Source organism: Bos indicus, chromosome 5 (genome assembly GCF_029378745.1).
Source record: "Bos indicus isolate NIAB-ARS_2022 breed Sahiwal x Tharparkar chromosome 5, NIAB-ARS_B.indTharparkar_mat_pri_1.0, whole genome shotgun sequence".
In the NCBI taxonomy this organism is placed as follows: Eukaryota; Metazoa; Chordata; class Mammalia; order Artiodactyla; family Bovidae; genus Bos; species Bos indicus.
This window is the reverse complement of record NC_091764.1, coordinates 74425669-74546213: the sequence shown is the minus strand read 5'-3', so window position 1 is coordinate 74546213 and position 120545 is coordinate 74425669. Positions and strand designations below refer to the sequence as shown.

General features: G+C 47.3%; 2 protein-coding genes and 2 long non-coding RNA genes across 10 annotated transcripts; 3 read left to right on the top strand and 1 right to left on the bottom strand.

Annotated features, from left to right (window-relative positions):
* Positions 1 to 2067: 2067 nt before the first annotated feature.
* On the top strand, positions 2068 to 15979 carry LOC109559510 (apolipoprotein L3-like). Of its 2 annotated transcripts, XM_070789716.1 has the most exons (4): positions 2068 to 2099; positions 5379 to 5486; positions 7445 to 7565; positions 10230 to 15979. In XM_070789716.1, exons 2-4 carry the CDS (start codon positions 5456 to 5458, stop codon positions 11092 to 11094), a joined length of 1017 nt encoding a protein of 338 aa, XP_070645817.1. In that variant the 5' UTR covers positions 2068 to 2099; positions 5379 to 5455; the 3' UTR covers positions 11095 to 15979. The 2 variants fall into 2 exon arrangements, with proteins under 2 accessions (XP_070645817.1, XP_070645818.1); XM_070789717.1 differs by lacking the exon at positions 2068 to 2099 and having other exon boundaries at positions 5450 to 5486; positions 7445 to 7533.
* Positions 7563 to 10978, bottom strand: LOC139183171 (uncharacterized). The gene is made up of 3 exons (XR_011566699.1): positions 10890 to 10978; positions 9864 to 10060; positions 7563 to 7760 (listed from the first exon to the last, which is right to left on the bottom strand). It is a non-coding gene; the product is annotated as an uncharacterized lncRNA (long non-coding RNA).
* A 4870-nt stretch (positions 15980 to 20849) lies between the features above and the next one.
* On the top strand, positions 20850 to 33638 carry LOC109559511 (uncharacterized). Of its 4 annotated transcripts, none has more exons than XR_011566698.1 (5): positions 20850 to 21098; positions 24618 to 24716; positions 28322 to 28362; positions 28545 to 31075; positions 32969 to 33638. It is a non-coding gene; the product is annotated as an uncharacterized lncRNA (long non-coding RNA). The 4 variants fall into 4 exon arrangements; XR_011566697.1 differs by having other exon boundaries at positions 20856 to 21098; positions 28545 to 28653; positions 28855 to 33638; XR_002180792.2 differs by having other exon boundaries at positions 20857 to 21098; positions 28545 to 28653; positions 33193 to 33638.
* A 6273-nt stretch (positions 33639 to 39911) lies between these two features.
* Positions 39912 to 63143, top strand: LOC109559507 (apolipoprotein L3-like). 3 transcript variants are annotated; one of them, XR_011566696.1, is made up of 12 exons: positions 39912 to 39929; positions 40037 to 40155; positions 47129 to 47168; positions 47351 to 47457; positions 49269 to 49389; positions 51284 to 52184; positions 56518 to 56612; positions 57078 to 57167; positions 57841 to 57902; positions 58199 to 58301; positions 61714 to 61818; positions 62598 to 63143. XR_011566696.1 is itself a non-coding variant. In XM_019961305.2 (5 exons), the coding sequence occupies exons 3-5, from the start codon at positions 47427 to 47429 to the stop codon at positions 52173 to 52175; spliced, it is 1044 nt and encodes a 347-aa protein (XP_019816864.2). In that variant the 5' UTR covers positions 40020 to 40155; positions 47129 to 47168; positions 47351 to 47426; the 3' UTR covers positions 52176 to 54289. The 3 variants fall into 3 exon arrangements, 2 of the variants coding, with proteins under 2 accessions (XP_019816864.2, XP_070645816.1); XM_019961305.2 differs by lacking the exons at positions 39912 to 39929; positions 56518 to 56612; positions 57078 to 57167; ... (2 more) ...; positions 61714 to 61818; positions 62598 to 63143 and having other exon boundaries at positions 40020 to 40155; positions 51284 to 54289; XM_070789715.1 differs by lacking the exons at positions 39912 to 39929; positions 56518 to 56612; positions 57078 to 57167; ... (2 more) ...; positions 61714 to 61818; positions 62598 to 63143 and having other exon boundaries at positions 40039 to 40155; positions 47085 to 47168; positions 51284 to 54289.
* Positions 63144 to 120545: the final 57402 nt, after the last annotated feature.

Genomic DNA, 120545 nt, shown 5'->3' with positions numbered 1-120545 from the left:
AGGAGGAAGCCCTGGATAGGAATCCAGCAGAGGAAGCACTATCAGCATCCACATGCATCTGAGGCCCCAGACAAGGGTCAGGAAGAGGCCAAAAATGGGAGGGAAGGACGGAAGGATGAGTCCAGTGTTCAAGGCATTTACAGTGGTTTGTCGTTATCCAGGAGCCGGCCCTTCTGCCTGAGCCCTCCTCTTCTTTCTACTTGACTCTGTTCTCATGTTTCATGATTTCAATAGGCTGACCAGGCTCCTGGGGTCCTACAGCTTTGGGGCAGAGAAGGGGCAGGGAGCCCGCCAGCTCTCCTCTTCCATCTACTTGAAGGAGGGCCTGCCTTTGTGAATTCTCTCCCATCTACATGACGGTGCCTCCAGGCTTTGACACAAGGCACACTCCCTAAAAACAAGCTGATGGTTACTCTTCCTGAGGGAGAGCTGTGAACATTGTAGAGGAAGGTGCAGAAAGAAAGATTCTAGGTTTGGAGCGTAGGTGAGGGGATTTGGAGGAAGCTCTAAGGAAATGGGGCTGCTCTAGATTGGGAGCTGCAGAGAATGGGAGGCAGCACTACCAACGGGCTCTCAGTACCTCATCTATGGAGAGGGGAGAGCAGAGCAAGGCTGAAGGTGTGATTAGTAAGAAGGAGCAATCCTGCTTTTCAGCCAGGGGAGGGGGCGTGGTGTTGGGGGGCGCAGTGACAGGTGTTTGCTGTCTCCTTCGCTTCTGCTCTCAGGGTGACCCTGTGTGAGGCTGGAGTCCTGTGAGAGTCTTACATCCAATGGGAGAAGAGCAGCACCCTGTTGTGATCACAGGCCAACCTCTGGATGTCAGGGGTTCTTTCTTTCTCAATCCTTTATAAACACTCATGTAAACAAACAGAAAGGAATATACCCATAGACTTCAAGACTCCTCTTATTATTAAATTCAATTACAACAAAATACTTCCCATTTCATTTACTCTTCGTTGCACCATAGAAACAAAAGAAAGATACCAGCTCAGTTGTGTCCAACTCTTTGCAGCCTCATGGACTGTAGCCCTCCCAGCTCCTCTGTCCATAGGATTTCCCAGGCAAGAATACTGGAGTGGGCAAGCATTTCTTTCTCCAGGGGATCCTCCCTGCCCAGGCATCGATCCCATGTCTCTTCCGTCTTTCGTCTCTGCATAACCACTAGCATTCTTTTTAACCTTTATGTCTCTCTTTTTGGCTACATTTTTCTAAAGTCCTCTCCTTTGAAAATTATTATGAACTCATGGCCTTTCACAGACTGAGCCTGTCTCATTGAAACATTCATAGGAATCATTATCTTTTATTGTTATTAGTATATGTGGGTGCCCCTTAATGACCACTTCTATGATCATCTTCAAGAGCATTCTTGTCTTTAAAGGAGCAGAGATGCCATTCTCTGGAATTCACCTCCCCTACAAGGGGTCTTCCTTCCTTTGAGTGGACGGAAGTCCATGGGTGTACATGTGGCTGGGCAAGATGCTGCCAGACAATATCTCTTTAAGGTCACAGTTCACTCTCATTATTCTGGTTTAACCCTGTTTTCATGCCTACTTTTCTAGAGAACTACGTTTCATCAACATGATATGTCTCCTACACTGACAGTTCTCACAGCAGGAGTCACACATTTCTTGTTGGCATTTAATTCAGCTTCTTCCATCATCTTTAAGGTGGTGGCACTAGAAACCACTGCATTCTTTGGGTTACTGACTGCTATAAAGTGACTGCTGCTGTCTTAGAGTTAAAATAATCCAGTCCTAAGTCATATGGTTAGAACAGATCAATTTATACAAAGGGTTCTGCTCATTCCCTCCCAAGGAAAAGCTTCTTCTTTAGATAGTTAATCAGTGTCTTTCAATGCTATTACTACATTGGGAGCTGCAATAGTGTGAGAATGTGTGCCCAGGAGACAGGAACCTGGACTTGGAGTCTGGCTCTAGCACTAGCTGTGTGCTTTGAGTACGTTGCTTCACCTCTCTGAGCTTCAGTTTCCTTTCTTACAGGATCATTGTGAGAACTAAAAGGAAGTGAATTCATACCAAGCAGTTGGGAAGGTGCCTGGTGCAAAGTGGGAAGTCATCAACCACAATAGCTAACAAGTGGTAAGTATTGCATTTTGGTTTTTCTTGACTTAAATTCGATAGCATTTATTTACTTCTTATTACGAAAAATAAGGGTTTCACTTATTTTTATACTTTCTATTATACCTTTCCCCTTCTTCGCATTTTATCATTATTCCACTAATTGTATATCCTCTGTTACAAAGCTTTGTACTTGTAATCAGTTTATTTACATCTTTGTTTCTTATGCTCTCGACTAGACCTACTATTTCTTGATTCCCAGCTTTATAAACTGAGATATTAATCTTCCTCCTCCCTTCAGTACTTTGGCTCCCAAGTTCTAGAAGTGTATTTTGATTTTTATATTAACAAGTACATTTACTTCACATATTAAATACTCTGTTTCATTTTAAAAGATAAAGGTTATTTTAGTAAGATAAAGGTTATTTTATAATGACTATAAATGAAATAAAACTAAGATTTTTGAATCACTAATAAACCTGTGAGTTAATACATCTGTGAGTTATAATACACCTGTGAGTTATATCATATTATATATATTAATATTACTTCAGTTTTACAACTGTCTCCAAAGGACTTGGATATAGATATATTTACTTACGATTTTTTTTAAATCAAACAAAAGAGTTTACATTTTTGGTGATATTTTAATACATTTTTTAAGAGCTAACTTGTACCATATAGCTGTACATGCTTCTCAGCAGTTCAGTTCAATTCAGTCATTCAGTCGTGTCCGACTCTTTGCGACCCCATGAATTGCAGCACGCCAGGACTCCCTGTGCATCACCAGCTCCCAGAGCCTACCCAAACTCATGTCCTTTGAGTCAGTGATGCCATCCAACCTCTCATCCTCTGTCGTCCCCTTCTCCTCCTGAGCTTTAGTTTTTCCTGATGTTTCTAATTGGCTTCATTTTCACCCCTTTCACTGTTTATCTTCAGCATTTCCTCCATTTCTTTCCAACTGTGCCTCATGTGATACCGAGTCCCCTGTCCCCACAGACTCTGGACTTCTTATCCCATTCTGGACTGGTTTCTCTCTAGGTCTGCTGCGCACCCAGCTGGAATCCTTGGATTCCCTTCCCACGGGGTTGATGTTCCTGACTCCTGGATCCCACATCTATCTCTCTTGTGGGTATCCTTTACCTTCCTCCATAATTAAACAAACACGTCATCTATTTTTTTTCCTGCATCTCATTTTCAAGTTACTTTCTAAAAGTATGGTGAAGGGTGAAGGCTGCTGTGAATACGGGATGGGACATGGAGGAGGTGGGCTTGTCCCCTGCTCTCCCCTCGGCCTCCCTCTCATCTTGCTCCCTCTGGGGCTCTGCCCAGCAGACCGTTCTTCTCTCCTGTCAACACGCTCCCTGCTTCTCTCCCTCTACTGCATTCCTCTTTACTCAGCTATCACTTCCCCATCCAGTGAGTCTTCAGACATTTGTTCAAGACTCTGGTCTCCTGTTGCTCCCATGCTTGTTTTTATTAGCAGCAGAGGGAGGAGAGGCAGGCTATGGGTTCTTTAGCTCATGAGTGGGGTGGAACCAGTGTACCAAGGGCAAGCCTTCTGATCTTAGGTAAGTCAGCTAACATCTATGTGTCAGCTTCCTTATCCTTAAATGAGGATACAGTGGTACACATGTCAAAAGCTAATGGAACAACATATGAGGTACCATTGGTAAAGTTTCAGAGCCGATACCAATGCAGAGCAATGATAACAAACACCACTTGCTCTTATCAGTGAAAGTGAAAGTTGCTCAGCCATGTCCGACTCTTCGTGATCCCTTGGATTACACAGTCCATGGAATTCTCCAGGCCAGAATACTGGAGTGGGTAGCCGTTCCCTTCTCCAGGGGATCTTCCCAACCCAGGGATAGAACCCACGACTCCTGAATGGCAGGTGGATTCTTTACCAACTGAGCCACAAGGGAAGCCCAAGTGAAGCTGTTTCCACTCGATTCTGAACCGGGGACCTTTTGCGTGTTAGGTGAACGTGATAACCACTACACTACAGAAACCAGGCACTCTTATCAGTAGATGGTATTATACCTATATATACCTTTACCATCATTTCAGTCAAGTCTCAGGAGGAGGAGTTGACAGAAGCTCTTTTGCTTTCTTAAAAAGAGTAGCTAAACATCATCAACATTTGCTTTCCTTCCTCATCTCCCATGGCAAGATAATCACATGCAGAACCAAAATAAATGGTTTAATTATAAAGATCTGATTTTTTTTAAAGAAAGACCACTGAGAATGGGTATATCTGAAAGGATGGACACCCTCATATATTATAAGTGTGAACATAAATTGCTACAGTTTCTTTGCATAGCATGGTGGCTCTAGGTATGGAAATTTTTTAGGTATTGATGCCATCTGATCTTAATTCTACTTCTAGATATGGCTTAAGGATACAGTCTCAGATGTAGGTGAAGCCTTACACAAGGAGAATGTTCTTTGCACTATTATTTACATAAAGGATTAGAAACTACATCAAGTCCAATATTCAGGAGGGGAAAGCAAGGAGGACAGAACAGCTGCAGGGGTCTCAGCCACTCAGAGCAGGGATACAGGAATTGGGGCAGGGCTGGTGGGACTCCAGGCCCTTGTGGGGAAAAAGGCTCTTGCAGAAGCAAGGAAGACCTGGGCTATGGGAGCCGTATCACCAGGAACTTTATCAAGGAGAGACTTGATAGGGAGCAAGACATCATTTTGGAAGGAAGAGTCATTTACCAATTAACATATATCCACAAATAAATCTTTTTGTATATATAAGGAGTAGAGCATAGTCATCACACACATGTGATTTGGATCAGAAAGAGTCAGGGTCTAGTCCAGACTCTGGCACCAGCGTGACAATTTGGACTCAGCTAAGTTTGAGTGAGTTTCAGGAGCCTGCATGTTAAGGACACTGGATCAATGTTATTAATATTACTTATTATCAATTCAAAAACACAGGTGTCCCAACCTCACCTCATTTCCAGAGTATTCACCTCCTATCTGTTCTTCTAGTCTCTGGCTTTATTGTTCCTATAACTTCGCAGATAGCTGTCTCCTGTCTGATTACCTTCTCCTTGTGCCTCAATAGGAGAGCAGGACTCTGACTTGGCCTGGAAGGAGCTGTAGGAGGTGAATGACTTTTCTTAACTAACAACCAGCAGAGCCCAGGAGACAGAGAACCGCACTGGGCTAAGTTCCTGGAGGCACTGGTGGCCGTCCCGGGGGAACCCACCGGAGAACTTGTCCCTCGCTGCTCCCTGCAGCCTCTGCTCCTCACAGTGGAGCTCACAGTCTTTTTCTGTCCCCAAGGGTGAAGCCACACCTCCTTCCAGCCTGATGCAGACAAGGAGCTGAAGGGAGATCTCTTGAGAGCCCCTGCTGCCACCATGAGCTCAGAAAACTTCGGACACTGCTCAGGTAGTCAGCTCTCTCTTCTCTGGAAGGTTCCTACTTGTGACCCAGAATTGAAGGTGGTATTTCCAGGCTGGGTTAAACTACAGAGGAATCAAGAACCATGAAGAGGATGGATAAACATCCTTGAGCTTCCAAGAGACCAGGAGATTCCCCTCACCCTGGGGTCTTCCCACAGCCTCCTTCCCAGCCCTCTCCTCAGGGAGCCATGACCAAAGTGTTGACTTCCTGCCTCTCCCCCCACCAAGCAAGTGACTCAGGACGGAGGCCAGGAGACCACACGCGGAACATGGACCGCAGATGGCAGTCCCCAAGGCCAGGCAGGCCTGGGAGAGGAGGTCCTCCAGCATCATTGGACTTCTCCTGCTCTCTCCCTTGGCCCAAACCTCCTCCCGCTCCCAGACCTTAGGGCATCACCACAGAAGCTGTTTCCTCCAGCTCTTCCCAGCCACCAGCCCTGCCTCTCTGCAAGGGTCAGTGGACCCTGCTCTGAACCCCTGTCTGGCTTTTGCCGCCTCCCACCTGAAGGGAAGGGGTGATGAGGATCACATCTGGCTCCACCCCTCCTCCACCTGGTGGATCCCCTCCACTGCCCATCCTAGAGTCTGTGGTCAGAAGCAGGAATCCTCTCACATGGTAGTTTTATTCAATGGCATGTGGTCCTAAAGTCTTTTTTAAAATTAGGTAACATGAGTTTGTATTGTTTTCTAAGTTTCGTGTGTACAACATTATATTTCTACTTCTATATATGCTACTGCATGCTCACCACCAATAATGAGTTGCAAAGAATCCCCATTGTGTGCTACAGAGTAGAATGAACAAATAACAGGAGTTTTAAATGTAAGGAGGATTCAAAGTCATGTCCAAAAGTGTCTGACACTTGACTTTGGATTCAACCTCAGAGCTTTCAGCTCTGTGGCCTTGGGCTGTCCATTGTCCTGTCTGAGTTTCACTTGCCTCTTCTGTGAGATAAAGATAATGCCTCTTTGTGTGGATTTACCAAGAAATACACTTGATGTCAAATCCCAGCCCACACACACATATATAGCCTGGCCACCAATATCTTACCTACAATTCCATAACCTCCAGATCTCTGAAATCACTCAGGGATTTTGATAACTCATTGAGGAGTAATCTTACCCTGTAGTGATCTGAGGCTATTTGTAGTCATTACATTCTTTATCCCACTTAACGTGAGTATTCAATTGTTTCACAGCCAAAACATGAAAGCATTCATTTATAGGATGCTGCCCATCTATTTTGGAAGGGGTAACTAACAAATCACACTTGCTGCTTCTTCTCTTTATGTGTGTGTGTTCAGTTGCTCAGTCATGTCCAACTCTTTGCAACCCCATGGACTGCAGCCTGCCAGCCTCCTCTATCCATGGGATTCTCCAAACAAGAATATTGGAGTGGCTTGCCATGCCCTCCTTCAAGGGATCTTCCTGACTCAGGGATCAAAATCGCCTCTCTTACATCTCCTGCATTGGCGGGCAATTCTTTACCACTAGAAGAACTCCCTGGCAATCCCGCCTATGGCCTCAATTTACCTGGGAATCCCCCATAGGACCTAATTTCACCTAACCTCCTTACAATCCCTATCTTCAGAAAGGTCACAAGGGGTTAACTCTTCAACACAAATTGGGGGGGGGGAGGGGGACAGTCCATCCATAATCCTAGGTGACCTCACCAAGATCACCCCAGGTGATTGCTGCTCAGCAAGATGAATTTTAACTATTTTATACTCAATAACCCTACTTTCTCGCATTGGAGAAGGAAATGGCAACCCACTCCAGTGTTCTTGCCTGGAGAATCCCAGGGATGGGGGAGCCTGGCGGGCTGCCGTCTATGGGGTCACACAGAGTCAGACACGACTGAAGTGACTTAGCAGTAGCAGTAGCACTCAATAACATTTATGTCCCACCACTAATTTTTCTTATCTTATTCCCTTTTCTTTCATCTAGATATTGAGATCTTTTTTGAGGAGGTCATTGAATGTCTCTGGGACACACTGAGCAGAGAGGAACTGCTACTCCTGCTGAATGAATTCCTGGTGAGAATTAAGGCTGAGGCCAGTTTGTCCAGGTAACCGGCACAGGTGCACCAGGAAGGTCACCCACGTCCCCCAGCACCAGGCTAGCTTCCTCCTGGAGTAACGCCTCCTCCAGGCAGGACCCTACTGTTGGGGCCAGGGGTGTTCCTTCTCAAGATCCCATCAGGAATGTTTCCTCCATGTCATTTGCTGACAGTGAATGATCGTGGGTTGAGAAGAGATGAAACCTGCAAAGAAGGCGCAGGTTATGTGACCTTGGACAAGTTACTGAACTACTCTCTGCTTTAGTTTCTTCATCTTTTCATTGTTATTGTGAGGACACTGAGATCATACATGTAAAGTGCTTCCCATAATGACTGACACAGAGTACATACTCAATAGTAACATTTAAAAAACTTGTTGGGAAGAGACAGAGTCAAGGGTCTTCTTTTTGGTGAGGAGAACCAAGCAGAATTTCCTTTGGGACAAGTGGGAAAATCCTGACACCACCATTTGTGTCCTGGGTTTCTGCCTACAGTCTTTCTATTCCTGATGTTAGGAACTGTACGAACCCTGCAGGATCCTGCTGGCCCATAAGGGAGAGAGGCTAGAGAGGAACTGGAGGAGCTGATGGGATCCTGGATCTAGCCGTGCCTAACTCTTGGGCCTGTGGGCTTAAGACTTTGAATCTCAGATCAGTCCTGTGTCCAATGGGAATAGCAATTCTGATGGATTATGGTGATGTCCTCAGAGTGAACTGCAGGGTCAGAGGTGAGGAACCAAGTATAATCATCTCATCCAAAGGACCGGGGAGGCCTGCACCAGGGTCAGACCCAGGGGTCAGGGTGGAGCAGTGGGTCCAGGTTGGAGGACTAGTAGGCAGGCCTGGGTAGCAGGACTAGGACTAGAGTGAAGAGACTGGGCCTTAAGGACACAGAACTGAAGGGACTGTGACCCTAGCAGAGGTCCCCTGAGTGGGAGAGGGGGACATTTCTTCCCTCCCTGGTGGGATCCCCTCATGCTGGACTAGAGGGCCCTGGGTGACTGTGTCTGCACACCCTGCCTGGGACCTGACTTCTCACTCCATTGGGGACCCTCTTCTAATCTACATGGAGTTCCCCTGACAGTGGGATGGCCGTGTGGCTCAGGTGGCCCTCCAGGGTCACAGTGAGTGGCTGTGATTGTGTGACATTTGAGGGATTCTGAGGAGCCTCACGCATCCCCACCCAAGAGGAAAACGCTTCCTCCACCAGCTGTGTAAGTGCTGGTCTCCTCAGGCTTAGCTGTTCAGATGAATGTTTCCTCAAATCCCTTGAATCTTTAGAGGGTCCACAAAGTTGCATATGGACTTGGGGTGCTGGCAATGAAGCTGTCGCCAGGTAAACTGTGAGTTAGGTTGGTGACCCCTGAGCAGTTGAGAGTGCTGGGTGATGGGTCAGGAGTCAGTGAGGTGAGCTGGAGAGTCCAAGGGAAACCAGGGCTCATAGTACATCTCCCTCTTCCCTGTCAACTGGGGCAGTGGGTGGACCCAGTGACCTTCTGCTGAGAAGGTCAAGGGCACAATGCTTAGAAGACAGCAGATGGCAGACCAAATGATTATAAGGTGCCTTCTAGCTCTGACTTTTTGGGTTTAAATTATTCTAGGTCATAGAGACAGCCAATCTGTAAAGTGTAAGGGCACAGTGCCCAGGACTGCCCTTACTTTGACTTCAGTGGCAAATTTAGGGGATCCCCAAAACAACTCTCAGCTTCAAGAATTCCGTTTAGAATAGACAGGACTCACTGAAAGCTTCATGATCCCAGCTGCAGTTTACTACAAGAAAAGATAAAAGGTCCCACCAGCCACAGGATAGAGACTGGGCAGGTTTCACATACAAAGCTTCCATTGTCCTCAGAACACGATACTGATCTGTATTTGGCCTGTGATAAGATGCACAGAGTGCTGCCAATCAGGGACACTCCCTTTGCTTAAAAGCCAAATTACCCTGACCTGTCATCTCCAGCCCCTCCTGGAAGTCAGACTCGTGCCCTAGTGTCCAGCTCTACCAGATGGCAGAACTGATACCATGAGACCCAGAGACCTTGGGTCACTTGTCCCCTTCTCAGACTGACCAGTGACCAAAGGCCCAGGCAGGCAAGGATACTCCTATCAGCCAGAATTCTAGGGGCTTAGGGACCACTTCCCAGTAGCCAAGGGCAAAGGGCAGGGAGACTTCTCACTACACACTGAGGCCCTTGAATGAAGGTTTTCTCCTCCAGTCCTACACGTCTTTGTTTACATGTGGAGTTCCCACTCCAAAATTCTTTCAGTGGTGTTGTTGACCCACCTGTGAGACATCTTTACCACATACCTTTTCTTTGGCTGAGCCATATGGCCTGTGGGATCCTCATTCCCCAACCAGGGATTGAGTCAAGGCCAGCAGTGGGAGCGCAGAGTTGAAACCTCTGGACCACCTGGGAATTCTCTCAAATACCTCTCTTAAGTTGCCAGTATCCGAAGATGATCTCGTTTACCTATTCTAAGTTTAGGTATTTCAAGATGGAGCATCTATAAAGCATGAAACATGTTTAAGGTTGAAAGAGAAAATTTTACATTTATAAAATTCTTTTCTAATGATTTATAGTAACATATCTATATTTATGCAGAACAGATATTATGGAGCCAATTTTACAGACAAGCAAACTGCCTTTCTAATTCCTTACCTTCATCGTTACAGGGAAGACACGGATGAACTACACAATTATCTGAACGAATTGAAAAGAGTCTTAGTAGAGGAGGACCAAGAAAGACTCTCCAAAGAGCAGCTGTACAGGAGGAGGTTTCTGAATAAGTTCCCTCGGGTGAAACGGCAGCTGGAGGAGTTCATAGACAAGTTCCATGAGCTCGCAGACAAGGTTGAGAAGGTCCATAAGGGATGTACCATCTCCAACGTGATGGCCCACAGCACTGGTGCTGTGTCCAGTATTCTGACCATCGTTGGCCTGGCTCTGACACCCATGACAATGGGGGCCAGTTTGGCGCTCTTGGCCACTGGGATAGGGCTGGGAGCAGCAGCTGGTGTGACCAGTGTGTCCACCACTATCATCGAACGTGTGAAGAGGTCATCAGCAGAAACCGAAGCCAGTCGCATGATGTCTACTGTTGTCATAAAATGGGAGGTTCTCCTAGAGGTACTCAATAACAACCCCCACATTGATGCCACAAAAAAGAAAGAAGCTATACAATGCATTGAAATGCACACCCATGCCATGGAGACAGGCAATGCCAACCCTGGCTCTGAAGCCAATGCAAGCATCTGCATGAGCCCTGGGAGAATCTCAGGCCCAGCCATCCAGCATATAGAGACAGGTTTCAAAGCCACAGCTTTAACAATTACCAAAGGAGCCCGGATCGCGGGTTTGGCTGCTGCAGGGGTCTTCCTTCTGGTGGATGTGGGCTTCCTGGTGAAGGAGTCAATTCACCTGCATGATGGTGCAAAGACAGAAGCAGCTGAAAGCCTGAGGCGACGGGCATGGGAGCTGGAGAGGAAGTTGGAGGAGCTCACCCAGATCTATGAGAGTCAGCAGGAGGACCTGAGTTAACCACCCCCAGAGCAGTGTGGGGTCCAGGGACATGTGAGGGGCTAAAGTGCAGAGGTACCTTGTTTGAGGGAAAGAGAGGGAGACCACATTAATGAAGCTGGGTGCTAGGAATTTGGCATTTCTGTGGTTGAGCACATCAGGGAAGGGATGGATGTAGGTGATAGATGAGGAGAGAGAAGGAAAGGGCCTGGAGCCTGGATTAAGGGAGGAGGGGGGACCAGAGAATGAGAGGCGGGGAGAAACCACTTTTTTTCATACTAAGAACGTTTTATTTTGTATTGGAGTATAGCCGATTAACAATGCTGTAATAGTTTCAGGTGAACAGCAAAGGGACTCAGCCATTCATATTCACCTACCCATTCTCCCCCAAACTCCCCTCCCATCAGAAACCACTTACTTTGGACTAAAGGTGACACTGGAGGCAGAATAAAGGGAGAGGCAGGCGAACTAGCAATGAGAGGCCAGGTATAGAACGGGTTGGAAATGGGAGAACATCAGTTGGGATTGTTGGGATCCAGAAGTAGCAGGGGCTCCTCTATCGCCCTCCACAGGCTGTGATGTCCCAGCAGGAAGAGTCTTCCCCTGGTGGTGGTCTCTAGACCTCTCCTCCAACATCAACTCACCTTTGGCCCTAGCTGATGTGTCTTACTTCAGTTCATTCAGTTTGGTCCCTCTGTCGTGTCCGACTCTGCAATCCCATGGATTGTAGCACGCCAGGCCTCCCTGTCCAGCACCAACTCCCGGAGTTCACTCAGACTCATGTCCATTGAGTCAGTGATGCCATCCAGCCATCTCATCCTCTGTCATCCCCTTCTCCTCCTGCCCCCAATCCCTCCCAGCATCAGAGTCTTTTCCAATGAGTCAACTCTCCGCATGAGGTGGCCAAAGTACTTGAGTTTCAGCTTTAGCATCATTCCTTCGAAGAAATCCTAGGGCTGATCTCCTTCAGAGTGGAGTGGTTGGATCTCCTTGCAGTCCAAGGGACTCTCAAGAGTCTTCTCCAACACCACAGTTCAAAAGCCTCAATTCTTCGGCGCTCAGCTTTATTCACAGTCCAACTCTCACATTCATATATGACCACTGGAAAAACCATAGCCTTGACTAGACGGACCTTTGTTTGCAAAGTAATGGCTCTGCTTTTCAAAATGCTATCTAGCTTGGTCATAACTTTTCTTCCAAGGACTAAACGTCTTTTAATTTCATGGCTGCAGTCACCATCTGCAGTGATTTTGGAGCCCAAAAATATAAAGTCTAACACCATTTCCACTGTTTCCCCATCTATTTCCCATGAAGTAGTGGGACCAGATGCCATGATCTTCGTTTTCTGAATGTTGAGCTTTAAGCCAACTTTTTCACTCTCCACTTTCACTTTCATCAAGAGGCCTTTCAGTTCCTCTTCACTTTCTGCCATAAAGGTGGTGTCATCTGCATATCTGAGGTTAGTGATATGTCTCCCGGCAATCTTGATTCCAGCTCGTGCCTCTTCCACCCCAGCGTTCCTCGTGATGTACTCTGCATAGAAGTTAAATAAGCAGGGTGACAATATATAGCCTTGACATACTCCTTTTCCTGTTTGGAACCAGTGTTTTGTTCCATGTCCAGTTCTAACTTTGCTTCCTGACCTGCATATAGGTTTCTCAAGAGGCAGGTCAGGTGGTCTGGTATTCCCATCTCTTTCAGAATTTTCCACAGTTTCTTGTGGTCCACACACTTAAAGGCTTTGGCATAGTCAATAAGGCAGAAATAGATATTTTTCTGGAACTCTCTTGCTTTTTCCATGATCCAGCGGATGTTGGCAATTTGATCTCTGGTTCCTTTGCCGTTTCTAAAACCAGCTTGAACTCTGGAAGTTCATGGTTCACGTATTGTTGAAGCCTGGATTGCAGAATTTTGAGCATTACTTTACTAGCATGTGAGATGAGTGCAACTGTGCAGGTAGTTTGAGCATTCTTTGGCATTGCCTTTCTTTGATATTGGAATGAAAACTGACCTTTTCCAGTCCTGTGGCCACTGCTGAGTTTTCCAAATGTGCTGGCATATTGAGTGCAGCACTTTCACTGCATCATCTTTCAGGATTTCAAAGAGCTCAACTGGAATTCCATCACCTCCACTAGCTTTGTTCATAGTGATGCTTTCTGAGGCCCACTTGACTTCACATTCCAGGATGTCTGGCTCTAGGTGAGTGATCACACCATCGTGATTATCTTGGTCATGAAGATCTTTTTTGTATAGATCTTCTGTGTATTCCTGCCACCTCTTAATATCTATTGCTTCTGTTAGGTCCATACCATTTCTGTCCTTTATTGAACCCATCTTCGCATGAAATGTTCCCTTGGTATCTCTAATTTTCTTGAAGAGATCTCTAGTCTTTCCCATTCTGTTGTTTTCCTCTATTTCTTTGCATTGATCGCTGAGGAAGGCTTTCTTATCTCTTCTTGCTATTCTTTGGAACTCTGCATTCAGATGCTTATATCTTTCCTTTTCTCCTTTGCTTTTCACTTCTGTTCTTTTCACAGATCTTTGTAAGGCCTCCTCAGACAGACATTTTGTTTTTTTTGCATTTCTTTTCCATGGGGATGGTCTTTATCCCTGTCTCCTGTACGATGTCATGAACCTCTGACCATAGTTCATCAGGCACTCTATCAGATCTAGTCCCTTAAATCCATTTCTCACTTCCACTGTATAATCATAAGGGATTTGACTTAGGTCATATTTGAATGGTTTGGTGGTTTTCCCTACTTTCTTCAATTTCAGTCTGAATTTGGCAATAAGAAGTTCATGATCTGAGCCACAGTCAGCCCCTGTTCTTGTTTTTGTTGACTGTATAGAGCTTCTCCATCTTTGGCTGCAAAGAATATAATCAATCTGATTTTGGTGTTGACAATCTGGTGATGTCCATGTGTAGAATCTTCTCTTGTGTTGTTGGAAGAGGGTGTTTGTTATGACCAGTGCATTTTCTTGGCAGAACTCTATTAGTCTTTGTCCTGCTTCCTTCCGTATTCCAAGGCCAAATTTGCCTGTTACTCCAGGTGTTTCTTGACTTCCTACTTTTGCATTCCAGTCCCCTATGATGAGAAGGACATCTTTTTTGGGTGTTAGTTCTAAAAGGTCTTGTAGGTCTTCATAGAACCGTTCAACTTCAGCTTCTTCAGTGTTACTGTTTGGGGAATAGACTAGGCTTACTGTAATATTGAATGGTTTACCTTGGAAACGAACAGAGATCATTCTGTCATTTTTGAGATTGCATCCAAGTACTGCATTTCGGACTCTTTTGTTGACCATGATGGCTACTACATTTCTTCTAAGGGACTGCTGCCTACAGCTGTAGATATAATGGTCATCTGTGTCTTACTAGGGCAGTGACTTCTTTTGTTTGTTTGTTTTATTGAAGGATAATTGATTTACAATATTCTGTTAATTTCAGATATACAGCAAAGTGATTCACTTATACAGGTATCGATTTATTTATCTGGGCTTCCCAGGTGGTAAAGAAGGTGTCTGCTAAGCAAGAGACACAGGTTTGATTCCTGGGTAGGGAAGATTTCCTGGAGGAGGAAATGATACCCCACTCCAATATTCTTGTCTGGGAAATCCCATAGACAGTGGAGCCTGGCGTGTTACAGTCCAAGGTGTTGCAGAGTCAGACATGACAGAGCATCTGAGTATTTATATGTCTATATTCTTTTTTGTTCATTTCCATTATAGTTTATTACAAAATATTGAATACTGTTCCTATGCTACTACAGTAGGCAGGCCCTTGTTTATCTGGTGTGTATCTGTTAATCCCATCTCCTAATTCACCTATCCCCACAAAACTTGGTTTAAAAGTTCATTATCTATGTCTATGAGTCTGTTTCTATTCTGTAGGTAAGTTCATTTCTATTATGTTCTGCATTCTACATATAAGTTAATAACATATTTGTCTTTGTCTGACTTACTTCACTCAGTATAGTAATCTCTACATCCATACATATCGCTAAAAATACTATTATTTCATTCTTCTTTATGGCTGAGTAGGATTCCATGGTATGTATACATGTACCGCATTTGCTTTATTCATTAATCTGTCAACAGACATTTAGGTTAATATTGTGTCTTGGCTGTTGTGAATAGTACTGCTATGAACATCAGGGTATGTGTATCTTTTCAAATTACAGCTTTAATTTTTTTGTAGATATATGCCCAGAAGTGGGATTGGTAAATCATAAGGTAGCTCTATTTTTAGTTGTTTAAGAAAACTCCACATGGTCTTCCATAGTGGCTGCACCAATTTACATTCCCAGCAACAGTGTAGGAGGGTTCCCTTTTCTCCACAGCCTTAGAGCATTGTAGATGTAGGTGATGGCCCCTGTGATCGCTGTAGGGGAGATAACTTATTGTAGTTTGATTGCATTTCTCTAATAATTAGTGATGTTGAGTATGTTTTCACGTACCTGCTGGCCATCTGTACGTCTTCATGAAGAATTGTCTGTGTAGATCTTCAGGCAGTGGCTTCTTGATGACAATGGTGGTGATGATGTTGGTGGCAGCAGTGGTGTGACAACACAGTGGATGGAACATCGGACACGTTGCCAGGAGCTCTTTGGGTCCAGAGTGCACTGAGAGACCAGTGACATTTCCATGAAAATCCAAATGTGGAGGAGGAACAGAGGTTGATTAAAAGAAAGAAAGAAAGAAGGATGAAACAAGGAGGCAGAAACAGGTCAAGGAACTTTTCAGTGTGTCAGGAGATGAAACAGCCTGGGGCCAATAGACACGACTCTCTGACCCTCGGTTTCTTCTTCAGCTGGGGGTGAGGCTGGATGAGATATTTCAGGTGGTTCTGGTTCTCTCCACCTCATGTTCTCTAGACTCTGGTTCAATAAATATGAGCTGATTCACTGAGGCTTCCTTGCATTGACTGAGGGGCTCAGCTGGGCTCCAGATGCCTGACCTCCTTCCCCATGAGCCTGTCTCACAGGGTCTCAAGGGAGCACGTCCTCCATGGCTCCTCCTGCCTGCCTGCTGAGCTCCCATCCAATCATTTCCCTAAGATCCTAGAACCCTGCAGGCTTCGTGGGTTGTATGGGGGACATGGGCTGAGCACTGGGATGCTCCTCCTCCAGCCCCAGGGACCAGAATGGACACCCAAGGGTGATTGAGAGCGGAGGGCTTGTGTGCAGGTGTGAGAGAGGGTCAGTCGTAAACAGAGGGGAGAGAAAGACAGCAGACACCTCGCCCAGGCTGCCTTCACGTTTCACCAGGACTCCTGCAGGAGCTTCCAGAACTGCCTTCATTTGTTTACCTTGGGGCACTGCCCTGCCTCACTCATCTATTCCCCGCACAGGCTAGAATGACCCATAAGAGTATTGACCTTAACACAACTGCTTTCACCTCCTCCACAGCTACCCGTGACTCTGAGCACAGATGCTGAAGCCTAATTGCAGACCAAAGCAGTGTGCAGTAGCTGGGTTCCCCTGAGGGTAGAGCTGGAGGCCAGGCTCACTCGATCTCCAGGAGCAGGACTGAGGGGCTGGAGGATGGGAGCAGGCATGGAGGGAAAGTCCATCCAAGGCCATGTTCTGACTTGGTCACCCATCTGGGATTGCACCTGCCTGGACCTTCTGAGGAGCCTTCATGGGGTGCCTCAGGCTCCTCCTGTCCCAGAAGGAGACGGAGCATCTGGGTGTGGCTCTCGCCCCCACGGGCCTGCTCCACAGGGCACCGACTCTCTGTGTTTCCATGTGCGGAGCATGTGAGCACCTAACTGGCTCCCACGCCTGGAGCCCAAGGCAGGAAGCCAGAGACCCGGGACCTGGAAATGATCCCAGGATGTCTCCTAAGTCCCTCCCCACGTGCTGCAAGGCTCTCTGCACACTTTTGTCCAAACCTCCCTCGGAAGACTTTCCTCAGTGCCTCAGGCTCCCTCTCATCCAGTGTTTCCCCGAGGCTTCAGTCAGCCCTTCCATTCCTTCCTGAAGATGTCAGCAGTCATTGCCAGCATCTGTCTGATCCCGCAATCATGAGTTTCATTCCTTCTTTAATTCTTTGTAAGTTCCTCGGGAATGCAAATGATGCACAGACTTCTCCTGGGCAGGGTTCCAGGCACTGGATACAGAACCATTCAGTGTCCACCCCCACATCCCCCTGAACCCTTAATACTGGACCCCATTTAGCTCAATGTGCAGATGATACAATTCCACAATGACCCCTGTGTCAGGTGAGATCCCAGTGGTTCTGAGCAACAGAAACTGAGTTTGGCTAAGTGAGCACAGAAGACCATGCACTGGAGGGATGCAGGCCAGGTCAGAGAATGGAAAGAAGCCCCCAAACCCTCAGAGAGCACGTGTTTGTCACCCCAGCGGAGAACAGGAGGAAGCTGGGCCCAAGGTCCAGGAATGTGGCCACAGCCCCCACCTGGGAAGGGCCATCCTGGGTGGGGCCTCCGGGTGCCTGGAACCTCTTCCCTGGATCCATGTTGAGCTGATTGGTCAGGAGGATGCAGGGTGTCCTGTTTCAGGAGGAAGTGAAGCAAGCATGTGGTATTTCTATAACACAGCTCATCCTGGGCCCGGGGTGGTGGACCCACTTCCTTGGAGCCCAGACCACAGGGCTATCTGTCGCCACTTGCTATGCTTCCCAATGTGGGAAGAGATGGGCACAGGTCTGTCCCACCACCCAGGACCTGAGTCCCTTCTGGCAGGGGCTGTTTTGGAGGCTTCTAGTTCCTTGCTTGGCCCTGAGTTTGCTGGTTTTAAGCTGCAGCTCCTAGTTCTCACAAATGCCTTGAAGTTCACAGAGCTGCCTTCATACGAAGCGGCACACAACCTCCAACTGCCTTGTTCCCAGGGCTTGACCGAAGAGAACAGTGTTGTCTTGAGTCTGCAGAGGTCCGTACTTAAAACATACCGGTTTTCTCAGGAAGTTGTGCTGCTGACACAGAATATCTAACAACTGGTTACACTCAGATGCCTGTGGAGCTGGTCTGGACCCAGCCTCTGCGACAAGGACAGTTGGTGAGGAGCACCTTGTACTGTCCCAGTGAGGCTCTCAAGCCACCTGTGGTGTTGCCCGTCACCCTGCACATGGCCCCACACTGCTCAGCCACCCCTGCTTAGCCCCTGTGCTTCTGAACGACGTTGAAGCCAGTCTTGACTTTAAAGTACCTTTTTCAAAAGAAACCTTTTGGGACTTCCCTGGTGGTCCAGTGGTAAAGAAGCTGCCTGCCAATGCAGGGGACAAGGCTTTGATCCCTGGTCCGGGAAGATCCAACATGCTGGGAGCAACTAAGCCCTTGCCCCACAACTACTGAGCCCACTCCCTAGAGCCCGTGCTCTGCAAAAAGAGAAGCCACTGCAATGAGAAGCCCATGTACTCAACCATGAGTAGCACACTCGCTGCAACTAGAGAAAGCAGCCCCTGTCCCCACAGCAGTGAAGACCCAGGGCAGTCAAATAAACAAACAAGGACACTGTTTCCCTAGTTACCTAAGGTAAAGCCTCCTGAGCCCCACTATCTACTGCCACCTTGGTTAGAAATGCACGTGGGCACAGACTCCAAAAGGTAAGGTCCCTACAGGGCCGAGGTTCTGTCCTGTCCCGTGCTAACCCCCACCTGCCCCCTCCTGCATCCCCTCAGCCCCACTCTCCCTGAACCAGGAGGAGGTTGCCCACAGAGCAGCAGGGCCAACCCAGCTCCAGGCCCCTTCCCTGGCCTTGGCCTTGCTCCAGGGCTCTGTGGTGGCCGGGGTGCCTCATGGTCAGCAGCCAGCTCTCCTCCTCTGGATCAAAGCCCTGGAGCTTGAGAGCAACCTGTACCGCATGGCCAGAGCAAGGTCTTCTTTCAGGCCAGCGTGCTGGCCCACCTGGAGCAGGAGCAAGACCTGAAGATCACGGACGTCATCATCGGCTCCCAGGCCTGCTGCTGGGGCTACCTAGCCAGGAGGTGAGTTCCAGGACACCCACCTCACCCAGCCTGATCCTTGCTCAGGGTCCCTAACTATCCTGTGGTGGAGGGCACTTAGGAAGTGGGGCCTGGGCACCTTCATGCTGGCAGTTTTCCCCTGGGGAGGCCCACATGGCTTTCCCTGCCCATGAATTTCTGCCTGAGGTTTAAAGTAAGCAGGCAGCAGGGATGACTGTGCTTGGATTTTCCCTCCAGGAAAGCTACTGCCTCCCACTGTTCCGTCCTGTATCCCTTCTGTAGGTGTGCCACCCAGAGCTGGCTGTCCACTGAGAACCCCAAGCTCTGGAAAGGAGGCATCCTTGAGTCCCAGCAGCTCCAGCAAGCTCAGAAGCAGACTTGTGCAGGTCAGTGGGCAGGGCAGCGGCCCGTTTGCCCCTTGACTCCTCTGTGTCTGGGCTCTGGGGCGTCTGTTGTGGCCTGAGCTCTGAGCACTGGGGACAGAATGTCAAATGGATGTTTGCAGGATGTGAGCTGCTGACATTCTCCCACAAAACACAAGTTCCTGGAATAGCAACCCCGCCTCTCCCCTCCTTCAGCTCCCTTACGTGCAAAATGCAACAGGTACATACAGTTGGCTTTAAGAACAAACTATGGTTGGCTATCCTCAAGGAATAATCTCCTGTCCCTCCCTCAAACCTGGAGGGAGGGGACCATAATGGACCAGGGACATTTCCAGGGGTGAAGCAGCCCTGAGGGAAGGACAGGCGGGCCTTATGGGGCATCCAGGTCCACTGCAGTCACTTCTGCTTGAGGCAAACCGAGAAGTTCACCAGCAGTCCAGCTGTAGGACTCTCAGACTGTGGGAACTTGACCTGCATTTCTTCATCTGTGAAACGGAGCCAGCACTCCTAGAGCTGATGTGAGATTCAACAGGAAAGGCGTGGATGGTGCCAGCACAGCCCATGCCAGTCACTGAGCCCCCGTCCACAGAGGCTGTTTGCTCAGGAACCCAACGGAGGCAGGGCCAGCTCTCTGTTGCAGCTGTCTCTGAGTCGCCAGGACACTGGTTTTCTGATAAAAGTCTTCCATTTGGAGAGAAAAAAATCTGTTGTCAGGTGGAGATAAGCCAAGGTCGCAAAGGGCAGCGTGCTCTCAGCCCTTGCCACGAACTTCTGCATCCACCTCATGGCAGTGACCACCAAGGCTGGGCCTCCTCCTGTGGGCCCCCGGGACAAAAGGTGTGAGTTCTGTCCCTGCCAGCAGGGCTAAGTCCAGAGGGATCTGATCATAAGGGGTGGAGGCAGGGCTTTGAGTTGCTGAGGCATGACCTTAGGCCCCTCTTCCAGGTACCATGGGCGTAGTGAAGGAAACAGTGGGCTCTGCAGGCGAGGTCACAGAGGGCTTCTCAGAGGAGGCTTTTCAGATTCACGCTTGCAGAAAGATTTCTCCTGGTTGGGTGCAGCAGGTGTCCCTGGCAGAAGAACCTGTGTGAGCGAATCCTGGAAGCCACATGAGCGTGGCCCTCCACAGCAGAGTATGACCAGTATGCACTGAGCAACTGGTGTGTTCTGGGACAGTACCACGTGCTGGTGGCACAAAGGTGAATGAGGCAGGCCAGCTGGTGAGTGTGGGGTTGGTGGGTGAAAAAGTGGAAATATGGAGGAGTAATTTGCCAAGGGACTCATGCTGTGTTGGTGGCAAGTCTTCCTTCAGGGCGTCTGAGGCAGGGTGGACAGAGTCAAGAAGACGTGGAATGTCAGGACTGGAGTTGTTTCTCTAGGGTGTCAGCAGGAGGGTGGGAATAACCCAGGGTGGGGCCTGGTGGGCAGGATGTTTGTTTGAATTGAGAACTCAGAAATAAGAGTTTTGACTTTCACTTTTGCTTCCCAGAGTATGTCTGGGCCCAGAGGGTGTATGTGGTCATTGCAGAGATGCACAGCTTGTGGCTGCATCTGCACAGATGTGAACAACTGGATCTTGTTCACACTCGGACAGAGGAAGTTTCCTGAGTAAGCAGGAGGGTAAGACCCCGCCCATCCCATCTTCCCATCCTCAGGAAGACCGTCTGAGAAAAGGATGACTGTTACTAACTAACAGAAGAAGAATGTAAGCTCAGAGAGGTAGGTCAGCACGTTAAGCAGGGGCAGAGCCTGGATGTGGAGGCGGGTGTGGCTGAGGGCTTCCTCCCAGCCAAGGGACCCTAAACAGAGCAGAGGGAGGGCCACACCTGCTCAGGTGGCCTCAGCTCAGGATGTGGACTCCTGAGACATGAGCAGCAACCCCAGAAGGAAGGTGTATGTTCCGGGTACTCAGCCATTAAGGAAGCAGACGGGGTGGAGGAGGACGAGGAGTCAGAGCCTCTCCTCCTATAACCTGGCCACCTTGAAGCTGTCCCAAGGGTGCTAGGCTAGGGTTGATGGGGGAACGGGTTTTTTTTTTAGATACAAGGGATCAAGGTTTGTTGAAAAACCCTGCCTCTGAGTGCTAGGCTCAGTGCCAGGCCCTGGGGGACACTGCAGCCTGGAGACGGGCAGGACACCAAGCGTGGAGTCGAAGGGCGTTGGCTTCCTGTGTTTGCTAAGCCCTCTGCTCTGTGGGTGATGGGAGTCCTGTGTGGGGAAGGTGGCCCTGCTGGAAGAAGTGAGAAGGGCTCACTGCACAAGGTTCACATACATCCTGGTGTTGCAATATTAAGATAAAAAGCAGAACTCTACAGACATCAGTAAAATAGCCTTTTCTAAATCCAGCTTGAACATCTGGGAGTTCATGGCTCACATACTGTTGAAGCCTGTCTTGGAGAATTTTGAATATCGTTTGGCTAGCATGTGAGATGAGTGCAATTGTGCGGTAGTTTGAGCATTCTTTGGCATTGCCTTTCTTTCTGACTGGAATGAAAACTGACCTTTTCCAGTCCAGTGGCCGCTGCTGAGTTTCTTTCAGTCCCTTCAGTTTTTCTCTCTGGTTTACGTTGGATCCTTTTGAATGATTGATTGATTAGGATCTTTAGTTTCTTCTCCATTCTCCTTCTCTTTCCCCATTCTCCTCTCCCTCCCCCCCACCCTTCTCCCCTCCCTCCCTTTCTAATTTTAACAGGAGGAACTGGGGTTGTGCTGTGTCATCGAGAAGCTGCTTCTTTCATGTCCCCATAAGGGGTCCCACCCCTCATATTTTGTACAGGCTGTGCCCAGGAGGGCAGAGGGTGCCCAGAGGCCCTGGACAGGAGGAGCAGCAGAGAAGACACAGGGCCCCTGATGATGCGGGAAGGGTTCTCAGACGTGGAGAAACTGAGAAAAAAGGGAGCACGACCAGGAAAGTGCCACCTTCAAGAGGAGCTGGAGAGCAACTGGGGGAAGGTGGCAGAGGGAGGCTTGGAGCTGGGCCTCCAGGGACAAGTAACCCGTCACATGATGAGGCCAGTGGGGAAGCACATGTCATGGGGAGGGGCAGCCTGTGCCAAGTGAGGTGCCAGTCTCGTGCAGCAGGCCCTGTGGAGACAGAGAGTGTGAGGAAGACAGGAGCCGGGGCAGTCGGGAGGGTCCTGGTGCTCGGCCAGGGACTTTCTTAATGCCCCTTTCCCTTCCCAGGGAGGGTGACTGCAGGCACAGGAGGGAGATGGTTGGGGAGAATCTGTCTGCCCACGAGGAGGGAAGGGATGCATGACTGGCCATGCAGCTGGGCAGGGTCAGGCTTCTCCAGGGTCCTCCCCTCTCCCACCAACAGCCTTCCGAAAGGGACCAATCAGAGGCTAACAGAGGAGGAAGCCCTGGATAGGAATCCAGCAGAGGAAGCACTATCAGCATCCACATCCAGCTGAGGCCCCAGACAAGGGTCAGGAAGAGGCCAAGAATGGGAGGGAAGGACGGAAGGATGAGTCAAGTGTTCAAGGCATTTACAGTTGTTTGTCCTTATCCAGGAGCCAGCCCTTCTGCCTGAGCTCTCCTCTTCTTTCTACTTGACTCTGTTCTCATGTTTCATGATTTCAATAGGCTGACCTGGCTCCTGAAATCCTACAGCTTTGGGGCAGAGGAGGAGGCAGGGCACCAGCTAGCTCTCCTCTTCCATCTACTTGAAGGAGGGCCTGCCTTTGTGAATTCTCTCCCATCTACATGACGGTGCCTCCAGCCTTTGACACAAGGCACACTCCCTAAAAACATTAGCTGATGGTTACTCTTCCTGAGGGAGAGCTGTGAACATCTCAGAGGAAGGTACAGAAAGCAAGATTCTAGGCTTGGAGCTTAGGTGAGGGGATTTAGGGGAAGCTCTAAGGAAATGGGACTGCTCTAGATTGGGAGCTGCAGAGAATGGGAGGCAGCACTACCAACGGGCTCTCAGTACCTCATCTATGGAGAGGGGAGAGCAGAGCGAGGCTGAAGGTGTGATTGGTAAGAAGGAGCAGTCCTGCTTTTCAGCCAGGGGAGGGGGCGTGGTGTTGGGGGGTGCAGTGACAGGTGTTTGCTGTCTCCTTCGCTCCTGCTCTCAGGGTGACCCTGTGTGAGGCTGCAGTTCTGTGAGAGCCTTTACATCCAATGGGAGAAGAGCAGCACTCTGTTGTGATCCCAGGCCAGCCTCCGGATGTCAAGGGTTCTTTCTTTCTCAATCCTTTATAAACATTCATGTAAATAAACAGAAAGGAAAATACCTATAGACTTCAAGACTCCTCTTATTATTAAATTCAATTACAACAAAATACTTCCCATTTCATTTACTCTTCGTTGCACCATAGAAACAAAAGAAAGATACCAGCTCAGCTGTGTCCAACTCTTTGCAGCCTCATGGACTGTAGCCCTCCCAGCTCCTCTGTGCATGAGATTTCCCAGGCAAGAATACTGGAGTGGACAAGCATTTCTTTCTCCAGTGGATTCTCTCTGCCCAGGCATTGATCCCATTTCTCTTTCGTCTTGCGTCTCCTGCATAACCACTAACATTCTTTTTAACCTTTATGTCTCTCTTTTCGGCCACACTTTTCTAAAGTCCTCTCCTTTGAATATTATTATGAACTCATGGCCTTTCACAGACTCAGCCTGTCTCATTGAAACATTCATAGCAATCATTCTCTTTTACTGTTATTAGTATATGTGGGTGCCCCCTTTTGACCACTTTTCTGATCATCTTCAAGAGCATCCTTGTCTTTGCAGGAGCAGAGATGCAGTCTCTGGAATTCACCTCCCCTGCAAGTGGTCTTCCTTCCTTTGAGTGGACGGAAGCCCATGGCTGCACATGTGGGTGGGCAAGATGCTGCCGGACAATATCTGTCCGAGGCACACATTTCTTCTTGTCATTTAATTCAGCTTCTTCCATCATCTTTAAGGTGGTAGCACTAGAAACCACCCCATTCTTTGGGTTACTGACTGCTATAAAGTGACTGTTGCTGTCTTAGAGTAAAAGAATCCAGTCCTAAGTACATATGGTTAAAACCTCATATGTACCATATGAGGGTTCTGCTCATTCCTTCCCAAGGAAAAGCTTCTTTAGATAGTTAATCAGTGTCTTTCAATGCTATTACTACATTGGGAGCTGCAATAGTGTGAGAATGTGTGCCCAGGAGACAGGAACCTGGACTTGGAGTCTGGCTCTAGCACTAGCTGTGTGCTTTGAGTACATTGCTTCACCTCTCTGAGCTTCAGTTTCCTTTCTTATAGGATCATTGTGAGAATTAAAAGGAAGTGAATTCATACCAAGCAGTTGGGAAGGTTCCTGGTGCAAAGTGGGAAGTCATCAATCACAATAGCTAATAAGTGGTAAGTATTGTATTTTGCTTTTTCTTGACTTAAATTTGATAGTATTTATTTACTTCTTATTAGGAAAAATAAGGATTTCATTTATTTGTATACTTTCTATTATACCTTTCCCCTTCTTCGCCTTTTATCATTATTCTACTAATTGTATATCCTCTGTTATGAAGCTTTGTACTTGTAAGCACTTTATTTACATCTTTGTTTCTTATGCTCTCTACTGGACCTACTATTTCTTGATTCCCAGCTTTGTAAACTGAGATATTAATCCTCCTCCCTTCAGTATCTTAGCTCCCAAGTTCTAGAAGTATCGATGCACGATACTGGATGCTTGGGGCTAGTGCACTGGGACGACCCAGAGGGATGGTATGGGGAGGGAGGAGGGAGGAGGGTTCAGGATGGGGAACACATGTATACCTGTGGCGGATTCATTTTGATATTTGGCAAAACTAATACAATTATGTAAAGTTCAAAAATAAAATAAAATTAAAAAAAAAAGAAAAGTAAAAAAAATAAATAAAAGATAAAGGTTATTTTATTAAGATAAAGGTTATTTTATAATGAGTATAAATGAAGTAAAACAAGGATTTTTGACTCACTAATAAACCTGTGAGTTAATACACCTGTGAGTTATATCATATTATATATATATTAATAGTACTTCATTTTAAAACTCTCTCCAAAGGACTTGGACATAGATATATTTACGGATTTTTTTTTTATCAAACAAAAGAGTTTACAATTTTTGGTGATATTTTAATACATTTTTAAGAGCTAACTTGTACCAAATAGCTGTACATGCTTCTCAGCAGTTCACTTCAGTTCAGTTCAGTCGCTCAGTCGTGTCCGACTCTTTGCAACCCCATGAACTGCAGCACGCCAGGACTCCCTGTCCATCACCAACTCCCAGAGCCTACCCAAACTCATGTCCTTTGAGTCAGTGATGCCATCCAACCATCTCATCCTCTGTTGTCCCCTTCTCCTCCTGAGCTTTAGTTTTTCCTGATGTTTCTAACTGGCTTCCTTTTCACCCCTTGCACTGTTTATCTTCAGCATTTCCTCCATTTCTTTCCAACGGTGCCTCATGTGGTACCGAGTCTCCTGTCCCCACAGACTCTGGACTTTTTACCCCATTCTGAACTGGTTTCTCTCTAGATCTGCCGTGTGCCCAGCTGTGATCCTTGGATTCCCTTCTCTCTGGGTTGGTGTTCCTGATTCCTCGATCACATTCAGGAATCTTTCTTTCTCTTGGTTATCCTTTGCATCATCACACACACACATCTTTTCTTTCCCTCTGCACCTCACTCTCAAGTAACTTGCTCAGGAACGACTGTGAATAGCAACGTTTCGATTCGCCATTTAGTTCCATTTCTTCTGTCATTTAAAAAAATTTCTGGAAGCTTTTTTTGACCTTCTTTTCCAATCTTTCTTTAGACTTACTTGGTAAACACATTAATTCCCAAGATTTTTTTGTCTGTTTAATTTCTTCTCACTTCTCAGTGCATCTCATTTTATGAATAAAAATCCTTTCTAATTGACTTAACGACCTGGGTTCAAGTGTTAAAAATTATGTTCTTCCTTCAAAATTGTCCATCCATCTCTTCTGGTGTCATTTCTCATCTGTTTGTCTAAGTCATCCTTTTTCACATTGTCATTGTTTCCATGTATCTAATCCTGGATGACCCATTCATATTTAAGAGGGAGTGAAGTTGACTGGTAAGCTGCCCTGTAGAGTGCTTGCCTGCTGCTGCTGCTGCTAAGTCGCTTCAGTCATGTCCGACTCTGTGTGACCCCATAGGCAGCAGCCCACCAGGCTCCCCTGTCCCTGGGATTCTGCCAGAATCCAGGCAAGAACACTGGAGTGGGTTGCCATTTCCTTCTCCAATGCATGAAAGTGAAAAGTGAAAGTGAAGTCGCTCAGTAGTGTACCACTCTCAGTGACCACATGGACTGCAGCCCACCAGGCTCCTCCATCCATGGGATTTTTCAGGCAAGAGTACTGGAGTGGGTTGCCATTGCCTTCTCCAAGAGTGCTTGCCTGAGGACCCCTAAATTCCAGAATACAGAAATATTTTTTCTGGAGTCTCTGAATTAAGATTTTCCTCCATCTGGTGTGGATTTGGGTGAATATGTGATGGGATGTGGGTTGCTGGGACTATCCCCTGCTTTCTCCTTCTGTGTCACTCTCATTTTGCTCTAAGTAAGCATTCCTGTCGCCTGTACAACTTCTCTCCGTTTCTTTCCTCCACTCCTCTTTATTCAGCAGTCACTTCTTCATCCACTCAGTCTTCAAACTATTGCTGAAGACTCTGGGCTCCTGTTGCCCACATTCCTGGCTTTATATTAGCAGCAGAGCACCGAGAGGCAAGGTATGGGCTCTTGAGCCCAGTAAGTGGGTTGAAACCTCATCTGTCATGGACAAGATTTCTGACCTTGGGCAAGTCACGTAACATCTATGAAGAAAGGAGAGGAGTTGGGGTATATATCTCAAGGGTTACTGGAATGATCCAAATTATATTCGGTAAAGTCTTAGATCAACTATCAGTACAGAACAAAGACCACAAGCACAGAGACTCCTCCTATGAGTAGCCATTATTACAACTGTAAGCATGTTTCCTATCATTTCAGTCAGGTGTCAGGAGGAGGAGCTGATAAATGCACTTTTGTCTTCTTACAATACTGCTGAATGTAATCAATGTTTGCTTCCTTTCATTATCTACCAAGGCAATGTAATCCCGAAGAGAATTAAAAAATTCTCTCTCAATAAAGATCTGTTTTAAAGTAGAGACTTCTGAGAATTGGCAAGATTAAAAGAATTGACACCCTCATATATGAATATAACTGTAATAAATTGGTGCAATTTTTTGGCACAACAGAGCGACTCTAGGTATGAAAACATTTAAAATGTTTAGAGCCCTGACCAAATCATCCTACTTCCAGAAACAGCTTAAGGACATGGTCTCAAGTACACGCAAAGTTTCATACAAGAAGAGTGTTCTTTACACTATTATTTACACAAACAATTAGAAACACCCCAAAGTGCCACAGTCAGGGGAGGACCACAGAGAGGACTGGGCACCATCCAGGTCCTCAGCTGCCCAGGGCAGGGCTGCAGGGAGGGGGCTTGTGGGAGAAAGCCTCCTGCAGAAGGCAGGAGGATGTGGGCTGTGGGAGCTGCAGCACCAGAAACTTTATCAAGGCAGAGATTCAGTCACAGGGAGCAAGACATCATTTTGAAATAAAAAGAGTCATTTACCAATTAACATATATCCCCAGGTAAGTATTTTTGTATATTGTTGAGAGTAGAGCATAGTTATCATTAACCTGCTATTTGAATCAGAAAGACTTGGGTTCAAGTCCAGACTCTGGCACCAGCCTGAAGTCTTAGGCTGACCCATGTTTAGGTGAGTTTCAGGAGCCTGCATATCATAGACACGGAATCAATAGTAGTTATTACCAATTAGTGGCACAGGTGTCCCGACCTCACATAATTCCCAGAGTATTCCTTTCTATGCTCCTTTCTATGTGCTCTTCATCTCTGGTTTTACTGCTCCTATAACTTCACAGATGGCTGTCTCCTGTCTGATTACCTTCTCCCTGTGCCCCAACAGGAGAGCAGGACTCTGACTCAGCTTGGAAAGAGCTGTAGGAGGTGAGTGACTTTTCTTAACTAACAGCCAGCAGAGCCCAGGGGACAGGGAAACGCAGAGCGTTAAGTCCCTGGTGGCACTGGTGGCCGTCTCAGGGGAACCCACCAGAGGCCTCCCCCTCATTGTTCCCTGCAGCCGATGCTCAGTCATAATCTAGCCCACAGTCTGTTTTCTCTTCCCCAAGGGTGAAGCCACACCTCCTTCCAGCCTGACTTGGATGGGTGAGCCGAAGGGACATCTCCAAGACTCTGCTGCTGCCATCATGAGCTCGATAGACCTCTTTTACTGCTCAGGTAGTCAGCTGTCTCTTGTCTGGCTGGTTTCCACTTGTGATCCAGAATTGAGGGTGGTGCCTCCAGGCTGAGACAACCCACAAAGGAATCAAAAACCAATAAGGGGGTGGCTAAGCATTCCGGGGTCCTCCAGAGAGGCCAGGGGAGCCCCCTGCATTCAGGGTTCTATCCGTACAGCCTCAATCCCAGCCCTCTCCTCAGGGCACCAGAGCACGCTGTCTACTTCCTCCTCCACTGCCATCCAGCAAGGGACTCAGAAGTGAGGCCAAGACAGCCCGCGGTGAGGGGGACAGCTGATGGGGATCCCCAAGGTCAGGCGGTAGAGGGAGTGGAGGTCCCCCAACATCCCTGGAGCTTCTCCTGCCCTCTCCCTTGCTCCAAGCCTCCTTGTGCTCCCAGACCCTGGGGTGTCACCACAGAGGCTGTTTCCTCCAGTTCTCGCCCTGCCACCCCTCCACCTCAGCCACTCCACAAGGGTTAGGGGACCCTGAATTGAACTCAGGTCAGGACTGTGCCACCTCAGTCCTCAGGGAGGGGTGGTCAGAGCTTTAACATATGAACTGGGGCAGAGGGGACACATATGTTCCACCCATAATACCAGGGACCTTTGGTCAGGAAGATGGACCTTAAACATTTTCAGTTCAGTTCAGTTCAGGCGCTCAGTCGTGTCCAACTCTTTGCAACCCATGGACTGTAGCATGCCAGGCCTCACTGTCCATCACCAACTCACAGAGTTTACTCAAACTCACGTCCATAGAGTTAGTGATACCATCCAACCATCTCATCCTCTGTTTTCCCCTTCTCTTCCCGCCTTCAATCTTTCCCGCCATTAAGGTCTTTTCAAATGAGTCAGTTCTTCGCATCAGGTGGCCAAAGTATTAGAGTTTCAGCCTCAGAATCAGAACCTCCAGTGAATATTCAGGACTGATTTCCTTTAGGATGGACTGGTTGGATCTCCTTGCTGTCCAAGGGACTTTCAAGAGTCTTCTCCAATACTATAGTTCAAAAGCATCAATTCTTTGGCACTCAGCTTTCTTTGTAGTCCAACTCTCACATCCATACATGACTACTGGAAAACCACGGCTTTGACTAGACAGACCTTTGTTGGCAAAGTAATATCTCTGCTTTTTAATATGCTGTCTCAAATCAGATCGGATCAGATCAGTCACTCAGTCGGGTCCCACTCTTTGCGACCCCATGAATCACAGCACGCCAGGCCTCCCTGTCCATCACCAACTCCTGGAGTTCACTGAGACTCACGTCCATTGAGTCAGTGATGTGATCCAGCCATCTCATCCTCTGTCGTCCCCTTCTCCTCTTGCCCCCAATCCCTCCCAGCATCAGAGTCTTTTCCAATGAGTCAACTCTTTGCATGAGGTGGCCAAGTACTGGAGTTTCAGCTTTAGCATCATTCCTTCCAAAGAAATCCCAGGGCTGATGTCCTTCAGAATGGACTGGTTGGATCTCCTTGCAGTCCAATGGACTCTCAAGAGTCTTCTCCAACAACACCACCACCACAAAAGCATCAATTCTTTGGTGCTCAGCTTTCTTCACAGTCCAACTCTCACATCCATACATAACCACAGGAAAAACCATAGCCTTGACTAGACGAATCTTTGTTGGCAAAGTAATGTCTCTGCTTTTGAATATGCTATCTAGTTTGATCATAACTTTCCTTCCAAGGAGTAAGCATCTTTTAATTTCATGGCTGCAGTCACCATCTGCAGTGATTTTGGAGCCCAGAAAAATAAAGTCTGACACTGTTTCCACTGTTTCCCCATCTATTTCTCATGAAGTGATGGGACCGGATGCCATGATCTTCGTTTTCTGAATGTTGAGCTTTAAGCCAACTTTTTCACTCTCCACTTTCACTTTTATCAAGAGGCTTTTTAGTTCCTCTTCACTTTCTGCCATAAGGGTGGTGTCATCTGCATATCTGAGGTTAGTGATATTTCTCCCGGCAAAATGATTCCAGTTTGTGTTTCTTCCAGTCCAGCATTTCTCATGATCTACTCTGCATATAAGTTAAATAAGCAGGGTGACAATATACAGCCTTGACGTACTCCTTTTCCTATTTGGAACCAGTCTGTTGTTCCATGTCCAGTTCTAACTGTTGCTTCCTGACCTGCATACAGATTTCTCAAGAGGCAGATCAGGTGGTCTGGTAGTCCCACCTCTTTCAGAATTTTCCACAGTTTCTTGTGATCCACACAGTCAAAGGCTTTGGCATAGTCAATAAAACAGAAATAGATGTTTTTCTGGAACTCTCTTGCTTTTTCCATGACCCAGCGGATGTTGGCAATTTGATCTCTGGTTCCTCTGCCTTTTTTTAAAACCACCTTGAACATCTGGAAGTTCATGGTTCACATATTGCTGAAGCCTGGCTTGGAGAATTTTGAGCATTACTTTACCAGCATGTGAGGTGAGTGCAATTGTGTGGGTAGTTTGAGCATTCTTTGGCATTGCCTTTCTTTGGGATTGGAACGAAAATCAACCTTTTCCAGTCCTGTGGCCACTGCTGAGTTTTCCAAATGTGCTGGCATATTGAGTGCAGCACTTTCATAGCATCATCTTTCAGGATTTGAAACAGCTCAGTGGAATTCCATCACCTCCACTAGCTTTGTTTGTAGTGATGCTTTCTAAGGCCCACTTGACTTCACATTCCAGGATGTCTGGCTTTAGGTGAGCGATCACACCATCATGATTATCTGGGTTGTGAAGATCTTTCTTGTACAGTTCTTCTGTGTATTCTTGCCATCTCTTCTTAATACCTACTGCTTCTGTTAGGTCATACCATTTCTGTCCTTTATCGAGCCATCTCTGCCTGAAATGTTCCCTTGGTATCTCTAATTTTCTTGAAGAGATCTCTAGTCTTTCCCATTCTGTTGTTTTCCTCTATTTCTTTGCATTAGTCACTGAGGAAGGCTTTCTTATCTCTCCTTGGCTGTCTGGGGAAGCCTTACAAATAGCTGTAAAAATAGAGAAGTGAAAAGCAAAGAAGAAAAGGAAAGATATAAGCATCTGAATGCAGAGTTCCAAAGAATAGCAAGGAGAGATAAGAAAACCTTCTCAGAAACCACTTACTTTGAACTAAAGACGACACTGGGTGCAGAATACAGGGAGAGGCAGTGGAACTAGCAATGAGACACAGAAAGACAAAAGGGCTGAAAATGGGGGATAGTCAGAGAGGCAGGATCGTTGGGATCCAGGGGAAGTAGCAGGGGCTGCTCTATCGCCCTTCCTGGGGTCTGATGCCCCAGCAAGAAGAGTCTCCCCCTGGTGGTGGCCTCTAGCCCGACTTCTCCAACAACTCGCCTTTGATCCCAGCATTTTATCTTAATTAGGCTGTGACTTCTTTTGTCTGCTTATTTCTTTAATTGAAGTAGAGTTGATTCACAATATTCTGTTAGTTCAGGTGAACATTGAAGTGATTCAATTATACATAATCTATGTATATACCTATATTCTTTTTAATTTTTTTATTACAGGTTATGATAAGATACTGACTATTATTCCCTGTGCTATACATAAAGTCCTTGTTTTTTAAATCTATTTTATGTATGGTCGTGTGCATCTGTTAATCCCACACTCCTAGTTTACCCCTCTCTCTCTTTAGTAACAACAAGTTATGTTTTCTATGACTATGAGTCTGTTTTGGTTTGTTTATAAGTTCATTTGGACTCTTCTTTTGGCCATGCCAAGCAGTTTGTGGGATATCAGATCCCCGACGTGGGATAAACGTGGCCATAGCAGCAAAACCACCAAATTCGAACCACTAGAGCACCAGGGAACCACCTAGACTATTTCTTAGATTCTCCATATAAGTGATATTATGTATCTGTCTCTTCTGCCAGACTTACTTCACTTAGTATGATCACCTCTAGATCCATACATGTTACTACAAAAGGCATTGTTTCATTCTTTTTATGGCTGAGTAATATTCCATTGTTTGTATGTACCACATTGTCTTTATCCCTTCATCTGTTGACGGACATTTAGGTTGCTTCCATGTCTTGTCTATTGTAAATAGTGCTGCTATGAACATGGGGTGCATATATCTTTTCAAATTGGAACTTTTTCTTTTACAAATGTATGCCCTGAAGTGGGATCGCTGGATCACCTGATAGCTTGATTTTTAGTTTTTAAGGAACTTCTTTCCTGTTTTCCATAATGGCCACACCAATTTATATTCCCAGCAACAGTGTAGGAGGCTTGCCTTTTCTCCACATCATCTCCAATACTGATTGTCTGTAGACTTTTACTTGATGGCCCTTCTGATTGGTAGGGGGTGATCTCTTATTGTAGTTTAGATTAGCATACACAGAGGATGAGATGGTTGGATGGCATCACTGACTTAATGGAGATGAGTTTGAGTGGACTCCGGGAGTTGGTGATGGACAGGGAGGCCTGGCGTGCTATGGTCCATGGGGTCGTGAAGAGTCGGACATGACTGACTGCCTGAACTGAACTGAATGAATAATTAGCAGTGTTCAGCCTCTTTGCATATGCTGGCTAGCCATCTGTATATCTTCTTTGAAGAGTGGTCTATGTAGAACTTCAGGCAGTGGCTCCTTGGTGACAGTGGTGGTGATGATGGTGGCGGCGGCAGTGGTGATGATGGTGGCGGCAGCAGTGGTGATGACAACTCAGTGGATGGAGCATCTGACAAGTATCCAGGTGCCCTTTGAGTTCAGGTGCACCGAGAGACCAGTGAAGTTCCCATGAAATTCCCAGTGTTGTGTAGGAACAGAGATTGATTTGGGATAAAGAGAAAGAAAGATGAAGCAGAAGGCATCAACAGGTCAAGGAACTATGCGGTGTGTCAAGGAGATCAACCAGCCTGGGGTCAACAGACAAGGCCTCTCTGGCCCTCAATTTCCTCCTCAGTTGAGGATGAAGCAGAACAAGATATTCTAGGACCATCTGTCTCTCTCCACATTGTGTTCTACAGACTTTAGTTCAATAAATATGAACTGATTGACTGACGCTTCCTTGCATTGATTGATGAGCTCAGCTGGGCTCCAGATGCCTGACCTCCTTCCCCATGAGCCTGTCTCCCAGGGTCTCAGGAAGCACATCCTCCATGGCTTCTCCTGCCTGCCTGCTGGGCTCCCATAAAGTTGTTTCACTCGGACCCTGGAGCCCCGCAGGCCCCATGGGGCACCCGGGGGTGCCCATGTCCTCTGACTTGGGCTGAGCATGGGGATATTCCTCCTCCAGCCCTGGGGACAAGGATGGACACGGGGCACCTGAGGGTGATTGAGAGCAGAGGGCTTGTGTGCAGGTGTGAGGAGGGGAGTCAGCCGTAAACAGAGGGGCAGAGACAGAGCACATGCCTTCCCCAGGCTGCCTTCATGTTTCACCAGGACTCCTGTAGGAACTTCCAGAATGGTCTTCCTGTGTTTACCTTGGGGCACCGCCCTGCCTCACCTATCTATTCCCCACATGGGGCTAGAAAAACTCTTAAGAATATTGATCTTAGCTCTACCTGTTTCCCCTCCTCCACAGCTGCCTATGACTCTGAGCACAGACGCTCAAAGCCTCACTGCAGCCTAGCCTGCTGGAGCCTGCGGTCCCCCCTAGGGCAGAGCTGGATGCCAGGCTCACTCCATCCCCAGGAGCAGGACTGAGTGGCTGGGGGAAGTGGGCAGGAAGGAGGGAAAGTCCATCCAAGGCTATGTTCTGACCTGGCCACCCATCTGGGATTGCAGCTGCCTGGACCTTCTAAGGAGCCTTCATGGGGTGCCTCAGGCTCCTCCTCTCCAGGGTGGAGAGGGGAACATCTGGGTGTGGCTCTCGCCCCCATGGGCCTGCTCCACAGGGCACAACTCTCTGTGTTTCCACGTGTGGAGCATGTGAGCACCTAACAGTTTCCCATGCCTGGAGCCCAGGGCAGGAAGCCAGAGACCTGGGACCTGGAAATGATCCCAGGACATCTCCTAAGTCCCTCCCCACATGCTGCAGAGCCTTCTCCACACTTTTGACCAAACCTCCCTCGGAAGACTTTCCTCGGTGCCTCGGACTCCCTCTCCACCCGTGTTTTCCTGAGGCTTCAACCCAGTCCTCTCATTCCTTCTTGAAGATGTCAGCAGTCATGGCCATCACCTGCCTGACCTTCAGAAATGTGAGTTCATTCCTTCAGCGCTTCTTCATCAGTTCCTGGAGAATTCCCATCCTCCACAGACTTCTCTGGGCAGGGTTTCAGACACTGGGTACAGAACCATTCTGTGTCCACCCCCATGTCCCTCCAAACCCTTAGAGCTGGACTCCATTGAGCTCAATGCAAGGCTGATGCAATTCCACGGTGACCCATTTCACGTGAGATCCTTGTAGTTCTGAGCAACAGAAACTGCATCTGGCTAAGTGAGCACAGAAGAGGGTGCACTGAGAGGGAAGAAGTCCAGATCAGAGGATAGAAAGAAGTCCCAAACGTGCACAGCTCAGGAAGGACAGGAAGCAGGACACGTCCCCCTCCAGGATCCCACAGTCTGTCCCCTGAGGTCTCGTCAGCAGGGGGCTCTGGTCCAAACACCTGGAATCTCAATGTCAAGTTCCCAAGAGACAGAATAACTTGGGCCTGGGGACAGTATTCTTGGACTAATATTTCAGGCTGAAGGATGAAGAAGATGAATGAGTAACAGGGACCTGAATCCTGGGGGAAAGTCTCAGGTAGAGAGGCTCCAGATTGAGTGCTTCCTGGATGCACACGTGCCCTCTGCCCAGACCAACAGACATGACTCTCCTCACCCTTCTGGGTCCAAGTACCCCACACATGACAGTAAGTGCACCGCCCACTTCCCCAGCTGGAGACAGACACAAATCCCATCCACCTGCTGCATCTTGCAGTGATGTCAAGGGTAAAGGGCCCCAGAGCGATGCCAGTGCATCTCCTGGTCCATCAGGCTCCTTTCTCAGTCTTCTGCATGTGTATTATATATGTGCAGGCAACACGGAGGTGCAGTGAGACCCCGACCCCCAGGAACATGGCTCTCGTGATACCAGTCTTCACTGGAATCCCACTCCCTGTTCCTCTTTCCTGCGGGGAATTTCACCCCTGTGGAGCCTGGGCTGGGCCATTGCTGTGTCAGCACTGTCACCTGGGTCCTAATCAGGACCTCACTGCACCTCTGAGAGCAGGTGCTTGTCACCCCAGGAGGAAGCTGGGCCCAGGGACCAGGAGAGTGGCTGAGGCCCCTGCTGGGGAGGGCCATCCTGGGTGGGCCTACTGGGTGCCTTGAGCCTCCTCCCTGATCCATCATGTTGAGCTGATTGGTCAGGAGAACGCAGGGTGTTCTGTTTCAGGAGGAAGTGAAGCAAGCATGTGGTGTTTCTGTAACACAGCTCATCCTGGGTCCAGTGCAGAGTACCCACCCCCCTGGGAGCCCAGACCATGCAGCTGTCTGTCCTCACCTGCTGTCCTGTCCCCTGTGGGGAGAGGTGGGCAGGGATGTGTGCTGCACACATGTGCCCGCCACCCAGGACCTGAGTGCCTCCGGGCAGAGCCTCTGTTGACAATTTCATGTTTCTCTCATGCCTTGGTGCTGGATATCTTTAAGATCCCGCTCCCATCTCTCAAAAATGCCTGGAAGTTCACATTAACTTGTTGTTTTTCAAAGGGTGCTGTCCTGGACTTCATACTGGTGATGACCGCTGAGTCTGGGCAGAGCCCTCCCTCCAAAGATAGGGACATTGTTTTTGAAAGACAGCAGACGTGTTATGCCCAACCATTCTTTAACCTGATAATTAAAGAAGCTGTATATTTCATTATGAAAACACTACAACTAATGGTTCAGATTCAGGAAATGGGGTAAAACCTAGAGAAGTAAAATAATTCGCCCAGTAAGATTATTGGCCATCTCCCTACAGTGCAGCTATGTTTTTAGAAGCAAACCTCAAAAATCTTGTCATTTCTTCTGTACATACTTCAGTTCATCCCTATATTTTAAAAAGATCTTTGCCTGGTAACTTCCCTGGTGGCTCAGAGGTTAAAGCGTCTGCCTCCAATGAGAGAGACCCAGGTTCGGTCCCTGGGTTGGGAAGATCCCCTGGAGAAGGAGATGGCAACCCACTCCAGTATTCTTGCCTGGAGAATCTCATGGATGGAGGAGCCTGGTAGGCTACAGTCCACGGGGTCGCAAAGAGTCAGACACGACTGAGCGACTTTACTTCACTTGTCTGGTAGCCAGACCCTAAAGAATCTGCCCTCAATGTGGGAGGCCCGAGTTCATATCCCTCGGTCAGGAAGACTTCCTGGAGAAGGGAATGGCAACCCACTCCAGGATTCTTGCCTGGAGAATTTCATGGACAGAGGAGTCTGCCGAGCTACAGTCCATGGCTTCACAAAGACTTGAACACAACTGAATGACTAACACTTTGCAAATGTCTAAGTTCGCTCTGCCCATATTGTTGGAATTTAGGCTCTTGCAACTTCCTTCCTTTTAAATGACACTGCAGTGAACATATTTGTGTATGAAGTTTCCCCCTCATCTTTGAGGCTGTTTTTCTGGGGGTGGGCCATGCAGATGACATTGTTGGGGCAAAGGGAATGAGCGCTTAAAGGCTCCATGTGTCTGACCCATCCTCCACCCTGCCAGCCCCCGCCCCGGGTGTCCCTGCAGGCTGACATTCCCATCGAGGTGTGGCCAAGGCCACCTATGAGCGGATGTTCACACCACCTGGTGCACAGCCCCCAAGGCTGGATCCCAGGGCGTGGACCTAATTGAACAGGGGTGTCTTCAGTCTGTGGAGGTCCTGGCTTAGACGAAAGGTGGTTCTTCTCAGCAAATTGTGTTGCTTGCACAGAGTAGCTAACAATTGGTTTCACTCGGATGCTGGGTTACACCCAGTCTGGGCCCAGCCTCCTCGTCAATGACAGTTGTTGATGAGAGACTTGCCCTGTCACAGCGCTGCTCCCAAGCCACTTGTGGCCCTTGAGCGCCACCCTGCACCTGGCCCCACTTTCTTGGCTTCCGCTGCTTCGCTCCTTAGGTTCCTAAGTATGCTGAAGCCCCTCTAGACTTCACCTGTTTAAAGAAACGCTCTTTCCCTAATCACCTAGGGTAATGTACCAGAGCCCCGATATCCACTGCCCCCTTGGTTAGAAATGCACGGGGCAGAGATGCCAGCAGGTAAAATCCCTTCAGGGCCCAGGTTCTGTGTTTCTCTGCAAGTCTGACTCCTTACCTGTCCCGTGCTGGCCCCCACATGCCCCCTTCCTGGAGTTCCTCCAGCCTGCTTTCCCTGCATCAGGAGAAGTCTGTGTGCAGAGCATTAAGACCGATCCAGGGCCTTGGTCTTTCTCTAGGACTCCGTGGTGGCTGTGGTGGCATGTGGTCAGCGGCCAGCTCTCCTCTTCTGCATCAGGATACTGGAGATCGAGAGCAACCTGTACCACAAGGGCCAGAGCAAGGTTTTCTTTGGGCTACTGTGCTACCCCACCTGGAGGAGGAGCAGAACCTGAAGATACCAATGTCATCATCGACTTCCAGGCCTGATGCCGGGGCTACCTGGCCGGGAAGTGAGTCCCGGGACGCCCACCAGCAGCTCGGGGCTCCCAGCTGTCCTGTGTGGAGGCACTGAGGAAGCAGGGACTGGCCGCCCTCACCCAGGCAGGTGTCCCCCGGGGAGGCCCACATGGCTTTCCCGCCCCCCTGCTTCCTGGATTTCTGCCTGAGGTTTAAAGTGAGCAGGTCGAGGGGTGACTGTGCTCCGATTTTCCCTGCAGAAAAACCCCTGTCTCCCTCTCTTCCTCCCTGTGTCCCTTCTGTAGGTGTGACACCCAGATCTGGCTGTCCCCAGAGGACCCCGAGCTCTGAGGAAGAGGCATCCTTGAGTTCCAGCAGCTCCCATGGGGTCAGAGGCAGACTTGTGCGGGTCAGGGGGCAGGGCAGCTGCCCATTTGCCCCTTGACTCCTCTGTGTCTGGGGTCTGGGGTTTGTGTCCTGGCCTGAGCCCTGAGCTCTGGGAACAGGGTGTCAAATGAATGTTTGCAGGATGTGAGCTGCTGACATTCTCCCACCAAACACAAGTCCCTGAGTTCCTGGAACAAAGTGCCCACCTCTCCCTTCCTCTCAGCTCCCTTATCTGCAAAACACGTCAGATACATAACAGTTGGCTTTAAAAACAAACTATGGTTGGCTATCCTCATGGAATAATCTACTGTCCCTCCCTCAAAACCTGGGGGGAGGGGACCATAATGGCCCAGGGACGTTTCCAGGGGTGAAGCAGCCCTGAGGGAAGGGCAGGCGGGCCTCCATGGTGCATCCAGGTCCACTGCAGTCACTTCTGCTTGAGGCAAACCGAGAAGTTCACCAGCAGTCCAGCTGTAGGACTCTCAGACTGTGGGAACTTGACCTGCATTTCTTCATCTGTGAAACGGAGACAGCTCTCCTAGAGCTGATGTGAGATTCAACAGGGAAGGTGTGGACGGTGTGAGCACAGCCTCTGCCACATGCTCAGCCCAGTCCACAGAGGCTCTCTGCTCAGGAACCAAACAGAGACTTGGCCAGCTCTCCGTTGCAGACTTCTCTGAGTCGCCAGGACACTGGTTTTCTGATAAAAGTTCTCCATTTGGAGAGAAAAAAATCTGTTGTCAGGTGGAGATAAGCCGAGATAGAAAAAGGCAGTGTGCTCTCAGCCCTTCCCACAAACTTCTGCATCCACATTATGGCAGTGACCACCAAGGCCAGCCCTCCTCATGTGGACTAAATGCACTAGTTCTGTCCCTGCCAGCAGGGCTAAGCCTAGAGGGATCTGATCAAAAGGGATGGGGGGAAGCGCATGGACAGACTGGCTGAGGGGTGGCCTTAGGCCTCTCTTCTAGATACCATGGGAGGAGAACAGGAAACAGTGGACTCTAAGGCGAGGTCACGGAGGGCTTCTTAGAGGAGGTGATGCCAGATTTGGGCTTTGCAGAAAGCATTTCTCCTGGTTGGATGCAGCAGGTGTCCCTGGAAGAAGAACCTAGAAGTGTGAGTGAATCCTAGAAGCCACCTGGACGTGGCCCTCAGGAGTAGAGTGTGACCAGTGTGCACTGAGCAGCTGGTCTGTTCTAGGACTGCACCTCATGCTGGTGGCACGAAGGTGAACGAGGCAGGCAGGCTGGTGAGTGTGGGGTTGGAGGGGTGAGAAGATGGAATGGGGGAGTGAGTGGGGAGTGATTTGCCAAGGGACTCACGGTGTGTTGGTGGCAGGTCTTCCTTCACGGAGCCTGAGACGGAGTGGACTGTGTCAAGAAGGATGTGGAATGTCAGGACTGGGCTTCTTTCTCTAAGCCGGTCAGCTGGAGGTGGAAATAGTCCCAGGGCGGGGCCTGGTGGGCAGGGTGTTTGTTTGACTTGAACCACTCAGAAGTGAGGGTTTTGCTTTCACTTTTGCTTCCCAGAGTATATCTAGGCACAGAGGGTGTGTGTGGTCATTGCAGAGATGCACAGCTGGCAGCTGCCTCTGCACAGCTGAGAACGTCTGGATCTTGTTCACACTCAGCCAGAGGAAAACCCCTGGGTAAGCCGAGGGGAGGGACCCTGCCCATCTCCCCATCCTCAAGATGAATATCTGAGAAAGGAATATGTCACTAGTTGACAGAAGATGGGAACTGGAAGCATAGAGAGGTGAGGTCATGGCCGAGGCAGCAGGTTAAGCAGGGGCTGAGCCTGGATGTGGAGGCAGGTGTGTCTGAAGGCTTCCTCCCAGCCGAGGGCCCCTAAACAGAGCAGAGGGAGGGCCACAGCAGCTCAGGTGGGCTCAGCTCAGGATGTGGACTCTTGAGACATGAGCAGCAACCCTAGAAGGAAGGTGAGTGTTGGGTGTGCTTAGTACTTTGGGAAATTGGAGGAAGCAGAGAGGGTAGAGGAGGACAGGGGAGTCAGAGCCTCCCCTCCTATGGCCTGGCCACCTTAAAGCTGTCCCCAGGGTGCTAGGCTGGGGCTGATGGGGGAAAGAGGATTTTTTTCAGTTACAAGGAATCAAGGTTTGTTGAAAAACCCTACCTCTGAGAGCCAGGCTCAGTGCCAGGCCCTGGGGACACTGAGCCTTGGAAACAGACAGGAAACCAAGTGGGGAGTCGAAGGGCGTTGGCTTCCTGTGTTTGCCAGGCCCTCTGCTCAGGATGAGGGTGATGGGAGGTCCTGTGTGGGGAAGGTGGCGCTGCTGGAAGAAGTGAGAAGGGCTCACTGCACAAGGTCCACATACATCCGGGTGTTGCAATGTTAAGATAAAAAGCCAAACTCTACAGACATCAGTATAACAGGAGGGGCATAAGCTTAGATCTATGTTTTTTACCGGCAGAGACAACCCTAGAAACGTTGGGGTATTAAAACCACATTCCCACCCTGCCCTTGTACCCATGTCCAAACGCCTGGTCTTGGCCTCCTCTCTGCCCACAGAGAGCTGTGTGACCCTGGGCAAGCTACCTCCTGGGGAATTGTTTGTTCTATTCTCTTACTAAGTTTTTAAAAGCTGATTTCCATTTTTCTCTGTGGGTGCAGATGTTTTTTCTGACCTGGTTTATGGGATCCTTGGCAATTTTCATTTCCAAGAGTTCAGTAGGTCAGAATTTCCATTATATCTTGTGGAACGTGCGCATTTAGAAAGGCTTTCTCAAATCAATGTTATTTTTAATGCTTCTTTCAGTCCCTTCAGTTTTTTCTCTCTGGTGCACATTGGATCCTTTTGAAAGATTGATTGATTAGGATCTTTAGTTTCTTCTCCATTCTCTTCCTCTTTATCCCCTTCTCCCCTCCCCCCCCTTTCTCATTTTAACAGAGGGAACTGGGGTTGTGCTGTGTCACCGAGAGGCTGCTTGTTTCATTTCCCCATAAGGGGTCCTACCCCTCATATTTTGAACCGGCTGTGCCCAGGAGGGCAGAGGATGCCCAGAAGCCCTGGACAGGAGGAGCAGCAGAGAAGAGACAGGGCCCCTGATGATGTGGGAGGGTTCTCAGACCTGGAGAAACTGAGCAAAAAGGGACCACGACCAGGAAAGTATGGCCTTCAAGAGGAGCTGGAAAGCATCTGGGGGAAGGTGGCAGAGGGAGGCTTGGAGCTGAGCCTCCAGGGACAAGTAACCCATCACACGGTGAGGCCAGTGGGGAAGCACATGTCGTGGAGAGGGGCAGCCTGTGCCAAGTGAGGTGCCAGTCTCGTGCAGCAGGCCCTGTGGAGACAGATAGTGTGAGGAACACAGGAGCTGGGGCAGTCGGGAGGGTGTGGGTGCTCGGCCAGGGACTTTCTTAATGCCCCTTTCCCTTCCCAGGGAGGGTGACTGCAGGCACAGGAGGGAGATGGTTGGGGAGAATCTGTCTGCTCACAAGGAGGGAAGGGATGCATGACTGGCCATGCAGCTGGGCAGGGCCAGGCTTCTCCAGGATCCTCCCCTCTCCCACCAACAGCCTTTCCAGAAAGGGACCAATCAGAGGCTAACAAAGGAGGAAGCCTGGATAGGAATCCAGCAGAGGAAGCACTATCAGCATCCACACCCATCTGAGGCCCCAGACAAGGGTCAGGACCAGGCCAAGAATGGGACGGAAGGATGGAAGGATGAGGTCGAGGGTTCAGATGCGTTCACAAAGTTTTGGCATCACCCAGGATCCAGCCCTTTCTGCCCAAGCCCTCCTCTTCTCTCTGCCTTGGCTCTTGGTCCTCGTGTTTCATGATGTCATTTGGCTGCCCTGGCTCCTGGGTCATGCAGCTTCCAGGCAGAGAGGGTGGAGCGGGACCAGCCAGCTCCCTTCTCCCACCTGCTTCAAGGTAGACCTGCCTGTGCGAATTTTCTCCCATCACACAATCAGTGCCTCCAGCCTCCACCAACAGGCACACTCCCTAGTGAACAAGTTACTCTTCCTGAGGGACAACCCCAGGCATCACAGAAAGAAGGTGATAGAAAGATTCTAGGATGGGAGCTCAGGTGAGGGGATTTGGGGGAGGCTCTAAGGAAATGGGAGCTTCCGTGATAGCTCAGTTGGTAAAGAATCTGCCTGCAATGCAGGAGACCCCAGTTTGATTCCTGGGTCGGAAAGATCCCCTGGAGAAGGGAAAGGCTACCCACTGCAGTACTCTGGCCTAGAGAATGCCATGGATTCTACAGTCCATGGGGTTGCAAAGAGTTGAACATGACTGAGAGACTTTCACTCACTCACTAAGGAAATGGGTCCACTCTAGATTAGGTGATACAGAAAATGAGGGGCACTTCTATCAGTGGGGGTCTCGGTAACTCATCTATGGAGAGGGGAGACCAGAGTGAGCATAAAGGTGTGACTGGTAAAGAAGGAGCAGTCATGCTTCTCACCCAAGGGAGGGGGTGTGGTGTTGATGGGGGCACAGTGATGGGTGTTTGCTGTCTCCTTTGTTCCTGCTCTCAGGGTGACCCTGTGTGAGGCTGGAATTCTGTGAGAGCCTTTACATCTAACGGGAGAAGAGCATCACCCTATTGTGATACCAGGCCAGCCTTAGGATGTCAGGGGTATTCTTTCCTTCTCAGTCCTTTATAATGGTCACATAAATAGACAGAAGGGAATATATCCATTGATTTTAAGACACCTCTTATTATTAAATTCAATTAACAGTGAAATATTTCCCACTACACTTACTCCTCTTTGCAGCATAGCTACCTTTTGTAAGTTTTATGTCTCCCTTCTTAGCCACACTTGATATAAACTCTTCTCATTGAATTGTTATGAACTCATGGCCTTTCTCAGACTCAACTTGGCCCAATGAAACATGATCATAGTATTCACTTTCCATCGTCAGCAGCATTATTGTATGTGAGTTACATTAAAGTTGCTCAGTCGGGTCTGACTCTTTGTGATCCCATGGCCTGTCAGAGGAGCCTGGCTCCTCTGTCCATGGAATTCTCTAGATCGGAATACTGGAGTGGGTAGCCATTCCTTCTCCAGGGGATCTTCCCAGGGCTCGAACCCAGGTCTCTCACATTGCAAGCAGATTCTTTACCATCTGAGCCACCAGGGAAGCTCATTTCATGTGGGTGCCCCTTCTAAATGCTGCTCTGAACGTTTCCAAGAGAATCTTTGCCTTTGGGGGTATATAGTTGCCAACCTGTGGATATAGATGCCGACCTGTGGAACTGACCTCCCCTTCAAGGAGTCTTGCTTCCTTTGAGTAGACAGAAGCCCATGGGTGCACATGTTTGTGGGCAATGTGCTGCCAGATGATGGCTCTGTTTAAGGCCACAGGTCACTGTGGTTGTCCTGGTTTACGTGTATTATCATCCCTCTTTTTCCTAGAGAGCTTGGCTTCATCATCACAAACATGTCTCCTACACTGACAGTTGTCACATCGGGTGTCAGCTTACTTCTTATTGTCTCTTAATCCAATTGCTTCCACCACTTTTATGTGGTGGTGCCAGAAATCAACCCATTCTTATGGGTTACTAACTACTATGAAGTGACTTCTGCTTTTATAAAATTAAAAAAATCCAAAATGCTAAATGCATATGTTTAAAAAAAATCAGTTTATACAGAGGATTCTGCACACCTCGTAGTAAAAAGCACTTTCAGTTGTTTGCTTTTTCTTTAGGTAATTAAGCAACATCCTTAGATAACATCCTTACTTACAGGGTCATTGAGAGAAGTAAAAATAAGTAAATGCTTGAGAAGCACTTAGAATGCTGCCTGGTGCAGAGTGGGAAGTCGTCAACCAGGATAGCTAATAAACATTAAGTATCATATTTTTCTTTTCCTAATTTAAAAAGTTTGATACTATTAACTTACTTCTTACCAGGGAAGATAATGATTTCAGTTATTCTTATACTTTTTCTTATATCCGTCCCTATCTTCTCCTAATATCATTATATCACTAATCTTACATCTTCTGTTAGAAAACTTTGTGGTTATATGCACTTTATTTGTGCCATTGTTTCTTAGGCGCTCAGGTTCAACTGGTGTTTCTTGATTCCCCACTTTGTAAAATGAGACTTTCTCTTTCTCCCTTCTGTGCTTCAGTTCCCAACTTCTAGAAGTGTGATTTAATGTTTATATTGATTGACAGCAAATAAATTAAGATCTCATATTTAAATGTCTTGTTCTAAAAGTTAAAAGTCAAAGAAGAGAATTTACATTTTTGTGATGTTTTAAATATTTTCTCTTGAGTAACTTGTATTAATACTATGTATTTGCACATACATTTTGGCACAGCTTCAGTTTTTCCTGATGTTTGGAATTGCCTTTGTTTTCACCCCGTGCACTGTCTGTCTTCAAATTTCCTCCATTTCTTTGCACCTGTGCCTCATATGATACCGAGTCCCCTGTCCCCACAGACTCTGGACTTTTTACCCCATTCTGAACTGGTTTCTCTCTAGATCTGCCGTGTGCCCAGCTGTGATCCTTGGATTCCCTTCTCTCTGGGTTGATGTTCCTGATTCCTGGATCACATTCAGGAATCTTTCTTTCTCTTGGTTATCCTTTGCATCATCATCACACACACACATCTTTTCTTTCCCTCTGCAGCTCACTCTCAAGTAACTTGCTCAGGAACGACTGTGAATAGCAACGTTTCTATTCGCCATTTAGCTTCATTTCTTCTGTCATTTAAAAAAATTTCTGGAAGCTTTTTTTGACCTTCTTTTCCAATCTTTCTTTAGACTTACTTGGTAAACACTTATTAATTCCCAAGATTTTTATTGTCTGTTTCATTTTTTCCCACTTCTCAGTGTATCTCATTTTATGAATAAAAATCCTTTCTAATTGACTTAACGACCTGAGTTCAAGTTTTAAAAATTATTTTCTTCCTTCAGAATTGTCCATCCATCTCTCCTGGTGTCATTTCTCATCTGTTTGTCTAAGTCATCTTTTCCACATTGTGATCGTTTCCATGTATCTAATCCTGGATGACCCATTCATATTTAAGAGGGAGTAGAGTTGACTGGTAAGCTGCCCTGTAGAGTGCTTGCCTGAGGACCCCTAAATTCCAGAATACAGAAATATTTTTTCTGGAGTCTCTGAATTAAGATTTTCCTCCGTCTGGTGTGGAGTTGGGTGAATATGTGATGGGATGCGGGATGCTGGGACTATCCCCTGCTTTCTCCTTCTGTGTCACTCTCATTTTGCTCTAAGTAAGCATTCCTCTAGCCTGTACACCTTCTCTCCATTTCTTTCCTCCACTCCTCTTTATTCAGCAGTCACTTCTTCATCCACTCAGTCTTCAAACTATTGCTGAAGACTCTGGGCTCCTGTTGCCCACATTCCTGGCTTTATATTAGCAGCAGAGCACCGAGAGGCGAGGTATGGGCTCTTGAGCCCAGTAAGTGGGTTGAAACCTAGTCTGTCATGGACAAGATTTCTGACCTTGGGCAAATAACATAACATCTATGAAAAAAGGAGAGGAGTAGGTGTACATATCTCAAGGGTTACTGGAATGATCCAAATTATATTCGGTAAAGTCTTAGATCAACTATCAGTACAGAACAAAGACCACAAGCACAGAGATGCCTCCTATCAGTAGCCATTATTACAACTGTAAGCATGTTTCCTATCATTTCAGTCAGGTCTCAGGAGGAGGAGCTGATAAATGCACTTTTGTCTTCTTACAATACTGCTGAATGTAATCAACATTTGCTTTCTTCCATCATCTACCAAGACAATTTAATCCCAAACAGAATTAAAAATATGTCTCTCAATAAGGATCTGTTTTGAAGTAGAGACTTCTGAGAATTGGCAAGATTAAAAGAATTGACACCCTCATATATGAATATAACTGTAATAAATTGGTGCAATTTTTTGGCACAACAGAGCGACTCTAGGTATGAAAACATTTAAAATGTTTAGAGCCCTGACCAAATCATTCTACTTCCAGAAACAGCTTAAGGACATGGTCTCAAGTACAGGCAAAGTTTCATACAAGAAGTGTGTTCTTTACACTATTATTTACACAAACAATTAGAAACACCCCAAAGTGCCACAGTCAGGGGAGGACAGCAGAGAGGACTGGGCACCATCCAGGTCCTCAGCTGCCCAGGGCAGGCCTGCAGGGAGGGGGCTTGTGGGAGAAAGGCTCCTGCAGAAGGCAGGAGGATATGGGCTGTGGGAGCTGCAGCACCAGAAACTTTATCAAGGCAGAGATTCAGGCACAGGGAGCAAGACATCATTTTGGAATAAAAAGAGTCATTTACCAATTAACATATATCCCCAGGTAAGCATTTTTGAATATTGTTGAGAGTACAGCATAGTTATCATTAACCTGCTATTTGAATCAGAAAGACTTGGGTTCTAGTCCAGACTCTGGCACCAGCATGAAGTCTTGGGCTGACCCATGTTTAGGTGAGTTCAGGAGCCTGCACATCATAGACACTGAATCAATAGTAGTTATTACCAATTAGTGACACAGGTGTCCCGACCTCACATAATTCCCAGAGTATTCCTTTCTATGCTCGTTTCTATGTGCTCTTCATCTCTGGTTTTACTGCTCCTATAACTTCACAGATGGCTGTCTCCTGTCTGACTACCTTCTCCCTGTGCCCCAACAGGAGACCAGGATCTGACTCAGCTTGGAAGGAGCTGTAGGAGGTGAGTGACTTTTCTTAACTAACAGCCAGCAGAGCCCAGGGGACAGGGAAACGCAGAGGCTTAAGTCCCTGGTGGCACTGGTGGCCATCCCAGGGGAACCCACCAGAGGCCTCCCCCTCACTGCTCCCTGAAGCCGCTGCTCACTGGTGATCTAGCCCACAGTCTGTTTTCTTTTCCCCAAGGGTGAAGCCACACCTCCTTCTAGCCTGACGCAGACAAGGAGTTGCAGGGAGATCTCTGGGAACACCTGCTGCCACCATGAGCTCAGAAAACTTCAGGCACTGCTCAGGTAGTCAGCTCTCTCTTCTCTGGAAGGTTCCTACCTGTGACCCAGAATTGAGGGATGTGTTTCCAGGCTGAGTTAAACTACAGAGAAATCAAGAACCATGAAGAGGATAGATAAACATCCTTGAGCTTCCAAGAGAGACCAGGAGATTCCCCTCACCCTGGGGTCTGCCCACGGCCTCCTTCCTGGCCCTCTCCTCAGGGAGCCATGACCAAGGTGCTGACTTCCTGCCTCTCCCACCACCAAGCAAGTGACTCAGTACAGTGGCCAGGAGAGCACACACTGAGCATGGACCACAGATGGCAGTCCCCAAGGCCAGGCAGGCCTGGGAGAGGAGGTCCTCCAGCATCATTGGACTTCTCCTGCTCTCTCCCTTGGCCCAAGCCTCCTCCTGCTCCCAGACGCTGGGGCATCACTATAGAAGCTGTGTCCTCCGGCTTTTCCCAGCCACCAGCCCAGCTTCTCTGCAAGGGTCAGTGGACCCTGCTCTGAACCTGTCTGGCCTTTGCCATCTCCCACCTGGAGGGGAGGAGTGATGAGGATCACATCTGGCTCCACCCCTCCTCCACCTGGTGGATCCCCTCCCCTGCCCATCCTAGAGTCTGTGGTCAGAAGCAGGAATCCTCTCACATGGTAGTTTTGCTCAATGGCATGTGGTCCTAAAGTCTTTTTTAAAATTAGGTAACATGAGTTTGTAATGTTTTCTAAGTTTCGTGTGTACAACATTATATTTCTACTTCTATATATGCTACTGCATGCTCACCACCAATAATGAGTTGCAAAGAATTCCCCTTGTGTGCTGTAGAGTAGAATGGACAAATCACAGGAGTTTTAAATGGAAGGAGGATTCAAAGTCTTGTCCAAGAAATGTCTGACTTGACATTTGACCTTGGATTGAATCTTGACCTTGGATTCAACCTCATAGCTTTCAGCTCTGTGGCCTTGGGCTGTCCATTGTCCTGTCTGAGTTTCTCTTCTGTGAAATAAGGATAATGCTTCTTTGTGCAGATTTATCAAGAAACACATTTGATATCAAGTCCCAGCCCACACAAACATATATAGCCTGGCCAGCAATCTTACCTACAATTCCATAACCTCCAGATCTGTGAAATCACTCAGGGATTTTGATAACTCATTGAGGACTAATCTTACCCTGTAGTGATCTGAGGCTATTTGTAGTCATTACTTTATCCCATTTAATGTAAGTATGCAATTGTTTCACTGCCCAAACATGAAAGCATTCATTTATAGGGTGCTGCCTGTCTATTCTGGAAGTGATAACTAACAAATCACACTTGCTGTTTCTTCTCTTTGTGTGTGTGTGTTCAGTTGCTCAGTCATGTCCAACTCTTTGCAACTGCATGAACCGCAGCCTGCCAGCCTCCTCTATCCATGGGATTCTCCAAACAAGAATATTGGAGTGGCTTGCCATGCCCTCCTTCAAGGGATCTTCCTGACTCAGGGATCAAACCTGGCTCTCTTATATCTCCCGCATTGGCGGGCAGGTTCTTTACCACTAGAACTCCCTGGGAATCCCATCTATGACCTCAATTTACCTGGGAATCCTACGTAGGACCTCATTTCACCTAACCTCCTTACAATCTCTATCTTCAGAAAGGTCACCTGGGGGTTAACTCTTCAACACAAATTGGGGGGGGAGAGGGGGGACAGTCCATCCATAACCCTAGGTGACCTCACCAAGAGCTCCTCAGGTGATTGCTGCTCAGCAAGATCAATTTTAACTATTTTATACTCAATAACATTTATGTCTCACCAAATATTCTTCTAAACTTATTCCCTTTTCTTTCATCTAGATATTGAGACCTTTTTTGAGGAGGTCGTTCAGTGTCTCTGGAACATACTGAGCAGAGAGGAACTGCTACTCCTGCTGAATGAATTCCTGGAGAGAATTAAGGCTGAGGCCAGTTTGTCCAGGTAACCGGCACAGGTGCACCAGAAAGGTCACCCACGTCCCCCAGCACCAGGCTAGCTTCCTCCTGGAGTAACGCCTCCTCCAGGCAGGACCCTACTGTTGGGGTCAAGGATGTTCCTTCTCATGATCCCATCAGGAGTGTTTCCTCCATGTCATTTGCTGACAGTGAATGATCGTGGGTTCAGAAGAGATGAAACCTGCAAGGAAGGCGCAGGTTATGTGACCTTGGACAAGTTACTGAACTACTCTCTGCTTTAGTTTCTTCATCTTTTCATTTTTACTGTGAGGACACTGAGATCATGCATGTAAAGTGCTTCCCATAATGACTGACACAGAGTACGTACTCAATCAATAGTAACATTTAAAAAGTTGTTGGGAAGAGACAGGGTCAAGGGTCTTCTTTCTGGTGAGGAGAACCAAGCAGAATTTCCTTTGGGACAAGTGGGAAAATCCTGACACCACCATTTGTGTCCTGGGTTTCTGCCTACAGTCTTTTTATTCCTGATGTTAGGAGCTGTACGAACCCTGCAGGATCCTGCTGGCCCATAAGGGACAAAGGCCCATAAGCACAAAGCCCTGGACTGCCCTTACTTTGACTTCAATGGCAAATTTAGGGGATCCCCCAAACAACTCTCAGGTTTAAGAATTCCCTATAGAATGGACAGGACTCACTGAAAGCTTCATGATCCCAGGTACAGTTTACTACTGCTGCTGCTGCTAGGTCACTTCAGTCATGTCCAACTCTGTGTGACCTCATAGACGGCAGCCCACCAGGCTCCTCCATCCCTGGGATTCTCCAAGCAAGAACACAGGAGTGGGTTGCCATTTCCTTCTCCAATGCATGAAAGTGAAAAGTGAAAGGGAAGTCGCTCAGTCATGTCTGACTCTTCGCGACCCAATGGACTGCAGCCTACCAGGCTCCTCCATCCATGTGATTTTCCAGGCAAGAGTACTGGAGTGGGGTGCCATCGCCTTCTCCTACAGTTTACTACAGGGAAGGATAAAAGTTCCCACCAGCCAAAGGGCAAAGTCTGGACAAGTTTCACATACGAAGCTTCCATTATCCTCAGGACACGTTACTGACCTGGATTCGGTATGTGATAAGATGCACGGAGTACTGCCTATCAGGGACACTCACTTGCTTACAAGCCAAATTACCCTGACCTGTCATCTCCAGCCCCTCCTGGAAGTCAGACTTGTGCCCTAGTGTCCAGCTCTACCAGATGGCAGAACTGATACCATGGGACCCAGTGACCCTGGGTCACTTGTCACCTTCTCAGACTGACCAATGGCCAAAGACCCAGGCAGGCAAGGACACTCCTATCAGCCAGAATTCTAGGGGCTTAGGGACCACTTCCCAGTAGCCAAGGGCAAAGGGCAGGGAGACTTCTCACTACACACTGAGGCCCTTGAATGAAGGTTTTCTCCTCCAGTCCTACTTGTCTTTGATTATCTGTGGAGTTCCCGCTCCAAAAACTCTTTCAAAGTGAAGGTGTTGACACATCTGTGAGACGTCTTTACCACATACTTTTTCTGTGGCTGAGCCATATGGCCTGTGGGATCCTCATTCCCCAACCAGGGATTGAGTCAAGGCCGACAGCAGGAATGCAGAGTTGAAACCTCTGGACCACCTGGGAATTCTCTCAAATACCTCTCTTAAGTTGCCAGTATCCGAAGATGACTTTCGTCTACCTATTCCAAGTCTAGCTATTTCAAGATGGAGCATCTATAAAGTATGAAACGTGTTTAAGGTTGAAAGAGAAAAGTTTACATTTATAAAATTCTTTTCTAATGATTTATAGTAACATATCTGTATTTATGCAGAATAGATATTATGGAGCCTATTTTACAGACAAGCAAACTGCCTTTCTAATCCCTTGATCTTCATTGTTACAGGGAAGATGTGGATGAACTACATAAATATCTGAACGAATTGAAACGAGCCTTGGTTGAAGAGGACCAAGAAAGACTCTCCAAAGAGCAGCTGGACAGGAGGAGGTTTCTGAATCAGTTTCCTCGGGTGAAACGGCAGCTGGAGGAGTGCATAAGCAAGTTCCGTGAGCTCGCAGACAAGGCTGAGAAGGTCCATAAGGGATGTACCATCTCCAATGTGATGGCCCACAGCACCGGTGCTGTGTCTGGTATTCTGACCATCGTTGGCCTGGCTCTGGCACTCATGACAATGGGGTCCAGTGTGGTGCTCTTGGCCACTGTGACAGGGCTGGGAGCAGTAGGTACTGTGACCAGTGTGTCCACCAGTATCCTGGAACATATGAAGAGGTCATCAGTAGAAACTATAGCCAGTCGCATGATGTCAACTCTCATCAAAAAATGGAAGGTTCTCCTAGAGATACTCAAGAGCAACCCCACAACAGAGAAAGTCACAAAAGCTGTACAATGCATTGAAATGCACATCCATGACATGCAGACAGGCAAAGCCATTTCTGACTCTGCAGCAAACATCTTGATGGGCCTTATGATATTATCATCCCCATCCATCCAAAAGAAAGAGGCAGGTTTCAAAGCCCCAGCTTTTACAGTTACCAAAGGAGGCCAGATCGTGGGTTTGGCCACTTCAGGGGTCTTCCTCCTGGTGGATGTGGGCTTCCTGGTGAAGGATTCAAAGCACCTGCATGACGGTGCAAAGGCAGCATCAGCTGAAAACCTGTGGCAGCGGGCCAGGGAGCTGGAGAGGAAGCTGGAGGAGCTCACCCAGATCTATGAGCGTCTGCAGGAGGACCTGATTCAGCCACCCCCAGAGCAGTGTGGGGTCCAGGGGAGAGGCTAAAGTGCAGAGGTACCTTGTAGAGGGAAGAGCTGGAGACCACATTAATGAAGCTGGGTGTTAGGAATTTGGCATTAGTTGAGCACAGCAGGGAAGGGATGGATGTAGGTGATAGATGAGGAGAGAGAAGGAAGGGGCCTGGAGCCTAGATTAAGGGAGGAGAGGGGACCAGAGAATGAGAGGCGGGGAGAAAGCACTTTTTTTCATACTAAGAACGTTTTATTTTGTATTGGAGTATAGCCGATTAACAATGTTGTGATAGTTTCAGATGAACAGCAAAGGGACTCAGCCATTCATATTCATGTACCCATTCTCCCCCAAACTCCCCTCCCATCAGAAACCACTTTGGACTAAAGAGGACACTGGAGGCAGAATAAAAGGAGAGGCAGGCGAACTAGCAATGAGAGGCCAGGTATAGAACGGGTTGGAAATGGGAGAAGGTCAGTTAGGATTGTTGGGATCCAGAAGTAGCAGGGGCTCCTCTATCGCCCTCCACAGGCTGTGATGTCCCAGCAGGAAGAGTCTTCCCCTGGTGGTGGTCTCTAGACCTCTCCTCCAACATCAACTCACCTTTGGCCCTAGCTGATGTGTCTTACTTAGGGAGTGACTTCTTTCGTTTGTTTGTTTTATTGAAGGATAATTGATTTACAATATTCTGTTAATTTCAGTTATACAGCAAAGTGCTTCAATTATACAGGTATCTATGTATTTATCTGGGCTTCCCAGGTGGCGCTAGTGGTAAAGAATGTGTCTGCTAAGCAAGAGACACAGGTTTGATTCCTGGGTAGGGATTCCCTGGAGGTTGAAATGACACCCCACTCCAATATTCTTGTCTGGGAAATCCCAGACAGTGGAGCCTGGCATGTTACAGTCCATGGGGTTGCAAAGAGTCAGACACAGCAGAACGTCTGAGCATGTGTGTATCTATATTCGTTTTTATTCTTTTACATTATAGTTTATTACAAGATATTGAATACTGTTCCTTTGCTACTACAGTAGGCAGTCCCTTGTTTATTGGTGTGTATCTGCTAATCCCATCTCCTAATTTACCTATCCCCCTAAAACTTTGGTAAAAAGTTTGTTTTCTATGTCTATGAGTCTGTTTCTATTCATTTTGTCATTTATATTATTTTCTGGATTCTACATATAAGTTAATATCACATATTTGTCTGACTTACTTCACTCAGTATGATAATCTGTAGATCCATATTTATTGCTACATATAATATTATTTCATTCTTCTTTATGGCTGAGTAGGATTCCATGGTATGTATACATATACCACATTTGCTTTACTCATTAATCTGTCAACAGACATTTAGGTTAATATCGTGTCTTGGCCGTTATGAATAGTACTGCTATGAACATCAGGGTATGTGTATCTTTTCAAATTAGAGCTTTAATTTTTTTGTAGAAATATGCCCAGAAGTGAGATTGCTAAATCATATGGTAGCTCTATTTTTAGTTGTTTAAGAAAACTCCATATGGCCTTCGATAGTGGCTGCACCAATTTACATTCCCAGCAACAGTGTAGGAGGGTTCCCTTTTCTCCACAGCCTCAGAGCATTGTAGATGTAGGTGATGGCCCCTGTGATCACTGTAGGGGAGATAAATTATTGTAGTTTGATTCTCATTTCTCTAATAATTAGTGATGTTGAGTATGTTTTCACGTACCTGCTGGCCATCTGTACGTCTTCAAGAAGAATTGTCTGTGTAGATCTTCAGGCAGTGGCTTCTTGATGACGATGGTGGTGATGATGTTGGTGGCAGCAGTGGTGTGACAACACTGTGGATGGAACATCTGACACGTTGCCAGGAGCTCTTTGGGTCCAGAGTGCACCGAGAGACCAGTGACGTTTCCATGAAAATCCAAATGTGGAGGAGGAACAGAGGTTGATTAAAAGAAAGAAAGAAGGATGAAACAAGGAGGCAGAAACAGGTCAAGGAACTTTTCGGTGTGTCAGGAGATGAAACAGCCTGGGGCCAACAGACATGACTCTCTGACCCTCGGTTTCTTCTTCAGCTGGAGGTGAGGCTGGATAAGATATTTCAGGTGGTTCTGGTTCTCTGCACCTCATGTTCTCGAGACTCTGGTTCAATAAATATGAGCTGATTCACTGAGGCTTCCTTGCATTGACTGAGGGGCTCAGCTGGGCTCCAGATGCTTGACCTCCTTCCCCAGGAGGCTGTCACCCCGATCTCAGGGAGCACATCCTCCATGGCTCCTCCTGCCTGCCTGCTGGGCTCCCATCTAATCGTTTCCCTCAGACCCTGGATCCCCACAGGCCCCGTGGGATGCCTGGGGATACCCGTGTCATCTGACTTGATCTGAGCTTGGGCATGCTCCTCCTCTAGCCCTGGGGACCAGGATGGACACGGGGCACCCAAGGGTGATTGAGAGCAGAGGGCTTGTGTGCAGGTATGAGAGAGGGTCAGCCATAAACAGAGGGGAGAGAGAGACAACACATGCCTCAACCAGACTGCCTTCATGTTTTACCAGGACTTCTGCAGGAGCTTCCAGAACGGCCTTTCTGTATTTACCTTGGGTACTGCCCTGCCCCACTCATCTACTCCCCACACAGGGCTAGAATGACCCTTAAGTATATTGACCTTTGCAGTACCTGCCTCCAGCTTTTCTCTGGCTGCCCATGACTCTGAGCACAGATGCCAAACTTAACTGTAGACCAAAGCAGCATGCAAGAGCCTGGGGGCCCCTGAGGGCAGAGCTGGAAGCCAGGTTCACTCCATCCCTAGGGGTAGGACTGAGGGGCTGGGAGATGGGAGCAGGGACGGAGGGAAAGTCCATCCAAGGCCATGTTCTGACATGGTCACCCATCTGGGATTGCACCTGCCAGGACCTTCTGAGGAGCCTTCATGGGATGCCTCAGTCTCCTTCTCTCCAGGGAGGAAAGGGGAGCATCAGGGTTTGGCTCTCACCCCCACGGGCCTGCTCCACAGGGCACCAACTCTCTGTTTCCATGTGTGGAGCATGTGAGCACCTAACTGGCTCCAATGCCTGGAGCCCAGGGCAGGAAGCCAGAGACCCAGGACCTGGAAATGGTCCCAGCACGTCTCCTAAGACCCTCCCCACGTGCTGCAGAGCCCTCTCTGCACTTTTGTCCAAACCTTCCTTGGAAGACTTTCCTCAGTGCCTCAGGCTCCCTCTCAGCCCGTGTTTCCCTGAGGCTTCAACTGGCCCTTCCATTCCTTCCTGAAGATGTCAGCAAGAAAAAAAGCAAAGTGAAGTCGCTCAGTCATGTCTGATTCTTTGTGACCCTATGGACTGTAGCCTGCCAGCCTCTCCCATCCATGGGATTTTCCATGCAAGAATACTGGAGTGGGTTGCCATTTCCTTCTCCAGGGGATCTGGAGAAGGGTCAACTCAGGGATCGAACCATCAGCAGTCATGGCCATCGCCTGCCTGACCTTCAGAAATAGGAGTTCATTTCTTCATCAGTTCCTGGAGAATTCCCATCCTGCACAGACTTCTGGGCAGGGTTTCAGGCACTGGATACAGAACCATTCAGTGTCCACCCCCATGTCTCCCTGAACCCTTAGAGCTGGACCCCACTGAGCTCAGTGTGTGGTGGATGCAATTCCACAGTGACCCCTGTGTCAGGTGAGATCCCTGTGGTTCTGAGCAACAGAAACTGAGTCTGACTAAGTGAGCACAGAAGAGGGTGCTGGGGGAAGCAGGGCAGGTCAGAGAAAGGAAAGAAACCCCCAAACTCGCACAGTTCAGGAAGTACAGGAAGCAGGACAGGTCCCCCTGCAGGAGCTCACGGTCTGTCCCCTGAGGCCCCTGCCAGCAGGGGCCTTAGGTCCAGACACCAGGAATCCCAGTGTCAAATTCTCAGGACACAAAATAGCTTGGGTCCAGGGACTATGTTTTTGGACCAGTAGGTCAGGCTGAAGGATGAGGAAGATGAATGGGTAACAGGGACCCTGAACCCTGGGGATAAAGTCTCAGGTCAAGAGGCTCCAGATGGAGTGCTTCCTAGATGCACGTGTGCCCTCTGCCCAGACCAACAGACATGACTCTCCTCACGCTGTTCTGGGTCCAAGCACCCCACGCACGACAGTAGGTGCACCACTCACTTCCCCAGCTGGAGACAAACACGAATCCCCTCCACCTGGTGCATGTCGCAGGGATGTCAGGGGTGAAGGGCCCCAGCGCGATACCAGTGCTTCTCCTGCTCTGTTGAGCCCCTTTCTCAGTACTCTGCATGTATGTTATACATGTGCAGGCAACAGGGAGGTGCAGTAGGGACCCGACCTCCAGGAATATTGCTCCCCTGATACCAGTCTTCACTGGGATCCCACTCCCTGTTCCTCTTTCCTGCAGGGAAATTCACTCCTGTGGAGCCTGGGCTGGGCCATCGCGGTGACAGCACTGTCACCTGGATCCTCATCGGATCCTCACTGCACCTCTGAGAGCAGGTGGTATCACCCCCACGGAGAACAGGAGGAAGCTGGGCCCCGGGTCCAGAAACGTGGCCACGTCCCCTGCCTGGGAAGGACTGTCCGGGGAGGGGCCTCTGTGTGCTTCCAGCCTCTTTCCTGCATCCAGGTTGAGCTGACTGGTCGGGAGGACACAGGGTGTCCTGTCCCAGGAGGAAGTGAAGCAAGCACGTGGTGTTTCTGTAGCACAGCTGTCCTGGGTCCGGGCCAGTGTACCTGCCTTCCCGGAGCCCAGGTCACGTGGCTGTCTGTCGCCACCTGCTGTCCTGTCCCATGTGGGGAGAGACTGGCAGGGGTCTGTGCCACACTCACGTGCCCACCACCCAGGACCCGAGTCCCTCCCAGCAGGGCCTCTGGTGTGGTTTCTAGTTTCTCTGCAGGCCCTGGCACTGGGTGGTTTTAAGCTGCTGCTCCCATGTCTCAAAGGTACCTTGCAATTCACAGAGCCGCCTTCACACCAGCTGCACACAGCCTCCTGTTGGCTTGTTCCTGGGGCTTAAACCTAACTGAGCAGTGTTGTTCTAAGTTGCAGAGGTCAGTATTTACACTAAAGCTGCTTCTTTTCAGCAAGTTGTGTTGCTTGCACAGAATATCTTCCAAGTGTTTACACTCAGATGAGTGATGAGCTGGGCTGGGCCCCATCTCCCTGTCAGTGACAATCGGTGATAAGAGACTTGTTCTGTCACAGCCCTGCTTCCAAACCACGTGTAGTCCCAGCCAGCTCTCCTGCCTGTGGCTGCACCATGCTCAGCCTCTGCTGCTTAGCTCCTCTGTCTCCGAAGGCTGCTAAACCCACTCTTGACTTACATTACCTGTTAAACATAAAAAATTAGAAAAGCTTTTCTCTATTTACCTACGGTAAAGCTGCCTGAACCCTGATGTCCACTGTGACCTTTAGTAGAAGTGCACGTGGGCAGAGACACCCAGATGTAAGATTCTTTCAGGGCTGAGGTTCTGTGTTTGTCTGCAAGTCTAACTCATTACTTCCCCTTTGCTGACCACAACTTGTTCCCTTCCCAACCCCTTCTCCACTATACCCCCAGGTCCTGTTTCCCTGTATCTGGAAAAGCCTGCTCATAGTGAAGCAGGACTGACCCTGACTCCAGGCTCCTCGCCCAGCCTTGGCCTTGCTCCAGAGCTCAGTGGTGGGTACTGCTGCGGGGAGTGGGGTGTGGTATGGGGTAAGCATCCAGCTCTCCTCTTCTAGATCAAAGACCTGGACAGCAACCTTTACCCCATTGGCCAGAGCAACATCAGCAAGTCAGGCAGGTATCACATGGGAAAGGGGGAGAGAGGGAGGGGCTGGGAAGAAGCCCACAGGGTGGGAGAGTGATTTGCCAAGGGCCTCACGCTCTGTTGGTGGCAGGTCTTCCTTCACAGATCCAGGGTAGGATGTGCTGAGCCAAGAAGGACCTGGCTTGTCAGAGCTGAGCTTGTTTTTCTAAGGGGTCAACAGGGAGGGGGCAATAGCCCAGGGTGGGGCCCTGTAGGTGGGCAGGCCTGAATGACTCAGACATGAGGGCTTTCACTTTCCCTTTTGCTTCCTGGTGTATATCTGGGCCCAGAGGGTGTGTGCGGTTTATTGAAGAGATGCACAGCTGGTGACTGCATCTGCAGAGCTGAGAACAACTGGATCTTGTTCACACTCAGGCAGAGGAAGACTCCTGGGTAAGCAGGGGGTTAAGACTCCGCCTAACTCCCCATCCTCAGGATGCATGTCTGAGAAAAGGATGATTGCCACTAATTGACAGAAGAAGGGAAATGGAAGCTCAGAGAGGTGAGGTCAGGGTCTGAGGCAGCAGGTTAAGCAGGGGCAGAGCCTGGATATGGAGGCAGGTGTGTCTGAGGGCTTCCTCCCATCCCCCGGGGCCCCTAAACAGTGCAGAGGGAGGGTGACACCTGCTCAGGTGGGCTCAGCTCAGGATGTGGACTCCTGAGATGTGACTGGATACCCGAGAAGGAAGGGGATTTTGGGGGTGCTCTGGTCCTTTGGCCTAGAACACACAGAAGAACTATACAAAAAAGTTCTTAATGACCCAGATGTCCACAATGGTGTGGTCACTCACCTGGAGCCAGACATCTTGGAATGTGAAGTCAAGTGGGCCTTAGGAAGCATCACTAGAAACAAAGCTAGTGGAGGTGATGGAATTCCAGCTGAGCTATTTCAAATCCTAAAAGATGATGCTGTCAAAGTGCTGCACTCAGTATGCCAGCAAATTTGGAAAGTTCAGCAGTGGCTACAGGATTGGAAAAGGTCAGTTTTCATTCCAATCAGAAAGAAAGGCAATGTCAAAGACTGTTCAAACTACCACACAATTACACTCATCTCACACACCAGCAAGGTAATGCTCAAAATTCTCCAAGCTAGGCCTCAACAGTATGTGAACAGAGAAAATCCGGATGTTCAAGCTGGATTTAGAAAAGGCAGAGGAACCAGAGAGCAAACTGACAACATTCACTGGATCATAGAAAAAGCAAGAGAATTCCAGAAAACATCTACTTCTGCTTCATTGACTACACTAAAGCCTTTGCCTGTGTGGATCACAACAAACTGGAAAATTCTTCAAGAGATGGGAATACCAAACCACCTGACCTGCCTCCTGAGAAATCTGTATGCAGGTCAGGAAGCAACAGCTAGATCTGGACGTGGAACAACAGACTGGTTCCAAACTGGGAAAGGAGTACATCAAGGCTACATATTGTCACCCTGCTTATTTAACTTATATGGAGAGTACATCATGAGAAATGCCAGGCTGGATGAAGTACAAGATGGAATCAAGATTACTGGGAGAAATATCAATAACCTTAGATATGCAGATAACACCACCCTTATGGCTGAAAGCAAAGAAGAACTAAAGAACCTCTTGATCAAAGTCAAAGAGGAGAGTGAAAAACTGGCTTAAAACTCAATGTTCAAAAAACTAAGATCATGGCATCTGGCCTCATCACTTCATGGCAAATAGATGGGGAAACAATGGAAACGGTGACAGACTTTATTTTCCTGGGCTCCAAAATCACTGCAGATGGTGACTGCACCCATGAAATTAAAAGATGTTTGCTTCTTGGAAGAAAAGCTATGACCAACATAGACAGCATATTAAAAGGCAGAGACATTACTTTGCCAACAAAGGTCCGTCGGGTCAAAGCTATGGTTTTTCCAGTAGTCATGTATGGCTGGGAGTGTTGGACCATAAAGAAGGCTGAGCACTGAAGAATTGATTCTTTCAAACGATGGTGCTGGAGAAGACTCTTGAGAGTCCCTTGGACTGCAAGGAGTTCACACCAGTCAATCCTAAAGGAAATCAGTCCTGAATATTTATTGGAAGAACTTATGCTGAAGCTGAAGCTCTAATACTTTGACTACCTGATGCAAAGAACTGACTCATTGGAAAAGACCCTGATGCTAGGAAAGATTGAAGGAGGGGGGAGAAGGGGACAACAGAGGATGAGATGGTTGGATGGTATCACCGACTCAATGGGCATGAGTTTGAGCAAGCTCTGGAAGTTAGTGATGAACATGGAAGCCTGGAATGCTGCAGTCCATGGGGTTGCAAAGAGTCAGACAGGACTGAAGGACTGAACTGAACTGAGGAGAGGCCAGGTATGGCATCTTGAGCCCATAGAGTGAATCGGATCCCAGTCTACCATGAACAAGATTTCTGACCTTGGGCGAAACACATAACATCTATGCTTCAGTTTCCTTATCTTCAAACAGGGATACAATAGTACACACCTCAGGGTTATTGGAATAATATACGTTATAATTTATAAAATCTTAGAGCAACTGAAGTGTAGAGCAAAATCAGAAACACCTGAGGCTCTCATCAATAGCTGTTGCTATATCAATAATGATCTTTATCATTTCAGTCAGGTCTCAGGAGGGGTAGTTGATAAATGCTCTTTTGCCTTCTAAAAAAGGATTAAACATAATCAACATTTGCTTTCTTTCTTTACCTCCAAGCACATGATATTTACAACCAGAACCAAAAGAAAATCTCTCAATATAAAGATCTGCTTAAAAAAAAAAAAAAAAAAAGACAACTGAGAACTGACAAGATTGAAGGGATGGCACTCTCCTATATCATGAGTCTAAATATAGATTGGTAGTTTCTTTGCATAACAGTGTGGCTCTAGGTATGAAAAATTTTTACGTATTGATACCCTCAGACTCAGTCATTTTACTTCCAGAAATAGCTTAAAGAAATATTATCAAATGAAGGCAAACTTTTCTACAAGAAAGATGTTCTTTGCACTATTATTTACATAAATAATTAGAAACAGCCTAAAAGTTCAACAGTCAGGGGATGACAGCAGAGAGGACTGGGCACCATCAGGGGTCCTCAGCCACCCAGGGCAGAACTTCAGGGATTGGGTAGGGTCGGAGGGACTTCAGGCCCTTGTAGGATAAAGGCTGTTGCAGAAGCTAGGAGGGCTTGGGCTGTGGGAGCTGCAGCATCAGGAAATTTATTAAAGCAGAGACTGGAGCACAGGGAGCAAGACATCATTTTAGAATGAAAACACTCATTTGTTAATAAACATGTCTACGAATAAATATTTTTATATTAAAAAAGGCATAGGGCATAGTCATCACAAATGTGGGATGTAGATCGGAAAGACCAGGCTCTGGAACCAGCATGAAAACTTGGGCTGACCTAATTTTAGGTGAGTTTCAGGAGCCTGCATGTCATAGACAATGAATCAATATTAGTTATTACCAGTTAGTACACACAAGTGTTCCCTCACGTAATTTCCAGAGTATCCCCTCCTATCTGTTCTTCTGTGTCTGGTTTTATTGCCCCTATAACTTCGCAGATGGCTGTCTCCTGTCTGATTACCTTCTCCTTGTGCCCCAACAGGAGAGCAGGACTCTAACTCAGGGTGGAGAGAGCAGTGGGAGGATGAGTAACTTTCCTTAACTAGTGGCCAGCAGAGCCCAGGGGACAGAGAAGCACGCTGGGCTAAGTCCATGGTGGCACTGGTGGCTGTCCTAGTGGAAGCCGCTGGAGACCAAACCCCTCGCTGCTCCCTGCAGTCACTGCTCACTTATGATGGAGCCTGCAGTCTGTTTTTCCTTCCCAAGGGTGAAGCCACACCTCCTTCTAGCCTGACGCAGACAAGGAGCTGAAAGGAGATCTCTGAGATCCTGCTACTGCCATGAACCCAAAAGACCTCCGGGACTGCTCAGGTAGTCAGCTGTCGCTTGTTTAGGTGGTTCCTACTTACGACCCAGAACTGAGATGCTGCCAACTATCTGAATTAACCTAGAGAAGAATCAAGAATCAGAAGGGAATAGATAAGCATCCTCGTGTCCCATGGAGGCCAAGGGGACTTCCCCAACCCTGGGGTCTGTCCCTAGCCTCCTTTCTGGCCCTCTTCTCTGGGAGCCATGCCAAGGTGCTTGGTTTCTCCCTCCCAGTCCCTCAGATCCCAGCTCATGACTCAGAAGTGAGGCCAGAACAGCCCACAGCCAGAGGGGACAGCAGAGGGAGGCCCCAAGACCAGACAGGGCAGGGAGCGGAGGTCCCGCAGCATCCCTGAAGCTTCTCCTGCCCTCTCTCTTGGTCCGAGCCTCCTCGTGCTCCCATACCTGGGGCATCACCACAGAGGCTATTTCTTCCAACTCTCTCTCTGCCACCTGCCCAGCTGCTCTGCAAGGATCAGTGGACCCTGAACTGAACCCCAGTTTGGCCTTTGTCGCCTCCCCTTTGTGTGATCTGGAGCACAGTTATCTGACCTCACCTGTAAAATGAGAAGAATATTTCCCTATATTGTTATGAGGATGAAATGTAATGTGCTCTGTGGCCTGGGCCACACAGTAGGTCCTGCTGAGTGTGGAACTGTCCCCTCTACCTAGACTGTGTTAGATCCAGGTGCAAAACTCCCCCTCCCCCAGAATCACCTCTCCCTCCAAGCTGTGTCACCACACCCACCCAGGGATGTCATATATAAGCATGTGCTTACCAGGTCTGTGAAGAAAGCTGAGTGCTGAAGAATTGATGCTTTTGAAGTATGGTGTTGGAGAAGACTCTTGGGAGTCCCTTGGACTGCACGGAGGTCCAGCCAGTCCATCCTAAAGGAGATCAGTCCTGGGTGTTCATTGGAAGGACTGATGTTAAAGCTGAAACTCCAATACTTTGGCCACCTCACGCAAAGAGCGGACTCATTGGAAAAGACCCTGATGCTGGGAGGGATTGGGGGCAGAAGGAGAAGGGGATGACAGAGAACGAGATGGCTGGATGGCATCACCGAGTCAATGGACATGAGTTTGAGTGAACTCCGGGAGTTGGCTTTGGACAGGGAGGCCTGGCAGGCTGTGATTCATGGGGTCGCAAAGAGTCAGACATGACTGAGCAACTGACCTGAATTCAACTGAACTGAACCAGGTCTGATACCTCAGGCAGGTCCTGGCTCTACTGACCTCAAACACCTCTGCAGATAACCAAGTTCTCTGTCATTTCCCGTACCCACCCACACCCCAATCAATAAACAAACAGATTTAGTGCTCTGGGATCCCTCCATATGAGACCTGGGTTCCTTTCACTCTTACTAAAACAGGAAAAAGAAAAAAAATTAACAACCCTTCATGCTGCAGGATAGACAGAGAGAGTAGTGAGCTGGTATCTCTTCCTCTTCAAATAAGGGCACAAATCATCTTGGATTTGGGCCCCACACTTATGACCTCATTTCACTGTAATTTCCACCTTAAAGACCTTATCTTCAAATAGACTCATTGAGGTGGGGGTGAGGCTATGGCTTCAACATATGATTGGGGCGGTTGGACACAGTCCACCCATAACCCCAGGTGAATCCATCACGAGTACCCCCAGGTGACTGCTGCTCAGGAAGATTAACTTTAACCAGTTTATGCTCAGTACTATTTACCATTTACATTACACCATAATTTCTTCTCATCCTAGTCTTTTATCCAGTTAGGGTAAAAGCTTTTTTGAGGATATCATTGAGTATATCTAGAAGAGAGTAAGCAACGAAGAGCTGCAAGACCTGCTCACTGAAGTCAAAACCCAGGAGAATTTTGTGATTGAGGCCCGTTTGTCCAGGTAACCTACATGGGTGCATCAGGAATGTTTCCCACATCCCCCCACCTCAGGCTAGCTTCCTCCTGGCAGGCCTCCTCCAGGGGTCAGAGTGGAGCAGAGGGTTCAGGCTGGGGGACTAGTAGGCAGGCTTAGGCAGCAGGACCAGGACTAGAGTGAGGACAGTGGGCCCCGAGGACACAGAACTGAAGGGGCTGTGACCCTGGCAGAGGTCCCCTGAATGGGAGGGGGACATTTCTTCCCTCCTGATGGGATCCCCTCAAGCTGGGCTAGAGGGCCCTGGGTGACCGTGTCTGCACACCCTGCCTGGGACCTGGCGTCTCCCTCCATCTGGGACCCTCTTCTAGTCTACGTGGAGCCGCCCTGACAGTGGAAGGCCGTGTGGCTCAGGGAGCCCTCCAGGGTCACAGTGAGTGGCTGCAATTGTGTGTCATTTGAGGGATTCTGAGGAGCCTCACGCATCCCCAACAAGAGGAAAACATTTCCTCCACCAGCTGTGCAAGTGCCAGTCTCTTCAGGCTCAGCCGTTCAGACGGGTGTTTCCTCAAGTCTCTTGAATCTTTAGAGTTTCCATAAAGTTGCACACGGCCTTAGGGTGCAGGTATGTGACGCTGTCGCCAGGTAAGGTGTGAGTTAGGCTGGTGGCCCCCGAGAGGTCAGGGTGCTGGGCACTGAAGGATATCAGGATTCCAGTTACAGTTTATTGCAGAGCGGAATTCAGGTTCCATCAGCTCCCAGACAGCGTCTGGGCGGGTTTCACACATGAAGCTTCCATTGTCCTCAGGACGAGTAACTGCCCTGGATTCAGTGTGAGGCAGGGCGCACAGAGCACTGCCCCAGGGGTGCTCACCCTGCTCAAAACAAATCGTGACGTTTTTTAAAATGTTCATTTTGCCTGAAATATAGCATCAAGTAAGTTGGGGAGCTGTCATAGGATGCGATTTCTGGAAAGCTCTGGGTATGTGTACTGTGTATTTTGCTTATCTGTGCAATGTCTGCAGTGCTCAATTTGTGCCTCTCTTCATATTGTCATAGTCTTTCTTTTCTGTTAGTTGCCAGTAAGTTAATTCGGAGTTAAAGAATTTTAAATGCACGACAACAAAAGCCCTTTTGTGATGTTGAATGAGAATAGGTCCAGGCCTCAGTCTTATTTATTATCGTGATGCTTTATTTGTCTATTACTGTGATTTCCAAGCTAAAAAATTAAAAACAAATTACTAATACCCTGGCCTGTTGTCTCTGAGTACTCCCAGAGGTCAGACTAATGCCCTAGTGTCCAGCTCCTCTGGAGGGCAGTGCAGATATTACATGACCCGAAGCCACCATTGTATGTCACTTTGTCAAACTGTCCAGTTGCCAAAGGCCCAAGCAGTCAAGCACACTCCTATCAGCCAGAATATTCCAGGAGCTTAGGGGCCACTTCCCAGTTGCCAAGGGCAAAGAGCAGGTTGACTCCTCACTGCACACTAAGGCCCTTGAATGAAGGTTTTCTCCCCCAATCCCACTTGTGTTAGTTTCTCTGTGGACTTTCCACCCACAAGTCCTTTGGAAGTGACGCTGTTGACCTGCCTCTGAGCATTTTTATCAAATACCTCTCTTAAGACTATCTTAAAATGGCTTTTGCTTGTTTATTTCATGATTGAATAATGGAGTATCCATGAGGTACAAACATGTGTTTAATGTTGAAAATAATTTACATTTGCAAAAATTTTCCCTTGTCATTTATAATAAAATCTCTGTGGTTTATGCAGAATAGATCCATTCAGCTTATTTTACAGACAAGCAAAGTGTCTTTCTTAATCCCTTGATGTTCCTTGTTACAGGGAAGAAGTGGAGGCATTGCATGAATTTCTGAATGAGTTGAAGACAGACTTGGCTATGGAAGACCAAGAGAGATTCCAACAGGACCTGCTAGACAGGGAGAGGTTTTTAAAGGAGTTTCTTCGGTGAAAAAGGAGCTGGAAGAGAGCATAAAGCTCTAAGCACTTGCAGACAGGGTTGACAAGTCACACAGGGACTGTACCATCTTCAAGGTGGTGGCCAGCTCTACCGGCACTGTGTCTGGTGCTCTGAACACCCTTGGCCTGGCTCTGGCACCCCTGACAGCAGGGGCCAGGTGGCGCTCTCGACCATTGGGTTAGGGCTGGGAGCAGCAGCTGTGGTGACCACTGTGTCCACCAGCATCGTGGAACACTTTAGTAGGTCATCAGCAGAAATGGAAGCCAGTGGGCTGTTGTCAACTAGCATCAAAGAAAGGTGTCTGTGGGAGCTCGATGTCTGTGTGCACTAGGGATCGCTTTTTCTATGGCAAAAGTCTACAAATCCATGAAAGGGGTTAGGAAAAATGTCCATGCTGCAAAGCTGGTGAAAGACAACTCTCAGCAGCCCATGCTAAAAGCTTCACGAGCACTGTGCAAGTCTCTGTCCAAACCAGCAAGGAGGTGAGTGAAGCTTTCAAAGGCATGGCTCTGGCAATGACCAAAAAGACCTGGATATTGCTGGAAGCTTTGCAGGACTCTCCCTTCTAGTGGATGTGGGCTTCCTGGTAAAAGAGTCAGTGCACTTACATGAGGGGGCAAAGACAGAGTTGGCTGAGAAGCTGAGGCAGCCGGCCAGGGAGCTGGAGGAGAAGTTTAAGCAGGTCATACAGACCTATGAGCGGCTGAAGTAAGGCCCGACTCCCCCACCCCCAGAGCAGTACAGGAACCAGAGACACACGTGAGACCAAGGTTGAGAGCACCTTGTTAGAGGGGAAAGGAGGGGAGACAACACTGACGGAGCTGGGTGTTAGGAATCTGGCATTTCTGCAGCTGAGCACAGCAGGGGAGGAATGCATACAGGTGGAAGAGGGGAGAGACAAGGAAGGAGCCTGGGGCCTAGACTAAGGGAGGAGGGGGACTAGTGAGTGATTGGAGGGGAGAAACCACTTATTTTGGACTAAAGAACACATTGCGGGCAGAGTTCCCTCATTGCACGGCAACTAACAACGAGAGGCCAGGAATATGAAAGGCTTTAAAATGGGAGAAAGTCAAAGAGGAACCATAGCTGGGATCCAGGAGAAGTAGCCTGGGCTCCTCTATCGCCCTCCCCAGGGTTTGCTGTCCAGCAAGAAGAGTCTCCCCCTGGTGGTGGTCTCTAGCCCTCCTTCTCCAGCATCAATGCACCTTTGATCCCAGCACATTTATCTTAGTTAGGCAGTGACTTCTTGATGAAGATGGTGGTGGTGGTGGTGGCGGCAGCGATGAATACTCAGTGGGTGGAACATTTGTCAAGATGCAGGTGATATTTGGGACCAGGATACACTGAGTGACTAATGAAGTTCCTATGAAATTCCAAATGCTGTGTGAAACAGAGGTTGATTAAAAAAAAAAAAAAAATTACAAAAGAAAGAAACAATGACACCAGAAGGCAACAACTGATCAAGGAACTTTGTGGTGTGTCAAGGTGATCAACCAGCCTGAGGTGAAGAGAGGCAGCCTCTCAGACCCTCGGTTTCTTCTTCAGCTATGGGTGGGGCTGGGTAAGACATTTCAGGTTCCTTTGTCTCTCCCCACCTTTTGTTCTCCAGACTCTGGTTCAATAAATACGAGCTGATTCACTGAGGCTTCCTTGCATTGACTGAGGGGCTCAGCTGGGCTCCAGATGCCTGACCTCCTTCCCCGGGAGCATGTCTCCCAGGATCTCAGGGCGCACATCCTCCATGGGTCCTCGTGCCTGCCCACTGGGCTCCCATCCAGTCGTTTCCCTCAGACCCTGGAGCCCCCAGGCCCCATGGGATGCCTAGGGGAGGCCGTGTCATCTGACTTGGGCTGAGTATGGAGATACTCCTCCTCCAGCCCCAGGGACCAAAATGGACAGGGGGCACCCAAGGGTGATTGAGAGCAGAGGGCTTGTGTCAGGTGTGCGAGACGGTCAGCCGTAAACAGAGGGGCAGAGAGAGAGCACAAGTCTCACCCAGGCTGCCTTCACATTTCACCAGGACTCCTGCAGGAGCTTCCCCTCTCCTCTTGGCCAGAGCCTGGACCTCAGAGGGTGAAGACTGAGCTTTGGGACCTTGCTATTTCTTATCATAAAAGAGAATAATTTGTTTTGCTGGAGGTTCACAGGAGTATCATGACCTGACATCAAGAAAAGGCTCTGACACCAAGAAGGTTGCAACAACTAATCAGGCCCCTCGCTTACCTTTCTCATAAAAGGGCTTTGCTGAGAGCTTCGGGGAGCTTGGGATTTTTAAGGCACGAGCCACCCATTTCTTTGCATGGCACTGCAATGAACCTTCTTCAGTTCCAAACTCCAACATTTTGGTATTGTTTGGCCTCACTGTGTGTTGGAAATATGGACTTGCATTCAATAAAACAGGCAGCCCAAAGTATTCTGTTGGAGCTTCAGGTCCCTTGAAGGGAGAGGTGGAGGCCAGGCTCACTCCATCCCCGGAGGCAGGACTGAGGGGCTGGGGAGAGTGGGCAGGAAGGAGGGAAGGCCCATACAAGGCCATGCTCTGACCTGGTCACCCATCTGGGCTTGCACCTGCCACGATCTTCTGAGGAGCCTTCATGGAATGGCTTCAGGCTCCTCCAGTCCAGGGAGGAAAGGGGAGCATCTGGGTGTTGCTCTCACCCTCACGGGCCTGCTCCATGGGGCACCAACTTTCTGTTTCCTTGTGGAGCATGTGAGCACCTAACAGGCTCCCATCCCATCATGACCCCTGTCTCAGGTGAGATTCCTGTGGTTCTGAGCAACAGAAACTGCATCTGGCTAAGTGAGCACAGAAGAGGGCCCACTGGAGGGAACCGGGGCAGGTCAGAGAAAGGAAAGAAGCCCCCAAACCTGCACAGTTCAGGAAGCACAGGAAGCAGGTCTGGGCCCCCTCCAGGAGCTCACGGTCTGTCCCCTGAGGCCCTTGCCAGCAGCGGGGCTTAGGTCCTGGCACCTAGAATCTCAGAGTCAAAATCCCAGGACACAGGAGAGCTTGGCTTGGGAGACTGTATTCTTGGACCAGTAGGTCAGGCTGAAGGATGAGAAGGATGAACGGGTAATAAGGACCTGGACCCTGCGGGAAAGTCTCAGGTCAAGAGGCTCCAGATTGAGTGCTTCCTGGATGCACACGTGCCCTCTTCTCCGACCAACAAAATGACTCTCCTCACCCTGTTCTGGGTCCAAGCACCCCACACGCGACAGTAAGTGCACCACCTTCTCATCCGGTTCGGACTGTTCATGTTCATGGGGTTCTTGCGGAATGAATGTTTTGGCCACCCGATGTGAAGAGGCGAGTCACTGGAAAAGAGCCTGATGCTGGGGAGGGCTGAGGATTGCTGGCAATTCTGGGCTCTGTCCTTGGGGTTTTTTCAGGCCAGAAGGGTAGCAGACTTATCAGAATTTCAGTCACTTCTATCCGTCCAAGAACTGCAGCTGCCTTCAAGGGAAATCCACAAAAAATGACTGTCTCATCCTTTGCCCATCATTCAATCTGTGTTTGACTCTCCTCAAAGTCTTCCTGTTCTGCTTCTCCTGAGCCCTCACGTGGCGGTTCTGCACTCTGCACTTTTGTGTTTTGTACTTTGTACCAGGTCTAGAGTGTGTGGTTGTTGCCTGCAGGAGAGTCCGCTTGTCAGGAGCTTGTCTGAAATGATTTTTGAGCCTTACTTCTTTTGCTAACTTGTGTGATCTGGGAGAAGTCGCATCCCTGCCTTTGCCTGTTTCCCTATCTACATAATAAAAATAATAACTCTGCCCCTCTTCAGAAAAATCACATGATAAAAAAGTAAATGAATTGCAAATGGCCAAGTGCTCTTCTGATAGAATCATACCATTCGCTCTTCCTGTCCTTTCACAGGCTCTCCAGGGTCCAGGGTGCCCCATGACCTCTATCCTAGGGAAGCAGAGGAGAGAGAACTTGGACCTTGGTGTTTCAGCCCCCCTCCCACCCCCTTCCCCTTGGACATAAATCAGGATGGTGAAGATCCCAACTTTAGAGTCAGACCTGGGCTTCTATTTTTCTTTATATCTCTGAGATCTCGGATAAGCCATTTTCCTTTCCTTGATGAGCAAGGCTGCCTTTTGCCTCCCCATTGATGGGGAGACGCTTCTGCTGACACAGCGCTGTTCACAAGCCTTGTGTGGTTCTTTCCTGCTACTTCCACATCTGGCCTGCCAATGCTTGTCCTCCTGCACTTGCTCCTCTGGCTCCTAAGTATGTTAGGTCTCTCTTGACTTTGAACTGCCTTAAAAAAAAAAAAAAAACCTGTTTTTCTAGTCACCTAAAGGAATGTTACCTGAGCCCCCATGTCCACTGCCACCTTTGTGAGAAATGCATGTGGGCAGAGACATCCACAGGTGAGGTCCTATCTTAGGTGAACTACCCAGGTCAGTAGGTGCCCAATATGCTACTGGAGATCAATGGAGGAATAACTCCAGAAAGAATGAAGAAATGGAGCCAAAGGAAAAACAGTACCCAGTTGTAGATGTGACTGGTGATGGAAGTAAAGTCCAACGTTGTAAAGAGCAATATTGCATAGGAACCTAAAATGTTAGGTCCATGAATCAAGGCAAACTGAAAGTGGTCAAACAAGAGATGGGAAGAGTGAAAATAGACATTTTAGGAATCAGTGAACTAAAATGGACAGGAATGGGTGAATTTAACTCAGGTGACCATTTTATCTACTACTGTGGGCAGGAATCCCTTAGAAGAAATGGAGTAGCCATCATAGTCAGCAAAAGAGTCTGAAACGCTGTACTTGGATGCAGTCTCAAAAACGACAGAGTGATCTCTGTTCGTTTCCAAGGCAAACCATTCAATATCACGGTAATCCAAGGCTATGCCCCAACCAGTAATGCTGAAGAAGCTGAAGTTGAATGGTTCTATGAAGACCTACAAGACCTTCTAGAATTAACCCCCCAAAAAGATATCCTTTTCATTATAGGGGACTGGAATGCAAAAGCAGGAAGTCAAGAGATACCTGGAGTAACAGGAAAATTTGGCCTTGGAGTACAGAATGAAGCAGGGCAAAGGCTAATAGAATTTTGCCAAGAGAATGCACTGGTCATAGCAAACACCCTCTTCCAACAACACAAGAGAAGACTCTACTCATGGACAGCACCAGATGGTTAATACCGAAATCAGATTGATTATATTTTTTGTAGCCAAAGATGGAAAAGCTCTTTATAGTCAGCAAAAACAAGACTGGGAGCTGACTGTGGCTCAGATCATGAACTCCTTATTGCCAAATTCAGACTTAAATTGAAGAAAGTAGGGAAAACCACTAGACCATTCTGGTATGACCTAAATCAAATCCCTTACAATTATACAGTGGAAGTGACAAATAGATTCAAGGGATTAGATCTAATAAAAGAGTGCCTGATGAACTATGGACGAAGGTTCATGACACTGTACAGGAGGCAGGGATCATATCATTCCCAAGAAAAAGAAATGCAAAAAGGCAAAAAGGCTGTCTCAGGAGTCGTTACAAATATTTGTGAATGGAAAAGAAGGGAAAGGCAAAGGAGAAAAGGAAAGATATACCAATTTGAATGCAGAGTTGCAAAGAATAGCAAGGAGAGATAAGAAAGTTTTCCTCAGTGATCAATGCAAAGAAATAGAGGGAAAAAATAGAATGGGAAAGACTAGAGATCTCTTCAAGAAAATTAGAGATATCAAGGGAATATTTCATGCAAAGATTGGCTCGATAAAGGACAGAAATGGTACGGACCTAACAGAAGCAGAAGATACTAAGAAGAGGTGGCAAGAATATACAGAAAAACTATACCAAAAAGATCTTCACAACCCAGATAATCACGATGGTGTGATCACTCACCTAGAGCCAGACATCCTGGAAGGTGAAATCAAGTGGGCCTTAGGAAGCATCACTACGAGCAAAGCTAGTAGAGGTGATGGAATTCCAGCCGAGCTATTTCAAATCCTAGAAAATGATGCTGTGAAAGTGCTGCACTCAGTATGCCAGCAAATTGGGAAAACTCAGCAGTGGCCACAGGATTGGAAAAGGTCGGTTTTCATTCCAATCCCTTAGAAAGGCAATGTCAAAGAATGCTCAAACTACCACACAATTGCACTCATCTCGCATGCTAGTAAAGTAATGCTTAAAATTCTCCAAGCCAGGCTTAAACAGTATATGAACTGTGAACTTCCAGGTGTTCAAGCTGGATTTAGAAAAGGCAGAGGAACCAGAGATCAAATTGCCAACATCCGTTGGATCATCGAAAAAGCAAGAGAGTTCCAAAACTCATCTACTTCTGCTGTATTGACTATGCCAAGTCTTTGACTGTGTGGATCACAGCCAACTGGAAATTTTTTCAAGAGATAGGAATACCAGACCACCTGACCTGCCTCCTGAGAAATCTGTATGTACGTCAAGAAGCAACAGTTAGAACTGGACATGGAACAACAGACTGGTTCCAAATCGGGAAAGGAGTGCATCGAGTGTCACCCTGCTTATTTAACTTATATGCAGAGGATGTCATGAGAAACACTGGGCTGGATGAAGCACAAGCTGGAATCAAGATTGCCAGGAGAAATATCAATAACCTCAGATATGCAGATGACACCACCCTTATAGCAGAAAGTGAAGAAAAACTACAGATCCTCTTGATGAAAGTGAAAGAGGAGAGTGAAAAAGTTGGCACTAAGATCATGACATCTGATCCCAGCAGTTCAGTTCAGTCGCTCAGTCGTGTCCGACTCTTTGCGACCCCATGAATCACAGCACGCCAGGCCTCCCTGTCCATCACCAACTCCCAGAGTCTACCCAAACCCATGTCCATCGAATCGGTGATGCCATCCAGCCATCTCATCCTCTGTCGTCCGTTTCTCCTCCTGCCCCAAATCCTTCCCAGCATTAGAGTCTTTTCCAATGAGTCAATTCTTTGCATGAGGTGGCCAAAGTATTGGAGTTTCAGCTTCAATATCAGTCCTTCCAATGAACACCCAGGACTGATCTCCTTTAGGATGGACTGGTTGGGTCTTCTTGCAGTCCAAGGGACACTCAAGAGTCTTCTTCAACACCACAGTTCAAAAGCATCAATATCACTTCGTGGCAAATAGATAGGGAAACAATGGAAACAGTGAGATACTTTTTTGAGGGAGCTCCAAAATCACTGCAGATGGTGACTGCAGCCATGAAATTAAAAGACGCTTGCTCCTTGGAAGAAAAGTTATGACCAACTTTGACAGCATATTAAAAAGCAGAGACATTACTTTGCCAGCAAAAGTCTGTCTTGTCAAAGCTATGGTTTTTCCAGTAGTCATGTATGGATGTGAGATTTGTACTATAAAGAAAGGTGAGCGCCAAAGAATTGATGCTTTGAACTGTGGTGCTGGAAAAGACTCTTTAGAGTCCCTTGGACAGCAAGGAGATCCAACCAGTCCATCCTAAAGGAAGTCAGTCCTGTATATTCATTGGAAGGTCTGATGCTGAAGCTGAAACTCCAATACTTTGGCCACCTGATGCTAAGAGCTGACTCATTGGAAAAGACCCTGATGCTGGGAAAGATTGAAGGTGGGAGGAGAAGGAGATGAGGATTAGGTGATTGGATGGCATCACCGACTCAATGGACATGAGTTTCAGTAAACTCCGGGAGTTGGTGATGGACAGAGAGGCCTGGTATGCTGCAGTCCATGGGGTCGGTAAGAGTCAGACATGACTGAGCGACTGAGCTGAACTGAACTGAGGTTCCTCACAGCCACCAGGGGGCAGCAGTGAAATATAAGGGTCAGGCAGTACAAGGTCAAACTGTGGTTTAATGACCATTTCTCAGTTTTTAATGATCTCTGTTGGTCATTGTGTCTGAATGCCTCTTTGTGCCTTTTGTCTGTCTTTCCCTTAGTTTGTCTTTTCTTAATGATTTGAGGAATGCCTTTTATATTTTAGAGATTAATCTTATGTCACTCAGGTGTTGAAAATATCTCCATCTAGTTTGAAATTTGTTTTTTTCTCCTCTATTTATGGTGGGAAATTCATCTTCTGATTTATTTGTATGCGTTCAAAGGTATTGATCTTGAATGATTTGTGCTTTTCTTGTCTTCAGAAATCCTTCCCTTGCCCCAAGAGCATAGACATATTATTCTGTATTTTTCTTCTGAAAGTCTTAAAGTTTTGCCTTTCACATTACACCTGTAACTGATTTTTTTTTTTTTATGGTGTGAGGTGGGGATCTGTTTTCATTTTTTTCTTTGGGTACTCACCACATGTGTGCTGACCTGCTGGGAAACAGTCTCATGATGAAGAAACCTAGCCAGGGCAGGCTGGAACACAGGGCTCCAGCAGTGAGCTATGGGAGGAGAGGTATATGTCATCCAAAGTGGTCCTGATGCAATGGTTGTGGAAGCATCTTCCCACCACACACAAAAGTAGGAGGTTTGACCAAACCAGAGGTGGTCCTTAGGTTAGGCTGCGGGGAGATAGGAGGAGCTGAGTGAAGAGTGGAAGATCCATACAAGAGGAAATATGGTTTCAGTCACCATGGTGACCCCACAGTGACCTCTCAGGCACTCAAGATAGTCGGTGAACTGAGCTGCTTTCCAAAGGCAGACAGGAGTCAGGCTGGACAATGCCTGGCTTCCGAGCAGAGACCCCAGTCCACTCCTGCCTGCCCCTGCCCCAGTTTAGCACTGGCTGGACTAATAGGCTCTTCATCTTAATAAGGTTCCCACCTTGCCCTGGGCCTGAGCTCACCCATGCAGCTTGGAGGCCCCTGGACCTGGGGCAGGTCAGCTGGGAGAGAAGGATCTAATCACTGAGAAGGGGCTGTTAGAGAAGGTAGGTGTGGGGGAAGGCTCATCACTTCGTACAGAAGGAAGCCTGACCTCCCACAGCTTGCCGGCACAGGACACGGGCTCTGGGCCAGACGCCTTGGCCCTGCGGAACTAAAACATCTCCGCAAAGTAGCAGTGAAAGACGCGCAGTCGTGTCCGATTCTTTGAGACCCCATGGACTGTATAGAATGGCCTAAATTCTCCAGGCCAGAATACCGGAGTGGGTAGCCATTCCCTTCTCCAGGGGATCTTCCCAACCCAGGGGTCTAAGCCAGGTCTCCCTCACTGTGGGCGGATTCTTTACCAGTTGAGCCACCATCTCCGGGCTTCACTGTAAATGGAATTCTAATGGCAAGCTCCCCAAGCAAGTCATTGTAAGTTCTACAGGTAATGAGGTAAACAGTTGATATTCAATACAGGAGTGAAATTCATCACTTGCATGAAGTTGCATAGCTAATAACCAAGCCCAATAGCAATTTCCCCACAACCTGTTTTTGTGGACTTATTTCTTATAACTTTCCATTTCCGCTACACTGAGCCACACTCACATGCTGCAACCATCTACTTTTGGGGTTTGGTTAGACACCTTAAAGCTCATCCATAGAATGGAATACCATGGCGCCATTAAAATGGGGGTACACCTGAACCAGCTGACAAAAGATGTCCAGGTATGTTATGAATTGGGCGAGACAAGGCACACAACCTACGTAAAGTAGGATGATCTAATGCCCTACTTGCAAGGATATTGCTCAATTCACATGGGCGCACATGCACAGACACACATGTGTGTGTGCTAGTGTGCGCATAGGTTATCTCCTGTGTAGTTCCACGGGCAGCTGCTAACACAGATCCCTTTTGGGGAGAGGGCCCAGTAGAGTAGGTTGCTGCTGCTGCTAAGTCGCTTCAGTCGTGTCCGACTCTGTGCGACCCCATAGATGGCAGCCCACCAGGCTCCCCTGTCCCTGGGATTCTCCAGGCAAGAACACTGGAGTGGGTTGCCATTTCCTTCTCCAATGCTGAAAGTGAAAAGTGAAAGTGAAGTCACTCAGTCGTGTCCGACTCTTAGCAACCCCATGGACTGCAGCCCACCAGGCTCCTCAGTCCATGGGATTTTCCAGGCAAGAGTACTGGAGTGGGGTGCCACTGCCTTCTCCGAGTAGAGTAGGTAGGCACTCGCTATTCTTCTTACTCTTTCTGTGCAATTGACACCCCTGCCAGAAACAACAAACAGCCTCTGATGAATTGCTTCATTATCTGTAATTCTTATTGTCCTTCCACCCCTTCCTGCCCACAGCCCGATGTGAGGCACAGGTGAGGGAAGAATGGGACTTTGGAAGTCTGGTGACCCCCATTCTCCCCTCAGCTCCACACAAGGTCATCTCAGGATGACCTTGGCCGGGCCCCATCTCCTCCCTGCCCCCAGCCTCCATCTGGAGAGCTAGGACGATGCCGGAGCCGATGACCTCCACAGGTCCGCCCACTCAAGGATTCGCTGGCTTTCTCTGGTCTATTTTTGCCTGACACCTCTCCAAGGGGCCTGTGGGTCTGAGCTAATTTCCCTGGCTGGCCCCGATCCAGGCAGCTCAGGTGGATAGTGCCAAGCTAATGAGGCCAAGGTCATGGGCCAGTTAGTGGCTCTTGGAGGAACCCGTGGCCAGACTGCAGCTGGACTGCAGCTCTCCCGCAAGTCTCTGGGCTCAGGCACAGGGGGAAGTGATGAGAGCTGCTCTGGGGCCCAGTCCAGTTACCTTTTGTGACTGCAGCACAGTGTCCCCCAGTCATATGACAAAGAAGGGGGTATGTAGGGTAAGGGTGGGGAGAGGACCAGATGGTTTAAAAAAGTGCATTCCCCTGCCTGCAAGCAGGCCACACCTGATCAAGCTAGGAGGATGAGAACCAGTTTTATTTCTTTAAAGCCAAAATAAGAGGGTATGCCCACATTCTCTTGGGTCCACCCACAGTGTATCTTTTCTCCCTCTTTCTGAGTCACATCCTTGCCTCCTAACCCAGGGTGTGGTAAAGGAGGGCTTCCTCTTTTATTACCTGTCATAAGGACAAGGGTTGTCTATTTTATTCAGTGCTGCATTTCTAGCACCTAGATGAATGCCTGGCATGCACAGTAGGAGCACAATAAATATTGCTCAAGTGCATCAACTCACCTGTGTTCAGAGAGGCTGTGGACTGCATTCGAAAGGACCTGACATTGCCAATGGGTTCTACTTGATAGTTTTCAAATATTTCTATTTCAAAGAGTCTGTGGAAGCTTGATGTTTAGAGAAAAACCCTATGAAGCCTCTAGGAAAAAAAGAATAATTCCTTTTACAGTAGGCCACTTAACTTGAATATTTGGCAAGTTTGAATTTTCTTCTTCCAGGTTTTTCAACTTAGTTCAGTGACTGTTTATTACTAGTTATTATACTATATTATTAATTTTTGAGTTCATCCCATCAGCCAGGCTTTGGCCTAAAAACAAAACAAGTATTGATTTATTTAATTTTCATAACAACTGTGTAAGATGGGTACTGCAGTCATTCCCATTTTACAGATGAGAAAACTGAGGAAAACAGAGGTCAAGGAATTTGGTCAAGCTCATGCATACGGTGAATCAAAACTCCAGAACCCATGCTCCTGATCACAACTAGTGCTGGGACTTATTTTGCATGCAAGTATCCATCTACGAAGTACTGGTGATTTAACAATGAATAAGGCCTTTTATAAGTGAGAGGTTAAACAAACAGTGATACATCTATACCGTGGAATATGACTCAGCAATGAAAGGGAAGGGATGGTTGGTACACACAGCAATCTATGTGACTCTCCAGAGAATTATGCTGAGTGTGAAAAGGCAACCCCCCAAAGTTTCATACTGCATGATTCCGTTTATATAACATTCTCAAAAAGACAAAATTATGGACATAAAGAGGAGACTAAGTAATGCCAAAGACTAGGAAAAGGTGGAGTTGACAAAGAAGTAGGCTATGAAAGGGCAACATGAGGGATCCTTGAGGGGATGAAAAGACTGTATCTTGATTCCATCAATATTGATATCCTGGCTGTGATATCGAACAGGAGGCAAAAGAAGCAGTATTTGGTACAATAAAAGATAGCAGCCTTTAGTCCCAAAGTAGAGAACTGGCCGGATGTGTGCTAAATCTTTGTGAGTGTGTGTGTTTGCATATATAGCATTTAAATGTTTATCTGCCAACATTTAAACATTTTGCAAGATGTTACCATTGAGGGAAACTGGATAAAAGGTACATGGGATCTTCCTCTATTATGTTCTACAGATGCGAAATAGAGTTTCATTTTAAAAAAGAATGAGTGCATTCCTGCCTGCAAGGAGTGCTCCTGTGCAGGGAGTGAGACCTCATACCACATGCCCAGGTAACTTCTGTACATCACAATGGGGTGACGTTGCACGCCCAAGAGGGCTCCCAATGCAACGATGGTGGAGCTGAGTTCTCAAGCATCAGCAGTTCAGAGGGGAGAGAAAGGGAGTCCGAGGCAGGGAGGAGAGCATGAACAAGCAGGGCACCTGGGTCTTCTTTCCCCAAAGTTCCCTCTGGGGGCCACAAGATCTCAGACCATCCCATTGCAAAAACGCATATGGTGGGCTATTTCCCACCTTGTACACACAAATGTGAAGTGATGGACAGAATTATCACCTTAAATTTTTTGTTCAGCCTCTGGTGCCTGCTGCCTATTATCCAGTAGAACCAAATCACAGGAGAAAATGACTCCCTTGTCAAACATCACACCAGAGAGCAAGCATCTTTGTTCAGCCTGTCAAGATCAGTTTTCACCTTCAATTTAGTAAAAAGACAGGTGTTAATGTTCTTCCTATTAAGAGATAATTTCTTTGTTAAATGCGTGGGTTTCTTTTTTCCTTGATAGGTCTAATTCTACTTTACATGTAGTAGCAGCTGAGTGGTGGAAAGAGTGAGGGCTTTGGGGTCAGAGGATCCTGCATTTGAATCTCAATTCTACCACTTACTAGCTATGGTCTTGACCTTCATTCTCCCTGAAGCTTTGTCCCTTGATCTCTGCAGTGAACTAATTATACTAAACAGCCCTGCAGTACTGAATCCATAGTGAGGATTAATGAGGAAACATTTGCCAAAGAGCCTAGTATAATGCCTGACACATAGTAAGCACTCTATAAATGACACTCATTGCTACTAATAATTCTACTTTATGTAGAAATTTAAAAATAGGTACCTTATTTCACACCAGTCAGAATGGCTGCTATCCAAAAGTCTACAAGCAATAAATGCTGGAGAGGGTGTGGAGAAAAGGGAACCCTCTTAAACTGTTGGTGGGAATGCAAACTAGTACGGCCACTATGGAGAACAGTGTGGAGATTCCTTAAAAAACTGGAAATAGAACTGCCTTATGATCCAGCAATCCCACTGCTGGGCATACACACCAAGGAAACCAGAACTGAAAGAGACACGTGTACCCCAATGTTCATTGCAGCACTGTTTATAATAGCCAGGACATGGAAGCAACCTAGATGTCCATCAGCAGACAAATGGATAAGAAAGCTGTGGTACATATTTACTCAGCCATTAAAAAGAATACATTTGAATAAGTTCTAGAGAGGTGGATGAAACTGGAGCCTATTATACAGAGTGAAGTAAGCCAGAAAGAAAAACACCAATACAGTATACTAACGCATATATATGGAATTTAGAAAGATGGTAACAATAACTCTGTATGCGAGACAGCAAAAGAGACACAGATGTATAGAACAGTCTCTTGGACTCTGTGGGAGAGGGAAAGGGTGGGATGATTTGGGAGAATGGCATTGAAACATGTATAATATCATATGTGAAACAAATCACCAGACCAGGTTCAATGCATGATACAGGATGCTCGGGGCTGGTGCACTGGGATGACCCAGAGGGATGGTATGGGGAGGGAGGTGGGAGGGGGGTTCAGGATGGGGAACATGTGTACACCGTGGCGGATTCATGTCAATGTATGGCAAAACCAATACAGTATTGTAAAGTAATTAGCCTCCAATTAAAATAAATAAACTTATATTAAAAATAATAATAAAATAAAATTCTGAATCAGTAACTATTAAGGATATAAAATAAAGGGTGCTTGAATGAGTGAAGAAAAATAAAAATAAGTACCTTTTACAGTGCTCTGCAAATAGTACTATATCTCCAGGGTTTTGCTTGTATCAGTCAGGATAGTCAAGGTTATGCTGTAGTAACAAACAACCCACGAATCTCAGTGGTTTACAACAACAACATTTATTTCTTGCTCACACTACATATCCACTGTGGGTCAGGTGCAATTCTGCTCCTGTAGTCTTCTCTCCTGGACCCAGGATAAGGGAGCAGCCAGTTGCTGGCACATAACTGGTGGTCATAGTAGAGGAAAAGGGTCTTCTAATCAAGATTAAATGCTATGTGACTTAGAAATGACACATACCATTTGCATTCAAAACTCATAGATCAGGAACTTCCCTGGCAGTTCAGTGGTTAAGACTTTACCTTCCAATGCAGGGGGTGTGGGTTTCTTCCCTGATTCAGGGAACTAAGATGTCATACACCTGGAGGCCCAAAAAACCAAAACATAAAGCAGAAGCAATACTGTAACAAATTCAATAAGACTTTAAAATATGGCCCACATTAAAAAAAAAAAAATCTCAAAAAAAAAAAAACTCATTGATTAGAACTGGCGACACATTCCCACTGCATGGTAAGTAAGACAGGAAGTAGAATCCTGTCTTGTATCTAGAAGGCAGGGGAGTAATCACAAGAATGTAGCCAACAGCTCTGCTGACAACCACAAAGATTTTGAGAACCACCACCCTGCCCAGAGGGACGGCTGAACATTGGGAAGGAGGCAGGAATGCCGGGGAGAAGGTGGAAATACACAGAGGGGTCCTACTCAGCAGGGGTAGGCGGGGGGGGCGGGCGACCTCAGGTCAGTGGGCAGATCTGAGGCCAGAGGAGCTCTGGGTGCCTTTCTCATCTGGAGCCGACCCAAACGGAGCGTGGCCTGTTCTCATCTCTGGGCAAACCAGCCCACCCTGCTGGGAGGTGCGAGTCCCACATGCCCAACATGGATGGTAAATCTGCATGTAACCTGCTTCTCTGGCCCTCCAGGACTTCCCTGTGCCTCAGATAGTAGAATCTGCCTGCAACGCAGGAAGCCAGAATTTGATCCCTGGATTGGGAAGATCCCCTGGAGGAGGGCATGGCAACCCCCTCCTGGGAAATTCCATGGACAGAGGAGCCTGGTGGGCTACAGTCCATGGGGTCACAAATAGTCAGACACAACTGAGCAACTAACAGTTCACACTTCACTTTCAGTTGTGGGCAAGACAGTCACAAAGCAGTATTTCCCTGGCTCCACTTCTGTTTTGCTGGGTCCCAGGACCTATCAGATTCTTCTAAAAGTTTAAGGGAGCCCCACACAGGGTCTCTTGTGTGCCCACATCCTGCCCCTGGGGCTCCTTCCCGGTGTCACCCTGGGTCCCTCCCTGCCCTTCCTCTCCTGTAACAGCTAATGTCAGAAGCAGCCACTCAGCAGGCTTTGTCCTCCTGGTCCCCTGCGGCTGCAGACAAGCGGCTCCAACAGCAACGATGTTTGTGCCGACAGTGCCACCTCCCGTCCCTTCAGAGGCTGCTGGCAAAGTCTGGTGCTCACAAGGCAGCCCCTGCAGAGGATTCAGCACGAGTCCTGGTGTAGGGAAGCTGCGGTGGCCTGTGGCAGCCCCATCCATTCCCTTTCTGACCCCCACGAACTGTCTCCCAGATTTCTGATCTTAACGGGTGCCAGGCCTCTGCCTTGAAACCTCTAACGACCACTTTCTTCTTCAACCTCCTTCACCCTCGCTCAGTCTTCAAATGTGAGCCCAAATGCCGTTTCTTCAGGGAAGACTTCCTTGATTTCTCAAACTAAATGGAGTCCCCCAACATGAGATCTTTCCCCTACATGTTGGATTGGCAGGTAATAATGGAGGGACCAAAAGAAAAGACACCCACCCACCCAAAAGTATTTCCAGACAGCAAATTCTCCATATTGCTTGTGAGACTTGACACCTTGCTGGTGACAGGCTGCTCACACGTCCTTTGCAATCTTCAGGGGAGAGGTGTAGACCTGTCAGATGCACTGGCCTTGGTGAGAAGCCTCTGTGGGTTTCTAGTTTGCCCCCGTACCCTAATACAGTTACATGAACGTGTTGACCTGACCAGCTAGGAAAGGAATCTTCTGTGTTCTCTGTTTACCATGGATGACTCACAGCTTCCCTGGATCAGGGACAGCAGCTATTTTCTTGCCAACGGGGAATCTGGTGGAGGCCAGGAAAGGCAAACCCAGGGCTCTGGGGCGTGGCAATTTCCCAAGAGGTCCATGGTCTCCCAGAGCTAATTGTCATCCCAGAATTGTTCCTACTGTATTTTTAAAAATTTAGGAAACTCAGTAACAATACACACATTCAGGCAACAGTTCAGTTCAGTTCAGTCGCTCAGTCCTGTCCGACTCTTTGCGACCCCATGAATCGCAGCACATCAGGCCTCCCTGTCCATCACCAACTCCTGGAGTTCACTCAAACTCATGTCCATCAAGTCAGTGATGCCATCCAGCCATCTCATCCTCTTTCATCCCCTTCTCCTCCTGCCCCCAATCCCTCCCAGCATCAGGGTCTTTTCCAATGAGTCAGCTCTTTGCATGAGGTGGCCAAAGTACTGGAGTTTCAGCTTTAGCATCATTCCTTCCAAAGAACACCCAGGACTGATCTCCTTCAGAATGGACTGGCTGGATCTCCTTGCAGTCCAAGGGACTCTCAAGAGTCTTCTCCAACACCACAGTTTAAAAGCATCAATTCTTCGGCGCTCAGCTTTCTTTAGAGTCCAACTCTCACATCCATACATGACCACTGGAAAAACCATAACCTTGACTAGACAGACCTTTGCTGGCAAAGTAATGTCTCTGCTTTTCAATATGCTATCTAGGTTGGTCATAACTTTCCTTCCAAGGAGTAAGTGTCTTTTAATTTCATGGCTGCAATCACCATCTGCAGTGATTTTGGAGCCCCCCAAAATAGTCTGACACTGTTTCCACTGTTTCCCCATCTATTTGCCATAAAGTGATGGGACCGGATGCCATGATCTTCGTTTTCTGAATGTTGAGCTTTAAGCCAACTTTTTCACTCTCCTCTTTCACTTTCATCAAGAGGCTTTTTAGTTCCTCTTCACTTTCTGCCATTGGGTGGTTTCATCTGTGTATCTGAGGTTATTGATATTTCTCCTGGCAATCTTGATTCCAGCTTGTGCTTCTTCCAGCCCAGCATTTCTCATGATGTACTCTGCATATAAGTTAAATAAGCAGGGTGACAAATATACAGCCTTGACATACTCCTTTTCCTATTTGGAACCACTCTGTTGTTCCATGTCCAGGCATAGGTAGGTAAATTAGGTGTGGGCTTCCCTGGTGGCTCAGCAGTAAAGAATCCCCCTACCAATGCAAGAGATGCAAGTTTGACCCCTGGGTTGGGAAGGTTCCCTGAAGAAGGAAATGGCAACCCACTCCAGTATTCTTGCCTGGGAAATCCCATGGACAGAGAAGCCTGGCGGGCTATAGTCTATGGAGTCACAAAGAGTCAGACACTACTGAGCGACTAAACAGCAACAGGTAAATTAGGGTTCATCCTTACTAGGGAATACTGGTGCCTGCAGGAAAGCATGCATCCCATGGTTGCTGTCTTCTGGGATCACCTGTCTATGCCCTAGGTGGTCTGGGAACCCATGAGGAGCATGGGCATCTCTTAGTCACCTCCACCCCTTTACCCTTCAGAGGAATGTTCTTGTGCTTAGTGGCTCAGTCATGTCTGACTCTGCAACCCCATGGACTATAGCCCACCAGGCTCCTCCATCCCTGGGATTTTTTCAGGCAAGTATACTGGCGTGGGTTTTCTTTTTTTTTTTTTTAATTTGATTTTATTTTTAAACTTTACAATATTGTATTAGTTTTGCCAAATATCGAAATGAATCTGCCACAGGTATACCCGTGTTCCCCATCCTGAACCCTCCTCCCTCCTCCCTCCCCTCCCTCCCTCTGGGTCGTCCCAGTGCACCAGCCCCGAGCATCCAGTACCGTGCATGGAATCTGGACTGGCAACTCGTTTCATACATGATATTATACATGTTTCAATGCCATTCTCCCAAATCTTCCCACCCTTTCCCTCTCCCATAGAGTCCATAAGACTTTTCTATACATTGGTATCTCTTTTGCTGTCTCGTACACAGGGTTATTGTTACCATCTTTCTAAATTCCATATATATGCATTAGTATACTGTATTGGTATTTTTCTTTCTGGCTTACTTCACTCTGTATAATAGGTTCCAGTTTCATCCATCTCATTAGAACTGATTCAAATGTATTCTTTTTAATGGCTGAGTAATACTCCATTGTGTATATGTACCACAGCTTTCTTATCCATTCATCTGCTGATGGGCATCTAGGTTGCTTCCATGTCCTGGCTATTATAAACAGTGCTGCGATGAACATTGGGGTACACGTGTCTCTTTCCCTTCTGGTTTCCTCAGTGTGTATGCCCAGCAGTGGAATTGCTGGATCATAAGGCAGTTCTATTTCCAGTTTTTTAAGGAATCTCCACACTGTTCTCCATAGTGGCTGTACTAGTTTGCATTCCCACCAACAGTGCAAGAGAGTTCCCTTTTCTCCACACCCTCTCCAGCATTTATTGCTTGTAGACTTATGGATTGCAGCCATTCTGACTGGCGTGAAATGGTACCTCATAGTGGTTTAGATTTGCATTTCTCTGATAATGAGTGATGTTGAGCATCTTTTCATGTGTTTGTTAGCCATCTGTATGTCTTCTTTGGAGAAATGTCTATTTAGTTCTTTGGCCCATTTTTTGATTGGGTTATTTATTTTTCTGGAGTTGAGCTGTAGGAGCTGCTTGTATATTTTTGAGATTAGTTGTTTGTCCATTGCTTCATTTGCTATTATTTTCTCCCATTCTGAAGGCTTCCTTTTCACCTTGCTAATAGTTTCCTTTGTTGTGCAGAAGCTTTTAAGTTTAATTAGGTCCCATTTGTTTATTTTTGCTTTTATTTCCAATATTCTGGGAGGTGGATCATAGAGGATCCTGCTGTGATGTATGTCGGAGAGTGTTTTGCCTATGTTCTCCTCTAGGAGTTTTATAGTTTCTGGTCTTACATTGAGATCTTTAATCCATTTTGAGTTTATTTTTGTGTATGGTGTTAGAAAGTGTTCTAGTTTCATTCTTTTACAAGTGGTTGACCAGCTTTCCCAGCACCACTTGTTAAAGAGATTGTCTTTAATCCATTGTATATTCTTGCCTCCTTTGTCAAAGATAAGGTGTCCATATGTGCGTGGATTTACCTCTGGGCTTTCTATTTTGTTCCATTGATCAATATTTCTGTCTTTGTGCCAGTACCATACTGTCTTGATAACTGTGGCTTTGTAATAGAGCCTGAAGTCAGGTAGATTGATTCCTCCCGTTCCATTCTTCTTTCTCAAGATCGCTTTGGCTGTTCGAGGTTTTTTGTATTTCCATACAAATTGTGAAATTATTTGTTCTAGCTCTGTGAAGAATACCGTTGGTAGCTTGATAGGGATTGCATTGAATCTATAAATTGCTTTGGGTAGTATACTCATTTTCACTATATTGATTCTTCCCATCCATGAACATGGTATATTTCTCCATCTATTAGTGTCCTCTTTGATTTCTTTCACCAGTGTTTTATAGTTTTCTATATATAGGTCTTTAGTTTCTTTAGGTAGATATATTCCTAAGTATTTTATTCTTTCCATTGCAGTGGTGAATGGAATTGTTTCCTTAATTTCTCTTTCAGTTTTCTCATTATTAGTGTATAGGAATGCAAGGGATTTCTGTGTGTTGATTTTATATCCTGCAACTTTGCTATAATCATTGATTAGTTCTAGTAATTTTCTGGTGGAGTCTTTAGGGTTTTCTATGTAAAGGATCATGTCATCTGCAAACAGTGAGAGTTTTACTTCTTCTTTTCCAATTTGGATTCCTTTTATTTCATTTTCTGCTCTGATTGCTGTGGCCAAAACTTCCAAAACTATGTTGAACAGTAATGGTGAAAGTGGGCACCCTTGTCTTGTTCCTGACTTTAGAGGAAATGCTTTCAATTTTTCACCATTGAGGATAATGTTTGCTGTGGGTTTGTCATATATAGCTTTTATTATGTTGAGGTATGTTCCTTCTATTCCTGCTTTCTGGAGAGTTCTTATCATAAATGGATGTTGAATTTTGTCAAAGGCTTTCTCTGCATCTATTGAGATAATCATATGGTTTTTGTTTTTCAATTTGTTAATGTGGTGTATAACATTGATTGATTTGCGGATATTGAAGAACCCTTGCATCCCTGGGATAAAGCCCACTTGGTCATGGTGTATGATCTTTTTAATGTGTTGTTGGATTCTGATTGCTAGAATTTTGTTAAGGATTTTTGCATCTATGTTCATCAGTGATATTGGTCTGTAGTTTTCTTTTTTTGTGGGATCTTTGTCAGGTTTTGGTATTAGGGTGATGGTGGCCTCATAGAATGAGTTTGGAAGTTTACCTTCCTCTGCAATTTTCTGGAAGAGTTTGAGCAGGATAGGTGTTAGCTCTTCTCTAAATTTTTGGTAGAATTCAGCTGTGAAGCCATCTGGACCTGGGCTTTTGTTTGCTGGAAGATTTTTGATTACAGTTTCAATTTCCGTGCTTGTGATGGGTCTGTTAAGATTTTCTATTTCTTCCTGGTCCAATTTTGGAAAGTTGTACTTTTCTAAGAATTTGTCCATTTCTTCCACGTTGTCCATTTTATTGGCATATAATTGTTGATAGTAGTCTCTTATGATCCTTCCTATTTCTGTGTTGTCTGTTGTGATCTCTCCATTTTCATTTCTAATTTCATTGATTTGATTTTTCTCCCTTTGTTTCTTGATGAGTCTGGCTAATGGTTTGTCAATTTTATTTATCCTTTCAAAGAACCAGCTTTTGGCTTTGTTGATTTTTGCTATGGTCTCTTTTGTTTCTTTTGTATTTATTTCTGCCCTAATTTTTAAGATTTCTTTCCTTCTACTAACCCTGGGGTTCTTCATTTCTTCCTTTTCTAGTTGCTTTAGGTGTAGGGTTAGGTTATTTATTTGACTTTTTTCTTGTTTCTTGAGGTGTGCCTGTATTGCTATGAACTTTCCCCTTAGGACTGCTTTTAAAGTGTCCCACAGGTTTTGAGTTGTTGTGTTTTCATTTTCATTAGTTTCTATGCAAATTTTGATTTCTTTTTTGATTTCTTCTGTGATTTGTTGGTTATACAGCAGGGTGTTGTTCATCCTCCATATGTTGGAATTTTTAATAGTTTTTCTCCTGTAATTGAGATCTAATTTTACTGCATTGTGGTCAGAAAAGATGCTTGAAATGATTTCTATTTTTTTGAATTTACCAAGGCTAGATTTATGGCCCAGGATGTGATCTATCCTGGAGAAGGTTCCATGTGCGCTTGAGAAAAAAGGTGAAATTCATTGTTTTGGGATGAAATGTCCTATAGATATCAATTAGGTCTAACTGGTCTATTGTATCGTTTAACGTTTGTGTTTCCTTGTTAATTTTCTGTTTAGTTGATCTATCCATAGGTGTGAGTGGGGTATTAAAGTCTCCCACTATTATTGTGTTATTGTTAATTTCTCCTTTCATACTTGTTAGCATTTGTCTTACATATTGCGGCGCTCCCGTGTTGGGTGCATATATATTTATAATTGTTATATCTTCTTCTTGGATTGATCCTTTGATCATTATGTAGTGACCATCTTTGTCTCTTTTCACAGCCTTTGTTTTAAAGTCTATTTTATCTGATATAAGTATTGCTACTCCTGCTTTCTTTTGGTCCCTATTTGCATGGAAAATCTTTTTCCAGCCCTTCACTTTCAGTCTGTATGTGTCCCCTGTTTTGAGGTGGGTCTCTTGTAGACAACATATGTAGGGGTCTTGTTTTTGTATCCATTCAGCCAGTCTTTGTCTTTTGGTTGGGGCATTCAACCCATTTACGTTTAAGGTAATTACTGATAAGTATGATCCCGTTGCCATTTACTTTATTGTTTTGGGTTCGAGTTTATACACTATTTTTGTGTTTCCTGTCTAGAGAATATCCTTTAGAATTTGTTGGAGAGCTGGTTTGGTGGTGCTGAATTCTCTCAGCTTTTGCTTGTCTGAGAAGCTTTTGATTTCTCCTTCATATTTGAATGAGATCCTTGCTGTACAATAGTCTGGGCTGTAGGTTATTTTCTTTCATCACTTTAAGTATGTCTTGCCATTCCCTCCTGGCTTGAAGAGTTTCTATTGAAAGATCAGCCGTTATCCTTACGGGAATTCCCTTGTGTGTTATTTGTTGTTTTTCCCTTGCTGCTTTTAATATTTGTTCTTTATGTTTGATCTTTGTTAATTTGATTAATATGTGTCTTGGGGTGTTTCGCCTTGGGTTTATCCTGTTTGGGACTCTCTGGGTTTCTTGGACTTGGGTGATTATTTCCTTCCCCATTTTAGGGAAGTTTTCAACTATTATCTCCTCAAGTATTTTCTCATGGTCTTTCTTTTTGTCTTCTTCTTCTGGGACCCCTATGATTCGAATGTTGTATCGTTTAATATTGTCCTGGAGGTCTCTGAGATTGTCCTCATTTCTTTTAATTCGTTTTTCTTTTATCCTCTCTGATTCATTTATTTCTACCATTCTATCTTCTAATTCACTAATCCTATCTTCTGCCTCTGTTATTCTACTATTTGTTGCCTCCAGAGTGTTTTTAATTTCATTTATTGCATTATTCATTTTATATTGACTCTCTTTTATTTCTTCTAGGTCCTTGTTAAACCTTTCTTGCATCTTCTCAATCTTTGTCTCCAAGATATTTATCTGTGATTCCATTTTAATTTCAAGACTTTGGATCAATTTCACTATCATTATTCGGAATTCTTTATCAGGTAGATTCCCTATCTCTTCCTCTTTTGTTTGGTTTAGTGGGCATTTATCCTGTTCCTTTATCTGCTGGGTATTCCTCTGTCTCTTCATCTTGTTTAAATTGCTGAGTTTGGGGTGTCCTTTCTGTATTTTGGCAGTTTGTGGAGTTCTCTTTATTGTGGCGTTTCCTCACTCTGTGTGGGTTTGTACAGGTGGCTTGTCAAGGTTTCTTGGTTAAGGAAGCTTGTGTCGGTGTTCTGGTGGGTGGAGCTGTATTTCTTCTCTCTGGAGTGCAATGAAATGTGTAGTAATGAGTTATGGATGTCTATGGTTTTGGGGTGACTTGGGCTGCCTGTATCTTGGAGCTCAGGGCTGTGTTCCTGTGTTGCTGGAGAATTTGCTTGGTATGTCTTGCCCTGAAACTTGTTTCGCCCAGAGTGGTTTACAGCATTATATGGAGAAGAGAAGAGTGAGGAGGGAGTTAGAGGTGACCCGAATGAGATGAGGTGGAATCAATAGAGAAGAGAGTGGGCTATTCAGTAATCTCTTCCTTATGTGCACTCCACAACTGGACCGCTCAGAGTTGTTCACAGAGTTATACAGAGAAGAGAAGAAGGAAGAAGGTGGCAGAGGTGGCCAGGAGGATAAATGGGGGAAATGAAAAGGAGGGAGACAGATCCAGCCAGTAATCAGTTCCCTAAGTGTTCTCCACCGTCTGGAACACACAGAAATTCACAGAGTTGGGTAGAGTGGAGAGGGGTTAGGAAGGAGACACAGGCGACCTAGTGGAGAAAAAGGAGAGTCCAAAGGGAGAGAGAGCAGTTAAGCCAGTAATCTCGCTCCCTAGTGAAAAATGGGTACTGAAGATTGGGTTCTTAAAGGTACAAAATTGGTAACAAATACATAAAAGCAAAAATTTTAAATCTAGAGTAGAGTTTGGAATTTCAAAAATACCATGTTAAAGAAAAGAAGAAGGAAAAGAAAGAGAGAAAAAATGAACAACAAAAACAAACAAGGTCGTAAAAATTATAAAGAAAATATAGGTACAAAATTGATAACTAATACCAAAAAGCAAAAGTTAAAAATCTAGAGTAGAGTTTGGAGTTTCAAAAATACAATGTTAAAAAAAGAAGAAGAAAAAGAAAGAGAGAGAAAAAAAAAAACAAACAAGAACAAACAAGGTCACATAAATTATTAAAAAAAAAAAAAATACAGGTACAAAATTGATAACAAATACCAAAAAGCATAAATTAAAAATCTAGAATAGAGTTTGGAATTTCAGATATACAATGTTATTTAAAATAAGAAGAGAAAGAAACAGAGAAAAAGAAAAAATAAAAAAGGGTCACAGAAATTATATAAAAACAAAAACAAAAAAAAACTATAGGTACAAAATTGATAACAAATACTAAAAAGCTAAAATTAAAAGTCTAGAGTAGAGTTTGGAATTTCAAAAATACAATGTTAAAGAAAAGAAGGAAAAAGAAAAAAAAAAAGGTCAAAAAATTATTAAAAAAAATATATATGAAGTTTGCTTTAAAAAAATAGGGTCTTTTTTTTTTTTTGTAATCGGTTATAAAAGTGGAAATTAAAGGAATAATAGAGGACTTAATTTTTTTTTTTTTTTTTATAGGCTTGTTCAGTCTCACTGAGGGGAGGTAGGAAGGGATGCTGCAAACAAAGAACACTGGCGTGTGCTCGCAGTGCCTCAGCCACACTGGGTCTGCCCCCAGTTCACGGCGCGTGTAGCCTCTCTGCCCACGCTGCTCAGGCTCTAGGTTGCTCCGCCGCGAACCATCCGCGGCCCACCCTGGGCTGCCTGTACTTCCCGGGTCCAAGCCGCTCAGGTTCAGGCACTTGGGTAGTCCTCAGAGGCGCAGACTCTCGGTTGGGCCTGCGTTTTGTGCCCTTCCCAGATCCGAGCAGCTTAGGTGATGAGGTGTTTTGTGCACGCACTTGCTGCGACTTATCGCCTCCCCGCCACTCGGTTATCTGGATGTAAAACCGGCGCACCTTCTCAGGCAGATGTTGACCGTCCAGACCCCCAAGAAGTTTTAGTTAGCAAAGAAGCCTGCTTACAGTTTTATAGATAATGTCTCTCTGGGGCTGTGATTGTCCCCTTCCGGCTCTGGCTGCCTATCACCGGAGGGGGATGGTCTGCCGCCAGCTATCTCTGTTCAGTTCTTTATTCCGTGCGCGGGCCTGGTGGTGTCATAGGTTAGGGCTGGCTTTTCGCGTGGTAGATATCCCACAGTCTGGTTTGCTAGCCCAAATTATTTCGCTCAGATATTGCTCAGGGTATTCAGGCCAGATTCTTGCGATGTAGCCCGCGCCGCGCCTCCCTGCCCAGCCCCCGCTTGCTAATGGCGTGTGCAGGCGTCTGCGCTGCTTCTCTGCTGGGGGAGTTACCACTGGGGGAGTTACTGTAGGGCTCGCAATGTGCGGGTTTGAATTATTTATTTTTCCTCCCTGTTATGTTGCCCTCTGTGCTTCCAAGGCTTGGCACAGATTCGGCAGTGAGAAGGTTTCCTGGTGTTTGGAAACTTCTCTCTTTTTAAGACTCCCTTCCCGGGACGGAACTCCGTCCCTCCCTCTTTTGTCCCTTTTTTTGTCTTTTATATTTTTCCCTACCTCCTTTCGAAGACTTGGGTTGCTTTTCTGGGTGCCTAATGTCCTCTGCCGGCATCAGAAGTTATTTTGTGGAATTTACTCGGCGTTTAAACGTTCTTTTGATGAATTTGTGGGGGAGAAAGTGTTCTCCCTGTCCTACTCCTCCACCATCTTAGCTCCTCCCTGGCGTGGGTTTTCATGCCCTCCTCCAGGGATCTTCCAGACCCAGAGATCAAACCCATGTTCCCTGTGTCTCCTGCATTGCAGGTGGATTCTTTTATCTGCTGAGCCATCGGGGACATGCAAAGAGTAGTTCTGAACCCAGGCTCAGCTATCTTGGATCTGTTACCCAATCTTTCTGTGCCTCAGTTTCTCCATTTGTCAAATGGGGACAATAATCCTGCTTTCACAGGCCATGTTCCTCCTCCCCCTATCCCCATGTCCCCAGGATCACTGATCAGTGAGGCCTGGCTGTTACCACCTCTGTAGATCCCAGTCCTCAGTCTGAGATCATGGGTCACTGAGCTATAACCCCACTCTCCCTCCAGAATCCAAGATACACCCAAAAGGAAAACTGAGCTCACACAGAGTAAGTCCCTGGGCACCAGGCCCAATGTCAGCCCCACCCCTAGGCTGGCCAACACAGGACAGTCCAGGTTTAGAACCACTGTTCAGATCCAGTTTCAGTGGGTTCAGATCAGCTGGGGTTGCACAGGCCCTGGCACTTTGTGACTGTGCGACCTTAGTTACTTGTCCACTCTGGGCTCGTTTCCTGCTGCCCCTTTTCCAACCCCAAACCCACTTCATCCCTGGCTCTTGGCTTGCAGCCTGAGATGTAAGAGGTCCTCAGTGACACCATACATGATCTTTGTTGTTTGGGCTTTTTGTTTATTTTTTGTGGATTTTTTACTCAAGGATCTCTAGTAGAATGATGTTGGTATAAAGTGGGTTTCCCACTGCTCAGTGACAACCTAGAGAGGTGGGATTGTATTTAGGTTGGGGTGGGAGGAAGGTTCATGAGGGAGAGGACATGCGCATACCTATGGCTGATTCATGTTGATGTATGGAAGAAACCAACAAAACATTGTAAAGCTATCTTCTTCTAATTAAACATACTTTTTTTTTTTAAGAAAAAGGGATAAAGCTTATTTTATACCCAGGGAAAACAATAAAGTGGGTTTACCCAGAACATTCAAGTTTTGAAAGCAATCTGGGGCAAGTTTTCACACGATCAAACAGAAAGACTTGGCAAAAGCTGACGATCCACCGGACATGCCAGACCATCTTTTCCTGTCAACCTGCAGACCTGAGTCGTTCCTGGCTGCCCTCTTCTGTACAAGTTGTGGCTGGTCGAGTGGCTGCAGACACTCTGAGGTTGCTACGACTTAAACTCTTCAGTGAAGCTGTGAGTACAGATTCAGAGGCTGAGTAGTTATTTCCCACTGCATTAAAATGATGGGTTAATCCAGAAGGCTACACCCAGGATCTGATTTTTTTAATTTAAATTTATTTATTTTAATTAGAGGCTAATTACTTTACAATATTGTATTGGTTTTGCCATACATCAACATGAATCCCCCACGGGTGTACACGTGTTCTCAATCCTGAACCCCCCCTCCCACCTCCCTCCCCATACCATCCCTCTGATCTGATTTTTATTTTGGAAGAAATAGTCTCCATGAGAAGCAAAACTCACCAGTACTTACATCCAGAAGAAAATAATCAGGAGCCCCAGGACTTAAGGCTGCAAAGCGTTGCTGGGCGGTGATACTAGATACATGTTTTGGTGGAGGTTTAACCCGGGAGGAATATTTATCAGGATTGTTATGATTCTGGTTAGTGTGTGTCTTGCTGTTTCTCACAGTTCCCTTGACCCAGGGTAGGCAAGACGCGAGCAGGGAAGCTGGGGGAAGAGAGGAGTGGTAGGAATGGCAGACATATTTGTTTGAAGCAGCAAGGTAGACATGCTTTGCTCTAATGGCTGAGAGTAGCAATGACGATGACGGCAACTCCACAGAACTCAAGGTGCCTTGACTCGCCTCTCCTCAACTACAAGAGCGTTTCAGGTGGTGCTTACATAGGACCACACCGTGATGTGTGTGCACAGTGCCACAAATGATCCCAGCTGCAGGACAAGAGTGGAGTGGGGCGAGAGAGCCTGACCACCGCCACCTGGCCAATTGCTCTCCCCCTACAGTGTGCTGGCCATGAAATTTCATAGGTTTGGAGGCATCTTTCCCAACCCCTCTTTTTGCTAAGCCCTATTAGCTATGGTGTAGGAATACATGTGGGTGTCAGACCAGAAACAGCTGTACTGATGGTTGTGTCGGATACCGTTTACTGACTGAGTGCATCCGGGTGTTTGCTCATGCCATTTCCTCCACTGGAAACACGTCTGTAACCTGGAAAGATCTAGGTCCTCCTCCAAAGCCCAAAGCAGACAAAACCTACTTAAAGAAACCTTCCAGAGTCCTCCCCAGAGGGTTCTTCCTGGCCTGTATCCTTCTACCAGATTCTGATGACTAGACTGTGGCTTTCCCGAGTACATCTACATATCCTCAGTGTCCTGAGCGAGACCTAGGCTTGAGTGGGCAGAGGTGAATTGCATTCTGAATGAAAGTAGAAATTAAAAAGCAGGGGTTGTCTTTTGGACTCTGTGCAAGAGGGAAAGGGTGGGATGATTTGGGAGAATGGCACTGAAACATGTATAATATCATGTGTGAAACGAAACGCCAGTCCAGGTTCAATGCATGATACAGGATGCTCGGGGCTGGTGCACTGGGATGACCCAGAGGGATGGTATGGGGAGGGAGGTGGGAGGGGGGTTCAGGATGGGGAACACGAGTACACACGTGGCGGATACATGTTGATGTATGGCAAAACCAATACAATAATGTAAAATAATTAGCCTCCAATTAAAATAAATAAATTTAAAAAAATAAATAAAGGCAGGATTTTAAAAAAAAGCAGGGGTTGGTGGAGAATGGTGCTCAAATGCACACCGAGGCTCCTGGGAGCCTGTTTATAGGAAACCTGGATTTTTCTGCAATGGCTTATCCCTGTTTGACCGCACATCCTTTTCTCAACAAACAGAGGAAGCTGAGGGAATGGCAAGGATTCAACTCAGAAGGGACCAGAGGAAGGAAAGCAACTCCTGTTTCCTGCCTGGTGATTGTGGAGAGCAGTGATTCACTGTCGAGAGCTTGTGATGCTAAGGTTTTTTTTTCGGTCACTCTTTGTAGCATGTAGGATCTTAGTTCCCCGACTGATGATCGAACCCATGCTCCTTGTGCTGGAAGTGCAGACACTTAACCACTGGGTCACCAGAGAAGTTCACTGAGGTCTTTATAAACAGTTACAAATTTAAATTTAAATTTAATTTTACATCCACTCCAGGAGGGAGGTACCCATTTTAGAAATGAAGACATCAAGGCTAAGGGACTTCACTGGACGAGCCACAGGTGGTCCAGTGGCTAAGACTCTGCGCTGGCATTGCTGAGGGGCCAGGGTTCAATTTTTGGTCAGGGAGCTAGAACCCACACACTACAAATAAGAGTTTACAGGCCATGGCTAAAAATCCCCCATGCCATAGCAACTAAGACCTAGAGCAGCCAAGTAAATATATAAGAAAAGAAAGAAATCAAGGCTCAGAAGAGAAACAACTTATCTAAGATCTCAGAGATATAAAGAAAAATAGAAGCACAGGTCTGACTCTAAAGTCCTTTCTTCATCATTCTGATACATGTCCAAGGGGAAGGGGGTGGGAGGGGGGCTGAAACACCAAGGTCCAAGTTCTCCCTCCCCATAAGGGCCTGCTTCCCTAGGATAGAGGTCATGGGGCACCCTGGACCCTGGAGAGCCTGTGAAAGGACAGGAGGAGTGAAGGGTATGATTCTATCAGAAGAGAACTTGGCCATTTGCAATTCATTTACTTTTTTATCATGTGATTTTTCTGAAGAGGGGCAGAGTTATTATTTTATTATGTAGATAGGGAAACAGGCAAAGGCAGGGATGCGACTTCTCCAGATCACACAACAAGTCAGCGAAAGAAGTAAGGCTCAAAAATCATTTCAGACAAGCTCCTGACAAGCAGACTCTCCTGCAGGCAACAACCACACACTCTAGACCTGGTACAAAGTACAAAACACAAAAGTGCAGAGTGCAGAACCGCCACGTGAGGGCTCAGGAGAAGGAGCAGAACAGGAAGACTTTGAGGGGAGTCAATAACCCTAAATATTCACTGGAGGAACTGTTACTGAAGCTGAGGCTCCAATACTTGGTTACCTATTTCGAAGAACTGACTCACTGGAAAAGACTCTGATGCTAGGAAAGAGTGAAGGCAAGAGGAGAAGAGGGCAACAGAGGATGAGCTGGTTGAATGGCATCATTGACTCAATGGGCGTGAGTTTGAGCAAACTCTGGGAGATAGTGAAGGACAGGGAAACCTGGTGTGCTGCAGTTCACGGGGTCGCAAATAGTTGAACACGACTTAGAGATTGAAAAATGAACAACAACAAAACATGGATTTAACGATGGGCAGAGGACAAGTTTGTCTTTTTTGTGTGTGTGTGGCTTTCCCTTGAAGGAAGCTGCAGTTCTGGGACAGATAAAAAGGACTGAAACTATGATAGAAAGCCTGCTATTTTTCTGGCCCAAAAGCAACCCCAGAGGACAGAACCCAGAGCAACCAGGACTGTGGGAGGAGAAATGGTTAAAGGAGAGAAAGAAAGGAAAAGCCAAATTCTGTGCACAATTTCTACACCAGTGTCTGATGGATCCTTACCACATAGCATTATACAGACTAAAAGAAGTCTGAGCTAAGATGATAATTGCCTCTCATCACAGACAGGACAGATTTGCAATTTCAGTCTAACCAAGTGAATTGCCTGCTAAAGGGGGAAAAATTATTATTGGAGGAATATAATTGGGTTGGCCAAAAAGTTTGTTCAGGTTTTTCCATACCATCCAGGGGAAAAACCCAAGCTAACATTTTGGCCAACCCAGTAAAAGAATAGGGGTACCCAGGTGATTCAGTGGTAAAGAATCTTCCTGCCAATGTGGGAGTTGCAGGAGACACAGATTCCATCCCTGGGTCGGGAAGATCCCCTGGAGAAGGAAATAGCAACCCACTCCAGTACTCTTGCCTGGGAAATCCCATGGACAAGAGGAGCTGGTGGGCTACAGTCCATGGGATTTCCAAGAGTAAGACACGACTAAGCAACTGAACACACACACGCACACGCACACGAAAAGAATCCATAGCCTCTTCAAGATAATATTCATAACGTCCAGGATATTTTTAAAAATTACTTGACCCAAAGGAAGGAAAATGTAATCCCTTCTCAAAAGAAAAGACTATCAGTAGAGGTCAACACTGAATGATCCAGATGTGGGAATTAATAAACAAAAATTTAAAGGCAGTTATTATAACTATGCTTGATGAGATAAAGGAAATTACATGTGTATGAAAAGATAGAAATCTCAACAGAGAAATAGAAAATACCAAAGGACAAAAAAGGAGCAAGAGAAAATTTTAGAACTGAAGTATATGGTATCTGAAATTCTAAAATGAAATGTTTGCACTTAATAACAGAATGGAGATGGCAGAGAAAGAGTGAGTTTAAACATAGATTTTAAAAGAAATTATCCAATCTGAGGAAACAAAAGAAAAAAGTTTAAAAAAAAAAGCCTCATGGACTTGTAGGAAAACATTGAAAGGTATAAAGTTAATAGGTAATTGAGGAATTGGGTTCCCAGCTGGAGAGAAGAATGAAAGGAGTGGGGAAAAATATTTGAAGAAATAATGGCTGAAAACGTTTCAAGTTTAGTGAAAGAGCTAAATTTACACGTTCAAGAATGGACTTGTGGACACAACTGAGAAAGGAGAGGGTGGGATGGATGAAGAAAGTAGCAGTGACATATTTACACTCTCGTGTGTAAAACTGAAGGAGGAAATGGCAACTCACTCCAGTATTCTTACCTGGAGAATCCCATGGACAGAGGAGCCTGATGGGCTACAGGCCATGGGGTTGCAAAGAGTCAGACATGACTGCGCGTGCACACACACGTGTGTAAAATAGATAATGGGTGGGAAGTTGCTGTATAACACAGGGAGCCCTGCCTGGGCCTCTGTGAGGACCCTAGAGGAATGGGATAGGAGCAGGGAAAGTTGCTCACAAGGGAGGGGATATATATATACAGTTAGTGCTGATTCTGGTTGTTGTAAGGCAGAAACCAACAGAACATTGTAAAGCAATTATCCTCCCACTAAAAAAAAATAAATGGAACCATTGGAGATGCATTTTACAGAAAAAAAAACAGAAGAATTTCTGTGAGGGACTTCCCTGGTGGACTGTGGCTAGAGCTCTCTGCTTTTACTGCTGAGGGTGCAGGGTCAATCCCTCATTCGGTGTGGTATGGCTAAAAAAACAGTTGTGTGAACCCCAAAGAATATAAGACGGTCTATATTCCCCAGACAGCCTAACACTTTCAAAATTGGCTCTGTAACAAAGCGGCTGGCAGGCAGACTACGTCTAACCATACATCATGGACTGCCCTTCATCAAAGTTGACTTGGAGCCTAATGAATTTAGCCCTCAAAAGCAATGGCCTGAGATATCACTGAACTGTCCTGAAGGGGACTCAGTGCCATGTCTCCTGGAGAAATATCTTGAACGCTTGAGTTGTGATCTCATGGAATGTGTCATGCTCTGAATCCACACCCAGTATTTAGTGCATTTGCTCCCATACCCATGTTTTATGGATCTAGGGATTAAGAAGTTAAGACAAGGCAGTAAATTTCATGATTACACATCATAATCCCATCTCAAAGTTTTTGTTTTCAATGCCCATGACTCTGGAACGTTCTGGACTAGACATTTTAGTACTAAAGAGGGTACTACCTCTGTGAAGGCAGAACAGAAAGTTTCGTTGAAATGCCGTATCTGATTCCTCATGCTCCTTGATTTGTGGATAACAATGAGGTTATGGGTTGGATGTGGTAATGACCTTGGTTATCAATAGAGATTTATACATTGCTACACAGGAGAGCAGTAGGAACATGAGTAGAACTCCACAGATTCCTTCTACTCATGGGCCTCTTCTAGGAATCCTTCTTGGAAGACTGTGACAGATGATACAGGTTAAAAGAAAACTCCACAGTCTTACTGAACTGGAACCAACAAAGGGCTCAGGCTCCATAGGAGTGAATTTTCCTACAGGAAAGAGGAACACTGAGTGGAATCACCCTTAAGAACTGGTATCAAGGGAGCAGTGCTCCTGGAGGCTGGTGTCTACTGCACCTCCCTGTTGCCTGCGCATACATAATATACACGCAGAGTACTGAGAAAGGAGCCCAACGGAGCAGGAGATGCACTGGCATCACCCTTCACCCCTGACATCCCTGCAAGATGCAGCAGGGGGAGGTGATTCATGTTTATCTCCAGCTGGGGAAGTGAGCGGTGCACTTACTGTGGTGTGTGGGGTGCTTGGACCCAGAACAGGGTGAGGAGAGTCATGTCTGTTGATCTAAGAGGGCATGTGTACATCCAGGAAGCACTACATCTGGAGCCTCTTGAACTGAGACTTTCTCTCAAGGGTTCAGGTCCCTATTACACATTATTCTTCCTCATCCTTCAGCCTGACCTATTGGTCCAAGAATACAGTCCTCTGACCCAAGTTATTCTGTGTCGTGGGAACTTGACACTGGGATTCCAGGTGCTTGGACCTAAGATCCTGCTGGCAGGGGCCTCTGGGGACAGACGGTGAGCTGTGCAGGGGAACCTGTCCTGCTCCCTCTCCTTCATGAACTGTATGTGTCTGGGGGCTTCTTTTCATTCTCTGACCTGGCCTGCATCCCTCCAGTGCACCCTCTTCTGTGCTCACTTAGCCAGACTCAGTTTCTTTTGCTCAGACACAGGGATCTAACCTGACACGGGGGTCACTGTGGAATTGCATCAACCACACAATGAGCTCAATGGGATCCAGCTCTAAGGATTCAGAGGATGTAGGGGTGGACACTGAATGGTTGTATCACTCAGTGTCTGAAACCCTGCCCAGGAGAAGTCTGTGCAGGATGGGAATTCCCCAGGAACTGATGAAGAAGTGACAAGGAATGAACTCAATTTCTGAAGGTCAGACAGATGCTGGCCATGACTGCTGACATCTTCAGGAAGGAATGGAAGGGCCGATTGAAACCTCAGGGAAACACGGGCTGAGAGGGAGTCAGAGTCAGAGGCACTGAGGACAGTCTTCTGAGGGAGGTTTGGACAAAAGTGTGGAGAAGGCTCTGCAGCACGTGGGGAGGGACTTAGAATATGTCTTGGGATCATTTCCAGGTCCCGGGTCTCTGGTTTCCTTCCCTGGGCTCCAGGCGTGGGAGCCTGTTAGGCGCTCACATGCTCCACATATGGAAACCCAGAGAGTTGGTGCCCTGTGGAGCAGGCCCGTGGGGGTGAGAGCCACACCCAGATGCTCCCCTCTCCTCCCTGGAGAGCAGGGGCCTGAGGCATCCCATGAAGGCTCCTCAGAAGGTCCAGGCAGGTGCAATCCCAGATGGGTGACCAGGTCAGAGCATGTCTTGGATGGACTTTCCCTCCTCCCCTGACCACTTGCCCCAGCCCTCAGTCCTGTTTCTGGGGGTGGAGTGAGCCTGGCCTCCAGCTCTGCCCTCAGGGGCCCCTAGGCCCCAGCAGAATAGTTTGGGCTGCATGTTTTATTGAAATTATGTCCATATGCCTGACGCACAGTGCAGTCAAGCAATACAAGAACGTCAGAGTTTGGAGCAGAAGAGTTTTATTGCAGGGCCATGCAAGCAGACAGGCGGCTTATGTGTTAAAACCCCCAAACTCCCCAAAACCTCTCAACAAAGCCCTTTTATAGAAAAGTGAGGGGGGAGGGCCAGGTTAGTGGCAAACTTCCCAGTGTCAGATTATTGCTCTTGATAGTAGGTCATGATGTTCCTATAAGCCTCCAGCAAAGCAAATTCTCTGTTCTGACAAGAAAGGGCAAGGTCCCAAGGCTCAACTTTCACCCTGAGGTTCAGGTCCTAGCTAAGAGGAGGGTTTCCCTGTGAGGGCTGGTTACCCTGCCAGGGACCCTTCCTCTAGCACTTAGTCTAAGCCCTCTCACCAGTACCCAAGCCCTGCTGAAAAGGCAGATCTCAGCCGCTGGTGCCCTTTAGTCCCCAAGCCCACTCAACTGTTAACACTGAGGGAGCCAGGCACCCAGCACTGAGCCAGCACTCAGGCTTCTCATTTAACCTGGAGAGATCATTGTATAGGAGCCATAGGAACACGTGTTGCAGCAAATGCCCTTCAGGTTAATCCCTAGCTCCCAACTGTTGCCCTTTAGAGAACAGCCCCCACCACAGAATGGACTTGAAGCGATGCTGTGCAATGTCCTTGCCACTTAACCCTGACCTCTGGCACCTGCTTGGGGTCGACAACTGACTTCAGCTGGACCAGTTCTTGGAACTTGAATGGAGTGACTGAAGCTGGTTAAAGCTGTCACCTTAATGACAGTGTCCAGTTACTCCAGTTGCTGAGGCCTCTGTGGACTGGGACCCATGGAGACCTCCACCACCTCAGTTCTCAGAGGTGGGGATGGATGAGAGGTTCACTGTCTTCCCAAGGATGGGCCCAGCCAGTGGGTGGCCAAGCGAGGGCTCTGGAGCTCTGCCGGTCACCGTCCCCAACCTGTCCCCCACCCTTCAGCTCACCTTCAGGCCTGAGGCTGGAAGGCCTGGAGGGCTGGGGAGAAGGTGACCATCCCCCTCTTACAACACTCTACTCTGTGAGGACACCGCTGCCAGGCTGACTGTGGGAGGGAGGGCTCTGCGACCACCCACTCCTGGTCTCCTGCCAACAGTCTCCTCCTAACTATCTCGAGCTAACGGCTGTGCATCCCCCGGCCCTTTTATGTGGAGGCTTTGGGCGTCTGTGCTCAGAGTCATGGCTGCCAGGGAAGAGCTGGAGGCGGGTGCTGCTAAGGTCCATATTCTTAAGGGTCATTTTAGTCCCCTGTGGGAAATAGATGGGTGGAGGTAGGGCAGTGCCCCAAAGTAAACACAGGAAGATGGTTCTGGAAGCTCCTGCAGGAGTCCTGGTGAAATGTGAAGGCAGCCTGGGTGAGGCGTGTGCTGTCTCTTTCTCCCTTCTGTTTACAGCTGACTCTCTCTCACACCTGCACACAAGCCCTCTGCCCTCAATCACCCTTGGGTGCCCCGTGTCCATCCTTATCCCCGGGGCTGGAGGAGGAGTATCCCCGTGCTCAGCCCAAGTCAGACGACACGGGCTCCCCCTGGTGTCTCATGGGGCCTGGTGGCTCCAGGGTCTGAAGGAAACGACTGGCTGGCAGGCAGGAGGAGCCATGGAGGACGTGCTCCCTTAGACCCTGGCAGACAGGCTCACGGGGAAGGAGCTCAGGCATCCAGAGCCCAGCTGAGCCTGTCGGTCAACACAAGGAAGCCTCAGTGAATCAGCTTGTATTTATTGAGCCAGAGTCTAGAGAACACTAGGTGGGGAAGAGTCAGACAGACCTGGAATATCTCATCAAGCACCAACCCCATCTGAGGAAGAAATGGATGCTCCAAGAGGCTGTGTCCATTGGCCCCAGGCTGGTTGACTTCCTTGACTCACTGCAAAGTTCGTGACCTGTTGCTGTCTACTGCTTTCATTTTTCTTCCTTTTTTTCTAATCAACCTCAGTTCCCACACAACATTTGGAATTTTGTGGGAACTTCCCTGGTCTGTTGCTTCTCCCTGGACCCAAAGAGCCCCTGGCAACTTGTCAAATGTCTTATCTACTGTGTTGTCATCATCATCATAGCTGCTGCTTCCATCATTACCATCATCATTATTTAGGAGTCACTGCCTGAAGACCTACATAGATGTTTCTTCAAAGAAGACATACGGGTGACCAAGAGGCACATGAACAGATGCTCAGCCTCATTAGATATTAGGGAAGTGCAAATCAAAACTACAATAAGGTATCAGCTCACACCAATCAGAGGGAGCATTATCTAAATGTCTACAAATAATCAATGCTGGACAAGATGTATAGAAAAGGGAGCCCCCCTACACTGTTGGTGGGAATGTAAATTGGTACAGTCACTACAGAGGACAGTATGGAGGTTTCTTGAAAAACTAAAAATAGAGTTATCATATAATCCACCAATCCCACTTCAGGGTAAATATCTGGAAAGGGGAAAGCTCAAATTTGAAAAGATACATGCACCCCAATGTCCATAGGACACTATTGACAATAGCCTAGACATGATAGTAACCTAAGTGTCCATCAGCAGAAGAATGGGTAAAGGCAGTGTGGTACCTATGTACAATAGAATAGTACTCAGCCATAAAAAAGAAGGAAATAATGCCCTTTGTAGCAACACGTATGGATTCAGAGCTGATGATACTAAGGGAAGTAAGTCAGACAAAGACAAATACATGAAATCACTTATTAGTGGAAAGTTAAAAATACTAACGGAATTCCCTGGCGGTCTTTTGGTTAGGATTCAGTGTTTTCACAACTGTAGCCCAGGTTTATCCCTGGTTGGGAAAACTGAGAGCTCACCAATGGCTTAGCATGGCCAAAAGAAAAAAAAAAAAAGAGTTCAAGTGAACTTACTTACAAAACAGAAATACTTACAGAAAACAACCTTATTGTTACCAAAGTGGGGAGGGATAAATTAGTATGGGATTAACTGATGCATACTAGTATACACAAAATAAACAACAAGGACCTACTATATACACAGGGGATAGAATTCAAAATTTTTAACCTGTGATGGGAAAAAATTAAAAAGAATATAGATTTTTTAAAAAATACATGTATAACTGAATCACTTTGCTGTATACCTGAAACTAACAGAATATTGCAAATCAACTTTGCTTTAATAAAAAACCAAAAAAGAGTAGTCACTGCCTAATTAAGATAAACCTGCTGGGATCAAAGGTGAGTTGATGCTGGAGAAGGAGGGCTAGAGACCATCACCAGGAAGAAACCTTTCCTGTTGGGGCATCACACCCTGGGGAGGGCAATAGAGGAGCCCTTACTACTTCTTCTGGACCCCAGCAGTCCTAACTCTTGGGCTTTTTCCATTTTCAACCCTTCTCTATTCCTGGTGTCTCATTACTTGTTCCCGTGCCTCTCCCGTTATTCTGCCCCCAGTGGCTTCTTTAGTCCAAAATAAGTGGTTTCTCCCCACACCCGCACCCCCCAGTTCAGGCTCCTTCCTACTCTCTCTCCATCTATCACCTGCATGCACCCCTCCCCTGCTGTGCTCAGCTACAGAAACACCAAATTCCTAATACTCAGCTCCATCAATTTTATTTTGCAATCTTACCCTCTAGCAAGTTGCCTCTGGGGCTTGGCCACTCACGTGTCCCTGGTCCCTGCAGTGCTCTGGGGTGCCCAAACTAGGGCCTACTTCAGACGCTCATATATCTGGGTAAGCACCTCCAGATTCATCTCCAGCTTCTGGGCCCGTTCCCTCAGTCTCTCAGCAGACTCTGTCTTTGCCCCACCCGGCAAGTCCTGTGAATCTTTCACCAGGGACCATATGTCGAACAGGAGGAACAAACCTGCAGAGACTCCACCATACGTGTGGGCTCCTCTGGTCATTGCAAGAGCCGTGGCTCCAAAAGCTGCCCTTACCAGCTGGGTGCTTTGGCCAGGGACTCGCCCAGCTGCTAACTGAGGATTGCTTTTGGCCATCCTGATGGCATGGATATGCTTCCTAAAATCTTTCACTTCGTAGAGACTTTTTCCACTGGAAATCTTCTGGGCTATGCTGTGGAAATCAAGTTAGGCTTCTACTGATGACGTGTTTACGAGTTCCACGATGCTGGTGGACACGCCTGTCACAGCAGCTGCTGCTCCCAGCCCTAATCCAGTGGCTGAGAGTCCCAGACTGATGCCCGCTGTAAAGGGTGCCAGAACCAGGCCAAGGATGGTCGGGAAGCCAGATGCAATGCCGGTGGAACTGGCTGCACCTTGGAGATGGTGCAGTCCCTGTGCACCTTGTCAGCATTGTCTGCGCATCTCACAACTTTTTCATGCTCTTCTCCAGCTCCCGTTTAATCGGAGGAAACTCTTCTAGACACCTATTCCTGTCCGGTTGGCCCAGATATTCATGTAGTACAACTGCCTCTTCCCTGTAACAATGAACACCAAAGGATGAAGAAAGACAATTTGCTTGTCTGTAAAATAGGCTCAACAAGGTCTACCTTGCATAAAACACAGAGATTATGAATTAAGTGGAAAATTTGTTGTATAAATTAAATGGAAATAATTTTGCAAATTAAAAAAATTTTTCAACATTGAAGCCATGTTTGGACATTGTTGATGCTCTGTGTACTTATTCAATCATGGAAAAAATAAATGAAGGATCTTAGGATACTCTTGACTTCAGAGCAGCATTCGACAAAGACATCTCAGAGGCAGGTCAACACCAACACTTACAAAGAGTTGGTAGAGTAGGAACTCCACAGATACACTAAGAGAAGCGGGATTAGAGCAGAAAACCTTCATTCAAGGGCCTCAGCATGTGGTGAGGAGTCAACCTGTTCTTTGCCTTGGCTACTGGGAAGTGGTTCCTAAGCCCCTAGAATAGTCTGGCTGATATGAGTGTCCTCATCTGACTGGGCCTTTGGCCACTGGACATTCTGACAAAGTGACGTAATGGGGCCTTGTGTCACGTGGCATCAGTTCGGACCTGTGGAGGAGCTGGACTCTAGGGCACTTGTCTGACCTCGGGGAGGGGCTGGAGATGACAGGTCACAGTAATTTGTTTTTAAACAAGGTGAGTATCCCTGGTGGGCAGTGCTGTGCGTCCTGCCACACACTGAATTCAGGACAGTAACTCATCCTGAGGACAATGGAAGCTTCATGAGTGAAACCCGCCCAGACTGCCCTATGGCTGATGGGAACCCGAATCCTGTCCTGTTATAAACTGGAATCATGAAGCTTTCAGTGATCTCTGAGCATCCTTCTAGGGAAAACTCAAACCTGAGGGTGGTTTTTTGTACCCCAGAAATTGACCATTGGTGTCAAACGTAAGGACAGTCCGGGGAACTGTGCCCTCTGATTTTGCAGACTGGCTACTTCAGTGTATGTAGAATTTTTTTTTTTTTAATCAAAACTTAGAGCTAGAAGGACCCTTAATGATTATTTTGCCTGGCATCTGCTCTCCCCCAAGCCTGACAACCTTGGCTTTCACAGAAGGTCACTGGGTCCACCCACTGCCCCAACTGACAGGGAAGCCGGAGATGTGCTCTGAGTCCTGGTTCCCCATGGCTCTCCAGCCCATCTCACTGACTCCTGACCCATCACCCAGCTCCCTGACCTCTCAGGGGTCACCAGCCTGCCACCTTAGCTGTAACTCATCCTGAGAACAATGGAAGTGTGAAACCCATCCAGACTGTCTTGTGGCTGATGGGAACCTGAATCCCACTGTGCATTAACTATAACTGGAATTCTGACAACTTTCAGTGCTCAGCACCCCTGACCTTGCAGGTGTCACCAGCCTAACTCACACTTTGCCTGTGACAGCTTCACCTGACTGCACCCCAAGGCCATGTGCAACTTTATGGAACCTCTAAAAATTCAAGAGACTTTAGGAAACACCCATTTGAATGGCTCAGCCTGAAGAGACCAGCACTTGCACAGCTGGTGGAGAAGTGTTTTCCTCTTGTTGGGGATGCGTGAGGCTCCCCAGAATCCCTCAAATGATACACAGTCACAGCCACTCACTGTGACCCTGGGGGGCTCCCTGAGCCATACGGCCTTCCACTGTCAGGGAGGCCCCACATAGACTAGAAGAGGGTCCCCGATGGAGGGAGAAGCCAGGTCCCAGGCAGGGTGTGGAGAACATGACCACCACAGGACCCTCCACCCAGGGCCCTCCAGCCCAGCATGAGGGGATCCCATCAGGGAAGAAAGAAATGTCCCCCCCTCCCACTCAGGGGACCTCTGCTAGGGACACAGCCCCTTCAGTTTGTGTCCTCGGGGCCCACTCTCCTCACTCTAGTCCTGGCCCTGCTGCCCAAACCTGCCTAGTAGTCCTCCAGCCTGGACTCTCTGCTCCACCCTGACCCTGGGTCTGACCCTGGTCCAGGCCTCCCTGGTCCTTATGATTGTACTTGGTTCTCCACGTCTAAACCTGCAGTTCACTCTGAGGCCATCACCATAGTCCATCAGATTGAACTGCTATTCCCACTGAACACAGGACAGATCTGAGACTCCAAGATAAGCCCAGAGCCCCAGAGCCGGGTAGGAGTAGAGCCAGGACCCCACCAGCTCCATCCAGTTCCTCTCCAGCCTCTCTATCTTATCAGCCAGCAGGATCCTGCAGGGTTGATACAGTTCCTAATCAAAGGGCTCAAGTCAGAATCCCTGGGAATGCAAAATAATGTTGATGTCAGGATTTCCTGACTTTTCACAAAGGAAGTTCTACTTGGTTCTCGTCTCCTGGAAGGAGGCCATTGGCCCCTGATTCTTCCCAACAAGGTTATTTTAAAAGTTAATACTAATTTAGCACATACTCTGTGTCAGCCATTATGCAAAGCACTTTGCATGCATGATCTCAGTGTCCTCTCAATAAAACTGAACAGATGAAGAAAGTAATGGCAAGGAGATCAGGAACTTGTCCAAGGCCACGTAACCTGCTCCCTCCTTACAGGTTTCATCTCTTCTTAGTCTGAGGCCATTCATGGGCAGTGAATGACATGGAGGAAACATTCTTCTTGGATTCTTGAGAAGGAACATTCTCAGCCCCACCACACCATAGCGTCCTGCCAGGAGGAGGTGTGCCTGCCAGGAGGAAACCAGCCCTGGGCCTGAGGATCTGGGAGACCTTCCTGGTGCACTGTGCTCTTTACCTGGACAAACTGACCTCAGCCACAAAACTCTCCCAGGCTTTGTCTTGAGCAAGCAGTTGTTGCAGTTTTTCCCTTGCTCTGTTGAGCAAAAATATTCTGAGCGCTAGACAGAAAAAAAAGAAAATTGGAGAAATTATGGTGGAAGGTAAATGGTACTGAGGATCAAGTGATTAAAGTTCATCTTTCGAGCAGCGATGACCTCGAGTACTCTTGGTGGAATCACCTGGGGTTACAGATGGAACTGTTTCCCCCACCCCACCCCTCAATTCATATGTTGAAGCTTTACCCCCCTGGTGACTGTATTTGAAGATAGGGCCTTTAAAGTGGTAATTATGGTAAAATGAGTCATAAGTATGGGGCCCTAATCCAATAAGACTGGTGTCCTTATTAGAAGAGACACCAGATCTCTCTCTCTCTCCTTCTCTCTTTTCGGCAACATGAAGTGTTCTTAGTTTTCCTCTTTTTCCTGGGTCTCTGAGGGAGAAAGGAACCTAGGGCTCACATGGAGGGAAGCCAGAACACTGAATCTGTGTACTGATTGATTGGGGAGGGGGTGGGCAGGGTAATAACTGAGCACCTGGGGATCTGCAGGGATATTTGCGATCAAAAGGACCCGCATGAGGCAATGACTTGGTAAGCAGGTGCTTATCTACGGGAGCACTGTACAGGTGCCCTCACACAGCTAGGGGAAGGGGTGATTCTGGGGGAGGGGAGAAATTTCCAGCTGGAACTAACATATTCCAGGTAGAGGGGACAGTACCACACCTAAGCAGACCTACTGTGTGGCAGGCACTGGCCCAAGCCATGAACATACATTACATTTCATCCTCATAACAATAAAGGGATATATTATTCCCATTTTATAGGTGAGGTCAGATAACTGTGCTCCAGGTCACACAGGTGGGAGGAAGAAAAGACCAGATGGGGGTTCAGGATCTGCTGACCCTTGCAGAGCAGCTGGGTGGGTAGCAGGGAAAGAGCTGGAGGAAAGGTCTCTGTGTTGATGCCCTAGGGTCTGGGAGCAGGAGGAGGCTCAGACCAAGGGAGAGGGCAGGAGAAGCTCCAGGGACCCTGGGGGACCTCCTCTCCCTGCCCCGTCTGGCCTTCAGGACTTCCTCTGCTGTCCCCCTCCCCATGGGCTGTCCTGGCCTCACTTCTGAGTCACTTGCTATAGGGCAGTGGGTGAGGAAGTGAGCACCTTGAAAGTGGCTCCCCAAGGAGAGGACTGGGAAAGAGTATCTGTGGACACACCCCCATTGGGGGAACTTCACGCGGCCCCTCTGGGGGGCTCCAAGATGCATATCCATCCCCTTCTTGGTTCTTGATTCCTCTGTATGTTAACTCTGCCTGGAACCACCACCCTCAATTCTAGGTCACAAGTAGGAACCATCCAGAGAAGAGGCAGCCAATTACCTGGCGGGTAGATGTTAAAGCTCGTGGTGGCAGCAGCAGGGTTTCAGAGATGTCCCTTCAGCTCTTTGAATCAGGCTTGAAGGAGGTGTGGCTTCACCCTTGGGGATGAGAAAACAGATGGTGGGCTCCATCACCAGTGAGCAGTGGCTGCAGAGAGCAGTGAGGGGCAATGTGGGTGGGTTCCCCTGGGACGGCCACAGCCACCAGTGCCACCAGGGACTTAATCCAGCATGGTTCGCTGTCTCCCGGGCTCTGCTGGCCACTAGTTAAGAAAAGGCAATGGCACCCCACTCCAGTACTCTTGCCTGGAAAATCCATGGACAGAGGAGCCTGGTAGGCTGCAGTCCATGGGGTCGCTAAGAGTCGGACACGACTGAGCGACTTCACTTTCACTTTTCTCTTTCATGCATTGGAGAAGGAAATGGCAACCCACTCCAGTGTTCTTGCCTGGAGAATCCCAGGGACAGCGGAGCCTGGTGGGCTGCCGTCTATGGGGTTGCACAGAGTCGGACACGACTGAAGCGACTTAGCATAGCATAGCATAGCATAGCATAGCACTCATCTCCCACCAGATCTCTCCAAGTCAGAGTCCTGTTGGGGCACAAGGAAAAGGTAATCAGAGAGGAGACAGCCATCTGTGAAGTCATAGGAGCAATAAAATCAAAGACAAGAACAGATAGAAGGAATACTCTGGAAATTCCATGAGGTTGGGAACATTTTCTTTATTCTTCAGTAATAACTAATACTGATCCAGAGTCTATGACATGCAGGCTCCTGAAATTCACCTGAACTTCAGTTAGTCCAAGTTTTCATGTTGGTGCCAGAGCCTGGACTTGAACTAAAGTCTTTCTCATCCAAATCCCAGGTTTGTGATGACTATGCTCTACTCCCTTTAATGTGGGCTTTCCAGGTGACCCAGTGGTAAACAATCTGCATGCCAATGCAGAAGACCCAAGAGACTCAGATTGGATACCTGAGTTGAGAACTTAGATCCCCTGGAGGAGGAATTGGAACCCACTCCAGTATTCTTGCCGGGACAGAGGAGCCTGGTGGGCTACAGTCCACAGTTCACAAAAAAGGACTGAGCTTGCACTCCCTTTAATATAGAAAAATTTTGTTTGTGGATAGCTGTTAGTTGGCAAGTGACTCGTTTTATTCCCAAATGATATCTTCCTTCCTTGAAGGCTTGAGCCTCTACCTTGATAAAGTTCCTGCTTTATCAGGAACACAGCTCCCACAGCCCACACCCTCCTTGTTTCTGCAAGAGCCTTTATGCCACAAGGGCCTGGAGTCCGCCCAGCCCTGCCCTGGATGCTCTGAACCTAGATGGGGCCAAGTCCTCTCTACGGTCCTCTACTGACTGTTGAACTTTAGCTTGTTTCTAATTCTTTACATAAATAATAGTGCAAGCAACACTCTTCTTATATAAAACTTTGCTTGCATTTTTGTTTTCTATGTCAGATCTTATTATTCCCAAATTAAATGAAAGGGAATATACTTCCTCAAGGGCAATGAGGTCCTTGTTTCATCTACTCTGATCTCTAATTTTCTTCAGTCTCCTTTCTAGAAAGTTCTGTGTGTGTTTCACTGGGAATGGGACTTAATCTTCACCACTCTCTTGAAGGTTTGTACCTTCATCTTGCTTGATGGAAGGAAAACCCAACTGGCTCACAGGCCCCAGAGAAGGAAAGGAGGCTCTCAAGGAAAAATTACCAAGATGGAGATAGGAGAAACAACAGGGGAGCTAAACCAACAAGAAACAGAAGTCAAGAAAAAAAATTAACAACAAAATATATTTAAAAACAGACTTCTCCAGTTAGCATTTAGAATGAAATAGCTACCAGTTAACTCCAATCCTTTGTACTGTGTCTCTGCTCCTGGAGTTCTCTTTAAGCTGTACATCTGGAAACTCTGGCAGCAGCACAAGACATAAATCTCCTAAGAGAGAGATATTATTAAATCTTTTGGTGGTCATTTTTTTCTCAACACAAATGGACAAATTCTTAAGCTCTGTTACCCATTTTGGTTTCCCTGGGGCTCAGTCAGAAAAGAATCCACCTGTAATGAGGGAGACATGGGTTTGATCCCTGGGTTGGGAAGATCCCCTGGAGGAGGGCATGGTAACTCACTCCAGTATTCTTGCTTGGCAAACCCCCATGGACAGAGGAGCCTGGTGGGCTGCAGTCCGTGGGATCTCAAAGAGTGGGACCCTGTCTCTTCTCTGCTACTCCTCCTGTCCAGGACAAGCAGGGCACCCTCTGCCCTCCTGGATACAGCCTGGCTAAAATATGAGGCATTCAGTTCAGTTCAGGTGCTCAGTCATGTCTGACTCTTTGCAACCCCATGAATTGCAGCATGCCAGGCCTCCCTGTCCATCAGCAACTCCCGGAGTTCACTCAAACTTATGTCCATCATGTCGGTGATGCCATCCAGCCATCTCATCCTCTGTCATTCCCTTCTCCTCCTGCCCCCAATCCCTCCCAGCATCAGAGTTTTTTCCAATGAGTCAACTATTCCCATGAGGTGGCCAAAGTATTAGAGTTCCAGCTTTAGCATCAGTCCTTCCAAAGAACACCCAGGACTGATCTTTAGAATGGACTGGTTGGATCTCCTTGCAGTCCAAGGGACTCTCAAGAGTCTTCTCCAACACCACAGTTCAAAAGCATCAATTCTTTGGCACTCAGCTTTCTTCATAGTCCAAATCTCACATCCATACATGACCACTGGAAAAACCATAGCCTTGACTAGACGGACGTTTGTTGGCAAAGTAATGTCTCTGCTTTTGAATATGCTATCTAGGTTGGTCATAACTTTCCTTCCAAGGAGTAAGTGTCTTTTAATTTCATGGTTGCAATCACCATCTGCAGTGGTTTTGGAGCCCCAAAAGATAAAGTCTGCCACTGTTTCCCCATCTACTTGCCATGAAGTGATGGGCCCAGATGCCATGATCTTAGTTTTCTGAATGTTGAGCTTTAAGCCAACTTTTTCACTTTCCACTTTCACTTTCATCAAGAGGCTTTTTAGTTCCTCTTCACTTTCTGCCATAAGAGTGGTGTCATCTGCATATCTGAGGTTATTGATATTTCTCCCAGCAATCTTGATTCCAGCTTGTGTTTCTTCCAGTCCAGGGTTTCTCATGATATACTCTGCATATAAGTTAAATAAGCAGGGTGACAATATACAGCCTTGACATACTCCTTTTCCTATTTGGAACCAGTGTGTTGTTCCATGTCCTGTTCTAACTGTTGTTTCCTGACCTGCATATAGATTTCTCAAGAGGCAGGTCAGGTGGTCTGGTATTCCCATCTCTTTCAGAATTTTCCACAGTTTCTTGTGATCCACACAGTCAAAGGCTTTGACATAGTCAATAAAGCAGAAATAGATGTTTTTCTGGAACTCTCTTGCTTTTTCCATGATCCATTGGATGTTGGCAATTTGATCTCTGGTTCCTCTGCCTTTTCTAAAACCAGCTTGAACATTTGGAAGTTCACGGTTCACGTATTGCTGAAGCCTGGCTTGGAGAATTTTGAGCATTACTTTACTAGCATGTGAGATGAGTGCAATTGTCGGGTAGTTTGAGCATTCTTTAGCATTGCCTTTCTTTGGGATTGGAATGAAAACTGACCTTTTCCAGTCCTGTGGACACTGCTGAGTTTTCCAAATGTGCTGGCATATTGAGTGCAGCACTTTCACAGCATCATCTTTCAGGGTTTGAAATAGCTCAACTGGAAATCCATCACCTCCACTAGCTTTGTTCGTAGTGATGCTTTCTAAGGCCCACTTGATTTCACATTCCAGGATGTCTGGCTCTAGGTGAGCGATCACAACATCGTGATTATCTGGGTTGTGAAGCTCTTTTTTGTACAGTTCTTCTGTGTATTCTTGCCACCTCTTCTTAATATCTTCTGCTTCTGTTAGGTCCATACCATTTCTGTCCTTTATCGAGCCCATCTTTGCATGAAATGTTCCCTTGGTATCTCTAATTTTCTTCAAGAGATCTCTAGTCTTTCCCATTCTGTTATTTTCCTCTATTTCTTTGCACTGATGGCTGAGGAAGGGTTTCTTATCTCTCCTTGCTATTCTTTGGAACTCTGCATTCAAATGCTTATATCTTTCCTTTTCTCCTTTGCTTTTCGCTTCTCTTCTTTTCACAGCTGTTTGTAAGGCCTCCCCAGACAGCTATTTTGCTTTTTTTGCATTTCTTTTCCAAGGGGATGGTCTTGATCGCTGTCTCCTGTACAATGTCATGAACCTCCGTCCATAGTTCATCAGGCACTCTATCTATCAGATCTAGTCCCTTAAATCTATTTCTCACTTCCACTGTATAGTCATAAGGGATTTGATTTAGGTCATACCTGAATGGTCTGGTGGTTTTCCCTACTTTCTTCAATTTAAGTCTGAATTTGACAATAAGGAGTTCATGATCTGAGCCACAGTCAGCTCCCAGTCTTGTTTTTGCTGAGCCTTTCCATCTTTGGCTACAAAGAATAAAATCAATCTGATTTTGGTGTTGACCCTCTGGTGATGTCCATGAGTAGAGTCTTCTCTTGTGTTGTTGAAAGAGGGTGTTTGCTATGACCAGTGAGTTCTCTTGGCAAAACTCTATTAGCCTTTGCCCTGCTTCATTCTGTACTCCTAGGCCAAATTTGCCTGTTACCCCAGGTGTTTCTTGACTTCCTACTTTTGCATTCCAGTCCCCTATAATGAAAAGGACATCGTTTTTGGTCTTAGTTCTAAAAGGTCTTGTAGGTCTTCATAGAACGGTTCAACTTCAGCTTCTTCAGCATTATTGGTTGGGGCATAGCCTTGGATTACTGTGATATTGAGTGGTTTGCTTGGAAACGAACAGAGATCATTCTGTCGTTTTTGAGACTCAATCCAAGTACTGCATTTCGGACTGTTTTGTTGACCATGATGGCTACTCCATTTCTTCTATGGAATTCTTGCCCACAGTAGTAGATATAATGGTCATCTGAGTTAAATTCACCCATTCCAGTCCATTTTAGTTCACAGATTCCTAGAATGTCGACGTTCACTCTTGCCATCTCCTGTTTGACCACTTTCAATTTGCCTTGATTCATGGACCTGACATTCCAGGTTCCTATGCAGTATTGCTCTTTACAGCATCTGACCTTGCTTCTATCACCAGTCACATCCACAACTGGGTGTTGTTTTTGCTCTGGCTCCATTTCTTCATTCTTTCTGGAGTTATTTCTCCACTGATCTCCAGTAACATATTGGACACCTACCAACCTGGGGAGTTCCTCTTTCAGTATCCTATCATACTGCACCACGGTGGCTGCACAGGAGCAGGAGGGCCAAGAGGAGCTACTCCAAGTTCAAGGTCTGGAGGAGCTGCCATGAGGAGATACCCCTCGTCCAAGGTAAGGAGCAGCAGTGGTGCTTTGCTGGAGCAGCCATGAAGAGATACCCCACATCCAAGGTAAAAGAAACCCAAGTAAGACAGTAGGTGTTGCGAGAGGGCATCAGAGGGCAGACACACTGAAACCATAATCACAGAAAATTAGTCAGTCTAATCACATGGACCACAGCCTTGTCTAACTCAATGAAACTAAGCCATGCTGTGTGCGGCCACCCAAGACAGGAGGGTCGTGGTGGAGAGGTCTGATAGAATGTGGTCCACTGGAGAAGGGAATGGCAAACCACTTCAGTATTCTTGCCTTGAGAACCCCATGAACAGTATATGAGGTGTAGGGACCCCTTATGGGGTCATAAAACAACCAGCTTCTCAAAGACACAGCACAATCCCTGTTTTACCTGCAGTGCAGTAATTCCATATGTTTTCCTTGTCTGTCTGGATGAAAAGCTCTTTCTGACAGACAGTATTATCAGATTTCTGAGTGTATTCCCTTTATAGGCATCCCCTGCTTTCCAAAGGATTAGCCTCTGCCAATAAACTGTGACGTGAGACCTAGATTGTCTATGCTCTATGCCATTTTGATTTGCGAAATTTTCATAGGAAAATTTCGGTGGCATTTCGGTGTACATTCAGGTGGCAGGAAACACCTGTATTCCCTCATGTCTCCTTACTCCAGCTATGATATTATTACATGAGGAGACGAAGAGAGAATTGTGGAAAAACACAGGACTTATCTAAAATCTGATACATGCCTGACCCTTGATTCAGACATTCCAAAGCCTGGGACAGGCTTCTCCAAAGTCCTCCTGTTTCCCAGAAACATCCTTTCCAGGAAGTGGCCTATTAGAGACTAACAGAGAATGCCCCATATTGTAATCCAGGGCCAAGCGTGGCTGTGGGGCCCAGCTCCCTCCAGCCTCTTGCTCTCTGTTCCCTTACTGCTGCTGGGGACTTTGAGGGAAGAGAGTGGAGTCATACCCTGACTGCCATGAAGGCTGGTTTGAAGACACAAGAAAAGGTGTGCTCCTTTTTGACTGAGCACTGGAGTGGGTTGCCTTGTCCTTCATCAGGGGATCTTCCCGACCCAGGAATTGAATCCATGTCTCTCATGTCTCCTGCATTCACAGGCGAGTTCTTTACCAAGAGCGCCACCTGGGAAGACCTTGACTGAGAAAAGTAACTATTAAATATGCCCTGCTTGAAAGAGAAGGAGAAAAGGAGAAAGGGGAAGGAGGAGGAGGAAGAGGAAGAAAGAAAAAGCTTCTAATCAATCAATCACCAAGTCCCAAAGAGATCTAAATGTAAGCCAGAAAGAAAACACTACGAAGGCCCTAGAAAAAAAAATGTTAAAAATAAGATTGACTGAGGAAACCTTTCTAGTCAAGACACAAATCCCATAAGCCATAAAGAAAAGTCTGATTTATTTGTCGTCTAAATATTAAAAGATGCAAAAGACACCATAAACCAGGTCAGATTACAAGGAGAGACCAGCAGACACTGTTTGCAATATCTAGAGTCAACAAGGGGGAAATCCACAAGACAGAGCCTAAAACCCACAGAAGAAGACTGAAACCAGTTTTTAAAATTTGAGTAACAGGGACTTCCCTGGTGGTTCAGTGGTTAAATCGCCTTGCAATGTAGGGCACACGAGTTTGCTCTCTGGTCAAGGAACTAAGATCCCACATGCTGTGGAGCAACTCACCCCATTTGTTTCAACTAGGACCTGACACACTAAAAAAAAAAAAAATATATATATATATATATATATATATATATATATATATAAAATTTGAGTAAGAAACTGAAGAAACAATTCCAGGGGAGGTGACTTGCCCAGGGTCACACGGCTTTCCATGGGCAGAGTGGAGGCCCACTCTGACTTTCTGACATGGATATGTGAGAGGGGGAGCATGGTTTTAGTAACCCAAAAGTTTCCAGCATTGTCCTTGCCTGTAAAACACATACATCAAAGCCTGTGTCACTCCTGTTACACTGATGTGTTCACAGCTTGACTTTTTGTCTTAAAATTATAAAACCGAGATCATAATGTAGGCATTGTGTAGCAAGCCCTGCATCTCCCCACTTGCTCTCCTGTTCCTCTCCTCTCAGGCCTCAGATGCCCCCGCAGAGACTGGCACTGAGCAGGCATTCAAGAGACAAGGTGATGATAAACCTGGATTCCTTGTATTTCAAGAGGAACCCTTTCCTCCATCAGCTGCAGTGCAGCACCTGCGGGCAGCCTCAAGGTGGCCAGGCCACAGCAGGAGAGGCTCTGACTCCTCTTTCCTCCTCCACCCCCTCTGTTTCTTCCAGTTTCCCAAAGGGCTGAGCACCTTCAACATACATCTTCTGGGGTGTCAGCTCTCATCTCAGGAGCCCATCTTCCAAGTGGAGCCCACCTGAGCAGGTGTCGCCCTCCCTCTGCACTGTCCAGGGGCCCAGGGGTGGGAGGAAGCTGCCAAGCACACCTGCCTCCACATGCAGGCTCTGCCCCTGCTTAACCTGCTGCCTTGGCCATGATCTCACCTCTCTGCACTTCCATTCCTTCTTCTGTCAACTAGTGACAATCATCCTTTTCTCAGATGGTTGTGAAGATGGGGAGATGGGTGGGGGTCCTACGTCCCTGCTTACCCAGGAATCTTCTCTGGCTGAGTGTGAACAAGATCCAGTTGTTCTCAGCATTGCAGGTGTAGCCACAAGCTGTGTGTCTCTGCAATAAACCACACATTTTGTGGGTCCAGATAAACCCGGAGAACCGAAAAGGGAAATTGAACACTCTCAATTCTGAGTCACTTGCATCAAATATTCTGCTCACCAGGCCCCACCCTGGGCTTTTCCCACCCTTCCACTGCTCCCCTTAGAGAAACAAGCCCAGTCTTGACATTCTAGGTCATTCTTGGCTCAGTTCATCTGGCTCTGTGCTCCTTGAAAAAAGACCTGCCACCAACACACTATGAGGCCCTTGGCCTCAGCCCACAGGCTTCTTCCCAGCCCCCTCTGCCTTCTCTACCCACCCACACTCACTAGCCTGCTTGCCTTATTCACCTTCATGCCACCAGCATGTGACCCAATCCCAGAAAATGCCACCTGCTCACTGCATACTAGTCATACTTCTGCTGCTGAGTGTCACATCCATGTGGAATCTAGGCACTTACTTACAGAGGACCTTCTGCTAGGGTCACCTGCTGCAACCACCTGGAAGATGGTGTTCATGCAGCGAAGCCCAAATCTGACATCACATCCTCTGAGAAGCCCTCTAGGACCTTCCTCTGTAGAGTCCACAGTCCCCTGCTCTGCTCCCATGATACTTGGGTGAGGGGCCCAAGGCCACTCCTCTGACACTCTGTCCATGCCCCTCCCACCCCTTTTGATCAGATCCCTCTTGACTTAGCCCTGCTGGGGGGGATGGAACTAGTGTCTATGGTCCCAGTAGCCCACAGGAGGAGCCCTGGCCTTGGTGGTCACTGCCATTAGGTGGACGCAGCAGTTCATGGGGAGGGCTGAGAGCACGCTGCCTTTTTCTCCCCTGGCTTATCTCCATCTGACAACTTGATATTTTCTCTCCAAATGGAGGACTTTTATCAGAAAACCACTGTCCTGGCGACTCAGAGAAGTCTACAACAGAGAGCTGGCCCTGCCTCCGTTTGGTTCCTGAGCAAAGAGCCTCTGTGGACGGGGCTGAGCAAGTGCCAGGCGCTGTGCCTGCACCGTCTACGCCTTTCCTGTTGAATCTCACATCAGCTCTAGGAGTGTTGGCTCTGTTTTACAAAGAAATGGAGAAGAAAATGTAACTCAGCCTGAGAGTCTTGCAACTCAACTGCTGTTGGACTTTTTCTTTTTTGCCCCCAAGCAGAAGAGGCTGCAATGGGCCTATGCCCTTCACCGAGGCCAGCCTGACCTTCCATTGGGTTGCTTCATTCTAGAAGATATCCCTTGGCCATCATGGTCACCTCCTCCCAGGTTTTGAGGGACAGACAGAAGAGTGATGGGTGTTATTCCCTGAGGACCACACACTGCAATTTGGTCTTACAATCACCCATAACAAAGGCCAGGAATTTGATCTAATTTTGCAGATAAGGCAGCCATGGTCCGGGGAGAGGCGGGGGCTTTCGTCAAGCAACTCAGAAAACCACTGTTGTTGGGCAGAAGAATATCAGCAGCTCATGTCCTGCAAACGTCCATCTATCCAAACATCACACTCTCACGCTTTCACCCCAGCACTCAGGGCTCAGGCTGGAAGCACTGACACAGAGGGGTCAAGGGGCAAACGTGCAGCTGCCCCTCCTGCTGTCCTGCACAAGCCTGCCCCTGACCCCACAGGAGCTGTCAAGACTTAAGGTTGCCTTCTCCCTGGAGCTCGGGATCCTCTAGGGACAAGCAGCTCTGGGTGTCTCCCCTACAGGAGGGACACAGGGAGGAAAGGCGGTGGCCAGGGGCTTTCCTGGAAGGAAAATCTAAGCACAGTCACCCCTCCCTCCTGCTCACTTTAAAACTCTGGCAGAAATCCAGGAAGCAGGGGGGCAGGGAAAGGCACGTGGCCTCCCCGGGGAACACTTGCCAACATGAGGGTGCCCAGGCCCCACTTCCTCAGTGCCCTCTGCTACAGGAGAGTTGGGGGTCCCGAGCAAGGTGTGGGGGTCCCGGGACTCACTTCCTGGCAGGTAGCCCCTGCAGCAGTCCTGGAAGCCAATGATGACGTCCGTGATCTTCAGGTCCCACTCCTCCTCCAGGTGGGCCAGCATGCTGGCCTGGAAGAAAACCTTGCTCTGGCCAATGTGGTATACATTGCTACAGAGCTTCGATCCAGGGGATGAGAGCTGGCTGCTGACCATGGGGCCACCATGGAGCCCTGGAGCAAGGCCAAGGCTAGGGGAGGGGCCAGGAGCAGGGGTTGGCCCTGATGATCAGTGGGCAGCCTCCTCCTGGTGAAGGCAGAGTGGGAGTAGGGGGGTGCCAAGAGGGGGCAGGTAGGGGCCAGCAAGGGGCAGGTAAAGAGTCAGACTTGCAGAGAAATGCAGAAACTCAGCCCTGAAGGACCTTACCTGTGGACGTCTCTGCCCAAATGCATTTCTCACAAAGGTGGCAGTGGACATGGAGGCTCAGGTAACATTGCTTGAGGTGACTAGAGAAACAGGATTGCTTTTTTAAAAGAGGCAGTTCAAAGTCAAGAGTGACCTAACATACTTAGGAGCCAGATGAGCAAAGCGCAGGAGGATAAGTGTTGCCAGGCCTGATGTGGAAGCAGAGGGCGAGAACCACACGAGGCATGTGAATAGCACTGTGTCAAGAGAAGGGTTCCCCATCAATGGGGAGGCAAAGGGCAGCCTTGTTCATCAAGGAAAGGGAAACAGCTTATCTGAGATCTCAGAGATATAAAGTAAAATAGAAGCCCAGGTCTGACTCTAAAGTTGGGATCTTCACCATCCTGATTTATGTCCAAGGGGAAGGGGGTGGGAGGGGGGCTGAAACACCGAGGTCCAAGTTCTCCCTCCCCGTAAGGGCCTGCTTCCCTAGGATAGAGGTCATGGGGCACCCTGGACCCTGGAGAGCCTGTGGAAGGACAGGAGGAGCGAAGGGTATGATGCTATCAGAAGAGCACTTGGCCATTTGCAATTCATTTACTTTTTTATCATGTGATTCTTCTGAAGAGGGGCAGAGTTACTATTTTATTATGTAGATAGGGAAACAGGCAAAGGCAGGGATGCGACTTCTCCCAGATCACACAACAGGTCAGCGAAAGAAGTAAGGCTCAAAAATCATTTCAGACAAGCTCCTGACAAGCAGACTCTCCTGCAGGCAACAACCACACACTCTAGACCTGGTACAAAGTACAAAACACAAAAGTGCAGAGTGCAGAACCGCCACGTGAGGGCTCAGGAGAAGCAGAACAGGAAGACTTTGAGGAGAGTCAACATAGATTGAATGATGGGCAAAGGATGAGACAGTCATTTTTTGTGGATTTCCCTTGAAGGCAGCTGCAGTTCTTGGATGGATAGAAGTGACTGAGATTCTGATAAGTCTGCTACTCTTCTGGCCTGAAAAAACCCCAAGGACAGAGCCCAGAATTGCCAGCAATCCTCAGCCTTCCCCAGCATCAGGCTCTTTTCCAGTGACTCGCCTCTTCACATCAGGTGGCCAAAACATTCATTCCGCAAGAACCCCATGAACACGAACAGTCCGAACCGGATGAGAAGGTGGTGCACTTACTGTCGCGTGTGGGTTGCTTGGACCCAGAACAGGGTGAGGAGAGTCATTTTGTTGGTCGGAGAAGAGGGCACGTGTGCATCCAGGAAGCACTCAATCTGGAGCCTCTTGACCTGAGACTTTCCCGCAGGGTCCAGGTCCTTATTACCCGTTCATCCTTCTCATCCTTCAGCCTGACCTACTGGTCCAAGAATACAGTCTCCCAAGCCAAGCTCTCCTGTGTCCTGGGATTTTGACTCTGAGATTCTAGGTGCCAGGACCTAAGCCCCGCTGCTGGCAAGGGCCTCAGGGGACAGACCGTGAGCTCCTGGAGGGGGCCCAGACCTGCTTCCTGTCCTTCCTGAACTGTGCAGGTTTGGGGGCTTCTTTCCTTTCTCTGACCTGCCCCGGTTCCCTCCAGTGGGCCCTCTTCTGTGCTCACTTAGCCAGATGCAGTTTCTGTTGCTCAGAACCACAGGAATCTCACCTGAGACAGGGGTCATGATGGGATGGGAGCCTGTTAGGTGCTCACATGCTCCACAAGGAAACAGAAAGTTGGTGCCCCATGGAGCAGGCCCGTGAGGGTGAGAGCAACACCCAGATGCTCCCCTTTCCTCCCTGGACTGGAGGAGCCTGAGGCCATTCCATGAAGGC

Excerpts from the sequence above, each read along its gene's own strand:
- LOC109559510 (XM_070789716.1), top strand. The coding sequence starts at position 5,456 with ATGAGCTCAGAAAACTTCGGACACTGCTCAG. Across the intron at positions 5,487-7,444 it reads AAACTTCGGACACTGCTCAG|ATATTGAGATCTTTTTTGAG; the intron begins GTAGTCAGCTCT and ends TCTTTCATCTAG. Across the intron at positions 7,566-10,229 it reads GCTGAGGCCAGTTTGTCCAG|GGAAGACACGGATGAACTAC; the intron begins GTAACCGGCACA and ends TCATCGTTACAG.
- LOC109559507 (XM_019961305.2), top strand. The coding sequence starts at position 47,427 with ATGAGCTCAGAAAACTTCAGGCACTGCTCAG. Across the intron at positions 47,458-49,268 it reads AAACTTCAGGCACTGCTCAG|ATATTGAGACCTTTTTTGAG; the intron begins GTAGTCAGCTCT and ends TCTTTCATCTAG. Across the intron at positions 49,390-51,283 it reads GCTGAGGCCAGTTTGTCCAG|GGAAGATGTGGATGAACTAC; the intron begins GTAACCGGCACA and ends TCATTGTTACAG.